General features: G+C 41.1%; 3 protein-coding genes across 4 annotated transcripts; 2 read left to right on the forward strand and 1 right to left on the reverse strand.

The window, feature by feature from the left end:
* Positions 1–20,275: 20,275 nt before the first annotated feature.
* tmc3 (transmembrane channel like 3) lies at positions 20,276–58,528 on the forward strand (the record flags this gene model as incomplete). Its single annotated transcript, XM_084370735.1, has 22 exons — positions 20,276–20,397; positions 23,498–23,644; positions 28,264–28,339; positions 30,437–30,518; positions 30,930–31,036; positions 33,941–34,039; positions 35,774–35,916; positions 37,419–37,566; positions 37,810–37,853; positions 38,600–38,747; positions 41,762–41,871; positions 41,981–42,059; positions 43,252–43,506; positions 43,983–44,111; positions 45,056–45,123; positions 45,512–45,640; positions 48,187–48,297; positions 50,266–50,391; positions 50,490–50,568; positions 51,099–51,141; positions 51,233–51,506; positions 57,331–58,528. 22 exons carry the CDS (start codon positions 20,276–20,278, stop codon positions 58,322–58,324), a joined length of 3,513 nt encoding a protein of 1,170 aa, XP_084226861.1. The 3' UTR covers positions 58,325–58,528.
* Positions 58,529–59,006: 478 nt separating this feature from the next.
* stard5 (StAR related lipid transfer domain containing 5) lies at positions 59,007–71,700 on the forward strand. The gene is made up of 6 exons (XM_084354606.1): positions 59,007–59,549; positions 60,166–60,215; positions 64,636–64,768; positions 65,267–65,384; positions 66,583–66,676; positions 66,816–71,700. Exons 1-6 carry the CDS (start codon positions 59,460–59,462, stop codon positions 66,964–66,966), a joined length of 636 nt encoding a protein of 211 aa, XP_084210732.1. The 5' UTR covers positions 59,007–59,459; the 3' UTR covers positions 66,967–71,700.
* Positions 71,701–71,800: 100 nt separating this feature from the next.
* On the reverse strand, positions 71,801–115,756 carry il16 (interleukin 16). 2 transcript variants are annotated; one of them, XM_084351918.1, is made up of 26 exons: positions 115,622–115,756; positions 111,735–111,978; positions 111,159–111,438; positions 107,227–107,366; positions 104,980–105,097; positions 100,067–100,210; positions 99,802–99,907; positions 98,486–98,634; positions 97,572–97,682; positions 96,429–96,543; positions 95,479–95,552; positions 93,726–93,975; positions 92,920–93,037; positions 91,974–92,106; positions 91,592–91,679; positions 89,789–90,015; positions 89,407–89,544; positions 86,766–86,912; positions 83,180–83,273; positions 80,318–81,480; positions 78,813–78,964; positions 78,389–78,554; positions 76,109–76,210; positions 75,757–75,985; positions 75,164–75,292; positions 71,801–74,657 (listed from the first exon to the last, which is right to left on the reverse strand). In XM_084351918.1, the coding sequence occupies exons 1-26, from the start codon at positions 115,632–115,634 to the stop codon at positions 74,491–74,493; spliced, it is 4,797 nt and encodes a 1,598-aa protein (XP_084208044.1). In that variant the 5' UTR covers positions 115,635–115,756; the 3' UTR covers positions 71,801–74,490. The 2 variants fall into 2 exon arrangements, with proteins under 2 accessions (XP_084208044.1, XP_084208043.1); XM_084351917.1 differs by having other exon boundaries at positions 83,180–83,276.
* Positions 115,757–128,511: the final 12,755 nt, after the last annotated feature.

Raw genomic sequence — 128,511 nt, forward strand, 5'->3', positions numbered from 1 at the left:
ATGGCCCAGTGGGCGGTCACTTCGGGGTGGAGAGAACCCTTGCACGCCTTAAGACCAGGTATTTCTGGTATAGTATGAAAGATGATGTCACACTCTGGTGCCGCACCTGCACAAGCTGCGCTTCGAAGGCTCGCCCGAAGAGAACCCCTCAGGCTGCTATGGGTACAGTGCGGGTTGGTGCTCCCATGGAGCGGATAGCAGTCGATTTGATGGGACCCCTAAATGAAACAGAGAGGTGTAACCGCTACATACTTGTAGTACAAGACTACTTCAGCAAATGGGTGGAGGCCTACCCTGTCCCCAACGAGCAGGCAGTGACGGTGGCAGAAAAGATTACCTCCGAGTGGGTGTGTAGATTTGGAGCCCCTCAGTGCCTGCACAGTGACCAGGGCACCAACTTTGAATCAGCCGTGTTCCAGGAGATGTGCGCACTACTGGGAATTGACAAGACACGAACAACACCGTTTCATCCTCAGTCTGACGGCCAAATGGAGTGCTTTAAAGCCACATTGCAGAAAATATTAGCCACCACTGCTGAGCGCTGCCACTGGGACTGGGATGTCATGATTCCATATGCAGTGATGGCTTATCGAGCAACCAAGCACAGTTCCACAGGCCTGACACCCAACATGATGCTCTTTGGAAGAGAGATAACTGAAAAGTAGTCCACCATGACAGGCTCAAGCCCTACCACTCCAGGGCCCCGCTAGACACTACCTGGGTCCTCCAAGATGCTGGCACCTGGGTACCAGTGGAGGTGTTGCCGCCTTCACCAGACTCCAGCTCCCTCACTCCAGACATCGACAGTCGTAACCTGGACAACGCTTCATCAGACACCGAGGATGGAGCCCTGGAGGCCCTTCTGGGTCTCTACTCCTCATCTCCAGACCAGCCTAGCTGCAGCCAGCTCCCTGTTCTTCCTGCTCAGTCCCAACTGGATGGGGCTGGCACCCAGTCGGCTGCCGGGGGACAGGATCATCGTCCTCTGTTGAACTCTATGCCTCTCCAGAGACCCCAGAGGGGTCGCCAACCACCAGGCATGTTTGGTGACTGGGTAAGTCACTAAACCCAGTTTAAAGGAAAGAGAAGAACTTATCTTGACCTGAGGTAGGGTGTAGGCGGATCGCTGCCCTCCTCAGAGGAAAAAAAAAAAAAAAGAAAGTTCCATAAATGTTGAAGCTGTAACTGTTCTATAAAGTTTGTACATTTTTGCATACTTTTATGGGCCTATTTAGTAGTTAACTGACTAAGTTGAGTGATCTGGACACTGTTTAGCTGCATATTTTGGTTTTAACACCCTTCACCTTTGAGTTAACTTGAGAATACAATAGAAACATGCACAAACAAAAGAGACTTTGATTTATTTATATGTAATTAAGGCGTAATAGCTAATTCACTTCACTTGTGTCTGAAAGTAACAACATCAACATGGTCCTTCACCTGAAGTTGTTTTGCCACAAGCGGAAGGCTCATTCAAAGACTGTGGGAAACGAGGGTTGCTATGGGAAATGTTTGAATTTATAATGTCTCATGTTTCTTTTCCTTAGTTGTAACATGCCGGAGTGATCTTAAAGTGTGAATCATCATCCAGAGTGGGGGTAGTGTCACCGGCCAGCCCTGTCCCTTTAAGACCGTGGCCGGCGCGTGTGTGTGACGTAGTGGTACAGGAAGGTAAACAGAAAAGAAAAAGACATCTACAGTGATAGAGGCACAAAAAGAGAGCTAGGTGCTGTTAATGCTCGAGTGTCTAGTCTGCAACAGTGTCCAGAGTTTGACCAGGCCCAGTATTGTGTGTTCTGCTCTTGATAAACGAAGGAATTAAATGTGCGGTTCTGCATGAACGGTTCGACTTCGTCCTCCTTCCTTCCTACACTTTGGCCCGGACTCCAAGACGCCAGTTACCAGCAACGAGCCAAACATAATAACCAGCTCCCAACTACGGTTCGGACAGCGAGAGGGTTAAAAAGGTAACACAGTGAAGGTCATTGCCTGTTGTGCCATCCTGCACAACCTCTGCATCAGAGATGGGGACATACTAGAGCCAGTGGATGAGTTTCCAGATGATGGAAGGTGAGCAGCATCAGCAGGACCTGCATTGTGGGGAACAGCTGCGTGGGCGCATCGCTGCAGCGCTGTCTGCACCGGACAACACTCCTCGAGCTCTTCGGGAGCACGACTACAATTAAAAAAACTATATAAAAAAAAAAAGAAGTACAAAGTTAAGTTTTTTGGTTAGATTATACATCTTAGTAGTTAAGTTTTAGTTTCAAATGATATTATAGTGTGTTAAAAGTTTAATAATGTAATCGTTGATTTGTTAGTTAAAGAAATGTTAATGTTAGAATTTGCCTTGTAAATATTAGTGAATCAGTTTTTGTTTTTGATAATCATTGTTAGGTATTGTATATAGATGAGTTCAGTCATTGCAAATCAGTTTTATAAAAGAACATTTTGTTAACACATCTGTCTTTTCGATATCTATTTTACATTTTTTCAATATTTTTTTCTAAAACATTTAACAGCCTCTCCTCCCTGGCCTCAGCTCTCCTGTCACTCTCCTCTGCCCTCTTCTCTTCTCTTGGTTCAAGGTGCAAGTCAACAAATTTGTGAGACATGCATTTACTAATTTGTTATTTATTCATTCAAATGAATTTACATTTATATTTTGTCAATTATTTTTTAGAGGAGGTTCAATAGCCTCTCCTCCCTTTCCTCTTCCCTGTTCTCCCTCTCCTCTGCCCTCTTCTCCTGCCTCTCCAACAGTTCTAAGACAGGGTCACGCCGCTGTCTCTTGGGTGGAGCTGGCTCCTCAGACTCTGATTCCTGCTCCTGCTCTCTCTCACCCTGACCCTCTGGCTCTGGTGGCACTGAATCAGAGGAGGATGATGCTGAGACTGGAGGGTTCTCCCCCCAGGCTGAGGCAATGAGGCAAGGAGGCTGAATAGAAGGCCTCCCCCCTATTGCCTCATCCATGAGGGAGAACCACTTCCAAGTCCCGGCAGCGGACTCCCCCAATTCAGTGCCACTCCCAGTTGGTGGCTTCCTCAGCTCCTGCACACATTGCAATATACACACATTTGATGTGTGCAATTAATGCAGTTTTCGTTTATAATGCTAAACTCAGCAAAGAAAATATACAAAATGGGAAAAGTCACTAGAACTGTAGTTAATTATGATGCATCCTAACCTTGTACGTCTTCTTCATGTTCTCCCACTTTTTGGCCGCCCGGGCAGGAGTCACCACCCCAGTCAGGCCCATTTCTTTCAGCACAGCTCTACAAAATGCAATAACAAGTACAGGATGATAAAAACAACAACAATTTACCTATCATTAATGCTGTCAGTATCAAATGCTGATGATAAACAGTAATTTAGTCAAAAGTCCGTGTCATTTTACAGTTGTTCTCAGTTTTCATCTTAATAAGATAACGTTACTGCTTCACAAGAATATGACATAACTCACTCCCAACCGGCTGCGGAGGCGAAACGTTTGCCTGAAAACAGGCGATCGTTGTCCTTCCTCAGCCGGATCAAGGCTGCAACATCGTCGTCGGTCCCTGCGAGATTAAAATAAATTGACGAGCTTCTCCAGGCCTTATTTGACACTTGGATGTAATTTTGCTAACGTTACTTATTAATTATAATAGGTTGTAGTCAATTTTTACTCTAGCTTAATATGAAAAATAGCATTACCTGTAGTACTATGCTCGGTCGCTAGCCATGATTGGTGCCGTAATGGCTTAATGTGCACCCGCCAGTACATTTTTAAATATTTGACAGTATTGCATATTAAGAAATGAACTTTGGAATCAAACGTTAAACGGAAAAATACTTACATTTATAAATCACATTTTCATCCCGTCTGTCCGCCATTTTCAGGGAAATGCCCGAAGAAATTTTCTGGCAATGCATGATGGGATATCTTGCTTCGGTTAGTGACCATCGGATGTTCACTACATTTCGCGGTGCATTGTGGGACACAATGAGTGCACTATATCCTGATCACTATACATTCGGACACCACTACAAAATGGCGTAGTCACTATATAGTGATTAGGGGGTGATTTCGGACACAGCCAGGGTCTCTAAAATTGTAATGTCAGTGTCTTTGGGCATCAGATGCCACTTCTTCCGGTCCTCTGCCAGCACTGCACACACAGCTTGCTGCTGCTCCAGAAATCTCTCGACCATGTCATATGATGAATTCCAACGAGTGGGTTCATCATGTATGAGCTTATGTTCTTGGAGTGAGAGTTCTTTCTGTTTTTTGAGGAGTTGACGTGAAAGTTTTGGTGATCTGGTGAAGGCAGATATTGTTTTACGAAGCCTTGACAATGCTGCAGATACCCTGTTAATATCACAAGCTTCTTGTTGTTGGAGGCATTATCTGTTGTTATGCCTGCCATTCTTGAAATGTCAAACTTCCATTCCTCCATTTTCTCTTCAAAGGCTTCCTTCAGATTCTCACCTGAATTGATAAAGATGCAAAAATAATAATAATAAAATGTATTTCAAACAAAGCATGTTCTGTTTTAAAATGCTTAATAAGCCGAGTGAGTACTTTAATTACATACCTGTGTGATCTGTGTCCATGCCACTACAGCCTAAACACCATGAGTGCATCTCCCATGACTTGGTTATGTACTGCATAGTGATGGACATGAAGGTGTGTGCAGTTCTGCTTGTCCACAGGTCAGTTGTGCAGGCATAGTATGGTTTCTCTTTGAGATGCTGGGTGATGAGCTCTCTAGTTTCCGTGTAGATTCTGGGGATCTCTGTGTACATGAAATAGTTTCTGCTTGGTAACTGATATTTGGGGTTGAGTTGCTCAAGCATCTGGCGAAATCCATATTTTTCTACTGTGTAGATGGGGACTTGGTCCATGCACAGAAACTCTGCTACTGCCCTATTCAGCTTTTTTGCCTCATTGGAATTTGAGTCATATTTTCTGTGCCTTTCAAAAGCTGCAGTGATTTTTGGCTGTGTTAGTGTGTGACTTTCCTCCTGCTTCTCCTGGTGTGGCTCACACTGGTACTGTAAAGGAAAAAAAAATAAAAAATTTAGTTTAAATAACATAAGGTAAGAGACTGTCAGACAGTACCTCATCATGTCACCTTACGTATAATTACGCAGACCGTATCATTACATTACGTTTAACATATACATGAGGGAGCGACTGAGCGAGAGAGTAGAAGCCTGCGCAGCTGCGCCCCAGCTGACTCTCATGCCCAAATGAAGAAACGTAGGCATATTCGGGTTAACGTAACGTGACACAAAAGTGATAGTAAACGGAAACTTACTCACCTTGAATTCTCTAAACAAGTCGGGGTGCCTGTCTTTGAGGTGTTTGGCCAGGTTTGACGTGTTTCCTCCTTTCGTTTGAAAACTTCTGAGGCACCGTTTGCATGTCGGCTTGTTTGAGTCTAGAATTGCTCCGCATTCATCCGCCTCAAATGCAAAATATTTCCACACGCGACTCTTAGTGCCAACGTGTTGTTATTTCACTCGCACTTGCTGAAGCCATTTTTTAGACAGCAGGTTTTCTTCTTCAGCGCCGCTGACTGCTCTGTGGTGCTCACAGGCGTATACTGCCCCCGTCAGTTCTGCCAAGAATCGACACGGCTCGCCAGAGTGAAAAGTTGTATATTCGGTTCTGACGTTACCAGAAAAAAGCAAGTATCAAATTATTTTTTCCGTGTTGGCATCGAATTGGTACCGAAGTATCGGTTCTTGTGACAACCCTACTCTGCAGTGTTGTCAACACTTGTTTACTTGTTCGACGGAGACGTTAGCCTCTATGCTAGCATTGTAAGCTAACAACAAGCTAACATTGCTATCATGTTTACACCAAATCAGCCTCTTTTTTTGCAAGTGGCAGCTAAATGAAGCAGCAAGTAAGATGAATGAATGGATTTCGGATTTATTTCCGGATTTTTATTTTATTTGTCCCGATTTATTTCTCCATAACAACCACTCGCCCGGTCACTACTCAACTGTTTTGCTAATCCTCCTCCCGGTCTTGTCCGTTTGTTTTCAACAGAGGCCTTTGCTAAATCAATATGATGGATTATCATATAGGCGTTACGATGTGTCTATTTGTGTGTCTTGTCTGTCATAAACAAGAGATTACGGTCGCTGAGTTATTGTGTCGTGGTCTGGTGCTATTCAGACAACAGCTGGGTCACAGCTGGTCCGAGGCTCATGAAGGTTTATTTTTCAGCCACAATGTGGAAGCGATCGTTGTGATGAAAGCTGACGGCAGACTCTGTTAGTCTCTTGGCCCTCAATCACTTTCAGAAGTGGCTAACTTAGCTGTTGATAAATAGTAACTTATGACCTAGCTGTAACGTAACGCAGCTGTAACATGCTAATGACGTTACGCTAGCTTGGCTGTGGAGCTTAGCTGTGGACATTGTAATGACTTACAAGATTTACGTGAGTCTCAACGTGCAATGTAATAACTTTACCTGTGAATCCGACATCGTTACTCCGCATTCAAAGCTGGGCTGTATTTGGTTTCTGCCGGCTGGTTGCTCTTGTTGCTTGTTGCGGGAGGGGGTGTGTCGCGGGAGGCTCTGAGGGGAGAGCGATACGAGCTCAGAGGGGAGGGGTTAAGGAGCACAGAGGGGAGGGGTGTGTGTGTGGGGGGGATGCTTTTTTTTGTAGACCAGAGCTTTAACTGCAATTTGAACTAATGCAAATGTAATTACAAAGGCTGCAATTAATCATCCCCACGCCATTTCAGTTCCATCTTTAACTATGTTATGTATGTGCTAAATATACTGTTATATACACAGTAAAATATAATTGTACATAATGCAGTATCTTGGCTAATCTTTTGTCATTTTCTTTTGTATGTCTGACCCATAGATGAGTTGCTTCTGTTTTTAATGCACCTCTCCGTGGGTCTGCCTTGATCTCGTGATCTCGCCAACCGTTTTGGTATCACCACAGTCAGCAGAATTATAACCACCTGGACGCACTGTCTGTACCACCTTCTTGGTTCCATTCGTCTGTGGCTACCAAAGGAAGCCATAAAAGCTCACTTACCACAAGAGTGTTCCCCATACGCAGATACACAAGTGGTGCTGGCATGTACTGAAATCTTTTGTCAAACACCCTCGTCTTTTGTTCTGCAAAGTCAGCTGTTCTCCCATTACAAGTCGCATTCCACTTTCAAGGCCATGATTGGCATAGCCCCCCATGGTCCCATCACCTATGTAACTCTTTCCTTTATTACAGAGCTTAGTATTGCAGTGGTTTATGTGAAACAAACAAAACATAGATGCAGCAGTTCGGCAGTGTCATCTCACCTATCACCTACTAAATTCACACAGACTGAAAACGCTTAACCTTCAAGTCAATTATCTGCGATGTTAACAATGTTTACATTTGCCTTTTATTGTCTCTGTGACACTGTTAACTATATACAGACACGTGCATGTGCAGTTTGTAATGGATACTATAAAATTTAATTTCACACAAAAACACGTTTTAGGGGGTGGGGTGATTTCAAATTTACATGGAACATGATAAGTACAAATAGAAAAAGAAATAATCTCCCTGATGACTGCAGCAACCTATTGGTCCCTGTAGATCCTTTGAATGACCATGTCCTCCTCTGCAAAAACAACAGTCACACCAGTCCATACCTGTCAGCAAGAGTTGTCCTTGGACCTGCCAGTAGTAACTATGTTGTTTTTTCAGTTTCATGGTGTCATTGTGGAGCTTCAGGTATTTGCAGCCAACATAACTTTTGACGTTGGGGCATTTCACCTCCAGCAGGCCAAACGGTGGGTTGTCTGTAGGGTCGAAAACAACCCCATCGGGTGAAGACCCTAACCAGGGGGCATTAGGGTGTATGACGAAGCCACATGGCCAATAGTTGGTGTTCTTAGCTTTGCAGTAGTCCTGAATGGCAGCTGGCTCCAATGCCAGACCTTATTTCATCAATGCTGTTTGTGCCACACCTCTAAGCATTCTTTGAGCAAGAGGTTGCGCTGAATTCTGACCATGGATATGACATACCTCTCTGAAGTGAGATGATGTTATTCTCATTCTTCTGACTCGGTCCCACTCCGTGGACATACTCTGCTCCCTTGTGGCTTCTTCGATTTTTCTTGCCATATCCAAGGTGGTCTGTAGGGAGTGCAGATGTAGCTGCTGGTGGAGACTGCACACGAATTGGCGACTTGTGGACTCCAGTTTGTAGCCATCCAAAGGCAGAGGTGGGGGTGGAGGAGCACTGGTGTCTAGAAGGACAATGCAGCTGACTGGTACTGGCTGCTGGTACGAGATTGGGCTGCCCTCCTGAACTTTGCCCAATGCTGACTTGACCAGCGGGACATCGGCACTGATAGATATTGTAGTAATGAGAGGTGCTATGCCCAATGGAAAGCCTTCATAGGCTTCTGCCACTTTCAGAACATCAGGATCAGGCAGATCCCCCCGCACCGCTTTGAAGAGAGTGCACCTGTTTAGAAATTCAAATCATAATTCGAATTAGACAACATACATTTATACTGTAAGACAGTCACATTTTAATAATTGGTTTCAAATGAACAAGACATACATACCTGACACCATTTACTACCGTCCTCTGTTTGGCCTTGGCAGACAGCACCACCATGTCACTCACGCGGCCTGGCTTCACACCCTATCAATAATAAAGGTAAAATAAAAAAAGCATAAGAGAGGTGGTTGAATGTAACACATGGAAAATCTTGCTTAAATGGAATTATGCTGCTTAAAACTTACCATAGTTCTTGGTTTGTGCCAGCGTTGCTCTGTCTCTGAGCAGCCCAAAACAGGTGGCACAGCAATGATGTTTAACTGTGAGTAATGAGCACTGCCACACAGGAGCACTTATAGAGCTGAAAAGGGGAGGAGTCTTCAAGGACAATCTTTAGAAAAAAGTGTTTTACAATCAAAACCATATCATAGAAGACCGGCTTCTACGATATGGTTTTTTCTGTGCAAAACATATCTGATCCGTGGTTGGGCAAAGGAAAAGGGAAAGTTGCTCTTGAGAAATCCATCTTTCAACTGTTTGAGCTCATTTACAAGAGCACCCAGATACTCAGGCAAAGAAGTTGGTTTGGATAAACCACAGAACAATGCAATCAGTACAGGTCCTTTCACACAGGCATGTTGTAACATGCCCAAGATGGGCCAGAACTGCACAGAGGAGCTTTTAAAAAGTGGTAGACCATCAATGTTCAGCTGTAATTTGAACACGTGTCTATCTTGGACTTTGCTTGACAGTTGCTCGAAAGTTTTCCTAAGTGCATTCATGACACCAAAGTAGTGAAAAGAGCCACCTGCTAAATTTTCCACCACATAATGTGTCTTGGTTTTCAGCAAAGAACGACCATCCTTTGGGAGGCTAGGATGGTAAATCCTGAGAATTGACAGCAGCGCTGAAAGAGCAACTAAAGAGACACCATACTTAATGGCCCAGTCTGATAACACAGATGCCAAGCTGGGATGAGAATCATTCTCATCATCGGAAATTTCATCAGTTCCCACTTCACCGCTTAAATTCTCCTCCTCAGACATGCCCATATTACAATGAGAACTGTCAGCTGTACAGTGTGCCACATCATTTTCCTGAGCTAGCTCTATCCCAGAATTCTCAGGCATTTCATTTTCCAAGGAGCTAAGCTTAAGATCGACTCTTTTCAGGGCCCTCTTGCGAATGTTACACACATCACTGTATGCCATTTTGCACTGAAAACAAAAAAAAATGTAGAGTAAAAATAAAGGGAAAATGTAATTAGTTTTATTGAATGAAAAAACAAACAAACAAATAAAAAAAAAATGAATCCATGAACAATGTCAAAAATAGCATAGAAGACGTATAATCTGCTCAGTGTATTTTTTTAGAGAAACATATGCTAAAACTACCACAACCTCATGGTGAAAGAAAATAAAACAGTGGAGGTTTGCTCCTAAATATTTGAGAGAATTAAAAGCAATTTGGTAGCAAAATGAAATGAAATATTTAACCTTTAAATAATGATGAGGGTCAAACCTGACACATTTTTACATTTGAGAAGTAAAAACATTCCTAACCATTAACAAATAGCCTAATCAACACTGAAAATCAGAGGAGTGATGTAGGCTACAGTATGCAATAATTAAAAAGACTACAAGAAGTTTTGGAAAGCGTGTATACCAGAATATTTAATTATTTATGTATAATTTATTTAATAAATAATCCTAAAAAGAGTTATCGTAGTTTAGATGTCTTTTTTTAATCCAATGTTAGCCGGCTATATTTTATATAGTATAAATACTGCATGAAAGTTGTAGTAGTGACAGTAGTCCGGTGGTAAGTCACTTTGTTAAATGTTTAGTTTTACACCATGGGTTCGCCAGTTCGCATCCCAGCCCCGACACCCTTGCTGCTTTCATAATATGATTAGTGTGAATGCTGAAAGCATTTTAATTACTGTTACAGTAATAGAATCTGTTTACCCAGCGGATATTTTTATTGAAACGTGTAACAAGAGATGATGGGTAAACATAAGTGATTAAATGTATAATGAAAAATACACCATGATGATAATGATAACATTGGTGCGTGACACCCGGGGGTCTCATTAATATGAGACTCTTTTATAACAAAACAAAAAACAAAACAAAACAAAAAAAACTCCTCAGTGTCTGTTTAAGAAAGAGGAGAGACACAGCGCGAGGGGAAACCGGATCTCACACAACACCTGTCTGGGTTAGGGGTAGCCGTTGTTTACATCAATCTGACTTTATACACGGTTACGCGGTTGTTATCAGGTTAGCTTGTAGTTCACCACCGGTCTCCAGCTGTTCTGGGCTCCAGAGACGGAGCGGAGATGCATGCAGTGGAAAAGAGTTTGGAGTTGGAGCTAAACAGCAATGGAGCGGAGCGGAGAAATGTGCAATACTAGATATGCTAGCTATCTGCGTAAAGGTTAGGAAGCTATCAATTATAGGCTATTTTACTATTCCTTCCAATTACGTTCTCTCTGTATTATAACATTGATATTGTAATTTAATCGAATGGGCTGGGTCTGCCTGTTTTACAAGAATCTAGTTTGCTACCAGTTAGTTCATTTGTTAGCCACCACACAGTTAGCCTACAGTTACAGTTACTTTAACAAACTTAAAGGAAAACGTCAACCTTATTGGGTATTTTGATGAGGCAATGACAGAAAATCAGATCAGTGTTTACAATTAACCTTTACTGAGTAAACATTTATAATATTTGAATATGTACATACCTTTGTTGATCCAGCTTTTAAAATGAAGTGGGGTTCTCTTCTGGGTAGAAATTCCCGCTGTTTGTGCAGTGTTTTGGCTTTACAGAAATATGCCAAAACACATCCATATATGGAATCAGATGTTGCCGCTCTTTACTCAATCTTCTGGCTTGCCATAAACATGCCATACCATCCCTAATACTTGATCCCGCTCTTTGCCCAGTCTTTTGGTTTACCAGCCATATGCCATAACTCAGCCATAACTCAGCCATATATTGTTGGCGCCTCCTTATCTATTGTGGACAACCTTAATCATACCACAGTTAATCCAAAAGGCTTTCTAAATGCCAAATGAATGCCATAATACAGCCAAAACATTTGCTATCTGGTAGGGGTGGGGGAAAATTATCGATTCACATAAGAATCGCGATTCTAATCATCCATGATTCTGAATCGATTCATTAACTTCAAAAATCGATAAAAAAAAAAAAAAATTCTATTTTGAAAAATCACACAAAACACCAATTTGTGTTATTTTTGTACAGTTTATTTTTGTAACTTCTGGGAGAAAACGGCAGCTGGCCTAAGCTTTTATTTAGGCAATTTTATTTATGCAAGCTATTTCTTGTACAGTAAGTAAGTTTTTATTTGTTTAGCATGCATAATGTTACCTTTTTTTAATGTTTGCCTTTGTGTGATTACATCATTGGAATCAGTTTGTTTAAAAATCACATTATCTTATACAAACTGTATTGTTTTGATGCCATAATTTGCCTCAACACACTATGCACTGTATCAATTTTTGAATCAAGAATCGGTTGAATCGAGAATTGAATCTGAATCAAATCGTGACCCTAAGAATCGGAATCGAATCGAATCGTGAGACACCCAAAGATATACACCCCTACCTTCTGGGCTGTGAGTGTGCATCTCTAATAAACCTTTATTTAAAGGTATAGTTAGTAATGTTGGAGAGCTAGCAAGATTTGAAAGTGGCACCTCATCTAAGCTCCATCCCCTTCTCCCCCTCCCGTCAGTGCTCCGTCCAAAGCCCCGCCCCACAAACTTGAACGCGCATCAGTCAGCAGGGCAGAGGAGAGCCATTAGCACTGGGCTAATACGAGCTACAAAAGTAGCTAAGTTGGCTAACGTTACATATTTCATGAAAATAACAAATCCCCCCGAAGCAAAACAACTAATTACCTGTCCAACAGAAAGACAGCAACCTCTGCATCACTTCTGGAAGTGCTACTTTAGCTGCATTTTCTCTGCCATTGTTCTCTACTGCTAACTGTGCTAACTCTTCTTCTTCTGCTGTTTTATGGCTGTTGGCAAACAACTTTTAGGTGTGCATTACCGCCACCTCCTGACCTGGAGTGTGTATCTCCTGCTAACTCTATATGCAGTGTGCTGAATATATCCGGCAACGGTGACACGTGATGAGTGCGCGGGGAGTAGGGAGGGGGGGGTGCAGGCAGGACGAGACATGAAGGCATCTGATTGGTTCTTTCAACTCGGGCCGAGAGGGAGGGATTGGTCAGAGTTTTTACAGGCCTGCAGCTGCAACAGCGGTCTGATTTATTTTGTTCCTTTTTCTGAACACATTATGTATGGACTACTCTCAGGATGGGAAGACCATTTCACCCAGTATAACAAAAAGTGTTTCTGAACAGGATTACCAACTATACCTTTAATATACTTAGGGCCAGATCTACTAAAGGTTTGCGTGTATTAAAACGTGTGCAAACTGCTTGCACACGCAAAAAAATGTACAAACTGATTTACTAACAGTGCGCAAAAAGGGTTGCGTCTGTCAAAGGTGCAAAATAGCGCGTCTGCATTCAGTTAGTACGTTTGCAGCAATGAATATGCAACATGGGGCGTTTACACGCAATTGTGTGTGTTGTGGGTGGAGAAAATGTAAATATATTAATTTAGCACACACAAAGTGATTTATCAAACCCGAAAGCAGTTTTGCTCATAGAAACTATGTCTATATTTAACACGTCTCTAAAGGAGGTGCAAACAGTTTGTATGCGTAATTGCGCACACATGGCTGCGGTTATTGATGCAAGAAGGAGTCGCCGAAACAATGGAAGGAGACGCCGAGAACACATTTTTCACCCTCGTGTGAACATTTTTTCTATCATTAGAACATATCGCCTATCCAGCCTTGCCATTTTGGAGCTGTTGGAGGAACTCAGAGCGGATTGCACCTGCTCCTCAACGTTGGTCAGAAGCATCTCATCCACGGTGCCCCCGCCTGTTTTCTTTGCAGACCTTTTATTATACGCCAATTTTTCTTTTGTCCAACAGCATTAACTTTTTCACCGATTGTCTCCCACACGGCGTTCCTTTGCGCGACCGTCAGATTCCTTTGCTGCAGCTCATTGAAATGTTTATTCGCTTCCTCTACCAACACTTCTAATTCCAAAGGGTCCAATTTCACTTTGCGCTTTCACTCTCTCAAACTCGCCATGCTGAAAACCATGAAACGCGCTAAACCATCATTTAAATAGGCGTGTCTCCAACACGTTTGCACCTGTTGTCATTAACGCAATCACTCTTAGTAAATCGCCCGCAAACCGCGGTTCAACCCCACACGCAAATTTCTGGATTGCCCACGCAGATTAGTACAAGCAATTTGGGATCTTAGTAGATCTGGCCCTTACTCATCTATGCTTCCTGTTTGAGTAAACATGCATCACTATGGAACCCTTTTAAACGAAAAAGAAAACTACGAGACTCGAACTCAGACTCATTGAGGGAAAAAACTCTCCAGCATGATAACCAATCCACTACACCAGATGGACCATGTACAGTTCTTCAGCATAGCCTATCTCAGTCCTCACAACGTACACACAGTCACCTCTTGGACGCAGAAGGTGGCCTGATCAACCTGAGACTTTTCATTTACTAAACACAATACGATGTAAAGGATGTTAAACTATGTGCATTACACTATAAAAAACTAAGATGTTCTCGACACATTCCTCTTCCTCATTACTGTCAATGACGTAGCTAACTTATTTCAGATTCCTTTTTGTACAAAGCCCCATTTGACACGCTCAGTATTAGGGGGTGGGGCATCAGGATTGCACAGATTGCATCCTGGTACATGTAGGCAGGCTGTGCAAGCAGGAAAACTCTGACTTTCTCTGTCAAGACCCAACACAGTGAGGACACATTTACCATCAACACTGAGGGTTATCTACATAAAATATGGTGAATTTCTTTTTAAAGTAATAATACACCCTATCTTTAATCCACCGAAACTTCAACTGACTGACAGTTGAACCGTCTGAGAGCCACTAGAGAGCGCCATAAAGCTGCATTACACATTATCATGTTAAATCTTCACTGTGGAAGATGCATCTGCACACAGTGCACAAAGGGCCAGATGAAATTTAGTGCCTGTTATCACAAACAGGACGCAGCACTTTAACACTTTAATACCTCACTGATGAATAGGTCCTACAAAATAATATGCACACATAAGAATGTTCACTGGTCTATTTTATTGATGTGTTTTTACTACCTGATGTGTTTTTATGGATACCTTTGCACAGCTTGGCTATAATGTGCCCCAAATCATTTCCTTTACTTAGATTCAGCATGTTTGCCTTAGACATGAATAATGCAGCTGCATTAGTGTCAAGCTAATGACTATTCACATATCCCCCAGAGTTGAGTTTTTCCTTATGCATACTGGTTCAAATTGTTTGCAAGCGAGTTGTTGTTGAAAGATTTTATTGTTTCTTCAGATCCTTACTAAAACATCAAGATGTTAACGATTGATGTCAGTGGTCTCTTATATTGCGATCGGACCTGGGGACCTCCACATGAATGCCAGGACCCAAGGTTTCCCAGCAGAACATTGTAACAAGATGGAAAAACGTTATGTAGTTATGTGTCAGTGGTTTTAATGATATGTCTGATCAGTGTACCTAATTGCAAAAGTGCATATGCATTTTCAAATATGTAAAATGTATAAATGTGAGCCTGCTGGTCACATTTTCTTTCAGATCACACAACAGGAGGCTAACAAAAGAGAGGAAACAGTACATTTTTTACTGGCAGTTTGATGCTGCCATTCTATTTTAGAATTTTAGAGATGACCGAAAGCCTCAAACAATACTGAGCAAAGCTCTCATTGTATCACTTTCACAAGGAAAATGCGGTTTGAAATGATTATTCACCTCTCAGGAGGATTGAGCACAACTGTATGACTTACAGTAAAGGTGGTTAATAATCAATTTTAAATGTAATGGATCTCTAGATAGAGGGACACAAATAATTGCACAAAACAAGCATCAGACAATAGTAACACATCACATCACTCTGACATAAATTCAAGTACAGACTTTGGCGCTTCAACAGTAACAACAAAGGGTAATATAATTTACAGCTGACAGGACTAATGAGTGTGATTGGCTGGACAACCTCTATTCTTCTAAGCAAATTCAGAGATGTGAGTCGATTCTGGTTAGTCCTCAGAGCTGAACAGAGACAGATGTTCTCATCTGTGCTGAGGGTCAGCTTACATGTGTGGGTCAGGACTATAACTCTGTAACACAATCAAGCACAACAAAAGTGCATCATAAAACTGTGAGATATGAAGGATATTGTCTCCTTGGAAATTCAACACAGCGTAGTTATTGTTTATTGGCATCTACAGGATCTTTGGGAACATGACACAACAAGGAAAATTGCTTGTTGCAAGCTTGTCAAGGCAGGACTGTTGTGCCTTTATATATCTCTTCTGTAAATACGGTACAAAGGCAGATTGGAGGGTCATTGTTCTGCCTCTGAGCTGGCAGCAGAGGTACTAACAGAGCAGAATCATCATCTGTTTAAAAAGAGTGACCAAGCAAAGGGACAGGATGGGACAGGGTGTGACGTTCTGACGTGTTAATGTGCGACCCACAAGGAGAAAATTTAAATAGCAGCTTAGAGGAGAAAAACAATAGCAACTGAAAATGTGTGCACGTTGGTGCAGTGGTTAGCACTCAGTACCTTTACATAATGTTAGAAAAAGTTGGACTATTGTGTTAGTCCGACTGAAACCGAAACAGTAGTCCAATTAAATGGCCTAATCGAGCTGTGACCGTAGCTCGACTTAAGTGTGCATGGAAACGTACTGACCGTTGCCTCACAGAAGAAGGTCTTGGGTTCGAATTCGGGCTGGGGCGAGGCTTTTCTGTTTGGAGTTTGCATGTTCTCTACTTGCTTGAGTGGGGTCCCTCTGGGTGTTCAGATTCCCCCCACCATAAAAACAAGTATATTAGGCTAATTGTCCAGTCAGTACCCTTGACCAAGGCACTGGCTGAGTTCTGGAGGTGGGCCCTGGTTGCTGACGTTGGCTGCCAACTGCTACTCTGGGATGGGTTCAATGCTTCTTCAAATTAGGGAGACAACTCAAGGTCCAGGAGCTCCTTGCCCTTTCAAGCAGAACACAAGATCAATCACCATAACACAATGACAGTAAGTGATTGTTTTTATGCCATGTTCAGTCATAGTTTGAGGTATACCATACAGGCAGCACTTTCTAATGTTGTGTTTATCACAGTGTGAGGAAATGAAAGTCAACAGATCATACTTTTGAAATATCATAAATGATATTCAGATGATAAAAACAAGATTGAACAAAGTCTGGTATGCTGCTCAAAACGTAACTCAAATTGAGCGAATGAGACATTTTTGCAGTGGGCTTGATATGTTTTAACAGAGAACCAGATAACTAGTAATAAGTAGTGCACCAGACACAAAAAGACCTTCTGAGTTAGTGAGGATTGTTACATTTGATAAACTTGACATGTAGCTTTTGCATGAGATGGATGAGTGACAGACATCAAAAACACTGGTGGGGACTGGCCTTTAGCCCTGTGCTAAGCTGGTTACCTGGGTACACTGCCTCTCACCCATGATGCTCCAACTCCTGCTACCCTGCAAAGGATATGTGTGTTGATTAAAATAAAAAATATGTCAATATTATAGCAATGATGTACACAGACAACACAGGCACTAAAAGGCTGAACCTTCTTACCTTGGTGTTTAAATACAGCCTTTGTGCTCCAAAAAGCTTTCAGCCTAAACTCTGCTGAATTATTCAAGGGGTCTCTCTGAGTTGGCCATCAAGGTTTTCTATCTGGTATTATAAGGTGTGCCTGGTCCTCATGGACAAAGACACATTGGTTAAAAGTACTCCTCTGAGTAGAGTCAAACAGCCACCAATTAAAAGGAGACATCTGTCAGGCTTTCATAGTCTCATTCAGCTTGATGATACTGCCCCTCAGCTTCAATGATAACTGAACAGAGTCAGGAGCCAAGTGAACATAAGGCTCACACACTATCAGTGTAGCAAAAAGGCTTCATTCATACTTGGTTGAATAAAAACATATAAATAACCCCATTCCTTCATTTAGAAAAGGTTTGAAAAGTGGTGGATCTAAAACAAAATTTAGGGGAAAATATCTCAGAAAATGAAGGGTGGGGGTCTGTACACTTTGCTATAGAAATAGATTGTAAAAAAACATGTACATTCATGCTCCCCAGAGGATGAACCCTATGGCTTTGGTGCCTATGGCACTTTGAGCTCTTGCACCACCTACCACATCTCACAAGATTGTTGAACACAATGAAATATGCTGATTGGAATTAAAATTGGAAAGCACATTCATGATGCCCTGAAGATCATAGGTGTAGTGCTGCTGGAGCACATCAGAGCGCTGCCCCACCACCTCCAAAAGAAGAAATAAAATGTTCACAGTTTGCATAATCCGGTTGAATGTTGAAAGATTAAAGTGATGAAATAATAAAACTACTTTGTTTTATGGCATGTTTTTAACGAAGGTTGGCATCTTGTCATCAGCAAAGCTGAACAGCTCTGCATGCACAACTCGTTACATTATGTAACATACAGTATGTAACGAGCTGGACACTTACCGTAATGTCCTGTCATTCACTGTGTGTGCGAGGGTCGAGGGGCTGCATTTCAATTTTTTCTATGTGGTTTAGTTCTTCAACTATAATCTGTCCCTGAGTGCTGCTGGGATCCTACTGGGAACGTGCACAACGGGTGAGACAGTGTGGTCAATCTGTATGTGGTGCTGACCAGGTAAGCAACCCAGTTCATTGAAGAGATCATCATAGTCTTAAAGATGGTCTTTCTCTTTTCCAACTTCATGCACTCTCTTTAATAAGCCTGGTTTCAAACAAGTGTCACCTCCCAATATAACTTGAACATCCTCTGATTTCAAGATCAGTGCTGAGCTTTTAGACCTTATACTCACATGTTATGTTGCCCAGTGGCACTATCTCGTGGCCAGAGAAAGGAGCTGGTTTACTTTTACTAGCCAAGCCTGCCTCTAACATCAAGTGCATTACAGGTTTGAACTGACTTTGCATTGCAGTCTGCACCTGTGTTCAGTTTAAAAGTCACAACTTTCTTATTCATCCTCAGGCTTTCAACCAGTTTTCTCCCTCAGTATCTGTCTCTACAGACTCCATCGCTTCGATGTGCTCTTCATGCTTCATCTCGACTGTTCCGATGAACATGTCATTTTCACTCTCACTTTGCTCAACTGCATGCACTTTCTTTCCATGTTGTTGCTGATGACCCTGTGATCTGCCCGTCTTGGCAAATGGGTTTTTCTTGTGCTGCTGCAGTTTGACACATTTTGTTCAGTCTGTCTTGTTTGAGCTTTAACTTTGTTGTCTTTTGGCCTTTCTGTTCTTATTCTGCTCACTTCTGTTTCTTCTGTCAGAGCTTTGACTTGGCTGTAATCTCTCTTGCACTGCAAATATCAATGGCTTTTTCTAGTGTCAGATCTGCTTCTCTTAACAGTCTGCCTCTCACTTAGTCAGTAGTTATGCCACATACTATTCTGTTACCTACCAAAGTCATGTAACTGTCCAAATTCACAGTCCTTGCAACATCCTTATAACATACTTAACTACGGGTGCCCACATCACAGTGAGAACGAAACAGTAGTTAAAGGATACGTTTAACCAGATCCAGAAATGTTTTGTGGACTACGAAACTTCATCCGACTTTCCATAGCATGAGGGTGGAGGACTCATTTTTGGTTGAACTTACCCTTTAAAGTTGGTTACACAGGTGGCACAGTGAAATGTATCTGCCTCTTCACAAAAAAGTGGTCCTTGAAGCTTAATGATGTAATTCAGGTCTGAATTACTGTAGCTCATGAGCTAACAAGCTAGCAACCAAACAACAAGCTAGTATTGGGCAGCCAGAATAGCTTTCTAAGCTAAGTATCCTTTGGTTGCTAATGGGACAGTGTTCAACACAATTATAGCATCAAGGCATGTCATTTGTAGCCTACTGTCGTCTCATAACAGTCTGTAGCCTACAGGCTGTCCTGTTCAGAAAAAACATCAGATAGGCTGTGAAAGCAGCTTATTACAGCCGGACCATATTCGGTCAGGCGAAGTAGAATACAGAGCAACAAAGATGGCAGATGGGAGGAGGTCAGGGATGGATTGTTGTCTACGGAATGTAACTCAAGATAGGTATGTAATGTATGTACGCTCTGAACTGAAGATACAAAAGTAACAGTAATTTAAGCACAACCACAATGTTTATTAAACCGAAGCAGTAACCTTAACTTGATCCTAACCAAATCATTTTGCTGCCTTAACCCAACCAAACTGCAGGCGTACAAAGGTCTGGTTGTTTTGGTAATATTGATGTAAATTTCTTAGTTGCAGGTCATAACTGATGCACTTACAGCATATTACTGTAGTGATTACATGATTTTCAAAATAAGAACAGTAGTTGCGGTCTGCGTGGTGCTGTCCCTTTAAGCAGTCAGTATGGCTGTGATTGGACTGATGAGTGTGTGTGTTTCAGTCTGTGCTGCTGTGTGTCATGCTCCAGTGGGACTCCAGCTCAGCAGGTAGCTCCAGTACAGACCCTCCAGTCCAGTCAGGTAGCATGCAGGGTCTGCTCACACACTGACCTGCACACACTTTGAAGAACCCTGTCAAGCACACACGCTTTGAGCAGAGCCAGCATGAGCACAGTATCTGAGCCTTTGGTTGGCAGCAGCAGGTCTCTGTCTGCAGCCAAGAGACACAAAAGTATCAGAAAGAACTCCAGAAGGATTTATTCAGCCTACCAGGACCACCAGCAGGGGTGAGTGTGCTCACTCTTTCTTTTTATCAATGTTTCTTCTGTCAGGATATCTGAGCAGATACTCTGCTTTTCTCTCAGTCTGTTTCTCTCACACTTTGTGGCTGTCATCTTTCTGAGCCTCAAATGACATCCTGTAGATTATACAATTAGTCATTTACTCAATCTAATCATCTGGGAAAACTACAAAGAGTTTCCTGTGTGCTCTATTACTCTTGACTTCCATTTTGACCTGTTGGTCATCTTTGTGAATTTAGTCTGAGCTCATTAACTGGTTATCAAAGAGTTTGGCTCTGTAAATCAAAACATTGATCAGTTTTGAATAAATGATGCTATAAAAAAGAAAGGCAGTGTATCTGCATGAATACAGTTCAAACGGAGCGAACCCAGTTTGTTATGCCATCAATCATTTGGTTGAATTTAGATAATAACTAGTACTAACTAATTATCCAGTAATTGTTTGGATGTGGGAACGCTAGCAAAAAACAAAGTGTCATGGTGATTGGTTGAGTTATGGCATGCAACAGAAGTACTGCATGTATCTCATATATTTAAAGATGAAACACTCTTCACAGGAACGGAATATTCAAACTAACATCTCATCTTTAGCCAGCCTATTTCTCCTAGATATAACTGAAGTCAGTTTAACATCAGTATGAGATTTAGACCATTTACTCTTACTACTCCTTAAATTCTGTTACTGAGAATTAGCCTCCAATTTAATATCTTAAAATATCTCTTGTTTTTTTCTCACTGCACTGTTCTTTCTGCAATAATCAGCTCTTTAAATAACAGTAGCATCCAAATGAAAACTTGATTGACTTATAAATGAACTAACACAATATCAAAAATGCGTCTCAGTGATCTAATTCAAGTCTTAACTCTGTGTGTAGGAGAAATAGGTTAAAATTCAGACACCTTTAAATAGGAAGATATTTATTTTGGATGGGACGAAGAAAAGACTATTGCAGCAACATTTCCCTCTGGGATCGATTGTTCTTTCTTTCTCTCATTTTTTAAAAATCATTTACACGTATCAGATTGACTCTCCTCAAAGGTTAGCAGTCTTCTTCACAACTCAGTTTTATTCTAAACAGTGGAATAGATACATGACTGTTTCTAAAATGTACACAGGCTTCAGGTCAGAAAGTTATTACAATGTAATAATTTACTCATTATAAATGTAATTATTATTATAATTATTGCAAGTGAAGAAGAGCACTGCACATTTCTTTCTGAAAGGAACTATATGACTTAACTCACTTATTTTAAGATGCTACACAAGCTATGTTATACCTGACAGAATGGTGAAGGGTGGTGAAGTGTCATTTTTGTATGACAGTGTTTTTTTTCACACATGATTTGGTCCAATGACCTTCAAGTTGTGTTGTTAATCTTTCATCCCTGTGCATGCATGCTTTTATGTCTCCAAATCCTCAGCTTTTTGCTCACTAGGCACTACTGGACGAGACATTCAGAATTCACATGACAAAATATTGATCAGCACTATTGGCTGTTAGGAAATGCATTCTCCACATTTCCTGTGTTTGCATCGTTTCTGGATTTATGACTTATGAATAAAAATCAGCCACTTGAGGAGGATGTTCTAATTAATACATTAAAAATAATAATAAAGATGAGGAGTCAGAATGCCAAGTTGAACTGATGAAAAGAGAAAGGCTCTAGATTTGGACTGTTTTCTGTTGTGTTCCCGCATCTCTTTAAAACTGTAATGCTAATATTGTTTACCATTTTACATACCAATATGCTCCTAATGTATCTCAGATTTCTTTTTGTTCTCTCGCATAAAACACACGGGTGTATTTAATTATTTAATTGTTGATGTTTGAGATAGGACTGTGTACATACTATTTCAAGGGAGTGGGTAACATTTGATTCTGCTCTGTTTTATAAGATTAATTGTAAAAAAATGTTTTTCAAAAATTACATCGTACAGCTTTTGGGTGCACATACATAAAGGTGCCATTTCCCCAGCCCTGTTTCCCAGAAATGATGTTTATATACAACTAGTTTGCAACAACGGATGCATTTAGACTGAATTACAATTTCTATTAACATAATGAAGAAATGTTAATTAATGTAAATACCAAGTTACAAAAATGTTGATACTGACTGTATCAGTGAAATGGTCACGGATGATGTATTTAATTTATTTTCTGCCAAATTCAGCAGTCTTGCAATACTCCATCTACTCTCAGTGACCACAGCATTATTCAACTTTATATGGTTATGCATCGGCACTGGCAGCGCTTGGTTAAGGTTAGGAAAAGATCATGGTCTGTTTTAATACAGATAAAGTCATCAGTGACTTACGATATGGCTTATGGTATAAAAGTGAACCCTGGACTTTAGTGTGACAGTCCTCCATTTTGTACACCTGCAATCCAACAGTGGAGTAGTATATTTCATCCACTTAAAGAATAAAAAAAAAAAAAATAATTAAATTGAAAAAATGTACATGTTACATGTTGACAACTAATTTAATGAACTATTAATTGGTAAAAAACAGGAAAATGTTGACTGTGATGAACTGGCAACTTACCCAGGGTGTACCCCACCGTCACCCAGTGTCAGGATCGGCTCCAGCCCTCCCCTCCCCCCTAAACATTATCATAAACCAAATCAGCCATGAATAAAAAAAACTTACTGGTAACCAACCATAACAGGATCTCCCAGTTGGTGTGGACTGGATTGTAACCATTAACAGACAGAAGTTTGTCTTGAGGAAACTGTCCCCTCTGAGTAACCATCACAGCTGGAAATGTGACTCAGGTCTCATGTTAGTGATTTGATTATGACTGACAGTCAGATATCTGATCTCTACAACATCATCTGATCTAATTCAGATGTATTTTTACTTTTTGTAATGGATGGATAAAACTATTAGTAACAATATCCTAATAATGTAACATTTAGTTTAATTTAGTTTGCTTTTTTATTAAATAAAACGTAAGGGTCAGTCTCCCCCGCCTCCCCTTCCAATACATTTTCATACTGTCCCTGAGATGACAAGTTTTTTTTATCTTTACGATGTAACAGCCCGAGCCATTTTTTCATTGTGCCCTTGTGTCTTATCCTACAGCTCCTCCGATGATGAAGATAAAGAGGATGAGCGGGTGGACAGCAATGACCCAGAAGAGATGTTCCAGAACATTCAGTACCAGAAAGAGATCATTGCCAACATTCGGACCAGACCATGGCCAATGAGACGCAAGCTTAAAGTCCTAAAGTACCCCACTGTTTGTTTGTTCCCTCTGTATCTGTGGAGTGCTGGTTTACTCTGCCCCTCCTCTTCTGCTCTTAACCACACACACACACACACACACACACACACACACACACACACACACACACACACACACACACACACACTGTACAGTTGAGAAAGACTACTTTTCCTAATGAAAGTGCTCTGCAAATAAATATATCACTGACTTAACAGTGAGTGTGTCAAAACCCCAGCAGCTCCCCCACCAAACCCTCCAGAGGTGTATGTACACAACGACACCCACATTAGTCTCCTATGTGGTTGAGAAGGCATTTGGTTAAAAAAAAATTGAAAAAACAAAAATGTCCTGTCACGCCTTTAAAGGTCCACTGTGAAGGATTTAGGGGGTCTATAGACAAATACAATATTCATAATTATGTTTTCATCCGTCTGTAATCATCCGAAACTAAGAATCGTTGTGTCCCGTTACCTTAGAATGAGCCTTTACAGTATATCTACAGAGTGAGGTCCTCTTCCACAGAGTACGCCATTTTGCACTGCCTTGTTTTTCTACAGGAGCCCAAAACAGACAAACCAAACATATGTGTTGTTGTTTTTCACGTTTGTAGCTGTCACTGTAGGGGAGGGTGAGAAGAGGGTTTTTTTGTTAGTTGGAGTCTGCAGGCACTCGCTAGATGCCACTAACTCCTACACACTGGACCTTTAAAGTCACTGTTGACTTTTTTCAATATTTAGCCAAGACCACCAACTTTTCCCAACCTTACACAAGAGCTTTGGTTGTCTAAACATACTTATTTTCAATCATAGGTTCACAAAACAACATGACCAGCAACAGGTGAGCCAGACCTGTGTCGCTCACAGTTTGGTTAGATGTAGGAAAAACATCGGGATGTGGGTTAAAATAACATTACATGCATAACTTGGTAACAGTACTTGGTGTGACTTTACTGCATTTTATTATTATTATTATTATAATTATTAGTAACTCTTGTCCCTAGTTGGGCTTTTACATTTACAGCACAATTAACAGATACAGCTTTCAATGATGTTGTACATTAGTTATACAAGAAGGTGATTTTGAGGTTGGTTATAGAGCCTTAGCAGCTGCATCCCAATGCTGTTTGCAACTTTGATTGTTGTTGTTGATTGATAGTGTTAATATTGACTGATTCATCATTTCTTCCCTCTATGTCATGGCCTGACCATAGATTAGGCAGAAGACACATAAACATATTAGTGTATGTTTTTTTAAGACATTTGCTTGTGGAGTGTAAATGGTGCGCTGCAGGATTTAAACTGAGTTTAATTTTTTTTTAGATATACTTTAATTTCCAATGACACGTAATCATTTGCTATGGTTTACCTCGTTACCATTTACCACAAACAGCTCTGTGGCTAAACACAAACTTATCGCTGCCAACATTCTTCTATGACCTTCTGGAGGTCCACATTTTTAAAGCAGCTTATCCCTGTGTTGTGATCAGACACAAAACTGTGTAGGCTGTGTTGTAACATTCAGCTAAATGTCATTAGACTAGTAGATAGGGAACAGGCTGACACAGGGAGAACCCGAGTAGATAGAGAGCTTCTAAGATGTGCTGAGTATGTGCCATGGATAACAGGTTTTATATGGGCAGTTTGTTATTACCGCAGAGGTTTTATTACCATCATCAGGGATGGGATGCAAGTCTGCGTTTTTACACCCTCTTTAATCTCAGGCTGAATGTCTGCGATTACTCCCGCTGCAATAACAGCTCGTATTTCACATCACAAATCAGGGATTTTCTGACAAATTCTAGTTTGAGTTATTGTAATTTTGACTCTTACCACAGCTCTCAGCCTAACTAATGGTGTGATATCACAGAATGAATCCATGTATATTTCATAACTGTAAAATCTACAGTTATCCACTGGAGAGTGTAAAATGCACGTTAAGTCTCTGCACTGACATGGCTCATAGCTTTCTGAATTGTCCCCGGTGCTGTGACAGGATGAGCTGGTTTCACTCCCTTATAGACTGTAAAGCTACAGAATCCCTTCAGACAGTTTATTTTATTGTGATCAGTCTGCTGTGACTGCTTTGCATTATAATTTTAAAATGTTATGGCCTTATTATTCAGCATAATGTATGAAAGTATTAAAGAGTACATTTTAGAACACACAAATTTGTCACCTTTAAACCACAGAACAAACTAAATATTTCTACTGGAATAATACAGTCTACAAGAGGTGGACAGTATAACAGTCACAGTAAAACCATATAATACCACCCATTACATAAAATAGTTCAAGGTTCCAAATAATATTAAATAACAATAATTACATGTGTTGCTAAAGCAGGTAATAAAGAAAATAAATACAAATTGGAAACACATTTCCTTTCTTTCTGAGATTGACACGAAAAGATGAATATTTGTGTGACAAAATAACCTAAACTCAAACATCCACACTAGAATTTCATTCCTACCACATCTCACCATCTCTCTGATTGTCTGGATCTGTCTGGGTGTCATCATTTTGACCCAACTGTGGAGTTTTGGTGACAAGTTAACAAAAGAAATGAGGCGAAAGCTCCAAAAAGCTTCTGCTGGATTTGTGTTTGGGTTATTTTAGCCCACAGACTGTTGACATGGTAAAGAACAGTGTCATGCTCAAATAGCAGTCGTAGCTGGAGTCAGGATGTGTATTGCTTGTCATAAAAGGTTGTTTCGTTTGGCTAGCTGTCTTTATATGTCATGATTCATCTTCTCATCTCCTCATCTCACTTGCTAATACATTTTTTATTTTACAAAATACTGAACTCAAACCTTCTTAAAAGCAGAATTTTTGCAGAATTGAGATTTATCCTTTAAAGGATAAGCTAGCTTGGTTACTTAAAGGATAACTACCGTTTTTTACAACCTGGACCTTATTTCTAGCAAAATATATGGTCATTTACTCACCCAGATAACTTTGGTGTCTTTTGGAGTCGTTCGGACGAAATTAGATCCAGTGTAGCGCCGGTATATCCATATAATGTGAGTGACGGGGCACCGAAGCGCAGCCTCTATGAGCATTATCTGCCACGAAACTAGTTCATTTCACCAATATTTTGTTACGATACGCTAGTGCTATTCCCCTCTGAGTCCGGGCTCCTCTGTTATCAACATCCGGGGTCAAACTAGCAGTAGCAGCTACAGGTAAACAAGCCGGCTGTCGCGGGTGCGCGCGGAGCTCAGAGACGACATCTTCCAGGTCAGAGGTAGTAGGTCAACCTACAGACCCTGGATGTTGACAACAGACGAGCCCGGACTCAGAGGGGAATAGCACTAGCGTATCGTAACAAAATATTAGTGAAATGAACTAGTTTCGTGGCAGATAATGCTCATAAAGGCTGCGCTTCGGTGCCCCGTCACTCGCATTATATGGATATACGCGGCGCTCCACTGGATCTAATTTCGTCCGAACGACGCCAAATGACACCAAAGTTATCTGGGTGAGTAAATGATCATATATTTTGCTAGAAATAAGGTCCAGGTTGTAAAAAACGGTAGTTATCCTTTAATCTAAATACTGTAAGATTTGTGTGTTGTGCTGGTTCTGTATGAAGTGTTGGAAGAACTATTCAGATCATTTGAGTAAACATGGCAGGACAACAATGGAAAGTATTCCAGTACAAGTCAAAGTTTTAAATGTTTCTTAAGGGGAGACACTGCACAATTTTTTCATGTACTCGTCAATTTTGAGATTGTGGGCAATTTTGCTTCAATAACAAGTCTTCTTTCAGAGTAGTGGAAAGAAAATGTCCAAAATATACATTTAAGTGTTTATTTTAATTCAGATGTTTATGCAAATGTATTTAATTAAATGGTTTCATTTGCATATTCAAACCTAAAATTTCCGAAAACAAAAACAAATTGTCTCAATGTACGCAATCAACTGGGGAAGTTCCATGGTGATATCTATTAGTGTTTCGCTTTTATTTGTTATCATTTTTTTTACGATAATCATTTTTTGCCTAAAAATGTATGGAATAATATAATAATTCATATCTTAAAGGCTTTTTTTGTCTGACTCTGACTCTGAGCCAGAATCTCAACTTCCTAAAAAATATTCTATAAATTGATTTTTATTTCTTTTTTTTAAGCTGGTAACAGTATTTTCTGATTTAAAGAGTGATGAAAGGACATATCCAAAATTACCTCTGTAAAAACCTTTGACTCTAATTTACAAACAAAATGAAACTAGAATTTATCCAATGTTCAAATTCATGTTCTGGAGATGTATCTCTAAGTTTCTAATCTCATAAGTCTTTGTTTTCTTGAGTGGTTGATTAATTGTAATGTACTCTGTACAGGAAAAAATGGCGGCAACACCATTCACTTTCATATTGGGGTTATCCAGACCTCAAGTTCATCCATCATCTTTACCAGTATACCTCAAACTGTGCAATCACACTCTGACCCCCAATCATCATTCATTCTTTAAAAATGTGTTAAAGAATCACAGTCCTCAGATAAAAGGGCCAAAAGTACTCATCATCAAAAATGTAGTGGAGTAGTAATAGAAGTGTAAATGTGAAGATAGTATCTGAGTAAATGTACTTAGTGAGCTTCCATCTGTGTGTGTTTGTTTCCCAGGCAGGCCAGAGAGATTGTTCTGAAGTATGAGGGCCGACTGACCAGAACCCGAGGATACCAGACTGCAGGAGCTGATGTATGTTCCCCCCAACCATCCGCTGTCGTTCACAGTGGTTCTCTTTGACATGCAGTAACACTGATCCCAGCTTTAAATGCATCTTTGTAGAGAACAGAAAATGGTTTGATTTGACACGTTCACTTGTGTAATATGTTGCATGTTGTATGTTAACCTTCAAGGATGCTTTGCAACTTTAACCACCACTGATTGATGAAAATAGGAATACTAGCAAATCAGAGGGTGAATAGTAAATAGTTCCTTCAGTTCCAGCTGGTTAAAATATTTATTGTATTCTTTAGGCTCGTTTTTGGGGATCCATTAAAGGGTAACCACCTACTAACATATAATAGTGTGGTTACAGGTCTTGGAGAGTACTATTATAAAAAGGGGAAAAGCCTTTTGTTGCTCCAGAAGAAGCTGCATGTGATCTGATAAATGTCTTCAAGTGATGTCACTCGGAGGCTAAGTTGAGTTGTGGGTAATGTAGATATCACCTTTTTTTATTCCATGCATACTTCTTTCTTTTCAAAACCTGCTGCCTACATTACCCACAATGCACATAGCCACTCAGTGACATCACTGGGGGCAATTTATCAGATTACACGCAGCTTCCTCTGGAGCCACAGAGGCTTTTTCACACATGCAGTAGTGCTCCCCAATACCTGTAAACACACTTAATGTGTAAAGTTGGTTAAGTTGAGTTACCCTTCAAGTATGGTGGAAATGCCCCTTCAAGGGTGGGCCGAGACACAAGATAAAATGAACCCAGCCTCCCAAAACGCCACAGAAATGTGAAATTAAAAACAACTAAAAATCTCTCTGCTCAGGCTGTCTCGACATCCTTTTTCCTCCAGATTCGGTGAAATATGTGCTCTGTACTGTACAGCCACAGCTCCATTTATTCTAATTGTGTGCTGCGTGGAGCTGCTCTGTGTTATTTCACTGCACTGCAGCAACTTGATGATCAGAGCCAGAATAATAAAACATGTTGGATTTCCTTTTCCTTCCAACACAGCGTTTCTCCTCCTGTAGGCTGAACACACACATCCTGTAGATTACTACATCTACTTGATCTGTCTGTCTGTATTTCATACACACATAAACAGAGAGGAAGACAGGCAGAGAGAATGAGAGCTACGCAGCCACGGCACAGCAGCATGAGTGAATTTATAGCCCTGTTGTTATAGCTCAGTTTAATTAAAATGTTCAGGCTGCTCAGGCCCCATTAGAATAAATTGACTTTTAGTGAGCAGCCTGATGATGAGTTATTAATTCTACAGTTTAGCTCCTGGTTAATTGAAAATCAGAATCATTGGTCCAGCTGACCTTATCTTGATTAATAATCATCATCTCAGGTCTGATTCTATTTTTCATCACATCATCAGTTACATTGTTTCAGCTGCAACAAAATTACATTGAGAGTAATGCAAACTCTACAAGACTTACAATTTGTAAAGAATGTAATAACATGAAGATGACATTTTAGGCCAAAGACTGGCGTCTCTACAAAAAACAGCATGGCTGTTTGCTCTAACATTCAACACACCTGATGATTTACATTTACTATGTCAGACCTCTGCATGATGATGACAGTTATGTCTCAACAGCAAAGGCAGAAGTGGTGTCTATTGTTATAACTTTGCAAAAGCAACAGTCAATGTTTATTTTAACCATAACCAGAAGCCTTAACAGCACAGTTTTAGTACAGTCAGTGGCCCTATTAGATAGAGTCACAAGATAAATATGATACGTTTAATTCTACGTTTTTATTGTGGTTTAGGTTTCTAGAATTCAATCTAAATAATCACCAAATCTTTCCTGTATTATTGAAAAACTCTTTAAAAATAAAATGTATTATCATTACAAACTGTTTCCTATGATCCAGTCTGATCAAATATGAAAATCAATATCTATATTGTTTTGTGCACCTTGAGATGCAAGACTGGAGTTACTAACAAAGCCGTTTTAATATGACAGATTTTGTATAGTTATAAAAGCAGTTCTTCAGAAGTAGTCAGATATATCCACAGTCAGCACATTGTGATTCCTGCCCGTTGTGGCAGTGTGTGTCTGTCAGAGTGACTCAGAAGTTTCTCGGTGTTTCTCTTCTTGCAGCTGCTGAAGAAACTTTCCCGTGTGCTTTACAACATCGTGGTTCTGTTCATCCCCTGGGAAGTGAGGATCAAGAAAATCGAAAGTGAGTTGACAGTTTTCTCAACAGAATTAATTCAAGTAATTCTATTACTGGATAAAGCCCAATATGCTATCATTCATTTTGTTTTATGTCTGTCCTGTCATATCTGAGGATGTAGTGGAGGGCAACCCGCCCCACTCTACTCTCAGTTAACTGACCATTGTAGTACTTGACATACCTTAACCTCAATGCATTTTCTTCTGGACACTTGTCCACTGATATGGTCAAACTATAGGATGTTGACCAAAGTCATGAGGTTGGACCTTTTCAGGTCACAGAAAGATACATTAAACTGTCATGAAAATGTAATTGATATAACTTAATATTGGTTATGTACAGCTATATAACTGTGTGTGTGAGGTGCATGCTACATGTCAGTCAGTCTCAGTCAGATGTGTCCTCTGTCTCGATAAGGTCACTTTGGGTCGGGCGTGGCGTCCTACTTTATCTTCCTCCGCTGGTTGTTTGGGATCAACATTGTCCTAACCATCATGACTGGAGCCTTCATCGTCCTACCAGAGGTCAGCAAGTCTCTGACACTGTTTAATATACAATTCTGCATATCACATGTGAATCGTGTGAATAGTTGCCTTAACAGTGATTTATCATTGTGTGTTTGGTGATTAATTAAAGAGCAGTTTAGCTTGTTCTGTATACCATGTTCATCAGTACAACAACAATAATTTGACATTATTGAGATGGTAAAACTCAATTATTATTATTATCATTATCAGATATAATCAGAAAATGTTCTATAGCATTGCTTGGCTGGGTGTGTTTCCAGCCAGAGTTAAATGTGTCACAAAAAGTTCAAAAAGTATGATATTGTGAAAAAATATGTGTGAGGAACTGTTAATCACGATTAGCAGGACCAAATTACTTCTTGATGTGACAGAACTACATTAATACTGCACAGAATCTGTTACAGTTAGGAGGTGGTTGTTAAGTTGGACCCAAAAGCGGACACCAAGACAGAGAAAAGGTATCAGGATAAGGAACAATGAGTGAGCTTTAATTAACAAAAACTGAAAATCCAAAAACTAAATAATCAAAACCAAGAATTGCAAACTGGCAAGACACAAAGTAGAAACACAAAAAGGTAAAGCAAAGTACAAATAAGCAAAAACACAAGGAGCAACAGACCAAACACATACCATGGGACAAAACACAGGGAGACACTGGAGGACTCAGGAACAGGCCCAGGGAAAACACGGGTGATTGACACAGGAGGACAACACAGGAGGACATGAGGGAGCACACAGACTATACACACACACAAGGGCTAATTACAAACAAGACACAGGTGGACACAGAGAAAGGGCAGGGAATCAAACAATGGGAGGAAATGAAAAGCAAAACACAACAAGAGGGTAAAACTTCAAAATAAAACAGGAAACCACAGAATCATGACAGAATCATCATTTGGTTGCAACAAAGTCAAAGTTAGTGGAGATGTTTTAAAAAGAATCCATGACATGAACTGGGAGGTTTTAGGTGAGTTGGAATGGAATGACCCATGTATGAGACGCTTTCATTTAATTATGTGGATTCAATCTCCAGATGCTTTGTTAACTTCTTCTCCCGTGTCAATGTTCTGTTCATACAGCATGTTCACTGATCACAGAGCTTGTAGCTGGTGATTCTGAGGCAGCTTCAGCTCAACCAGTAGTAGCACAAACTGTAGACGAGAACAAAAGAAGAAAATGCTGCTGGATTTATGTTTGTCAGTGACCTGCAGACATAAGCAATTTCCCCAGACATGACTTATCCTATCATTCCCAACGCCTGACCTTATTCCTCCATTTATGTCTTCTACACCTCTCTCCCCCTCCATCGTGTGTCGGGACAAACCTCCCACTGTCTCCCCTCACACACCATCTACTGTTTGTCTCCCTCTGCTTAATGAGTTTCATCATCCAACATCAAACATCATGGATGTTCTGTCAGATTAGATGTCTGTGACTGTACATGGTGTGACCAAGTCTGGAACGAAGGATCAGCTCAGTTATTCCTCACTTTTAATTTCAGAGTCTGCCTACTTTTTTAGGGTAACATGGGGTAAGTCAGAGGCAAGAGTTCTACGTCACTATTTCATTGAATAACTGTGAGTCTATATCAGACAAAAACTGTAAAACATGGTTTTATTTATATTAATTTAAGCAAAGGTCCAAAAGGACATATGTTTCAGATCAAGTGTCAGCGCCCTCTAGTGGCTTTAGTAATTATTACTCTTGTCTGACAAGTGCAAAGGAGAGATGTGATGCTGTTATGGAGTGACACAGTCCGCAGCTCTCCCTCTGAGCTCTCAGGGTGGAAAACATCAGTCTTTAACACAGCAGACAGCTGTTTGTTACCTGTTTCCTACTGATGGTCAGTGTTGGTTTCTTTGAGCCATAACCATGGTTCTTCCCTAACCATAACCAAGTGTTTACTATTGTAACCAAACTTTCCCTAAACCTCTAAACCTAATGAATTAACACTGTGAATTTTCTGTGTTTTAAACTATACAAAAAAATGTAAAAACAACAGTTGATGATATTAGAAGGAGTTACTGTGTGTGCTGGGACTGTTTTTGACCCGTAGCAGTTTATCCTTCTGCCCAACACGTACAAGTTCAAGTTGTTTATTATTATATGTACAGCAAATACACTGAATTGTTAGATCTGTGTTGTGATGGAAATCTAAAAACATAAAATATGAAGTAAAGTACAGTACTCATGTAGCAATAGTAAAGTGTATTTATCGTAATGTAAGCAGGTTGTGCAGTATGTAACTGTTCTGTGCAGCATATAGAATACAGTTAGGTAATTCGACACAATTGCAAGAATAAAGTAGTGTACATTTCTGCAAATCAACAATATGTTGAAAGTTAATATTTCTTTAGGCTCAATTTTCAATTCCATGCTGTGACAGTGCTGTCATTATGGTCTGGTTAGGGTTAGGAGATGATCGTGTTTTGGCTGAAAATGCCTGGTTTTGTCATCACGGCTGGAACCAAACCGTCCTGCCCAGTTTATCTCCACCACCATCCCCTCCAACTCCTGACATAAAAGTCAGCTCATAAACATGTAATGTGTACATCATATGTAATACATAAATGTCAATATGGTACACATGACACAAATGTGACCATATCAGTGGTTTTCCAGATATGTTAACTGCCAACATTTTGTTCTGGTAACTTGGCTGGGTGTTTGGAGGTGTTGGTACTGTAGCTCTTGCCTGCTATAAATTCTTTAGATGCTTCAAGAAAGTCTTGTTTTCCCGAGACTTATTCAATATCACAACTTTTATCACCAGATTTGAAGTTTAAATTAAAGTAACTGCTATGGCCCCCCTCTCTCTCCCTGTATATACAGTGGATGAAGGGTTTTAATGTATAACCATCATACTGTATTGACTTGGTGTGTGTTTGTGTGTACTAGCTGCTGGCGGGAGCTCCGTTTGGAACAACGAGGAGTAAAACTATCCCCAAGGAGCATCTGGCTTCAGCCCAGGACCTGGACACCATCTGGTCTCTTGGGGCAAGCCTCTCTTTCTTTTTACTGCTCTGTCAATAGCACATTACTAACAGACACAATGGGCCATTATTCAGACATTACTTTACTGCCTCCCTGACCTCTAATCCAAGGCACTCTCACTCCATGATTGTCTCTTATGCATTAAGAAAATTAACCTGTGATCAAACACTGTGAATGAGCCAATTTTGATTCATTGAGGACATTCAAACACTTTTTCTTCATTTCTTCATTTTAACAGCTGTCTACCAGTCACTGCTGCTCTTCAGTGACACCACTCCCTCTCACACACCAGGTGCCAAATATGACACAAGAATAGTTCCTGTCCTGTCAAATCTGAGTGAAACCATAATGAACATTAAAGTAACGTTATGTAATCATTTGTAATTTGTACAATTTGGCGCCCCCAACCTTTTCATATTTACTGCAGTGAATACAAATCTCAGGTTTCTGTAATAATTTGTCAGATGTAATGTATCGCTACATCGTGACATGCTAACTACAAACAAAACTCAGCACGTCATGATAATGTGATGTCTTGAAAACGTTTGTCTTGAAGTAAACATGCCGATCAGGCATTCTTGCCATGCGGCAGTCAAAATTTGCACAGACGCTGCACACAACTCAGGAGAGTCACAGCCCGCTAAGCTAATGTCATCTGAACCAGAGACTATAACACCTGTCTGTAACATGCTACCAGCTACACCTCTGATGAAATGGGCTGACTTGGTTCATGATCAAAAACTAATGAGTGGATAACTTGACTAACTCAGCCAAACATCAAGCAAGTGCAACAACACAAGACATATAACTTAGCATGTGGCTAATATCACTGACTATTCAACAGCAACAAGTCCAGCTCCACGTCTGTCTGCAGCCTTTCATGTAGCGAGGCTGTCACCGACGACTCAAAGCCAGTCTGACACTTGTCACTGTGTCTTTTCCTCCATCAGCGCCCTCTTCAGTCTCTTCACCTCTGTCATGATGTCTGTAGAGGCTGCTGAGCCCGGTTCTGGTGCCCATTCTGGTCCCACACCCAAAAACCTTGTGTGCTCTGAGCAGAGTCAGCTAGCAGAGCTAACCAGAGAGGAAACTCTGTGAATCACAGTTGAGGCCCAGCAGCCGCAGGTCATCAGAGGGAACCTGTAACCATTTTCTCCATAAGATATAATCTGGTTTCACTGAAATCAGTGATAGTTGGTGCTGTGTGTGATGTACTGCTGTAAAGTTCTACACACTGTGATCCTGCCCTCTCACTGAAGATACACACTTTAGAAACAAGTGACAGGGAGGCAGAGTGACTGAGACAGAGACATTCACCCTAATACAAGTCACTGTAACATTAAGATGATCTGCTGTTATTTTAAGGTAAAATAGTTGCATGATGTTTTCATGGCAATCTGCCCGTTAAATATGAATATTCAACATGACAGTGGTGTTGGAGGAAAGGTCAGGGAGTCACCACAAACATTAGAATTCATCCTGTGTGTACCATCTGTATCAACTGCATATTAATGGCACTTGGGTCAGTGGTGGACCGAGTACAAGATCCATCAAAGAGATTTAGCATTCACAATGATTCTCTCTGTGCTTTGCTGTTAAAGTGTTACGTGTTAGACTGCATAGCTTTTGTACTGTAATTGTCGTTGATGTTTTTTGTCATGTACAGTCATCATGTACTGCACCTCCTTGAGTTTGTTGTGAACATGTATTGTGTGTGTGTGTGCTTGATCTCCACAGGGCTACCTGCAGTACTCTGTGTTATTCTATGGTTATTATGGCAGGGTGAGGAAAATTGGCAGTGCAGGGTACCGGCTGCCCCTCGCCTACTTCCTGGTTGGGATGGCTGTCTTTGCCTACAGTTTCATCATTTTGTTAAGAAAGTAATGATTACACCACTGCAACTGACACTGTTGTGATAACGATTTGATGATGTATTAATGTAATGTTACGACGAAGATAACTTGACCAGGTCGGCCGATCAGTATTGTGTCATGTCACCAAGACACTTGTTGCTCACTGTAAGGGTGACAGTAGCTGAATGGTTAGTCAGCGATTATTACATTACTATAATGATCTGGTCACACCAGCTGATCTGCTCACAGGGGTTAAGTACATCTACACATTTTTTGTTTTTGCTTAGAGCCGAATTTTATGGGACTTTGACATGCGAATTTGCGCTGGTGATCAACAACAAGTCATCTGGACAGTGATGACTTTAGAGGCTATTATGTGTGTTATCAACACTTGTGACAAAGATATGTAACAGAGGCAGAATATTATACAGTTCAACAATAAACTGTGTTGTCCTAAAAGACATCAATGCACTTCACTGGGAATTCAATCGTTACAAATAGCCCCAAGCATATTTTTTTGCACTATATTAGACAATTATATGCTGACACTGATATATCCGTGATAGGCCACTATCGGCTGATTAAATGAGCCAGCTGCTGTATGGTTTCTAGCAGCCAGTTATGAGGCAGGGGTTGATGGTACAAATATTTGTCTCGCAGCACCACATGCTGATATGACCACACCATGTCCACTAAAGCCCCTGTAGTGTCCCCTTGAGGCAGTATTCATTACATCACACAATACAAATGAAGTGGACAGACTCAACCATATATTTAAGAATGATAATTTCATAGTTGTAACATTCTCAGAGCCTAGAGAGTGGTTTGTTTGACCTGAGGGATACACCATAGGAAAGGTATTTTAAGTGAATGAGGTAATCCCACGAATGATTTCACAGTAATCTACCTGTTAAAATAGACATTTCTTAGGGATGCACAATATATACGTTAAAAATCAGGCCAATAAATTATCGTCCTGATAAAGGGAAATTTACATTATCAGTTACTGCCTCATAATGAAATTGTAGCCTGAAAAAAAAGTGATTATATCAAACCAAATTGCAGTGCAGCCTCTATATGTGTAGACTAGAGAGCCAAACATGTCGCCGGTGTGGATGCTTTTGTTTGTTTTTTACAAGACAACACAATTGTAATTTGCGATTCAACAAGTGTTCAGAGAGGAGGGAAAGTCTGTGAGCCTTTCTTACCATCAGCTGTGCATAAACTACAGGTTAGGAACTTCTTTATAAGATAGAGAAATGTGAAACTGTCACTACTCTTATCGTATCAGCCATGAGAAGCAGGTAATTATCCATATTGTGCATCCCTGACATAAATCATTTTTGTGTAAGCCATAAATGTAAATGTATCCTGATGTTGGTGTCAGAGGAAATCTGTCCAGAGACTGTTAATCTCACTCAGAACCAAAGTGTTGGACTGGCCGACTGACTTACATCACTATTCTATAATGTCGCTATGATAATTATGTATGGTTTGATAATATGCTCTGAATGATAATACTCCTGCAGAATGGCTAAGAACTCTCGTCTGAGTCTGGCCAGTGCCTCTGATGAGAACTTCACCTTCTGCTGGAGGGTGTTCTGTGCCTGGGATTACCTGATAGGAAACCCAGAGGCTGCAGAGAGCAAAGGAGCTGCCATCGTCAACAACATCAGGGTCAGACACACACACAAACGCACACACACACACACACACACACACACACACACACACACACACACACACACACACACACCCACGCACACAAGGACACCCCTTTCCCCCCTTGTATCTCTGTATTAATGTATGTCCAACATGTACAGATTCTATGGATTGAAAATTGTGAGACTGACTGTGTTTCACTCTTAATCACATAATAATATTTAATAATAATAATAATGATAATATTTCTGTTAATAGGAGGCCATTGTGGAAGAGCAGGAGAAGAAGAAGGATACCAGTCTGTAGGAGTCTTTGTTATTCGTCTCGTTTTCTGTGCATGTTCTTGATTAGTCTTCCTCTGTTAGGTCAGCGTTTCCCCTTTGAATAATTTTACTGCACTCTGCATTTGAAATCAGTACACACAGTGACGTGCACTCATCCAGACATGAGTTACAGAAGCTGAAAGTAAATCACAAAAAGGACATGACTGGAGTGGCAGAAGAGATTAGAATGAGATGAATAAGTGCCCCGTATCTCCCTCCATATCTCAGCTCCGCTGGTTACCCTCCACTCTGACATACTGTACAGGTGTCAGAGCAGGAGGAAGAACAGGTCTATGGTTTAAAGCTTTCCTTCTTGTACTGTATGTACAGAGTCACCTTTTGTTTCTCCAGTCAGCCAACTCACATGCCATAGATTATTATGTGAATAGAGTATGTGCATACCTACTAAAGTCATACTTTAGTAAAAGTAAAGAGGAATTTTATAAAATATTACTTTGGTGAAAATGAAAGTCACTTATATGAAGAGTACTCAAGTAAAAGTCTTATAGTATCTATCTCTATAGTAGTATTTAGTATCTGATATTAAATGTAGTAACTTTCTAGCAAAAGATTAGCTTAAGTTTCCAGCTGCTGTTACCTAATGTTTTGGATACCAATACATATATAGAACATTTTGAAGAACTATCAACTTCCTGATTTTTGAAAAGGAAATCTGTGCAGTCTAACTGATGAATGTGTTTCTGTGTGTTTGTGCTCTTCTTCAGGGCCGTTCTGATCAGTCTGCGTATTTTAGCTAACATCCTGGTGCTGCTGTCTCTGGCCGGCAGCATCTACATCATCTACTTTGTGGTGGACCGCTCGCAGAAACTGGAGCAGGAGAAGCCGGAGCTGACGCTGTGGGAGAAGAATGAGGTAGCAGAGCGGAGCAGACATCATCATCATCATCATCATTAGTTTAATCAGATTATCTAACATACAATACAGTTCTAAGGAATCAATGAAAGTGGAGACCCGACACTGATGCAGTGCGAGATGTTGAATGTCAACTTCCATCTGTCAGGGAGCGTTTCATTCACTCAGCCTGCCGAGTTTAGTGCTGGATCAAAATATCTTTGTAAGTCATGTATAGTAAAACGATCCACCTCTGTGGGTCTGATTTCATATTTTAGATATTAAACACAAGTTTATTTGTAAATGTATAATATTATATACAGTACAGACCAAAAGTTTGGACACACCTTCTCATTCAAAGAGTTTTCTTTATTTTCATGACTATGAAAATTGTAGATTCACACTGAAGGCATCAAAACTATGAATTAATACATGTGGAATTATATACTTAACAAAAAAGTGTGAAACAACTGAAAATATGTCTTATATTCTAGGTTCTTCAAAGTAGCCACCTTTTGCTTTGATTACTGCTTCGCACACTCTTGGCATTCTCTTGATGAGCTTCAAGAGGTAGTCATCTGAAATGGTCTTCCAACAGTCTTGAAGGAGTTCCCAGAGATGCTTAGCACTTGTTGGCCCTTTTGCCTTCACTCTGCGGTCCAGCTCACCCCAAACCATCTCGATTGGGTTCAGGTCCGGTGACTGTGGAGGCCAGGTCATCTGGCGCAGCACCCCATCACTCTCCTTCTTGGTCAAATAGCCCTTACACAGCCTGGAGGTGTGTTTGGGGTCATTGTCCTGTTGAAAAATAAATGATGGTCCAACTAAACGCAAACCGGATGGAATAGCATGCCGCTGCAAGATGCTGTGGTAGCCATGCTGGTTCAGTATGCCTTCAATTTTGAATAAATCCCCAACAGTGTCACCAGCAAAGCACCCCCACACCATCACACCTCCTCCTCCATGCTTCACGGTGGGAACCAGGCATGTAGAGTCCATCCGTTCACCTTTTCTGCGTCGCACAAAGACACGGTGGTTGGAACCAAAGATCTCAAATTTGGACTCATCAGACCAAAGCACAGATTTCCACTGGTCTAATGTCCATTCCTTGTGTTCTTTAGCCCAAACAAGTCTCTTCTGCTTGTTGCCTGTCCTTAGCAGTGGTTTCCTAGCAGCTATTCTACCATGAAGGCCTGATTCACGCAGTCTCCTCTTAACAGTTGTTCTAGAGATGTGTCTGCTGCTAGAACTCTGTGTGGCATTGACCTGGTCTCTAATCTGAGCTGCTGTTAACCTGCGATTTCTGAGGCTGGTGACTCGGATGAACTTATCCTCCGCAGCAGAGGTGGCTCTTGGTCTTCCTTTCCTGGGGCGGTCCTCATGTGAGCCAGTTTCTTTGTAGCGCTTGATGGTTTTTGCGACTGCACTTGGGGACACTTTCAAAGTTTTCCCAATTTTTCGGACTGACTGACCTTCATTTCTTAAAGTAATGATGGCCACTCGTTTTTCTTTACTTAGCTGCTTTTTTCTTGCCATAATACAGATTCTAACAGTCTATTCAGTAGGACTATCAGCTGTGTATCCACCTGACTTCTGCACAACACAACTGATGGTCCCAACCCCATTTATAAGGCAAGAAATCCCACTTATTAAACCTGACAGGGCACACCTGAAGTGAAAACCATTTCAGGTGACTACCTCTTGAGGCTCATCAAGAGAATGCAGAGTGTGTGCAAAGCAGTAATCAGAGCAAAAGGTGGCTACTTTGAAGAAACTAGAAAATAAGGCGTATTTTCAGTTGTTTTACACTTTTTTGTTAAGTACATATTTCCACATGTGTTAATTCATAGTTTTGATGCCTTCAGTGTGAATCTACAATGTCAATAGTCATGAAAAGAAAGGAAACTCATTGAATGAGAAGGTGTGTCCAAACTTTTGGTCTGTACTGTATATGGCAATATAAGTTAGAGTATAGCCACAAAATATCATATGAAAATATTTTTTTTCACACAAGGAAATCCAAGAACTAATTATATAAAAAAAAGCAGGGAACACAGGCAGCAAACACAGACTGACTGACTACTCAGAGAGGCTAAACACATCAACTAGATACACAGGAAGGTAATCGGGGACAGGTGAAACAAATCAGGGCAATCACAAAGAATGGCAGGACAGAAACAACGACAGGAGGTGTGAGGCAACACATGACATGAGGAGCGCCACCTACAAAATGAATAACCAACTAATCTGATGCTGTGTCCCAGTTAAAGTCTGAGGTCAGAATCTTAGAGTGGAAATTTGCAACTTACAACCTGTAAGTGTTTCAGGTGCACGACACCAAAAGTTGAAACTTGTCTGACTGTAACAAAATGAAGTCTCTGTTACAAGAAACACAGCTGAACCCTCAGCAGTGCAGCCTCCCTGCAGATATAAACAAAGTAGGGAGGGAAAATGACACAGGAGGTAACATCAGGAGTTCCATATGTCCGGAATGCAACATCAAACCCAAACCCAAGAAACAGGGAGCCAATTTTAATTACATTCTATTACATATTGTTTTATTAAAATAAGAGTTCAAGCCTGAAGGGCTCCTTGCTGCTTGCGGCTTTTGTTTCAGCCGATTGAGCTTATTGAGCAAAGACAGCTTGGACCTTCCCTTGAAAAAAAGTGATACTTTGAGACTGTAGGACGGGTCGGCCACCATCCCAAAGAGTCCGTTTTGACGAGTTGGGAATGAGACATTGCAATTAGCACCTTTACTGACAATATTGCATATTCTGTTTCTGCTGGTTTCAACACATTGAAGCTATATGATAACTACAGAGTGAAATATTCAGACTGACAAATCTCCGGAGGTCTTTGATTCTCATATTTGTTATCTTTTGAAACTCTGCTATCTCCACTCAAAAACTAAAACAGTTGAGTTTAAATGTGCTGATAAAGGAGGGACGGGGAAAATCTCCTTCAGTTTCAACCTTTTTTCTTTCAAGGAGGACCCTTCATGTCAGTGACGATCATGTCCTTGCTCTTTCCAGGTTAGTGTGGTGGTTTCTCTCATCACCATGATTGCTCCGTCTGCCTTCGAGCTGGTGGCTCAGCTCGAGATGTACCACCCACGGACCTCACTACGCTTCCAGCTGGCCAGGTGCTCCATCACTCCAACTGCTGCCTAATGCAGCACTAATTACACACTATACAATACATCAGAGGTCTTACTGCACACTAACGTTGGCCATGTATTAATGTCATTGCAGGGTGCTTGTTTTATACCTGGGGAATCTCTACAGCCTCATTATTGCCCTCCTTGATAAGGTCAACAGTATGAGCTCCGCTGTGAGTACAGAAACATGCATGTGGTTTTTATTTTAGTTCTTTCCATCACCTGGACCTCATTTTTGTAGCTCGTACTTTTCAGTTATGATAAGATCATTACTACTACATACTACTTTCAGTCTGCATGCCTAAGATCTGGAGACGTGGCCCCTGCACCTACATTTTCTCTGTGGTGTTTGGCCACAGACAGTTTTAGCTTCATGTACAAAGGCTTTGAGATGTCTACATCTGAAACTTGTGCCAGCGCACACACACTTTAAAAACGGCATTTGAAAAACATCACATCATCTCTAATAATGGCCCAGTTACTTGTGATAATCATCGGACATCTTGTAAAGAATTTCTTCTGCATGGCACAATATCAGCAGCTGTAAGTAAAAAACTTCTAGTTCAACATTTTGAGAATACAGTATGCTCGTTTACAAGTGAGGTCAGAATGTTGTTTATCATTCTGCTCTTACTGTTAATGTTCCTGGTGTTACTCTTTGTAAAGTGGGACAGACAGTGTGTTGCATTTGTTTTTAAAGCCCTCACTGTCTTTTTACTCGCTTACACCATTTCGTTGCTGTCCGAGGGCCCTTATCGAACACGCTCAACTGATTAGAATACGGTGCAGGTGCCGGCTGCTTTTACTGAGCTTTTAAAAATTAACCCAGGGCAATTCAAATTTTATATTCTTATCTTATTTCAGTTCCAGCTGTAATGTTTTAGTTGATGTATCTGTTTTGAATTTTGAATGCTTTGTTCATTTCTAAGGTCTTTCTGTTTTATGAATATTGTCTTTTTTGTATTTTTACCAGGCGCGAAAGTTGTGTTTTCACCTTGTGAGTCTGTTTGTGTGTGCGTCATCATGGTAAAATGTGTTCCTGGAGACACCTATTGTAGTGGGAACTATCACAGAAGTGATTTTCAGTATTTTGCCAAATGTTTCTATCTCAGCCTCCTGTTTGTGTTTCCTGCTGTCTATTGATGAATATATTAGAGCTGTATTGTAAATGAGAGCACCATCCCAGTGTATTTATGAGTGAATGAGTGAATAAATATCAATCTCATGTCTGCATGGTTCAATACAGAGCTGGTGTCATGTTAATCATGTTAGCTTAGCTTAGCATAAAGTGTAGTGATTAATTATTAGCTGCCCATATGAGAGTAGCATAGCAGTGATTGATGGAGCCGTCTCTTTGTCTTCCAGGTCCCAGTGAATCCAGGGAACTGGTCTGACTCCAGCTCCTTCCTGGCCACCATCTCTCAGCCGGAGGTAGACAGCCTCTCCACCCTGGTTTCTGACATCTCTGTCTCTGAGCATCGCAACACCACCATAGCGACCATCCCCACGGTGCTGAACATTACTCGGAGCGGCTCAGTGAGCATCTCCAACCAGACAGCCCTGTTTGAGAAGAACACCCGCTCTCAGCAGGACCAGTGCTGGGAGACCTACGTTGGACAGGTCCTCTCTTCTGTCTGCTGTACACTTCATAGTCTAATGGCATATTTCTTGTAGCTTTCAAAGTAGGTCCAGTATAAAATGTGGAAAAAGTCACACAACTAATAATGATTGTTCAGACAGAGATTACATTTGTGAGATTCAAAATATCTGAAAGTCGCTCAGTTTAGAAATGAAAACGTCAGATTTAAGTTTGGGCTGTGCTGCCTTAATAAAAACAGATGTGTATGGTATATAGTATATACAGTAGAATACTTGTGATCTGAATGTGTCTCCTTATGGTCAAAATGGTGTTTCAGTGGCTATATGGCATTTAAGGGGCATGTACATTATACTGGCAATGCCTTCTCTCCATGCAAGTCCCTGATGTGCTGAGTGCTGACACACGCAGCTCGAGACATCACTGAGGCACTGGCGAGCAGGTTTTAGCCTGGTGTGAGTGCTGAGTAATTGAATGAACTGTGTATGTGTGTCTCCAGGAGATGCTGAAGCTGTCCATCATTGACATGATCTTCACGGTGGCCAGCATCCTGCTCATTGACTTCATCAGAGGTTTGGTGGTTCGCTACCTGAGTGATTGTTGCTGCTGGGATTTAGAGAGCAAGTTTGTAAGTTGAACACAAGCTGAGTTTTTGTGTTGTGAAAACAGTTGCTTTGAGCTGTTACTGTTACTGCTCATGGCTCAGAAATAGTCCATCACGTGATGTTTTCACACAATGGTTTTTGTCATGAAATGAGACATGATAAGTGAGCTTTAGAGGTGCTGGTAGGCAGAATTTGTTACCTCTGGACAGGGCTAGACTTGCTTCCAGTCTGTGCTAAGCTCATCAGTTTCTGACTGTAGTCTGACGGATAAATATGAGAGGGATCTTGATCTCATCTAACTCTGCACCGATAAAACAGTTATAGAGAGAAATTTTGGAGAGAAGTGGTTTTCACTTGACACCTCTCACAATATATGTAATGTTTGACCCCATCAACTTCACTGTAAATATCTCCTTATTGTGAATTTGACGGCAGCAACACGTTTCAAATGAGTTGTGACAGGAGCAGCTAAAGACAGTGAAACGCTCTAAAAACACCTGTTTGGAACAGTCCACAGGTAAACAGGTTCATTGGTAACAGAGTATCATGATTGAAAGGCTCAACCGTTCACGAGCAAGGATGGGGTGAGGTTCAAGACTTTGTCAAACATGATTGTTTAGAGGAAAAGAATCAAGGATTGGGCCTCACATGTGATTGTGGATAGATATTTATTTTTTTTATTTACCAGCAGGGGCGGGAGAAACTTGTTTTCTCTTTCTGTTGTCTCTGTTGTCAACAAGGTCGGTGTCACAAAATGGCAGTGGTTGGGGTGGCGGCAGACGACGTGGCAGAGTTGGGGGGTGGATTTAATGCCTGTCTTAATCAGCACTTTCATTTTTATGATGAGAGACTGAAAGGAGGAGGAGGGGCAGTGTCAAAATATTGGCACAAGACACCTTCATTTAGCATTTAGAGAGAAAACTAACTACAAAACACTCCATGAATTGAATTTTCTGTCTCTTCTCAGCCTGAATATGGAGAATTTAAGATAGCAGAGAATGTCCTGCATCTGATTTATAACCAAGGAATGATCTGGTGAGTATTTCTCTAAAATAACTGACAGAAATGAAACATTGAGGATATCTTTCTAATCCCACTGTATCACCTTGACCGTGCCGCTTTGTGTGTAACAGAGGATCTAATTCAGAGTTAATAGTCTGGCCGGTGCTGACCAGTCTCTATGACCCTGTTTAAAGGAGTACGGCCCTCTATAATGTCTCCATTACACCTCCGTGGCAGTCCTGACTGTATTTCCTCAACTCATTCCAGAAATGTCGCCTTGCAGCGATGAACATAATGAAGTGAGACCATGAGCCACTGGCTGTAATGTCTTTTATATGGGCTGTGACCTCAGTGGCTGTGTGTGTGTGTGTGTGTGTGTGTGTGTGTGTGTGTGGCTGACTTTTCTCTGTCTCTCTTCCAGGATGGGGGCATTTTTCTCCCCCTGTCTTCCTGCTTTCAACGTGTTGAAGCTGATTGGTTTGATGTATCTGAGGAGCTGGGCCGTCCTCACCTGTAATGTTCCCCATCAGCAGGTGTTCCGAGCCTCCAGGTCTGACACACACACACACACACACACACACACACACACACACACACACAACTGAAATTACTCTAACTACTAATCCAAGTTTTTTTTGTTGGAGTTGTTATATTTTAAGAATAACCTTGAACAAATTTGATGTTTGTTTTCATTCTCTGTCATAGTGAACAGAAGTATAATTGTTTTTTACACACACACACACACACACACACACACACACACACACACACAAAAGGACACATGATTTTATGTCTAGATTTGCCCTTGCGTCACATACTCCATCCTCATCACTGAGCTGTGCACGGTGTGTGCATGTGATTCTCTTTTTGATAATGATGAAACTGCATCAGCACACTGCACTGATTACACATTATCAACAGTGCTTTACAGGTTATTTTTCTCATCCCTTTTCATTTTCCAGCTCTGCTAAGATGAAGACAAATCAGTGTGTAGTCCTGCAGTACATTACATGCATCTTCCTATACATACACATATATAGACAGGCCCAAGGCGCTCAGCCCACTCTGATTTATGTAACGAGGCTGTCAGTGCTGCTCTCAGTCCTTATCAGTCACTCCCAGATGTAGTGGAAACATACACACACACACACACACACACACACACACACACACACACACACACACACACACACACACAGAGGCAGTTCACTATACAGTTGAGAGAAGATTTCACGTGAGCCATTAAATGCAGGACTCAGAGGGATTGATACTGACACGTTGCTGATTGTAAGGAAGACATGTTTATGCCTCCTACTCATAATTACTGTACAGAGTGCTGAGACACTTGAATATGTGCAACGCTGACAATAACTCTGTTGGTGATAACATGGATTTTGTTCAAGCATCATTGAAGGGGTTTAGTGTTCCTGGCCCTTAAATAAGCTGCACCACCTAAAATGGCAGTGTTTGCAGGTTGACTTTCACAAGTGGTAATGTATGGTCAGAGCTATATATTGTAAAGAAAAAAAAAAACAGGAGCACCACACCCAATGTGATATAATCTAACAGTGTAAATTAATTTTGAGTGAATAACTACAGCAGTGGGGCTATTTATGGAGATTGTGTGGACAAGATTTAAAAATGGAAGCCAAGGCCCTGATTACGCAGAAACACATCTCTACATACATACAACTGCTTCAAAAAGGCATCGGAAAGGGGTGTTTTTGGTGCGCTTGTGGAGTGGGGCTGCATACTCAACCAGCAGTCATATATTTGATTAATAGAAAAAGAAGTGCAACTCCTTTTCAGTGGTTTGAGAGCGTGCCCCCAGGCACACCGTAGGATTTGTAGCAACACCACTTTGTGTACTCGGCTGCTAATTCAGAAAATGTTTAACATGTACAGTGAAAATGTGTCATTCTCAAAATGTTTAACATTTGGGTGTTAAACAGGATGTGGTGAGCATAGCTTAGCATAAAAGTTGGACGGAGGGTGAAACACCTAACCTGGCTCTGTCTAAAGTTCAGAAATTTGTCATAAATCAGTATGTTCATGACGACCACTGACCCTACATCTAACAAAGCCACTTGATCCATTATTGAGATGCAAATATTAATGAGTGCAGTTCTGTCTCCTATCCATTAGACTTTGTCTAAGAATTTTGCACCGTTGCTGAAATGTCATGCCATGATATAAGATTTTACAGATTTTAATTTTTCATCGAATAAAATAATAGTTTTGTAAAAGTAGTTCAATGCTCAAATACCAGTGCAGCGTGCAGTCTCTATCCTTGCTTCAGCTGCTGTTCTCTTGACAGTGCTGTGGTCACTAGCAGAGCTTTGAGCTGTACAGTTGCAGTGAGCACAGATGCATTGGGTTTAAAAGTGGTTGATTTGTGTCTGCTCAAGCTGCACTTGTCAGCTGTACTTCACTTCAGTTAATACTGGTTAATACATAATGTTCTGCCCATAGAGGTCGAAAAACAAAACAAAACAAAACAAAAAAACACTGTCCAAACTGTTTCTTTTGCATTTTTGCTGCATTTGTAAAAGTCATGCAAAGCTGAGGTTAGGTACATACGTATGATGTCAGCTGTGCTCAGTACAAATGTTTCATCGGTCTTTCATCAGGATGTTATTAGGAACAATACCTTATTGGGTCTCCACCTAATGGAGAGAATGCAGTAGCTTTGAGAAACAGTGTCTATAAAAAAACTATTCAGTAGGGTTGTTTTGTTCCTTTTTAACCTGAACTTAATCACTCTCTCTTTGTTAACCATCAAACCTATTTCACTGGAATAATTCAATGGCTCTAAATGGGCCTTCAGCAGTGTGAATAACCAAGTAACTTATGTCCTTGGCACACTGGATTTCCAGGTTCTGCTGTTAGACATGTTTTAAACCTTTCATCACAAGATAGAAGACAGCTTATCTGAAGTAGATGAAGGCAGATATCCTTCTGTAAACAACATCTTCCACATGGACTTGAATTTCTGCTGCATTTTGCTGAATTGATGAGTAAATTTGTGAAAACAGCAGAAATGTGAAGATTGTTCATTTTAACACATCCGTGTTGTCTTTGCGTTGCCTTTTTTAGATCAAACAATTTCTACTTGGCTATGCTGCTTTTCATGCTCTTTCTGTGTATGCTGCCCACCATCTTTGCCATAGTGAGGTACAGACCGTCACAGCACTGTGGACCATTCAGGTACAGTATCAGAGTAATAATACTAATAGTATCGAAAGATGTTTGTTGAGCACCATGATCAGAGCGATATCAATGCCAACTCTGTCGAATACATATATATTTACTATGATGACAAAAGAAGCTGAACAAACATATTTCAGAAATACACACCCACTTCTCAAGTTGTGTCTATTTCACATTTGTTCAGGATACAGAGTACATTATATAAAATCTCAGGAGGGCAGGTGTGACTAACCCACCAAAGGTGGGCAAAGCCATGTGTAATATAAACACACTCTTTCTACCAGTCCCCTTAATACATCACTTCCAAAGAAGTTTTTTGAGCCTAGTTTTGCACAGACTTAAGGCAGTACACAACATCTCAAAGGTCCTGTCCTAGTGCGGTTGCCAGATTTAAGTTTTATCCTTACTGAAGTAACTTTTTGACATCATGCTGATTACTTTGTTGGTTTATCTAAGTGTTTGTATGTTTATAAGGTAGATTTAGATGAAGAGTTCACCCACTGCTTGGGGTCATGCTAACAGCTGCCAGACTTAACTCTGTAGGGGACAGAGGGTATAGATATAGATATATTCAAATGCTCATTATCTCATGTAAGCCACTTACTGTATATAACAGTCATCATTTTCACTTTATTTAATTTTTCGTACTTTTTTTTATTTGGATACTGCACATTGATCAACATGGCAGTGTTAGCTCGAAACCTTTAGCCATTGTTGACTTCAGCTCAGCATTCAACACAATCTCAACCATGAAGCTAATTGGAAAACTAAACACTCTGGGCCTGAGTAGGACACTCTGAAACAGGGTATTGGACTTCCTCACAAGCGGACCTCAGAGAGTTCCGATTGGCTCACCTCCTCTACGCTAGTGTTCATCACTGGAGCCCCCCAGGGCCGTGTGCTCAGCCCCCTCCTGTTCACACTGTACACCCATGACTGCACTCCCAGACATCAGGAGAACTCTATTGTGAAGTATGAGGATGACACCACCATTACCGGCCACATTATAAACAATGATGAGAGTTCATATCAGTGTGGTAGACAGAGAACAATCTACTGCTCAACATCAGCAAAACCAAAGAACTGATTGTTGATTTTATAAAGAAGGAGGCAAAGACACACACCCCAGTCTACATCAGTGCGGCTGAGGTGGAGCAGGTGAACAGTTACAGGTTTTCTGGGAATTACCATCACTGAGAACATATCTTGGTCATCACACATCACCACCCTGGTGAAAAAAAAAATCAAAAATCAAAGAAAAGGCTCTACTTCCTTTAAGGTTAAATTCTGGAGCCAAGTAAAGAGAAAGGCATCCTGACTGGAAACATACTAAAAGACAACACCCACCCAGCCACAGTCTGTTCACCCTGCTGCCATCTGACAACAGATACAGAAGTATCTGCTGCTGTACCACCAGACTACAGAGGAGCTTCACTTCTCAGACTGAGACTCGTCAATTCATTCTTCTCGCTCCACCATATAAAATAGTTTGTTTTGTTGTAGTTGTTTTTCTGTAGTGTAACAGGAAAGGACTCAAACTCTTACTTTAAACCTTGAAACAACTGACAACATTTCAACAGGAGAAAGGAGGTGAAACATGAGGCAGCTGAACAGGGATTAAAAGTAAAAGTTAAAAGTAGGGCGAGCAATGGACAGTGTAGGAAATGTAGAATGCAAGCAAAATGAAATTTTACACAGAGAATATCATTTTCATGAGAGCTGGAGCACAATTTGGAGAGGGTGTCTCTCACCTCAGTCACAACATGCCTGCCTTTAGTTGTCCCTCAGCTTGGATGTGAATGCAGTTTAAATGTGTCTGATTTGGCTGCAGATGATAGGGATGCCCAGGAAACAAAAGCTAACGTCTTTGGTTGTTGGCAGTCACCATATTCGGAGGGTCTGTTGCCTGCACCTAAGGTGTGGTTGTGTTTATTTTGTTTGTAAATGTTAACATTTGTATTTCAGTGGCCAAGAGAAGATTTATGACATCATCTCTGAGACAGTGGCCAGCGACTTCCCACTGTGGTTCAGCAAAGTGATGAGTTATGTTACCAGCCCTGTGGTAGTGCTGCCAGCACTGCTGCTGCTGTTGTAAGACTACACACACACACACACACACACACACACACACACACAACCATATCTACATATCAACAAGCCATCTTGACTTTTGCCCCTGTGTGTTTCAGCATGCTGATATATTATCTCCAGGCCATTGCCAGATCACTCAAATTCACCAACAACCAGCTGAGGATGCAGCTCCAGACTGTGAGTCTCTCACCATTATCAGAATGGATCAAGCAATATTTATTTTGTATTTATTTTATGTATACTGTGTAGGACTGATTTAAAATATGTATACATGATTGTCATACGTACATATACATATATATGTAGAAAGAGAAAATTGAATTGGGTCATTGTTAAATGTGCCCTAAATTTGAGTGTGAACATTTTACATTTAAAAAATTAACTTGTCAAGTCAAATCAAGTCAGTTTTATTAATACGCTATTATTAGAATTATGTTTATATAAACACAACAATTCAGAACTAGTGCCCTTTGATAGAAAAACTATCTAATTGCAACATTGTTTTCAAAATGAATCTATTTTTAAGTAGTTGATTGACAGAACATTAATTGGCAGCCATTTTAATAACAAAATATGCATTTTAGATTATTTCTGAAAATACTGATTGGAAATAACCCTTAGATGCTGTCCTAAACTAAAAAATTAGAGTCAATGATATCCAATGGACTAAGTGTGTCTAAAGTGGGTTTTTCTTTAAATCTCTTTAGGAGCGGACTGATGACAAGAAGAAAGTCTTTCAGATGGCTGCAGGTATCTCTGCTGTTTTTTCAGCTCTCCTGTGTGTTCCTTTATTTCTGGTAGTGTCATGACCCTCACCCAGTGATTTTTAATCCAACCTTAGCTAGACTGCAGGCTCCAGAGGCTGCAGCGGACAAAAAGCCTGATCAGCAGGAGAGTGACATCACAAGCCAGGAGGCCTCCATTCACACTCCATCACCCCGACGGAACGGCAGCGTCACAAACTTTCAGTCTCCTATTCGCCGTGGAAACAGCATCCGCACCATCACCCAATCAGCGTCTAGGGCAGACCTGAACAGAGGAAGTGTTGCTGGATCTGTCAGGAGCCCGACAGTGACCATTCTGCCCAAACACAGGCTGGAGCACGTACCTAACAGGTCTCACACACTGATATATTGGTTTAGACAATCAGGTTGACTTTAGACAACAGGTGACCTCTTTTTGCCCATACAGCCCATGGGAATGTCCTATTATAAATTTTTATTAGTCAGGTATGCATGTTTTTAGTTAGAGTTGAACGATTGAACACAGGATCCAAGTGTAATTTTTCTGACCAATATTGCAATTGTAATTATAATAGTTACAATTTTCCAGTAGTGTACCTCCAGGCCAGTATTCATGGTCTAAACATTATTCAACAACAAAGATTTGTACTCACATATACATCCATTTTTTCTACACATTTGTTTTTTAAAATGGATCGTAAATTAAATACAAAGCTTTCTACTGTTCCACTTCTAGCTGCCAGTTTGTTGTATACTCAAAGTTTACTACTCTTACACCTACTGAATACTTAAAGTATACTTTCATAAACTAAAAACTGGACTAGTATTACATAAGTAGTAAACTAACAGTATATAGGTTCCAATGTAACTTTATTATCATTTTTTAAAACAAGGATTTAAATTGTTTTAATATGTTGTTGTGCTACATCTATTTTAGAAAATGAGTATAGCCTGGGGAGTGAAGCTGCTCTGTAGTGTGGTGGTACAGCAGCAGATACTTCTGTACCTGTTGTCAGATGGCAGCAGGGTGAACAGACTGTGGCTGGGTGGGTGTTGTCTTTTAGTATCTTTGGGCTCTGTGCAGACATCTCACTTCACTGATGTCACTGATGCTCTGTAGATGGTGCCAGTGATGTTCTAGTGGTTTGAATCACCCGCTGTAGAGCCTTCCTGTCCTGAGCTGTGATGAACCATGCCAGTTTGTGATGTTTCCAGTCAGGATGCTTTCTGTTGCTCCTCTGTAAAAGTTGACCAGGATTTTGCTCTGGAATTTAGCCAAGTTTCCATAGGAAGCCTTTTCTGCGTCGTTTTTTTTTTACCAGGTTGATGATGTGTGATGACCAAGATAGGTTCTCAGTGATGGTAATTCCAAGGAACCTGAAACTGTTCATCTGCTCCACCTCAGCTCCACTGATGTAGACAGGAGTGTGTGTCTTTGCCTCCTTCTTTATAAAATCAACAATCAGCTCTTTGGTTTTGCTGACGTTGAGCAGGAAATTGTTCTCTGTGCACCACTCTGCAAGATTGTTGATTTCCTCCTGATATGAACTCATCATTGTTTATAATGTTGCCGATGATGGTGGTGTCATCATCATACTTCACAGTAGAGTTCTCCTGATGTCTGGTAGTGCAGTCATGGGTGTGCAGTGTGAACAGGAGGGGGCTGAGCACACAGCTGGTGGGCTCCAGTGATGAACACTAACGTAGAGGAGGTGTGACTGCCAATCAGAACCCTCTGTGATCTGCTTGTGAGGAAGTCCAATATCCAGTTGCGGAGTGTTTTACTGAAGCCCAGAGTGTTAAGTTTTCCAATCAGCTTCATGGTGAGATTGTGTTGAATGCTGACCTGAAGTCAACAAACAGCATCCTGATGTAGCTGTTCTTATTCTCCAGGTGTGTGAAGGCTGAGTCAAGGGCACTAGATATGACATCCTCTGTGGATCAGTTGGTTCTGAAAGCATACTGGTGAGGGTCCAGGCTGGCAGGGATGTTGTCTTTGTAGTACTGGAGAACCAGTTTCTCGAAGCACCACCACAGGATGGCGATGAGAGCTACAGCGTAGTCATTAAGACTAGAAACAGCAGACTTTTTAGGTACAGGAACAATGATGCTGTCTTGAAGTGGGAGGGAACGGTCTCCTGTGAGAGAGAGATAACATGGTAATGGTGGTAATAACATCAACTAGCTGATCATCACATGTTTTTAGTACATGGCCAAGTATATTATCTAGATCAGACTTCACAGCGGACTCTTTGTTGAGGATTTCAATCTTTCAATTGAATTCAATTCCAAACTTTATTGCAGACTCATAGTCTAGATAGAAGACAAAACATTCCATAGAATAACATCAGAATTTAAAAACAATATAAATTAGTGACTTACAAAGAGATAGCAGTACCAATTTCTCCAAAACTGGAATTAGTAGAGTGTAGTGCTTAACCTTGTGTTTTGATAAAACCAGGCTGATTTCATTTTCAGACTCATTTAGGCGGCAAATAAATGTATACATAACATTTCTTAAAACAACTTGCAAAGTACTGATTCCTGCAGCAACAAACATTTCACTTACAGTATTCCATCTAGGTCTCTTAGTTAATATTCTCAAGGCATCATTATAAGCTAATTGAAGTCTCTGTATGCTTGCTTTTCTGTAGTTTGACCACAAGTGTACAGTATGCCCTGAACAGAGACATTTCATTCCATCTGTACACACACTAAACTTGTGTGAAATTAGGTTTGCTTGTGCATACATCTTGCGACATTGCCTATAAATGTCATCATCATCTGTCATTTGTTCTGTAATAAAATGTCCAAGATATTTAACCTCATAGAAACCTCAAGACTATTATCAGACAATCTGAAGTCATGGAATATTTGACATTTGTCCTGTTTGAGTCCACAGATTAACACAACACTCTTACTGGCACTGTATTTAATGTCATGTTTAACACCACACACAGAACATACAGTGCCCCCTTGGATGTTTTCCCCTTTTAATGCTTTTATAAATGGAATCGTAGTCAATATACAAAATGTCTACAAAGTAATGTCAATTAATTAAATTTATATAATGTAAAAAACTAAGTGATTGAATAATTATTCACCCCCTTTAAATTAACTGACCTAATTCAAGAGAGGTCCAGCCAGTTGGTGAAAGTAGTCTAGGACCTAGGTCTAGGTCAGGTTACTGGTTAAACAGTATTCCTGGCTGCATTTACACCATGAAGATAAAAGAACACTCACAGCAACTCCATGAAAAGGTTATTGAAAAGTATGAATCAGGGGATGGATACAAAAACACATGTCCAAGTCACTGAACATCCCCAGTTAAATCCATCATTAAGAAATGGAAGGAATATGGCACATGTGTAAATCTGCCTAGAGCAGGCCATGTTAAGGTAGAGGGCAAAATTAATGCAGCAAAATATAATGAAATCCTGGAGGACAACCTGATTCAGTCTGACAATGACCCGAAGCATACAGTGAAAGCTGTATGGTTTAAAGACAACAGGGTGAATGTTCTGGACTGACTGAGTCAAAGCCCAGACCTCAATCCAATACAGAATTTGTGGCTGGACTTGAAAAGGGCTGTTCACGCCAGATCCCTGTGCAAGCTGACAGAGCTTGAGCAGTTTTGCAAAGAAGAATAGAGTAAAATTGCAGTGTCTGATTGAGACCTATTCACACAGACTCAGTGCTGTGATTGAGGTCAAAGGTGCACCTACTCAATACTGACTTAAAGGGGGTGAATACATATGCAATCACTTATTTTACATGATATATTTTTAATGAATTGACATTACTTTGTAGAAATCTGTTTTCTACGGAGCCCTAGGGTCACATGGTAGAAAAAAAATAGATGTGGAAATCTGTGGGAATGGATTCACAAACCGTGCACACAGATTTTGCTCTCTTCTCATTGATCAGCTGGAGGCACCATGGATACAAGCAACCCAGCACAGCTACTGGGCACAAATTAGTGAGTGTCTATAGCAGCAACAGGCACACTCATTCCCCCCATAGCAAGTGCAGATTTAGACTCTGTAACTCCAGCCCTGCGTGGTTCATAATAGCGCCTTCGGGCCAGAGGTCCGGATAGTACATTTTGCCCACGTCATTGCACTCGATACAGATAACACTTTAAATGAGCCAAACCTTCTGTGTGCAGTGTCAATTTTCTCTTTCTTGACCGGTGCCAACAATAGCTACAAAGTTGTCTGATTTTGCGCAACCCGGACTGGACAGCAGTGTTCCCCTGAACATGCACCAGACGTCTTTTTTACAACACGACTCCACTTTGGAGAGCATGGCAAGGATGTTACTCCACCAGGGCTCTTCGTTGTTGCAGCGGACATTGCGTCTGCCACTGGCAGCAGTTCATACAAGTAATGAGAGACAAATCTGGGAATGTTATCCCCACACTCATTCAATACTTGAAGGCAGCTCTTTATGTTGTTGGTGTCTTTCTGCGGCTCTTTATGGGAAATGCACCACAGTGCAAATCTCAAACAACAGTATCTTCAAGGACTCTCCAATCAGTCAAAAGTGTTAGTGGCCAGCAGGATGATCTCGTCCTGGCTTGATGTCTTAATTTTAACAGCAAAGAAGTTAAGATAGTCATCCTCGTCAATAACTTTGCCGCAGCATCTCTGAACAGTTGCCAGTCTGTGCACTCAAAACAGTCCTGTAGGGCTGCTGTAGCTTCATCTGTCCACACTTTATTGTGTTTTAACTGATGGTTTGAGCCTCTATATCAACTGAGAGAAAGTAGGTAGAGAAATATGATCTGATAGGCCAAAGTGAGGATGTGGGAGGGCTTTGTAGCTGCCAGGAATATTTGTATTTGCATGGTCCAGGATATAACTTCCTCTCTTCCTCTTTTAAAAATAATACATCTACAGAAAGGTGCAGAATAAAAGTATCTCTTTTCCTTAAAAACATTATTATGATTGTGGATAAATGATTTTCCAATGTTTGTCTGTTGACTGATCACTGGAGGAGTTGAGAGAAAAACAAAAGTCTCAGGAAGCTTCTAGAGAACGAGTGTTTGGGGGGAGTGAGGGGAGTAACCTGGCGCTGATTGCATCAATGCGCTGCAGGTGTGTGACAGGTATCAGCTCCGGCCATATGGGAAAACATGCCCAGCAACTCCACAGCACCTCTGAAATACACACAAGCACAAAAAACACCACCGACAGGCCACAACAACTGTCCAAATGTAACACTTAAAAGCGGTATTGTAAAAAGTACCAACAAGTCATACATATATTATAGAAATTACATACATACAAGTAAAAATGATGATGATGAACTATTATTTTTGCAGAAATAAATGTCATCCGTATAAATAGTACTTGGATAAAAGTTTTACAGTGTCTGATATTAAATGTGTATGTACATATATTACATGTATGTATATACTGTATACTGTAGGTCACTGTTACGTTTTTCTTGTTGAGTTAACCATGTTTGTCCAAGTGTGAATAATACATATGCCAACAGTGAATTTGTATCAACAGTATTGACCTTTAGCTGACTACATCTGCTCACAGCTCTAACTATGGCCCCCTAAACCAAAACATTAACTCCCACAGCTTATTAATCCAAGTTTTAATTAGTTTGTGGCGCCTGCAATTTGAGAGTGTACTTTTTGATATAAAAAAGAATAATTGTTCAGCCCTAATTTGTACTTCCTTTATCATTAACCTGAGTTTCAGTGGGGAATTTTCTAAATGCTATCTCAGTTTCTTTCCCATCCTGACAAGAAGCACTGAGTACTTGTAAGTTATGGGAACTCTTTTGGCATGAAAATGTTGATTTTAAACGTGCTGAATATTGGCTTGAAAGGATCATAATACCAGTACTTTTTCTTGTTTAAGACCATTTTTGTACAAATTTGAAAAGACATTACATCATGGCTGAACAAACCATACATCATTTTTTGTTTCATTTTTCCATGCAGTCATTGGTTGCATTCATTTCAGAATGTAACAGTCATTGAGACTTGTTCCAATATCCATGACAGTAAACACCATTCCCTTTTTAATTTTGTCAAAAGAAAAAAATGTTATGCGGCAATGCAGTGCAGACATTTCACATCATGCTTTTAAACAGCTTTATGCAATGATAACATGCTAACAATGATGTTACATAATGATAAAATAAGCTGATTCTTATGTGTTGTCTTTCATAACAGGCCTCCACCATTTCTTGGTGGCCCTAGTGGTACCTGCAGGTCCAAGTCCTACCACCACATGGCATACAATCACCCAGCTCGCTATTCTGACAACATCCACTCTGACCCCCTGTGCAGGAAGACCATACGCTCCTTACATCCTGTTGAAGCTGCAGGGATCATCACTGCACAGAGTTATGGAGGACGACGTGGTCATACCACCCGCTATGTGATCGTCAACGAGCACGAGCCCAGGAAGAAGCTGCTGCGCTCAGCTACACGGATCCCACGGCATTACCTCATGGAGGAGTCTGCAGAGATCCTGGAGCTGTACCCACGCAACATCAAACGCTACACACCCCGCACAACTCACCACCAACCGCATCCTCACCGGTCCCACCCTTCACAGCAGCATCTGAGTGAAGAGGAAGAAGAGGAGGAAGAGGGAAAGGGCAGGAGAAGGATGTCCATGGGGAAGGCTCATCGGCCCCGTTCCCTCTCGGACCTCCACCAGCCAGCACACTTTTACATCGGTGAGCGCGTGGAGAGCCACGTGCCCATGACTAAAGATGGCCGCACTGCTCGAGGAAGACATGGAGCACCAGAAGAGGATGAAGAAGAGGATGGTGAAGGAGAAATGGACTGGGAAGAATTGGAGTCACATTCCCGGTTCCAGGCCAAAGCAGACCCTCTTCTTGTGCGAACCAGGCGTCATATCCATTCACCAGGCAGACACTATCAGTCCCCGGCCAGGGTCAGGCACATGGAGTCTTATGTGAAGCCCAAGACGAGACCAAAACTGGAGACCCCTCTGACTGAGTCTGACTCAGCCTCCCTGGCCTCGAGCAGTGACCAGCAGAACAGCAGCACTGACCAGTACATTCAGGTCATCCACAACAAGGAGCGTTATCTCAAGTCTGATGCCAGGCAAGGAAAGCTGCCCAAAAAGAGGTCCAAAACCTGCTTCGATCTAAATGTTCCAGAGTCAAATGACCTGGTTTCCTCTAATGTATGACAGCTTTGCTAAAACTATGTATTCTGTTCAAATGTTTCTAAACATATAATTGATAAATACATTATGCTACTGGGTGTTAATACATTGCATTGATAGCACAGCTCATTATAAATGTGATTTCTTTCTCCTGTGTGTGGCCTTGTGTCATTTTAAAACAGCAGTGTTAGCTGATTAAATGGGTTATTGTAGCAATGTGTATAACAATAAAACCACATATCAGTGACACTGTTAATGTTGCATCAATGCACAGCTCACATAATCACCTGTTCCTGCAACCACGATAAAATAGTTGCATCACACGTTGATCCGACCTGGCCTGTGCCCTGAATAACAGCATTTCATCTGGAATGTGACCAGAAAATGACCACTACAATTCCCAGCATGCTTTGCTGCAAATGCGAGGACTCCAGCTGCAGGTGCGTGAAGTCAACCAGAAGAGAAGAAGAAGAAGAGTCTGCTTTCAAAATAAAATATGTGGAACTTCACCCTCAGTTAAATATTGAGTTGTTATACAAACCAAAGGTGCAAGACTCGATTAAATCATCGAATACTATTGAACATTTGCTGAAAGTGTTATCATAGCACGTGGTACATATTCATAAACGCTCGAGTTTGTGAATAGGGCTTTATTTTGAAAGCCGTAACCGGAAGCTAGTTTTTTTGGGATGAGTTGACGCCGCTGCAAACCCTTCCCGTCCTATTTATTCATTCAACTGCCTCTGGATTTTTACCGTTTTAACAGAGACAGACGTCGGTTGTAGTGTGGCATTGAGGCAATTAGGTTTTATATATGACAGTATTTGACCGAGTTGTGAACGTTTTTTTCTATTCACATAAGTCGTAACTGCGAGCTAGCTGCTTGTTAGTCAACGATGCTGGCAGTGCGTAGCACGTTTCATTCATTTTGGCTAACGTTAGCTGTGTAGTGGCGGTTCACACTCACCTGAGCAGGTTTAGTTGTACTTGCTAACGTTAGGTAATGCTATTTCTTATATAGTCCAGCTACAGTGCGACTGTGATTTCCCTTGAGTATAGAGATAACAGTGTCGTGTGTCCACCGTTTGGCCGCTGTAACGTCAGCTAGTCCTCAAAGACAATTAGGTTAACAAGAGATCTTTCACTTTTACCAGCCATTATGGATTATGAACATAAAGCCAATGCAGCGGCAGACTGCCTGATGAGCTACAAAAGGGATGAGTCCGGGTGGAAAGTCTGCAAGAAATCGGTAAATATTTGCTTTTATTATTGTCTGACATGATATTGAATGATATGTAGCTGGGATCCACCTGCGCTGACACATGCCGGGTCTTTTGGTGTAACGTTAGAGATCCGTCATTTGTACATGTGTCACATGATGTGGCCTTGCTCACAGACACCTGACAGGAGAGGGTTAAAAACTTTTACGAAACTTGAGGCTAAACTCTCCCATTTGGCAAGCAAGTGTAAAAATATGCAGTGTGTACTCTTGGTTTGTGGTTGGTCCTGACTGTGATGAAATCCACAATTTTAGTTTAGGTTTAGTGTTTGCAGGAGTGTGGACCAATTTTAAAAAATGGAAACTTCTAAAATAAATGTGTGCCTTGTTGGACTCACCACAGCATCAGTGGTTGGTGGACCACGGTCAACCACTGGTGCATGATGGTTGACTGTCAGCTTGGTTTATCACTGACCGTAACCTTTTACACTTGCTCCTCAAGTAGAAATACAGAAAGATCTAATGTTTATTTTGTGTTGTTTTGAAGTATGCAGTGTGTAGTGTCTGTGGGAACAGCATGTACCAGGGCAGCTGATGACACAAAGGCCAATGTTGCTCACTGTATGTGTACTCTTTTCTTTGGCAGAACGACGTGGTTGTGTCGTGGCGTCCCTCGTCTGAGTTCCCCGGGAATGTGTGAGAGAACTCATCTTCTCTTTTTCTTTCTCATCTAGTTTTGATTTCAGTTCAACTCAATGATGAAATCTGCAGACAGTAAATAAAAGAATACTTTGCTGTTCTGCAAGTGTTAGGTTTAGCAAAAGGATAGCACTGGTGTCTTATGCCTACAACTAAGAACAAATGTTTGTAATGCTATCTGTACTACATAGCATGATTGAAAACAAGTGAACGCCATTTGCAGCAAGACGTCCCTCAGGAATGATTTTGTGACAGTAGTGGTGAGTTTGAAGTGCGCAAATCACTGAGGCTTCTTTATCTTCTTTAACAGAATATTAAAGCTGCTGTAAGTGTTGTTGCTGTTTAAGCTAACTTCCTGTGAGTTTTGCAGTTAACAATTGGCTCCCACCTCTCTATGTCACCACATGAACATGCAGCGGTAATTGCAAGACACAGGATCCTGCTCTCTGCTCGTTCACAAATGGACAGGACCGCCTCTTTATTGAGTTCTCTGTCCTGATTGGATAAAATGGGCAGGGATACCAGAAAATTCAATTTCTCTTTTACTGCATGAGCAGAAGGAGAGACATGGGTTACTGACCCTAACACTCTATAACAATGATTACTTCTGGAATATAGAGCTATTTAACACTTAGTTTAATAAAAATGTACCTATGTGTACTTTAGAATAGTGTTAGCTGTTATCCGCTCCCAGAACGTACTGTTCATTCAAACGCCAGGACGCCTTGCACAGTATTTTACATACCTGTGGATGAATTTGAATCACATGACCTGAGAATAAATCTCTTACAACTTTATCAATTGGGATCAGAACAGAATAGGCTACGACATTACATTTCAGTACATGGCAATGGAATTTGACTTTTATTTTCTAGCTCATTATTATTTTTTTGATTATTATTCATTTCTTTTTTTTTTTCTTTAAAAAAAAATTATGGGTTTGGGTTTAGGGTTTAGAGGGGTCTATTGGCAGAAATGGAATATATTGTTCGTAATTGTTTCATTAAAACTAACTAACTGACTGAAACTAATAACTGTTAACTGTTATGCTTTCATTACCTTAGAACGAGACCCTTACATCTATAGAGGGAGAAGGACCTCTTCCAAAGAGTCTGCCATGTAGCACCACCATGTTTACTAGAGATGCATCGATTGCGATTTTCTTGGCCAATTACGATTTCCGTTTTTTTCTTTTAAGTCAGAAAGTCTTTCTTTCTAAAAACTGTAAATGGTGGCATACACAAACATTTTTTAACATTCTTTGATGGAAAATTCAGTTGTATGTTCATCATAAAACATTGACTATTAAATAACATAAATAAAATTTTCTTCAAAACTGCACCAGGTTGCAGAAACTTCTCTCACTCAAACAAATCTCAAAATAGTGTTTTTTTCCTGGACAGAGCTTTTTTGTACGAATAAAATCCAACCTAAAATGAATTTCAGTACATCTCACTTTATCTAACATGTTGTAAGCTATTATTATAATTATAGTGACCTGTTAGTGAAATAGTCTAATTTGAGAAACAAATCAGATTTGCCTGCGGTATAAACTTAGCTGTAGATGCTAACTCACTCATGTCATTGTCCCTGACCTTTTTAGATTTTAACTGAGAAAGCCAACCTGACCTGTTACATCAAGGAGAGCGTACTGTTTTCTTGCTCCACTCCATTCACCAGTACTCGTTTCACTGCATGGAAAAAGGGTGTTTCCTCCCCCCGTACACGCCCGCTAACCTTACTAAAAAAACCAGTCTGTAATGAGTCATTGGCAGTACCTGCTGCTCGCTCTCTTACTCAACAAGCAATGTCCACGTACATACATCACCCATTGCCTTCTTTCTTACAGGGGCTATGCTACTGTTAACACAGCCCTAATACCATCATAGTACATTAGTAAAGTCGTTGTTCAGGATATAATAATTTACCTGCATTTGATTGGCAATTGGCCGTGTCGACTGCACCGGCCACAAGTAGCATGAAAGACGAATGCACAGCCAGCTACTTTCAGCATGCTAACACCAAATGGCAAATCAGCATTATAAGATTACTGCAACTGTCTTACCTGACCCATGCTAATGTCATGCGTTTGGCACGGATGGCCCATAAGTGACAAACCCAACACTGGCTTTACTCATATCTTGAGTGGCCATAGGGAATGAGATGAGGGGTGTCAGTCGCATTCTGCAACCTCAACGTTTAATGCCTCAAAATCCTACACACTGGATCTTTAAGGATGATGTGGTCTAAAATCAATAATCAGTTGGTATCAGAAATTAATAGGGATGTAACAATACCAAAAGCTCACGGTACGATATCTTCACGATATACAGTATAGTCCACGATATGATATTCATCACAATATTAAAAGAAAGAAGAAAAAGATAACTTGAACAATATCCCTTTTATAATAACTGTAAAGTATTTATTATTTTTATGCAGTTTATGTTTTTAATTTTGTAAGTCTTTCCTTCTTAAGTAAAATAAAGGTAGCTGGTCATTACCTACGCATTGTAAAAAGTAGCCATTGGACTCTGAACAATTACAAAACAATACAGTAGCAAGTAGCAGTCCCTCCCTCCCTCTGGTTGTACGGCGGGACTACCAGGGCACCCAGGGGGGTGTGGCACAGGAGGACAGCCGAGAACAGACACTTAGACACGGGTCCCACCGGGCTCCCTCCCTCTCGTTGTCCAGCAGACTACCAGAGCCTTGAAAACCTCAGCTTAGCTTGCACGTTATTATGTCCTGTGTTATTATGTCCAGTGGATGTTGGGTTGTGTTTTTCTCGCGGTTGGTTTGTAAAAAAAAGAAATAAGGTGTGTGGTTACCACAGGTTGAAGATATTTACAGGTTTTGTTCTAGCACATAAAATACATCATTAAATGTCCCTAGTTTAATTATAAAACTCTTACGTGTGTAAAAAACGGCTGTTGCTAACAAGTGTCTAAATGAGACTACAGCTACTCATTAGTCTGTCTTTACAGGCCAACTTTAGTTACAAACTATTCTAACTCTAACTTTACAACTTGTACACTGATTAATTTATATTAATGTATGTATAGTACAGTGTAGTAAGAAGCTTAGTGGTGGTGACATTTAAGTCATGTGACTGTGATGTAGTCTGTTTATAGCATTAAATGTTAGCTTTTTGCTGCTAGAGATTTGATTTACATTTCAAAAATCACGAAGTGGTGTTCATCTGTGAAGATTTATCTTGATGAACAAAGCCTGGAAGTATCATAAACTTGTGTTTGTCACAGAGAATATTTTCGGCGATATTCCAAAATCCAGTTTAAAAAATCCCACAGGCTTTTTGACGATGGAACCAGGGCAATGCTAATACCACTCTTAAGAATTAGACCAACGGAGCCAGCCAATCACAGGCAGAGTAGGGCAGGTAGGTATCGTCACAGTAGCGCAGCATTTCTTTATTGCAGTATTGTGAAACTCGGTGTATCCTTACATCCCTAGAAATTAGCCATGTAGAGTAGAAGAAGTATACTGTTTATCTGTGTGCAGGGGTTAAATCAGGGCTCTCAAACTCAAATTAGCTTGGGGCCACTGCTGGTATTGTCATCTCGTAGGAGCGCCTCTACAGCGCTCTGTACTACTAGAAAGCACAATATTTCTGAAAATTCAGGTTTTATCTCCATTTTTAACATATTAATACAAAAGGCAAACAGCAGTTAGTATGCATTTTTATATGATTAGCTTTAACATTTTTTTTTTCTTATCTAACTTATCAAAACTTTGCACTAAAAATGAAATACATTTGTACTTTATTTCTTGCCAGACACCTGCAGCACTCCTGCTCATATCTTCTTCATATTTAACACAAAAAATGCCAACAGAAGTAAACATCTTTATGCACATTAGTTTTTTTCCTTAAAAAATAACTTAAAAAAAACGTATTTAAACCTTGCACTAGGCTTGCCAAGGTAGTCGGTGTTCCCGGTTACTCGGTGGTTGGGCTTACACTGGTTACATTACTTGCCCACTGCCCCACTGTCATTTTACTTTTGCAGCAGCGGGGCCAGCAGCAGAGTCACAGCTCAGAGTAACAGAGGCACATTTCACTTTTGGCGTGGAGAGAGTTAGGAGAGCTGACTGCAAAAGGCAATGGTGGAGAATTTGATGTCAAAGCGAAAAGCAATAGCTCCTGTTTGGCAATATGTCAGTTTTAAACTCGGTCATAATGAAGAACCTGATAACGTTAATGAGGGAAAAGGAGTTGTTTCCTCACTGAGAAGTTGGAGGTGTGCAGCCTGATGCCTGCAGCTCTTCATCAAACAGCTCCTTGTTCATTTCTCCCACAGACTGAATGAAAGTTTGAGACCCCTGGTATAAATCATTGTCCTGTAGTACCTTAATAATCCACTCTCCTGACTCTTATATTGTCTGACTTCCTCTGCAGTTATAAGGGTGAGGGCATTGTCGGCGGCAGCCCGGAGAAAGTGTGGGAGTGTCTGAAACCAGTGCCCAACGGGCTCAGGGTCAAGTGGGACAACAACGTCAAAAGGTTTGAGCTTTTGGAACAAATCACAGAGGTGTGTAACTAATTTCTCTCTTCTGGTTTGTCATGATCATTATGTATTAGTTAACCCAGTTTTCACTCCATATAGTTGTCAGATTTCTTTTGATTTCCCTCAGAGAATGTGTGAATTATTTTTAGAGCTGCACTGGGTGTCTTGACATATTGGTGGCTTCTGAAACTCTAATGTCAGAAATTTAGTAGGGTCACGTCAAGATCTGTTGATAAAGCCTCAGTAACCCAGTAAGGTTATTAAACCATGAGGTATGTGTATATACAAAACACACTAAAGAAAGACAAGGGGCAACTTTCACTTATCTCTGCTTGTGATTACTTTTTTCTAGTTACCATTGCCAGCCTGATCAATTAGGATGAAACCACATCTTTAAAAATAAGAACCGCCCAGTGCAGCTTTAAATGCATACACATGATACCAGAGGTGATGTCCATTTTTGCTTTTGCTTTGTTCGACTCGGTCTTTGAGTACATTCCCTTGTCTCCCATTCTTGTGCAGGACATCTCTATCTGCCGAACAGTCACGCCTTCAGCAGCTATGGGTATCATAGCTCCACGAGACTTTGTAGATGTTATTTTAGTTAAGCAATACGAAGATGGCACCATTTCATCAAATGGTGCGTAATGAATCATTCTTGTCTCCTCTACTTCCTGTTCTTGTTTCTTTTGTACTTTCTCAGATTTATTGTGCCATGGAGTAGGGACTGGACTGTTTTTATTTACAGGAGTGATTGTGGATGCAAGGTTTAAGATTTTACTCAGCTGAGGATACACTACAGGTCTGAACAAACAAATAGATTACATGTCACACGCATTAATTTTATTCCATCTTTCAGTGGTGTCACCCAACAATTAAAGAATTGTACTGCTCTGATTTCAATCAGGTATATCCAGACCAGGTAAATTTGTTTACTACCAAAACCTTTGTCCACCTGTTTCCACAGTTGGGGGAAAAAAATTTAAAAAAGAACTTAGCAAAACATTTTAAACACAGGAGAGAGAACAATATAGATCAGACTTAGAATTTTTTTTTTCTTCACTTGCCTCTCAGGGTAGCTGAACTTTGCCTTTCAATGTTCTGTGCAAACAGATCTCCCCGGCACACAGGTGGCCACAGTGTCCCTGGCTGGCAGACAGGACAATCTGTCAGTCTGTCAATCCCAACATGAATGTATTGTCTGTTAATCTCAGTTTTGCTTCAGTGCGTGCCCATTTTGTCTGGCAGTGGCTTGTGCCACTAGTTTTATGCTATATTGTAGAGTTAATATTGTTGTGCTTTTTTGGGTTGCTCCAAAGTGATCTTGGTAAAATCTTGTCTACAATTGGCCTAGCGGAGGCATGTAGTGTGTCCTCTGTGTCAGGCAGCACATACACTAAGATACATCTGACCCTAAATTCTGTGTCTTCAAGGTTTCACCAGGGGAATCCAGTAAAACGCCTTCAGCCAGCCCACATAGACCACCCACTGTAACGTTTAAAGGAGTAGTTTGCCTTTTTGTGAATTCACTTATTTCATTCCTGGCAGAGAGTTAGATTAGATGATTTATACACTTCACATATCTATCCATTCATTATGGGACTACAGCCAGGAGATGGTTAGCTCAGTTTAGCTGAAGCTTCATAGTGAATAGACACACATGAGAACAATATTGGTCTTCTCATCTATTTCTCAACAGCAAAGTAAATACATGTATTTACCAAAAGGCCAGATGTTCTCCCTGTTGAAAGGAAACCCAGCGGCTCTGGTTAGACAACAGCCCCTCACAAGATCAATATCATGTAGAGAATCATATGTTCTTTGTGTCATGTCAACAGCCACCAACGTGATTCACCCGGGCTGTCCTCCCCAGTCCGGCTACGTGAGAGGATTCAACCATCGATGTGGCTGTGTTTGTGTCCCCATCTCAGGGTAAGTCCAAACACACTGAACATGTGCAGTGTGTGTTTGTAGAGGATATGCTGGCTATAGTCCATCTTCACTGTGTTACTTTTGCGTCTCTTCTGTGCATCACATTTTATCTTGAGTGTTTCTTCCACTTCATTTGCAGAGAGCCCAACAAAACCCAGGTGTTCAGTTTCTTTCAGACGGATCTGGGTGGCCTCCTCCCTCGCTCCGTCGTCGACTCGTTCTTCCCCTCCAGCATGGCTGAGTTCTACGGCAACCTGGCCAAGGCTGTCAAATCACTCAAGGACCTTTGACAACAAGAGCTAAGAAACCTACCTTCAGACCTGAGGCCTGCGGACTGATGAGGCCAAATGTTCATTCCATTTTACACTGAGATTATCAAACAATTGCATCTTTTAAATAGATCCAATCCACAATTTCTGTTTAATGTACCTTCCTCTGTTCCTTTGTTACTGCAGGAGGAATCCAGTAAATCTTCAGTAGTCAGCCTCCTTATTTAAAAGCAGTTAAAACATTTGAAAAGTCCCACAGTAAGAATGAGGGCTTACATTTGACAAAACCTAAAACTTAAACTCCGTCTCTTTACATCCCAATCGGTAGGATGAATTTATTTTCTCCAATCTAAAGATGTAAAATCTATATTTGTACATGTGCTTAACATACAGAATATGTTTACTTTCTACCCGAATGATGAGACAACAGACATTTCCTCTCCTTATAATTGCATACTTCAGTGTGTACTGTAAACATGCATGTTGCATGGACCTTATTTACCCTATGCTGGTATCAGATTATTGGTTTGGAGTTCTGACTCATACCTCATATTTAGTTGTTTGTGTTGTACTTGAAATGCCATAGTTTAACTCGTCTCCGCTCACCTGTAAACCATGAAGATCTTGTATCAGTTAACTGAAGCACAGGTGGGAAGGCACAGGTGGCCTTTTTAAACAAAGGCAGCTTTTTTTCTTTCTAAAAGAACGCCTTTGAACAGGACAAGTTTTATTGTGCACTATTGAGCAGAAAAGTGTCTTCCCCTTTTTTCATGGCATTCATTTCTAAAGGACATTTCCCTTTCCCTTTTTTTCTTTATGTACAAAACCTTAAACTCCTTATTCAGTTTTAAGATTCGAATCAAACCAGCTTCCTGCAGTTTGTCTCACAAGTTCAGCAGAGTCTCACCATTCTAGAGAGACTGTTTCAGCCAGCTCCTCCAAACCTTTCTGACTATCTTGGCTTACAAAGGAAGACAACAGCTAACACTGGGTTTTCCAGGTCTGCTACTAGTGCTTTCTCAATCAATGGCATGTGATGTGGGGGAAAAATCCCATGTAACATGGACAAATGCCAAGCACATATTTTAACATACAATTGTTGTTGTTGTAGTGAAATGAGGTCACTGCATGTGTAAAATTACATGATTTAGGTTGTTAAATAATTAAGTCAGGAGGCCATTTTCCATAGCTGATACTGTTAAAGTGAGCACTGGGAAGAGTGTTTGATATCTGTGGTCCTTGGTGCTGTGAGAGAGGTTCAAAGATGGTGGTTGGCACTTTCTTGCGACCAGCGATACCCTGGACTTGCATCTTAGCCTGTGAATCCGTAGGTGTTACCATGTTATAGTCTACATACATCAAACTTGATGTCGCACCCAAGTTGATGTCATGTAGCGTGGCTTGCAAAAACTTTATAAGACTGCAGAAATCTCACTCTGTAGGCTATATAAAGTAGGTGAAGTTTCCTGGCAACATCATTTTGAGATGGACGGGTATGTGGACAGACTCTGAAATCCACATATGTCATGTGCTGGAATATGTTGTAGACGTAGTCCATTTGTTATTGTCCAGGTCCAGTACATACAGTATTTATCAGTTTCTCATAAGGTGAGCTCACTGCCTGCACATTGATAGTTTTGTATGGGGAAATGTACTTGTGAAAGCAGGTGCTGATGGGAGTATTTTTACTTGTCCAGATAAGAGCAGTCTTTAATTCTTGCGTAACACTTACAGACACTCAGAGGTCCCTCCACACTGTATCCTGTTGTGTCGTTTTTTTAACGTAAAGACTTTTTCAGGTCAGACACAGTCTCTCCTCTGTACCTGCGCACTAAAATCAGTCTTACAGCACTTGAAAGAAAATCATCTAACATCATGTCTGTATTTAATAACTTAACAATATGCCAGTTGCTACTGCATTATATTTACATAAATGTTATATACAAATGTTAGTTAATCCACAACTGCCAGAATCCTCATCAGGTACTCAGAAAAAAACACAAAAGTACTGTAACATACCAGTTTTAATGTTCACACACTGAGGCTCTGTTAGCTCAAATGCTTCTTGTTGGTGGTTTGAAGGACACTGTAAGCCTTCCCTTTAATCCATCTTCATTAAGGTTCAAGTGGACACTTCCTTATTGATGACCTATGGATTTTCTCACTGAACTGACTGGATAAAATATATATTGCTTGAGCATATTCAGAACTTTGTTAAGAAATCCCTCAGTATGAAATGAATGAAGATGAGTATCTGAGTCAGGGAAGGCTGGATGAAGGATCTGATTTTGAACTGTTTGTCTACCCACCTTCTCCAGAGCCTTTGTGTGTATGATAAGCCATACAGGGTGACATGTTTTAACTAGTCTTTTTTAAGTATCAGCATTCCTTTTAAAATGTTTTGGCGCTTTACCTGTAACATCGTTTTACCTCACAGTGCAGCCAGTTATCTTTTATTAAAGACCTCTCTAATGCATTCCACCATCTCCAAGTCGTACGAGCTTGAGAGATAATTGCTAACGTGGATGTAAAAGCATTTTAATCTGTGTAATGTTTAAATGGACCCAGATGTTTTATTTTATTACATTTCTTTTTTAGATTGTCTCAATGTACATACAGGTAGCTGCTGAAGTAGAAGAAACACCCAATTACATGAGGAATACAAAGTGAATCAATACTGATCACCTTTTTGACTTCCTGAGCCCATTTCTACCTTTAACATGTGATCATTAACTAATTACTTTATCTGGATAAAGACATTTCTTGCATTCTGCATGCATTACTCATGTTTTTTCTTGACCCATATACAAATACAGATGGCACCCTTAAAAGGCAGTTCCAGTATTTTTAAACCCATGTTCCCAATGTTGACACATTTTGAACTGTAAATTATTCATACTTACCAAAAGGTTTGGAATCAGTCCAGTTGACCGTTTTAACCTCTGGGCACTCTGTCAAAGTTAGTTCCACTAAAACTGCTTGTTATAGCCACTGACAGGCTGAGTGTCTGACAACATTACAGAAATGATTCCTATGGAGCTAAACCTTTGTGTTAAATTCTCAGTGCTATGTCGTAGGAAACTTGACTTGTTTCAAACCCAGTAGCATCAAGGCTAGGTCGCCATCAGTCTTGAAACCCATTTCTTCTTTCAGCTCGCGCCACTGAGTGTAAGCTGGTCCAATATTTATCCGTGTCCGGGCTCTGTTCTATCACTTTCTGTTTTTCTTTTCTTCGCCTCCTCAGACAATATCTTGGCTTTTTTAGCTGGCTTGGCCATGGCGTTGGTTTACGAAAAATCCAAGTAGCTGCTGGCTAAATCCACCGACGAATAAACGTGTGACGTATGCCGTAAAGCAGGTCGCACTAGACGCCTTTACGTCAGATAGGTTCCTATCTGCTCTGGGAAGTTACACAGTGCAGTTTCTGCCGGTGCGACCCCCCTCAGGCTGCAGAGACGTCACCATTCATCCTATTAACTGTTTTTCTACCACTTAACTGAGTTTAGAAACATTATTTTAAGGTCGAAAAACTACCTAGTGTTGCTTTAAAACAACATTATGGAGCAAATAGTAGTTTGCGATTTGGCACCCCCCACTGTTTCTGAGTGCGACACAACTGCCAGAAATACCAATCCCAGGTGTTAGGTTGCAGTGCATCCTGGTTGTTCTGGGTTTTCTCTGGTCATGTAGCACCAATTTAAAAACAATATTTGTATCTTTTTGCTGCATAGACAGCCATAGACAGTTTTTATGCCCGGACCATCCTTCCAGCAGTGAAACACGTCTTCAACAAAAATGGCTATCCATGGGAATTGTTTCCATCATGTCAAGTTAGAATACCAACCTCAGCCTCAGTGGCAAAAACAAGCACTTTAGCGTAACTTTTACAGTTGGAGTTGTCCCAAAATATCATCTTGCAGCTATCAGTCTAGACGGTCTACTTGACCAATTCTAACACTTTTGGTTTAAAAATACTGGAATTCCCCTTTAATACTCGATGGAAATTGGGTCCTTATCCAGCTCACAGGGAACACCTGCTGGGTCGTCTCTGTGAGGACTGCTGCTGAAAGTTGTGACTTACTGTATCTGCAGAAGCACCAGCACCTCTGTCACTATCTTCCCTCTAGTTACTAAACATGTTCGGAGTCATCCTCTTCACTACAGAGTCCACTGACAGAAAACACAACTCATCAGTGGGAAAACATAATTTCTTTGAAAATTGTCAGCATGTGATCCTGTATTGATTTTCACTTTGTGTATATTCTGACCTCAGTGAACGTTGACCAACAACGTACTGTATCCACAATGACAAGGTGGTCAAAGAGCATGTAAACTATGGCGGAGCCAATCCTGGTTGATCCCTTTAAGCACTAAATTGTGACTGTGGTGGACTTTCTGACCACCAGTGAGACCAAATTTTGTGTTTTGTGATTGAGATTCAGATACTGATCCAAAGTTTCCTTATGTGCATTGTTCTGACAACTTGTGCTCCAACAACCAGTTCAGACATTTCTCGTGTCCTGTGTCACACTGATCACACGTCGTCCTGGCTAATTTAAAGACCGGTACAACAGAATATATTTAAAATGATACACGTCAAATGTTGATCATTTACTGCTCTTATGAGAGCTGCTGTTGCCCTTAACATGGAGTTTTACATGTCTTGTCAGACCACATGAAACTGTTTATATTGTACTGTTCTGCACCCAGTTAATTTGTATTTCACCAGCATTAAAATTATTAATAGGAACATCATGTTGTCCACCACTTGTCTTCTTCTTTAGCAGTGGATCACACTTCAAACATTTAAAACCATCTACAGTTGTGGAGAAAGAAACATCACTCAGAGTTTCAGTTTTCAACAGTTTTATTCAAGTTTTTGAATTCTTACAGCAGATGTAGCACTTCTGTGACTCTGACATCTGTTCTTTAAGCGTAGAAAACATTTGTTTTGTGGTCGCATACAAAGACATTCTCAGCACAACAGGACATTTCTAGCACTGAAAAAAATGTGAACACAAGTTACATTGTGTAGAGAAATTATTCTCACTCAGAATATTTGAATTTGAGCAACAAACGTGTTCAGGGCTGGATCAAATAGAACAAAATGCACATTTGCCCTTTGCTTACAGTCTCATTGATAGTATTGTGTGCTTTTGTGGAAATAAACATGCAAATACATCCACAGTATTGAACGCAGAAATCACTGAGAGAATTTCTCTACATAATTTCATGCATGTGCTTGGAAAAAAATCTGTGCTTAAATTGTCCCATTGCGTGCTCAGGATCCAGACACAAACCGGAACATTCTAGTTGAGTTTGGTTTGACCGATAACTTTGTAAAAAGGCAGGAGAGTCAAACTCAAAGTCAACTAAAGTGCATTCTACGGTTTAATCTTCTGGTTTTACATATACAGTACCACTGCTAAGAAAAATAGACCTTTAACATATATAATTCTCTTCTTTTATACGCGACTCCATTTTTTTTGTACCATCATAGACTGAAAGTACAAGAGCATCAAGGCAAAACTAGTGAAGACCTGTACTTCAGACACATGTCAACCTTCATTAGTCCAGATTGATCCAGTCCAATCTGGTTGCTGGGCTTCTGTGTTGAGTTGCGTTGGTCTGTACAGTGTGTAGCTTTTACTGTGTCTATCTCCTGTAGTTCTTTCCTTCTCCTTCGCTTGTGCAAAATGTCTGATTTAAATCAGACTGAACCATTTTGTAGACTTCACGACTGATTTGTAAGCCAGTTGTTGTAGCGAGGAGGAACATAATCAGAGACCGCCTGCATCTCATTAGCTAAAGTCAGGCTTTCATGAAACTTGGCTCACACGGCTTGATTTGTGTCTTGTTTAGGGCTGTCATGGCTGGAGTGGATAAAACTGCTTAATATTATAACTGTGGTATGAAATAAGATTTGAAATATGTTTCCTCCAATGTAATGTTCAAAGCTTTTTACTAATATTTTTAAAATAGTGTTTTACAGTGGAAGTTTTACTGCCTTTTTACTTAACCGTAGTTTTGACTGTTGTACACTTAATATACTATGTATTTTAAGAGAATAATGCGCTCACCACCTCTTACTCAAGATAGTGAAGTTGAACGAAAAATATCTTCCAATGAGACAAAAAAAAGCCTTGAGCCATTTCTTCAGCCATGGCTGTGGCAGGTGTGATGATGAAAAAGTAAAACCAAGCACTGACTAGTTTGCACAATGAAGCTATCGAATCAATTCATATATATTACATTTTCTCTTTTTGCTCATGACAGAACATAGCAATTAAACATATTTTATTTTATATGAGAAGGTTGTCAAAGGCGACACAGTCAGTGGGATCAAGTATTCCCACATAACTCTATGTAAAACTGAAACAAGGCTGCATTAAATCAGAGCAGATAGGGTGTCCATGTCCTGGCAGTCTAATCTGCCTGTAGCACTGTGCTTTCTTACTGAATAGCATCCAGGGTGTCAACAGCAGGCTAGCAGCTGTGTTTGGTAATTAGGTGCCTCAGATTTCAAAATGAATTCCTTCATATTAATAAAGGTGGTTATCACATTTGTTACATTAGTCCTTGTACCATGAACACTTTCTGCTTTATTAGATGATGTTTCAGGAATACTGGCTTGTGCTGCACACACACATCACTGTGGAGTCCAACACAGGTCACATTAACAGTGGGAAGGCTTATCTAAATGAGCCACTATGATTTCCTGCAGTTTTGTGTTCATTTTGATGAAAACATATGGATATACTTAGGATTTGAGTCTTGTTGCCTGTTGAACACCATTGTTTATGTTTGACACGATCCAGAGCACAATTTTAGTAATACAAGGACAGCAGTTGGCCACTCGTGAGAGCATGATTTATTTATTTGTATGCACAGATTTCTGCTGAGGGTGAAAAACTACTGACGGTTATTCACAGGAAACTATCTGCACGGCTAGTTACCAGTGTGGGTAAGTGAGAAAATTGAGGTTTTGTTTCTTTATGGGCTGAACTGACCCTTTATTAAACTTTTCTATCTGGTCAGAAATGTGACATACTGTATACATAATCAAAATTCATGCAGAAGTTGTTCTCTGAACCACTTTGTCAAATGTGGGCTGATCCCTGATTTCTATGTTCTGTGTTCAAGGTGCAATATGTAAGAATTTAAGTTAAACACATTAAACAAATTAATTAACATGAACAGAATGCCAACAAAATAATACTTGTGATGTGTTGTGTTGCAGAGACATCTATTGAAGTTAGCATGCTAGCTAGCCCTGAGCCACTCTGTACCTCATGAGGTGATAGTCTGATAGTAAATAACACTAACACTACCCCCGTACTCTCAACTGCCAGTCCAGGCAGAGTCACTAGCTGCACGGCTAACTGAGCTAAGCAGCTAATGCCAATTACAGTTAGCAATTACTCTGGTGATGTGGTGCCCCCTATTTGTTTGGAGTATGAATTCAACATGTGGCCAATTCTTAAATATTGCACCTTTGAAAAAATGCCGACATCTCTTCATCTGTCAGCGGCTCCCAGCAGCTGTTCATTCTGCCCCGCCCTGCCTCCTCCTGATCATCACTGTGACCGGTCCTTCAGGTAAACTCTTGATCATGTTCCAGGCCTCAAAGCGAGTCATGTCCTGCAGATTGACTCCCTGGACCTGCAGCAGTGCATCTCCTTGCTGCAGACCACTCTGCTCTGCTGCTCCACCTGACACACACACACACACACACACACACACACACACACACACACACAAACACACATTACATATTTGTTTTGGCTATTTTTTATTCAGTGAAATGTTCCTACAGACCTCTTTTTCATTTCACCAAAGCCAAATGAACCATAGATTAAAACTGTGACCTAGAATTCATTGGGAAGTTTCAGTAGTTTGCAGTTTCACACAGTTGCTCCGTTGACAGACATGACACTTCTGCTGCAGCACTCATGTCTGTCGCAGCTTCCTTTCCTAGTTTTGAAAATAGCTGCACTCCAACAATGAACACATCGACTACTCCTTTAAGAAAATCAAGATGTCTGAATTATGTCTCCTTTCTGTGGTAACATTCATTCACAGTGCTTCTCTCAGAAGATTTAAAAAGCTGATAGTTGATTAGTGATGGTCAATATGAAAGCACAGTTTATTAACTGACTGGGAATTGTTTTTTGTAGATAAAGTGAAATCATGAGGTATAATGTTGGCATAATCATACCTGTAAAGATCCTGTTGATGAGTAAAGGTTTGTCTCCGTGGATTGAGCCTTTTCCTCCCTCGAGAGTGAACCCAACTCCTCCAGCTCCTTTCTCCAGCTCCACACTCACTGGTTCTCCCTGCTCCTCCACTGCAACACAATTTAAAACAGGGCAAGTGTAAATGGACTTGCATTTCTATAGCGCTTTTCCAGTCCTCTGACTGCTCAAAGCTGCTTTACAACACTTGTCAGATTCACCCAGTCACACACACATTCACACACTGATGGCAGAGGCTGCCATGCAAGGTGCCAACTGCTCATCAGGAGCAATTTGGGGTTAAGTATCTTGCTCAAGGCCATCAAAACCAGCGACCTTCCTATTACTGGACGACCCGCTGCACCTCCTGAGCTACAGTAGCCAGCACACCTGCACTACAGCTGAAAAATTCAAAGTTAAGATATTTACTGCTTTAATTTATGTCAAAGTGTGACCCACAGGGCTGATTTACTGCATACATTGAAAAACCATGTTTTGAAAAGGCCCTGTACATTTTGGAGAGGCTCACACACTCGAGGTGATGGACTGCAGCCTGCTGTGTTGAGGTGCGACTCACCTGCAGGGCTGGGCTCTTTGCTCCGGCAGCCTCCTCCCTCTCCTTCCTCCTCTGCTCTCTTGCAGACCACCACCACAGCCAACTCCAGATCGCGGGCCTGACGCAGAGCCCCAGTGGCATCAGCGTGCGTGACGCCGCGCAGCGTTTGTCCATTTATGGACAACACCTCATCTCCTTTCTGAATGGTGCCCTCCTGAGCTGCCAACCCGCTGGGGAACACTCTGTGGACCTGGATGGAAGACAATATCAGTACAGTATATGAGTTTAAAATCTGAGAGAGAAAGACAGACAGATCTGTCAGTCTAACCCTTGCTCTCATGTGATCAGTATGAATCTGTATAGGGCTGCTTACTGTAGTAGCTTTGCTCTCCAGGTCAGACCCTCCAGCAATGCTGAAGCCCAGTCCCGCTCCCTCCTCTTTATGCAGGATCACAACATGGATGTCTACTAGTTGCTGTGGGAACACAGACAGACAGAGTTACTACAGCAGTTAATCTTATTTTCATACGATTAGCTCAGATTACATGTTTAACAGGTGTATTACTATGAAGAGACATTGAGCCACAGAGCATTGTTCACATCCACTGAACCAGCTTCTGTAACTAATCTCTCACAAAGCATTTCTTCCTTTCTTCTGACAAAATGAAAACCATGTTCCTCAGGATAACTTCCTACATTCTGAGGGACATTGCCATTCACAATGGCAGTCGGTATTTCAGTTGAATGATTGCTTTGTGAGCACAGAAATAAATACAGCTCTCGTGAGAAAAGTTCCAGCCAGCAGTGCTCATCATAACTCAGTTTCCTCCATATCCATCAAAGTCTTCTAAAGTCTTCCAAATGTCATGGATATTGATCCAATTTGTTGAGATATTTCACAAAAAGGTATAACTTGTGAGCCTCATGGTGGCAGTAAGAAGTCAGGTGACCAAGGTAGCAGGATTCATTGTAGAGGACACATGGATGTCAGTGAATGAACCATATTTTGCGCCAATCTGTGAAGTAGGTGAGATATTTCACAGAGAAAATGGACATGTTGACCTGCCATTGGCACTAGAGGAAAGGTCAGCGGATTACCCTCTGGAGGAGCATGAATGTACAAGATGTCATTTTGCCAGACTGATGTCCCTAGAACCATAATGCTAGCATCCCATCACACACCATCTGCCAAAAAAAACTAATAAAAGGATAATTTTAGTAACCAGTGCCAACAAGCAGTGAATGATGAATGTTGAATGATGAACACTGTACATGAATGACTTTTTACAGATGTCTTTGTAAACTTGGTACAGACGGATGAATGAAATCTGTGCAGTTCTACATCTGAAGTAATGGTGCAGTCATAAAAACAAGGCCAGACTTCACAAGGTCTGAATGTGAGAGGTAAAGGGAGCACGGAGTTGAACATGTTAAATCCTTTCAGACAGTGTGAGGGGCTGATTTACCCACAACACAGTGCACTGAGGCACCTTGTGTGCTCAGATCATCTGTATTCACAGAAGGAGCTCAGTGTGGAGTTTAATACACAGCAGATGTTGAGCAAGTGACGACTCTCAGGTGGCCAGCTATATGAGTTGTAACTGAGATTCCCGTTCGGCCAGAAGACATGTAAAGTTTCCATCAGGCCACACACACACACACACACACACTGACCAAAGTAAATGGCACAAAACTCAATTACAAGACCTTTGTGGCAGATAACGTTATTTAAATGTTTCAACAAGGCATGGCCGTTTTTTGGTTTCTAGTAATCAGACACACTACCAGTATGGCCTGCACAGTATATTAGTATCCAATAAGAGAGCACTGCAAAATATTTAATGCATGTAAAAAATATACAACATGAAAGTTTGCAGTAGATATAGTCGTATTCCTGATTCCTGATACGTTCATAGTGTCTGACTCTGCCTTCAATCACCAGGGGGCGCAAGATTCACCCACACACTGCGCTTCAACAAGATGAATGTGGTGACCATCAATTCATCCATCATCTGTTCATGAGCTGATGAACACCTGCTTAGTACCCTTTATGTTCTGCTGAAAGCTGCAACGAGATAATACTTAAACTTGTATAAAGACACCTTTAAAGGAAAAGTTCAATGTTTTAAGAACACGCCCTTTTCTTTCCAGAGTAAGATGTTCAGACCGATATCAGTCTCATTACATTACATTTTACAATCAATTTAATAACACTATTCATTAGGCATTCTCTCAAATAAAGTTTGATACCTAACATACTGATGACAAAATTACATTTGGTGGCTGGTCAAAATGAAATAGGTGGTTGGTTGGTTGGTTGGTTGGTTGGTTGGTTGGTTGGTGGTGGAGTCTGCTGCCCTGGAATAAATATGTTTGTCCTGTCTCTGATAATAATATGTCCAAAAGTTCAGCTTGTGTGTTTTTCAATTCATGTGGGGGATCCATAATCTGTTTGCATTACATCACAATGTAATAAATGTTATAAGATTGAATGACCAAAGTAAGAATTGATTAATACAGTGTGAGGTGAAATGGTGTGTATTCACCCCGTATTGAATGTTGTAGCTTTGATTTTAAACGAATCTCCATGTGTTATTGCTGGGTTGTACCAAGTGAAAGTCTCTGAGGTTTTTTTTTTGTGGTTTTTTTTTACCTTCAGTGTCTCTTCATCTAGAGCTTTGACTTCCTGCATCATCCTCTGTATTTCCTCTGAGGGGATGGCTGAGATGACAGAGTGAACAGAGGCAGACGTGACTGCTGCCTCGTCATGAGGTCCACCCTCCCCTCGCTCAATGGTACACTCCCTCAGTGTGGCCAAGCTGTGTTTAAAAAGGCAAAACATGTCAGAGATGAGGATGTAATGCTAGTTTGACACCTCTGAGCACACTATACACTGCTGGCATGCACAGCAGTGTATAGTGTGCTGAATTAAATATGTTTTACAGTAAAAACTTGTTGCTGCCTCTCAGATAAAACAGGAAGTCTTTTTTTAAAAAACCTGAACCCACTTCCTTATGAATATAAAACAGGGTGGGGGAGGTGTCATGTCTACCCAAACCTATGTGCAGAAGTCTTACCTGACAGAGAATCCCCTGTCTGAGCTCTCCTGGGTGGAATCAGACTCCCGTGGATTTGTCAAGTCCACTGCAGAGGGTTCCTGCAGGTCTGAGGAGCCTGAAGTACCATGGCAGGGGTGTATGGGAAGAGAACGCATGAATGCTTGAGAAACCTGGCAAAAACAACATCTTAAATTAGATGACAATCTGGTTATTGTTGAACCAAACAGAAGGATGATACTGCAAAGACAGTCAGATTAGAAACTAAAATATAAACAAATTGAGCTGTTAAACACAATTTCCATGCTTTATGGGTACATTCAAATTGTAGACTGGAGAAAATAACGTGTACTAAAATATTATAGGTAAAAAAATGACAGCAGAACAAACTGAGACAAAGAAACATACAATATTAAAAAAAATATATAAAGAATGAAGCATGTATGAAATAAGTCAGTACATGTGATATTATATATAATTGCAAATAATTTAATAAAGGAAAACGTGTGAGAGCTTTTACTTACTAAAGGATAATTCTGGTTCATCATAACTTTGAGTCTTGCTTCTTTGTTTTGGTTATCATTTCCAACAGTAAAATTAACTTATCCTCAAGCTAAATGCACAATATATCATTCTGCCACTAGGGTTCTCTCAATCAAAACAAATTGAAATGTTTGCCGAGTGTTGTGTGGGGAGGGCTGGGCGGAGTGGACAGGCAGAGCCGCTGCTCAGAGCCGGACAGCTCTGGAAGCTCAAAACTTGATATTTCGCCCAAATGGGTGTGGTTTCAGTGAGCTCCATGAACATCTCAGGTGGTGCTCTGAGTGCACATTGTTTCCCTCAAATTTGTGTATGTACAGTATGTGCATGGAAGGTGATATCCTGCCTTGTAAGAACATTTGGGTGGTTTTATGAGAACGTGCATCAGACACGGGACACGCAGGACATAAGGCACCGCCCCTGGACAATATATACGTTTTTAGGGAGTCCCTCTGGAGGACAGAGTCAGGGGAAGAGCCAGACATCCAGGAGGAATATACACCAAGAGTCACATCAGATTCTGCTCGATCCAGAGCCGTTTAAAGACGGGAGGAGAGCTCAGAGATTACTTTTTAACTTTTGGGATTAAAACATGGTTTTATCTTCACTCCTGTTTATCAACCTGACTGCAGCAGTGATCTGCGGAGGTGACCTCCATTGTCAGGTGTCTATGTTCTGTAATGTTGACTGCTGATTGGAGCTGGAGGGGAAATGTACTTTACTTCATGAACATTATGTTACAGAGAAGTGAGGGGAAGAAGAAGAGAGAGAACCAGAGTCTCTGCTGAATGATTGACCTGAATATAAACAGACGGACACTCGGTGGATGCCATTGCTCGCTTGTTTACGGCTAACGTAGAGTAAAGTCATCAGACTTTTTGGAGAATAAACACTTGCACAAGTAGCGCGATGAAGCCAGATGATCCCCTGTTCAAAGTCAAACGCAAACAAAGTACATTACCATAGTTCCTCACATGACAGATTACCTGGTTACTGAAGGCGAGGATCTTCCCTAAACTCTCTTCCTCCGGGCCTCTGAGGAGGTGACTGTCAGTGGGTGGAGCAGCACTCAGAGTTGTGCTCACCAGCTGACCTTGGCTCTGTGCTATGTCCCCCTCTGTCCCCTCTGCAGGACTTGTCTCTTCAGCCTGCCTGATTTTCACAGGTGTCGCAGGAGGTAGGACCTTGGACTCTGTGGTCCTGCTAAGATCCTCTCTGTCGAGCTCAGACTCCTGTTTTGATGGTAAGACATTCCTGTCATCATGAGAGTCCTGTATCCCTGAGACCAGATCAGTGCTGGTGCTGTCAGAAAGTGGGAGATCTGTTGGGGACTGGGCTGGGGGAGGTTCATCTTCAGAGCACTCGGCTGTTGTTTGACCACAAGCTTCAGAAGGGGAGGAGGTGATAGCAGAGGGTGCAGCAGACACAGCTGTGGTCTCTGTCACCCTTACACTTGCAGATTGGTCTGGCTGGATCTCTTTAGGGGTTTCATCTTTGTCCTTCCTGTTATCTACATGTGGGGCTGTGTGACTCCTGGACTCCTTCTCCACCAGAGGAAGGGAGGTGGAAGGCCTCCTGTTGTCCCCCTTCTCTGGACCCTCTGGACTGGAAAAAGTCTCAAATGAGTGAATCTTTTGTTTGATTGACAGGTTGGCTGTGGATGAGGCAGACCTGCCTCCGAAGCTTCTGGTGAAGCCCCCAGTCGGCCTCTGCTCTGCTGTTTTATTATGTTTTATATCTTGCTTCTTCTGGTCCTGATCATTCCGAATTTTCTTCAGACTCTGGCGAAACCAGGTAGGCTTGGGTGCCACCGGGGGCCCCTTCTTTGCTTCTGGAGTTTCAGATGTGTTTTCAGAACTTTTGTCGCCGGGAGGATCTGAAGCTGCGTCTGTTGCTGTGCCATTGAGCTCGGAGGTGTTCTCTTCGTCACTCATGATGGCAGGCTGGCTGTGGACGTTTGTAGGCTGCGACTTGTCTGCAGTGTTGTGGTGCCGGTGGTGGTGTTGGATCTCGGGCAGCTCTTCAGGGGAGCTGTCTGAAAGGCGAACCCAGGGATCCTGAAGCTGCTCTTGGGTATGTTGGTCAATATGAGCCTGTCTCCTCAGAGCTCCTCTCTTTGGCTGTGAGCAGAACACAGCTGATGAATCACCTGTTCACACGCCACAGAGGAGAGCAGCAAAATCAGACACGTGTGTTTCAAACATGTTAATGTAACTAATGTAACTAACTCATACTCAGATCTCTTTTTCAGAGACAATGTGTAGTCATCATTCAGGCCTCTGCCGCTATTAATACTCTTATCATGAAGGTGATATCATGATGCATTTAAATCTAATAATTGCAATAATAATTGTGTGAGTCTACAGCCATACTAGCAGCTTTGTAAGCCTGTACACAACAGTGCTTTGAGCTAAAGGCTCATATCAGCATGCTAATATATTGACAGTGATGATACTAACATGCTGATATAACACAGATATAACATTTGTTAATTACCAGTAAACACTGAGTGCAGTAGAGGCTCATGGGATGTCATTAGCTTTGAAGGGTTTTATTGGACCAATAATATTTTGACTTGATGATGGTATAAGATGAAAAGTTAAAGGGGGAATACTTTTTGGGCCAGTGCACAGCTGCAGGCTGCTCTGTTGTTGGCTTTAAGCATCATCACAAAAGTCTTTACTGCTCCTATGTGAGGATTAAAAGACCCACTGGATTAATTCAGTATTTGATGAAAAATCGTAGACTAGAAAACTATTGAACTGTGTGTATTTTACTCCCGGACTGCTCCGCTACTTCACAAGCTCAAGGATGTGTTGATTTTACAACAGACTGCAATCAAAGAGGGCCAGTAACATCACAAGCTGAAGAATGGATCAATCCTGCTGTCTGTAACCTGACTTCAATCTTGGAAGCTGTACCACAACATGTTAATTTAATCTTGTTTCACTGTTATTTTGTAGGTTAGCCTAATGAATTGAGCGTTAGCATGTTGTTTGACTGATGTGATTTCTCCCACTCTGGAGAGTTTTGTGGTGAGATGCAGGGTAGAGGCTAGCTTAACAGGAAGCTTAAAACACCGGAAGAGCTGACTGGAGACACAGTGAGCGGTGCCTGCTCAGGCCTGTGTGATTTGACCAATCAGAGATGGCTTTTCGGAAGGGGGGCCTTAAGGAGGACTGGGCTAAATCATAGCATGAAAAGTAGGGTAACACGTGAACCTCATAATGGCACTAGAAATCACCAAAGTCACCAGGGTACATTGTCTTTGCACCATACATTTTGATGTTTAAAATGTCATGGTAACTAATCCAATAATAGTGGAGATATTTCACAAGACTAACGTGGACCTCATGACCTACACCACAAAAGAGGATTCTCATTGCCAATCCTATACGTTTAATACACTGTTAGGTGTGGTGTCTAACTTTACTACCTTCAACCACGTGATGCTACAGTTGCTCTTTGTAGGACAACTATACACAACTATATAACTATATACAACTAGGATAGTTTCAAGTAAAGTAAATCATACCAAAGTTGAACTTTAGTTTTTGTGCTTTTGCTCAAGGATCCCTGACAGCCCTGGTGTAACTAAAGCAGGTGATCTTCATCATCATCACTGCAGCTTCAGTTCAACTCAATCATTATATCCTGATTGCATTTTATGTACTGACACATAAAAACTCTGCCTCAAACAGGAAATGGAATCTCAGTTACTTTCCAGCCAAATACTGATAACCACAGCACCAGATGCATTTGCTGTCACACTGCTGAACTAACTACAATGCTAGTCCTGAAGTTGCATTCAGGTGCTTAAATGAGAGATACTAGCACTTGTCTCCTACCTGGGTGTAGTCTGTCGGTGGTGCAGGCTGCAGTGTCTGGATGAGTGAAACCTTCTTTGCACCCCTCTGACTCTTCTCTTTTTCGTTCTCCTTCCTGCTACACAAACAGGAAGTATTGTGTCACAACAGTTTCTCTAGCAACAACCACAGAGAGGTGCAATAATGTACCCTGCTTCCGCTCAGACATTCATCGGTGCTGCTGTGTTCACGCTCTTTCATTCAGTCAGTGACAGGCCTATATCCTAACCAGCAACAAGCATGATGCATACAGACAGGGGCTGAATTGGGATATATGACGAGGGGGTTCCCTTGTGCAATGATATGAGGTCGGCTGGTTTCACAGACCACACAGTCTGCAGTTTTCATAGGGAATATTTCTTCACTTGCAAGTATGAAAACTGTAGAAACTGTGTTGTGTGGATATGAATTGTTTAGAGTAACAGTGCCACTTTTTCTTAAGAGAGATGCTGAATTTCCAAGATGTCGCACAAACTAAATTCCATTCACCTCCACTATACTGGTTAAATTTCACACATCTAAAATTTAATCCAACTATCTGAATGGAAAGATCCAGTGGGGAGAAACAGAGACATTTCTATTTTCATTTGATGTATTTATTGCAAATTTGGATGAATCAACCAATTAAATTATTAGAGGGACAAACGTGAAGTCCCAAACAATAATAATACAACACTGCAAACAAGGGCCCATAACCAAATGCACTACCAGTGATTTTAAATTTATGGTTGACAAAAAAGTGAAATTGCTGTCCATTCATCAAAATAGACATAGCTGTGCACTGAAGCAAATACACTAGGCTTAGTCCAATAAAGTGTGTTTTCATCATGACGCTAACTATCTGGGGCCTCATTTCTTGGTTTAAGTGGTTCATGTTCATGCTTGCAATGATCCACAAAAAAATATGACTGTGATTTAATACTTGGATTTTGTTGAAAAAATAAAAATCGACAGCTTTGATGTTGCTGGATTCATCCTGAACACTGCCTCTTTGTTCCTAATGATTTCAGTGTGTAAACTTGGAATCTGTGTGCAACAGCTCACTGATTTGCAGTCCAGAAAAGCCTTGAGTTTAATGAGGCTACCATATGATCACAATGCCACATCACAAGTTTGAAACGATTAATGATGCTACCGCTGCTGTGCCAGGTGCGTAAATTGCGCACAGGCCTAATCAATTTGAAGACAAACATATCAGTCCTTCTGCTGTGGGATGGCCACAGCTATTTAACACAGTCTACATCTCTTTGGTCAGCGTGAGACAGTGTCTGATAGCGGATGTTTCAGGCCAAATGTGTGAGATTTGGTAGCTGGGAAACTGGAGGAGACTGAGCCGCAACAGGGGGGAATTTGCCCAATTTAACTCCTGCAAACACATGTCATGCAGTGCTTGCATGCTGAAATGCATACACACACACACACACACACACAGATATAGTAGTAAAAAGCAGGCATAATATGCATGAAGGGGACATAAGATGGGTATTGACTATATACAGTCAAAAGTATGTGCACACTTGGACAATACACTCCAGCCCAGTTTACCCAGTAATTACATTAATATTAGACAATGTCACAATATACAGTAAATCCAGTACCAATGTTCAAATCATCTGCAGGAAGTAGTAAAAACCTTGGATATGAATGTTATCACTGAGCATCATGGGTGCAGAGAATCAGAATCTTCTGATAACAATGTTCTTGTATTGGCTGTACAACCATCTGCTGTGAATACAGCCTCAATTTAGAGATGGAAAACAGCTCCAGAACAAAATTACACTGGACAGCAGTGTCCACATACTTTTAATTGTAGAATTTAATATTCATAAGAGTTTTCATATTATGGTAAAAAAAACACAGCAAAAAAAAAACCTATAAAGGCATCTTTAGAGTTGGTAAGCTGTAACTAATGGTATTAATAAAATAGTTTTATAATAATCCAAATGGCATTTACAGCTTGTAAATCCTCTGAAGCAGTATGTATGTAAAAGGTAAAGTGATTAAACACTGTACTGTCAAAGTACTGTGATTAAAACAATGACCCCATTTTGTGTGACTCTGAAGCCGACAGCTTTACATTTCATTCATAAAAAGCTATACATGCTCAGCATGCTTTTGCCAGCAAAACACTGCAAGCCACATCACTTCACATACATTCCTTAAGAGTGACCTGAGGATGTTTCGTAAGGCCTTGTATATACTGATGAAGAGCTGCAGGCCGTGGAAGGAGAGGAGCAAGTTACATATGGCTCTTTTCATAAGAAGAAGGTTAGTACAATGAGGGACGCATGATTAGTACCAACAGGAACAGTAGATGGTGGAAGAGTAGGTAACAGTCAAACAGAGTGAAAGTGAAAAAGACTGTGATGCAGAGAGAGCTGACAGCTAAACTAAGGTACTGTTTGAGAAACCAATGAAGCTACTGTGTGTGCAGCATCTGTCAGCCGGTGGAAGGTCAAGACATTGAATAAGAAACATCTACACAAATTATACACTTTCAAGTTTAAAATGATGTGATGGAAGGGTGATTGTGAAACATGACAGTTCCTGACCAATTTTGCAGTGCCAAACTTTGAGCTCTGTTTTGGTCATTTTCAAGTATATCATTTAAAAAATACCCTTCATCTGTTGCCAACTGCGCGTTATGTTCCCAGTGGGAGGAGGGAGAGGACCAGTGTGCAGCCAGTATGTTGTCCTGTGGAAACTGTTGAGCCCTAGGTTCAGTTTCTATGCCTTTAATGTACAGGCTTGTGGCATAGTCACATTTAAGCCTGTGGCATGTAGTGAGTCTCCTAAATACAGTTGGCCTGTATGGCCCTCTCTATAAGAATATTAATGATCTTATATCTGTATATGAATGGATAGAAGAGAGAGGTAGTGTCAAATGTCAAAAATGTATTATTGTAATGATCCAAAAAACAAAAGAAAAAAACTCATATTCATGGACTTTTTAATCTGGTGACTGCTACCACTTATGTCATTAGTTTTGTAACTTCAACAGCAAGTATAGTGTTGCCATTGAGTCAAGTTAGGGCCTTAGGACTGTGGGCATCAATTTTCATCATGATAGTTACTTTAGTCATCAGGTTAATGTGTCAAATTATTTACTTGCAGATAAATACCTGTCAGACTGTATGTTTGCAGTAAGACAGAGTATCTGTGTTGATTTTAGGATTGTTAAATTAAAACAACAATTATTATTTATTTCTTCTGTACTAGCATGCACATGTAGGAGAACAAGCACAAAGGTGATTTGAAAAACACAGTTTGACAACAGCTTCACACTATTTCACTGAGCACAAAGAAATGTAGCAGCGCAACGCGTAACTGTGGATCGAAAGGTGCAAATTGTAATAGCAAACATTGATGAAAACAATGCAGGTGAAGACTTTTGTCAAATTACCACAGGGTACCTTCAAAGTCTGTACGTGAAATAATAGATACGCATATAAGAAATAAGAAAATAAAAGCTTGGTTTTTTTAACTCAAGAGGAAATACTACCACAGACTTATCTATGACCTTTCCCTCTGTAGTTCAGCAGCTGTATTTAGAGTGGTGTGCTGGCACCTGGCAGCTGGTGTGTGATGAGGGCTCCAGTCCTTCGTCTCTAACTGGAGATCCTCTACTGGAGCCGCTGGAGTCTCCATTATAACCCTCCTCACTGGTCACATCCTGAGGCCAGCAGTACCGACGTGGAACAGCTCGCACCCTGGACTACACACACACACACACAAACAAATGCATGCACAGCTGTATTAAGACAGTATCTAAAACTGTCTACTGTTTGATCAAACGATAGACAAGACAAAATGTCAGTTGAAATGACTGAACATGATTACACCATCTTAACAACGCAAGTGTCTGTCTACCAGCAGTATGTTCATGTTTACTGGCACATGTGCCATGAGCCATGGGACTGGTGGAACTTTTAGAGTTATAATTATAGAGTGAACAGTTGTCTGTAAGTCAGATGTCCAGTAGGTTGGTTGTTGTTCCCATTTACTTTGTATGAACTTGGTTAAACCATGTGAAACATGAGTGGGTCATATGAATATGGTGGAACATTGAACTTTATTCAGTGGCTGTACTACCACAGTGAGCCGATTCATATTCATATGTGCCTTGAGCAAAGAATCACTGGAATGATAGTACATCCACGGATGTCATGCTCCTCTGACTGCAAACTCCTCCTCGGAATGCAGTTTGTAATGAAGTCAGCTAATGTGAACAGATACATAGACAGAGACAGGACCAGTGATGTTGGTTTACTGCCCATAACTGATGAAACTGTGCTCAAAATCTCATAACTCTTCGGTTGACTCTTGGAACTTACCCTGTATTTACCTGAGTATTAGACAATTCTGTTTTTTTTTCTCCCAAGACCCAATATTTCATTCCAGTCTGAGACCTGTGATGCAACTGACAATGGCAACTTTCCCCTAACCTACTATGTATCTTTCCCAGTGAACAATGGATTAGGGTACTCTAAAGTACTCTTACTTAGTACTTAGTTTTCAACCAAATGGCCAGAATAAATGTTGGTTAATGCACATTTCTGCAATCCATAATGATAAAATAAATTTAAACATGTTCTAAGGGCTGTATCGTTACGCAACTGGACGTGTTTCAGTTTCTTGAAGACTTTCACCTATCATCCAAGAGGCTTCAAGGACACAGGGCCACAAGGATCCTTCAGAGGGCTCAAAACCAGCTGCTCAATGAAAGAGTGCAACATAATAATTTCACCATCGATGCACTCACTACTAAGACTGACCAGACATTTGAGGAACTAACATCACTGCTACCAAGCAATGTCCTGGAAAATGTCTCCAAGTTTGTTGAAAAGGCACAAGCATCACTACACACTAAAGGTAAGGAACGACAGACACGGAAATTCCAAACATTACAGACACATCAAAGCAACTCACATAGAAAGAAGCTCTCACCTGGAGAAATAAGGACATCAACAACAAAGCACATCCAGACACACAAGAGAAGTGGGTGAAAAACTTGTCCAACAGAGAGCTCACCCAACAACAGAAGGATGTCCTTGTCAAAGGACTGAACTTTGCAGAAATTCCAGAACAGAAACCAGTAGTAGATCTCATCACAGCAACAGGGTCAGCCACCAGAAACAACAAGTTAATTGCTAATGTAAAAGCACCCCCCTCCAACCTCACTACTGAGGAAAGGAAGGCCCTGCCATCACTCAGAAGACATCGGAACATCACCATCTTGCCGGCAGACAAAGGGAGATGCACTACCACTCCAAAGTCACTGATCTGCTTAGTGATACTAACTCCTATGAGACGCTAAGGCGAGATCCTACCAGTAGCTACAAAAAGAAGGTTATAGAATATCTGCAAAAACCGGAAAAAGACAAAGCTATTGACAGGCCATTATATTACAGACTGTACCCTGGGGAAGCCATCCCATGTATCTATGGAATCCTCAAGAGTCACCTCACTTTTTTTACATGCATTCCTGCTCAAGAAGCGGTAAAGATGGTGAAGAAATGCCTGCTACAGGACAGCACTCTGTCCAGCAGAACCAACTTCACTCAGACCACATTTGTGCCTTACTTGACCTCTGTCTGACGACCACCTGCTTCCAGTACAGTGAAGGTTTCTACAGACAGAAGCACAGCTGTGCCATGGGCTCACCAGTGTCCCCAATAGTGGCCAACCTCTGCATGGAGGAAGAGCCTTGAACACCTTCACAGGACTGCACAGATTTGTACATTGTGGAGACAAAACAAAAACTTCTCCATAAACGAATGGCACAACACAGGAGGGCCAACTCCTCAGGTCAAGACTCTGCTGTCCACTTACATCTGAAGGAGAAAAATCATTCCTTTGAGGACAACAAGGTAAACATCTTGTCCAGAGAAGACAGATGGTTTGAAAGAGGAGTAAAATAATCCATCTATGTCAAACTGGAACGGCTGTCTTTGAACAGAGGAGGTGGCCTATGAGGAGATGTCACAACTTCTTATCAAAGACTTGTTTTGTGTCGCCACAAACATGTCACGCTTACAAATGTTGAAATGCTGTGGTCCCTCTCCAAATATATCCAGTGGTTGTGAATGTGTCTGTGATTTGCAGAAACATTAAGTACCTACATTTCATCCTGACGACTGGGCTAGAAACAAATTTAATTTTCGTTTCAGCACATTTTGTTAAAATGTATATGCTCTCATCAAAGATACCTTGGTGCCCCTGAAGACCAGATCCAGGGTCTGTTGACTGGACAGGTTGGCAGCAGGAGAGTTGTATGGGATATTGTAGTCTTCATCAGGATACACGGGCACTGACAGCCTGTTGTCTGACCATGTTTCTGTCATAGACTACACAACAAGAAGGAACCCAACAAGATAAGATGAGTAACACATCAGAAGAGGAGATAATTTGGACACACTTATAGATTTATTTTCAATTAAGAAAATCATTAATCAACATAGTGACGTTTCAGGAAAGAAGTGTAATACATAAAACAATACTAAAAATAAGCAAGATATGTGAGAATGCACATGTAGTAGTAGCAGTATAACGTTTTTCACTCTCCATACAACCTGAGGTATGTTTGGTCACCTTGGGTGTGTCTAAGCTGTGGACGCGGGCTGACGGGTTATGGTGTGAGTTGTGGTGGAGGCTGTGGATGGTGAAGCAGTGGTTGTGGTGGTGGCCGTTGGTGTTGTCGCTGCAGGAGCGGGTCATGGTCTTCTGTGCTCGTCGAACCATCAGCTGACTGAAACTCCTCTCCATGCAACGCTCACATCTCTGCCGGCTATGAGAGGAGGACTCAAGCCTACGCAGGCCTGGAACATTTCAAAAAAATAATAATACAATTATACATTATGATCAAAACTAGAGATGCATTTCTGAGAGAAAATATGTGTGATTACTCTTGGAATTGATGCTGATTAGTGTGACTTTATAATCACAAGAACACTCTGATCTTAACGTACTGGCTGAATTAGAGCTGTAAAGGGAGTGAACTTTAAAAGCTTTAAACGCTTCTTCATTGTTTTCACTGTATACTGGTGCTGAGCTATACATATGTAAATACAATGGGACTAAAACATTTTGAAGTATAAATGGAATTTGTGCAGTATACAATCACTGATAAGTAGTACAACTGATGTCTATGGGAGTATTTTTAAAACTTAAAGGGGCACTCCACTGATTTTACACATGAGGTTTACTCTTCATGAGCATTACTACTCAGCCTGTGAAAACAGTTGGACTTTGTCTTTGTCTTGCTGTTGTAGGGAGCTTTCTAAAGCCTGAGAAAATAACCCCAATGATGTCATCAAGCTTGTATTGGATTGGGCTGGCACACAAAAAATGTATAACAGCAAGCCTGTGTTTCAAACTGTGGTTTTGAAAGACATGACAGGGTTGAAATAAGCAATTGAGTTGTATTATGGGTAGTCTACAATCCTGTGGACACAGTTCACTGAAAAACACAGAAGTGTAGTCTTACATTAGTCTTCAAGAAGTTTTTATATCACGTTGACATTCTGTCATTACGCTCCCTCATCCACATCCCTCTGTTTCTCCGTTAGTCTGCATCACATTTTTAATCAGTTGCTGGTTTTTATAATGCCTGGTTAGGTGGTACTGCGGTCCTCTCAGCACCACAAATTAAGCAGTATTTTTCTCCAGGTTGTCATGTTCATATAGCCTTGATTACAATAAGCACAATAAGAATGTACGAGGCAAATGATCAAATATGAACTTTTAGTGGTTCATCCTCAGAACACTGTAGTTTCACCACAGCAGACCCATGTCGTCGCATAACTTAATTATGTAGCTTAGTGTGAGTGGAGTTAGATTCTCTCAGCACAGCAACAGTTTTCTTTAGTAAGTCCTTTTGAAATGTCCTTTGTCCTTTCCTTGACCTCATGATGTTTTCCATTGGGGTTAAGGAAAAGAAGTTAGGAAAGGACTTATGAGGTGACTATTCGACTGCAGCCCTGGCCTTTCCACTCTCCACAGCCCAGAGACACAGCTGCAGCAGCTGAGAAGGTTGGTATGTTTACTGGGTAAACTACAGCTGGCTGTTTGTTTTACAAATCAACCATAGGAAAAAAATGTATAACTATAAAAAAGAATGTTTTGGAGAATCTTCTAAAATATGCAAATGCTTGCAAGTGTAATGCTGTGTTGAATAAAAGACTGCATAAAAATGGCACTTTGACAGTAAATGTAGCACAAACCTTTTTAAATTTACAGTAGAGCAAAAAACAACATGGAAGAATGCTTTAAAGTGTGTAAGAGAATGAATGAAGACAATCCAGGTGAACATGCTCCATGGGAAAAATTGTGACCCAACTATGACCCTGAACAGGACTACAGTGTGTGACTGTGCAAAATGAATACATTTTTCACCATCAATGCTCCACTGGCTCTTATCCTTTCTCAGTTTGCTGTTCTCCACTGCCTGAGCGATAGCATCATTCAGCTGCTGCTCTGATACCTGTGACACACAAACAGTGCAGAAGATGGGAATCAATAAGAGCATAAACCAGGTTTGGCTAACAGACACACACACACACACACACACACACACACACACACACACACACACACACACACACACACACACACACACACACACACACACACACACACACAAAGTTAGAGCCTCCAGTCCAACCTGTTGGAGTTTGGAATGATGAATGGAGCAGAACACAGTTAAAGCCATGAGCCAACATTAACTCTGACTCAGCAGAGGCTTTGCCCTTGTAAATAAGTTGGAGGCGTTGCATACTTTGGGATCCGGGTGTCGGCTGATGATGATGTGGACTGGACCTGGTGCGCATTGGCTCAGGACTGTGTAGACGTCATTCAGCGCCATGTTGTAAACCACAGTGTCGTTAATCTCCATGATCTCATCACCACACCTAAAGAAAGGAAAGAGGAAGTTCAGGAAAAAGTGAAACATAAGTGTGTACAAGAGTATGCACAGTGTTGATCTGAGGATCTGTTCAAGCAAGATTTGTATTTTATTGTAAGGCACAAAAGGACACTAAAGACAAACATAACATTGCTCTCTTGCAAATTCATCTTAACTTTGTTAATGTGTGTTTTGTCTGCTTTTTGTCAAATGAAAAAGATTCCTTCTTCAAGTCTACGTAACCAAAAATGTCTTCCGTTTCAACATGATTTTGCACAGCAATAGTAAGTAGTAGCAGTATGAGTTGCAGCCATACACTAGCTAGCTATGAAACAGTTAACTGTTACTGCAGCTTTTTCTGAGGTGCATTACTCCCACCTACTATAACAAAGCAAGAAAAGAGAGAAACAGGAGTGAGTTAAGAGGCACTGGATTATTTACACAATCTTATCATGTGTCTATTAATGACATAATATCAATATTTCATTTTTTGAATATCAGGGTTATTGTCGATACCGGTTATCAGCGACACCCCTAGTTGAAATAAAAGATCCAAGACTTTTACTGTGCACATAAAGGGTTATTTCTCTCAAATGTCCATTGAAGGAGAACAACAACTGCAGTCAGGTGAAGACCCTGGTGAAGATGAGGAGGACGCAGATGAGCTTCTCTAAGGCGCTCATGACAGTTTGTGCAGAAATTCTTTGGTTGTGCAAACCAAGAACTCTGGTGTAGCTCACCAATATATATACACATTAAAAAAATAATTTTTAGTTCTCTTTCCGACCCTGTTTACACCGCTGTAGTAATTTCTCCTTACCTGAGTCTACCATCCATGTGTGCTACAGATCCAGGAGAAAGAGTGTGGATGTAGATCCCAGGGCATCCGTCACCGGATGGAACACAGCACAGTCCAATACCGAGACCAACACCAGCCTCTGGGAAATTACACATGCATATTAACCTTTATAATGATACTTTTATGATGATATTAATTTAGCATTAAAAACTCAGTAGACCACAGAAGAGCCATAGAAATCAGGTAACAATTGTCTATAAGAGCAGCAACTAACATATGCTTTCATTATTCATTGGTCAATCAAAACAATATGAAAAATATTGTTAAATGATCGTCACAAGTCACCAGAGCCAGAGGTGCTTTGTAAAAGGGAACTCATTCAGTTCTATTAGTCCTGTGGGGTACGACTCTGCATGATGACCTTTGTGAAGATTGTGTTTCTTGGTTCGGAAGCTACATATTTATAACAGGAAGATGTGGGTGTTTACCAGGCAGACCATAATACCACTAAAAGCAACCTAAATATACTTTTAGTTGCCTTATGGGAAATGTCGGATCCAACTTTTGACCATTTTGTAAAATCTTTTAAAAATCTTTTAAAATGTTCTCTTGTGAATTTGAATAAACAGCTTATTTTGCACAAGACAGAAACATAATAAACAACTGAATATTTTATTTACAATCAGAAGAAGCTCTTCCAGTTAGAGAAACTGTGAGTAGAATTGTTTGGCATTTTAAATGTTAAAATAGCAGAAAGACTTCAATGAGTTCAATAATCAATTGTCACAATTAACAACCACAGCTTCCATTCTGTCCCTGGGGCTGACCTTTCTGCAGGATAATCTCAATCATGATGCGGTCTCTGGGTTTAGCCGGCTGACCCGGGATGCTCATTGTGTTGCTGCAGCTGTTGTTCAGGTAGCTGCAGTCGCCTATGTCAGCGCTGACCCTGGCCATGCCTGTGGTGGAGCTGAGGGAGCGCGACCTGCACAGCTGAGCTACCTGCGTCTGGCCACACAGAGCCCCCACCCGCAGGCTGGTCCTCACCACCAGGGTCAGCAGGCCCTTTTTGATTTGCTGCACAAACAAAAACCACAGTTCATATTTAAAGTACAAATGTTTGCTGGCTAAAACTCATTTTGAAGATAAAGTGAAGCTGGATGAACTCTGACACGAGCAAAAATGAGCTCTGGACCCTGAACTCTGTGTTCATCGTGCATGTATTAATGAGGAATGAAAATTTAGTTTGAGATATTTTCATTAACTTAACACGTTTGTGTTGGAATATGGACAATGTCAGCACAAGCTACACTGACTTAACAAAGGCTTTAAAACTAGACTTTAACTCAGAGCCCATAAACAAGATTATGATTATTATATTATATGATTATTATACCCACTGAGCTTAACTTGATTCATTTTCCCTATTCACAAAAATGCGTGTTACTTACTGAACAGGTCACATAATGCCACAAAACCACTAAAGATTAATTTTTCAAGCTACAGTGTACAGTAGTATAGTAATAGATAGAAATAACAATGAAATCAGATATATGATATTGCTACAAAACTGCTGTATGTATTTTTGTTTGTGTGTTTTGTATTTCCTCCAGATGAACTTGTAGGAGATATGTTGGGGAAAAAATGGTGGAAGAAGTATTTAATCCTTTATTTAAGAATAAGTAGGAACACTTCAGGGTAAAAACACTCTCTAACAAGTAAAAGTCTTGCATTTAAAATATTACTTAAAGCTACTACATGGAACTTTGTTATTTTGTTGATTTTGGAGGCCCCTGGGGACAAAAGTGGTTGTGTTTCCACCGTCAAAACCACTAAATATTAGGAAGGAAAATCTCCTCTTGCTTCTTTTCAACTGGTCGGGTGGGGAAATGTAAACACGGCCTCCTCCAGTCTGCACACGGACCCGGTCAGAGGCGTTAAAAAGGACTAAATAGAAGTAGATAATCTTCATGCTGGTGGTCTCGTTTGCTTGTGTAGGTCATTAAAAGGCATTGGTTTTACACTGAGACTGTTTCGTTTCTAGTTAAAAATTCCTTTTAGTAGCTGTAAGTAAAAGTATATAGATAGCCAATGCAAAGGCCAACTGCTTCTGTTGTACTGTTGGGTAATTTAATCAATAGTAATATATCACATTTTAGAAGTGTATCATATCATTTGTATCATCATAGAGGCCCTGCACACACGCAGTCCTAATTAGTGCTGTGCTGGATGGCCATTTCTCTCACACCTCCATTGATGTTGCACCTGTTCGGGCGGGGCAACCTACCCATTTGTCATTCTTAGTGCATAGAGTTTGGTGAAGACATACTTCCATGCACAGCTCCACCAGACTTACACCTAGAGCTCTTATCAGACACCTGTGTAACTACTGGATGTTTTATGTGGATCTTCCCCGGTAGTTAGTTTAGTTAGTTAGTTAGTTAGTTAAGTAAGTTTTAGCCAAGTTGTTTTTTGTTTTTTATATGAATACATGTGGTGTAGTAGGTCGTGGTTGTGCCACCACCTCTTTATTCTGATCACTGAAACACTGCTGTTAGTATCATAATGTAGTGGCCTTACTTTGAACTTGTGCAGCGCTTCATCATGAGTCAGACCATGTAGTGACTCTCCATTCAGCTCCAGGAGCTCATCGCCTACACACACACACACACACACACACACACACACACACACGCAAACAGTAGATCTGAGAGCACTGAGGGCTTTATTCTGTGACATGTCATATGACACGATATGTAAGATGTGGATGAGACTGATCAATTTTAACACACTGACTCTGTAAGACTTCATTAACACATAATCTGAGACGTGAACTATTGTCACCTCTCACTTCGACATGTCAGTTCATGCACATCAGCTGTTACTGCTGTAGGTGCGCACGCTACAACTACGTCCACCTCAACTCAGATTTCAACTGCTTTCATTGCTTACACATGTTCGACTGCTCTAATCATGTGCTTTTTGAATAAGAGTTCACTTCATAGATACAAACATGCAGCCCAAAGTGTTGATAAGATTGATTGATTGATTGATTGATAATATAAGATAAAAAAAAAACAGTGATTCAAAGTTTAAAAACCAATCCTATATTATTACTCCAAATTAAAAGCCAGATTAAAAAGTTTACATTTGAAAAAATATAAAATTATATAATATATAGAGAGTGCAGTGACAGTTAGTCTATGGGCCTAAAAACAATACACTCTCACTTGATTCTTCAGTGCTGACACAGAAACTGACATTTCTTATTGAGGGACAATAATATCCATCAACTATATTCACATATTGGATGATTTTGACTTTCAGCCAGTGAGTCTTGACATGGTTAGCACATTGAATGCAATCGCGAAACAGCTCAACTATCCAGTTTTCCCATTTAAAAATAAAAAAAGTCACATCAGAGAGCCATAGCAAAATTAAATGCCCTAGTCAAAAGACTGCCACTAATCAGATTACTCAAACACTTAAAGTGTGTGCATGAGCTTCATGTGCTGTACGTCGTCTCTCACCCTCCTGCAGCCGTCCATCAGCAGCTGCTGCCCCTCCCGGGAAAATGGTCTTCACATAGATCCCCATTGGTCCATACATGCTGTCCCTCCCTCCCACTATACTGAAGCCCAGACCCTGCAACAGCAGCAGAATGATTAGTAATAACATTAGCAGTGATTAACATCTTTAAACAACAACATACTGTAAGTTAAATCATTACTGCAATCAGAACAGTTGCAGAACAGAATGCAACATACATACAAGAGAAGTAAACTGAGACTAGATTAGCAGTCGAGTGTCACGTTTAGGGGTACAGCAGTTCATGTAAGGATGGAGTTTGTTCAGACTCACATTAAGCAGTGAAGATATTTTAGTTGTGCAGACTGACAGGAAGCAAACTGCACTTGCTCATCAAGACCTTAAGATCAGTTGCTATAAAAAGCTAGTGAGTACATTTTGAGTCGTGTACATTTTGTGACAATGAGTATTATGAGCATATATGTGTCATAAAACCGAGCCATAATTACAACTAAAGTATTTTGCTGAAAGTGATGAAGTGGGAAATATTATGAGCCAATAACTAAATAATGTGAAGTGTCTTGTGTCTGCAGATAACAATCTCAACAGCAAAATAGTAGAAGTAGAAGGGAAACACCAGTGTGTGAAGTGCAAAAACAGTTAGACTGCGTGTGGTGGTGTTGGTGGTGGTGATGTAGTGGCGTTGTGGTATTGGTGGTGGTGTAGGTGGTGGTGTTGTAGTGGTGTTGTGGTGTTGTGGTGGTGTTGTAGTGGTGTTGTGGTGTTGGTGGTGGTGTTGTGGTGGTGTAGGTGGTGTTGGTGGTGGTGTTGTGGTGGTGTAGGTGGTGTAGGTGGTGGTGTTGTGGTGGTGTAGGTGGTGGTATTGTAGTGTGTAGGTGGTGTTGTGGTGGTGTAGGTGGTGGTGTTGTAGTGGTGTTGTGGTGGTGTTGTAGTGGTGTTGTGGTGTTGGTGGTGGTGTTGTGGTGGTGTAGGTGGTGGTGTTGTAGTGGTGTAGGTGGTGTTGTGGTGTTGGTGGTGGTGTTGTGGTGGTGTAGGTGGTGGTGTTGTAGTGGTGTTGTGGTGGTGTTGGTGGTGGTGTTGTGGTGGTGTAGGTGGTGTTGTGGTGGTGTTGTGGTGGTTCCTACCTTGCCGTGGCCTTTCATCAGCACAATATTACAGATTATGAAGGCCTGCACGTTGCTGCAGGAGTGTACAAGCTGGGCAGAGCTGAGAGAGCGGGAGGGACGGGGCACAGGCTGGAGAGGGACAGCATGGAATACACACACACGCACACACACACACACACACACACACACACACACACACACACACACACACACACACACACACACACACAATGTAGTGAATTATGTCACGATTGAATTCTTCCCTTCACTACCAGTAACTAAGTACATTGTTGCTGACATTGATCAAATCAATCATGATTTGATCATGGTAGTTTTAAGGAAGTTAGGAAGTTTTAAGTTTACTTGTTAAAACATCTTTTACACTCTCACACAGCCTTTGTCCTCTACTGCTGGCTAGTCCTGTGTTTATCTTGTCAGGAAGCTGGATTCACGAGATCACATGAGCTCACAAATCCATCTTGCCATGCTTCAAAAATGTGCTTGTGGCCAATCACACAGTGGTTCAACCATTCATCATCCTATTAGGAATACACAGCTAGAGATAGCAGCTACAGGTGTGTTTTGGCAGCTACTGGTGTGTTTTGGCAGCTACAGGTGTGTTTTGGCAGCTACAGGTGTGTGTGTTTTGGCAGCTACTGGTGTGTGTTTTGGCAGCTACTGGTGTGTGTTTTGGCAGCTACTGGTGTGTTGTGGCAGCTACTGGTATGTTTTGGCAGCTACAGGTGTGTGTTTTGGCAGCTACTGGTGTGTTTTGGCAGCCACTGGTGTGTTTTGGCAGCTACAGGTGTCTGTTTTGTGTGTGTGCTCTATTGAATCAGGGCCCTGCGCATGCAATTTAACTGTACTCTGGTCATTGTGATGGTGTGATCCTTGATGTATATTCTGTTTAGAATGTCAGATAAATGACATACCTGTGTGGTGGTGTGAGGAAACTCCAGCTGCTGGGACAGAGACTTCCTGTTTCCATATAAACCACCATTCCCATGAGGATGACTTGTGTACAGCTCTGGGGTCTTCATGATGATGCTGTCCAGATCCCCAATCCAATAAGGATGAACACCTGGTTATACAAACACACACACAGTATCATCAGAAAATCAACAATAATAATGAATAATGAGGTAAAAATACACCTAGAACCTACATTCAAGCCATTGGTGAGATGGTTTAAATTAGAGCTATTCAACAGGCCGCGCATGAGCCAAATGCAGCCTTTCAACAACCTCCTTTTGGCCCGTCATTATTTTTGTTAGTTGGGTATTGAGCCCATTCTTTATTCATAAAAATACTCTTATCTAATTAAAAAGGTACATTGTTTTTTAATGTACTTTTATATATATAATGTTTCTTTTTCAATTGTGAAAACTTATTGCCAAAAAAATAATTTCCTAGTTTTACAGGTCAGACACAGGGAATGTAAAAGTCCTCTCTGTACAGGTACTTCACTTTCAATCAAATCTTCTAAAATAGTAGTTAAATAGGCCAACATCTCTGTTTCTCTGTCACAGAGTGGATCCAGCTACACTACATGACACAATGTAATACTGCAGCTATGAACTGTATTACTTAAAATGTTCAGTTCATGTTGAGACGACTGCTACTAGTTACCGATTCACTCAGGTTTGTGGTACATTTTATTTCATCGTACTCAAAGGAGTTTCATTTGATTTAATGTTATTAATATATCTAATTTTTAATAATAACATTAGTTTGGTCCAACAGCTTGGCACAGGTTCAAAAGTTTCAGCATATTGTCAATGGATCCTCTATAATCACAGGCTCTCCCATCCCTCATAATCAAAAGTGCAAGTGAAATGATATCTGAGCCATCCCTCACTGCTCACTACAATCTGTTCACGTGCATCTCACACCAGTGGGGGTGTAAGCGCAGCACTTCTCACAATTAGGACCACATTTCCCATAAGCGGCGTGGCTTCCCAGTGCTAAAAGGATATTACACCCTGGCTTCACACCTCCCTGAAGACAATAAACATATTAGAAACAATCACCCCCCCTCTCCTTGCAACATGTGTCATTACCACACACTCTAAAAGCTTTAGCTAGACACAGCAGCAGCCTCCTGCTGTTTGCGCAGCTCTCTGCTCAAATCTCACTCGTGTACTGTACATGCTAGATGAAACGCAGTAGATTTAACGGTTCTCACTCCTTTTGGTGGATGACAGATGACTGACTCAATTGAACTGAGTGAAAACTGTATGATACACACTGGTTGAATTGGAGCGTGTCCTGTTGCTGGCCATCTGTCCTGGCGCGCTCTGCTCTGTCTTCTCCGTCTCCCAGCATCTCTCCTCGTTCACCTCTGGGATGGGTAACTACATTCACGCACATATGGACACACATTTATGTAAAGGGAACAGGGATTCCCTCGAAAAGGAAAAGTCACAGTGACATAAGAAAAAAAAATAAAGGATGAAATAATAACAAATATTACAGTGGTTCAGGGTACAGTTTTGGCAGAAAGATTAGTTTACCTTGAGGTGGTTGTTGTTGGCCATTAGTTCCTCCTCAGTGTATCCAGGCAATGACAGATGATCAGATGGGGAGACGACAGCTGGATGCTGTGGGCCTGTTGTCAGACTATGTGAATGGAGAGTGTCTTCACATGTGGAGACGTCCTGAGGTAACAACACACCAGCAAGGAGAAACATTCAACTGCAGTCCAACATGAGGCACACCAATGGCAGAATATACATTTATAGTTCACTTCTGATCTACCTAGTGAAGCCTTTTTTTCTCTGGTGATCCATTTTCTAAGTCTGATCTAAATTGTTTTCTCTCCTGTGTTATTGACTTGGAAACTGGTGGAAAAAGACATTCTGCTAGGATGATCTCTCTAAGTTCCTTTATTTGTGAAACCGAGTGATTTTTTTTTTTTTTTTCTTAAAAAGTGTTTATTTTTGTAATAGTCATTGTGCCGGCAAGAGGCTGCAGTGCACCTCTACCTCATGTTCCCAATAGGACCAAAAGCATTCATGTTTTCTGTCAGGGGAGCTTTAATTTCTCTGTGCACACTGAACACAAGATATATCTATTGTATGTTAGCAGGTTATATTAAATTACTTTTGAATTTTAATTAAAAGATGAGTGACACAAACTTTCCTCAGATCATGTGTATAATGACTGAAAGGATAACGCTACATAGCTCAACAGTTGTACCCCCTGCTGGAGCCCCCTGGTAACTACCACTGTTGGTGTTACAATGGCAATGTGAACATAAAACAGCAGAAAACACAAAGGTACTGTACTCTAGCTGCTGCAACTGACAGTCACCATTATAATCATTGTGTGCAGAGAGTAATTAAAACTCCCCTGGAAAAAAACTTGGAAACATGAGCCTGCTAAGCTTTTCTCACTCATTCTCACACATGAAATAAAAATTCTCTTGAGAAAAACAAAACAAAATTAATGCGGGCTGTTTTTTAAGAATTATTCTATATAGTCGACTCAAAGCATCCCACAGTGCACCATAAAAAGTAGTGTACAACTGATGGGGACTAGCCCAGCATTATATACCATCCTGCATTGAGCTGGACAGAAAAAAGAATGACTGAACGATGTTCAAAAGTATTTTTTCATTTGACTGATGAGCTCACTATATAGTCCTCTGTGTAGAGCTCCCTATGCAATGAGTAGGGACCAGTGAGTGAGTGTGTGAGTTCGAACACATGAATTATTTTTTTTTCCCTCCTGAATTTTTTTCCCCACTCGGTTTCACACATTATAAAACATTTCTTATTGCTTAATAAAGGTTTTTTAGTTTTTTTCCCCTCCAGTTCTCAAGTCATAAACACAGGACTGTACTAATTCAGTACAAAGCAATAATCACACTTATCTTTCTGGATCTGACTCCTGCCTATCAGGACACTTCACTGCACTGAGCAGTTAGTAGGCAAGACAAGGCGAGTGCTATACATAATGCATTAAAAACATTGTAGTACTATATTCTGTATGTTTATTTGTGTAGGGACAAGTACTGTACACAGCATAAAGTGATACCATACACCTCAGCATTTATAGCCTAGGTATAAGGGGTGTAAAAACCAACCGATATGAATTGGAAATCATTTCTGAAGTTAAAGACACCGATACGCAGACCTATGGATCGATGTAAATGTACTATGAACCGCTCAGTGGGCCGATTTTATGAATTGGTTGAGTGAAGCTGTTATGCTGCTACTTCCTCACAGCGTCTTCAGACTCACGTAAAAGTTCAAAGGTCAGTGTGAGGCTCTCATGAAATGCTTCACAGTAATGTTAGCGTAGCTAAACAAACTGCATCATGTCCAACAACGCTGGCAAAATTTACAATGCACCGTCAAATCTAAAATCAAAAGTCAAGGATGCTAGTAAAGTAAGCACTGGCAAGAACATGCGAGACAAAAACACAGAGATTAAACACTTTTTCAAGCAACAACTCGGCGAGGTCTAGGGTAATCACAGCATCTTTAGCCCGTTTTATTGCTGAGGACTTACGGCTTGTCTGCTTTTGAACGTGTTGCTATCATTAGCTGTATTCTGTGACTGCTGGTAGTTCTGCAGATTGTTACTGTCATTGTCTACTGACATTATGTACTGAATTAAACCATACTGCACAGGGTTTACTGTCTACTGACAGTTGCACAGTGCACACTGTTGAGTTAATCCAACTGTTGAGTTTGTTATCAGTAGTAAACATTTGTTAATCATAGGTGTGATTTTATACACTGATTATTAGGAAGCAGAGGAGACAGACAGTCACGGACATCCAGTTCAGAGAGGTCCAATGCAGACAGATCAGCTCAGACAGACCCTGCTCATAAAGATCCAGACAACAGGACAGTTGTTCCTCAGATCAGGATGAGACAACAGGTGTGTTTTTATACACTGAGGTATAAGCAGGTTAAGATAAAGGATCCCCTGGTCTTTTATGAAATGTCTATTTGAAGGTAAGCAATGCTCTTTTATAGAACTGGCTTATTCTAATTTATAATAGAAAATGAATGTCTACATGAAGCAAAGAATTGTCTGAGATTGTATCGTGAATCGTGAGATTGTATACTGAAACTGGATCGTATCGAATCGTTCCGTAATAAAAAGAGTCGTCCCTGAATCATATCGTAGCCCATGTATCTAGATACAAATCAAATGGTCTTATAAGGGAGAGGTGCACACCCCTACTAGGTATGGTTAGGTCTGTTATCAGACAGTAGAGTATAACAAAGTATCGCATAACATAGTGTATTATGATATAGTACAATACAGAGTATTGTATATCACTGCCCACAGAGCTAGGTAGTCTCAACCCATTCAACTCAATGTCACCGTCATAAACTCTGTAGTATAGTCGACTGTAAGAGCCAGTCACACAACCCACAAACATTGAGACCATGCTGAGGTGCCGTGGGAGCAGGAACTCAACTCAGTGTGTGACTACAGCTCTAACATTCTTTCACTTCAGATTGATGGGGAGATATTATTGAAGGTAGTTAAAATGAGACATATTACTAGTTATGTAGGCTGTAAGATGTGTGTTACACAGACAGAGGCTCCATAGAATGGTCGTTACTCAGGATCTTTGAACAACTGTATACAAAACGTAATCTACACGGGTAAGAGTGCAATCTACTGGCTGTTAATTGTCAAAAAGTGCATAGGATCATGGGAGTTGTTGTTTTTCACTGTTAAGCAACCACTATTGCTGATGAAAATCAAACTGCGTGACTCAGGCAGAAATGTTCACTGACGAGATGATGATGGCGACCAATGAAATGCACCGTTACCTCGAGTAAAATTAGTTTGAACATTGTTGGAAACATTTTGGATAATGACTCAACAGAATAAATATAAAGGTCTGGTCATATTCAGACGTTTTAATGCAGAAATGTTACATATTACACCTTAAATTGACTTCAGATTTGTAATATATCGCTCCTTTTCCTCTAACAAGAGTATTTGGGGTTTCTCTTTGTGTGGGCATTTGTCTTTTGCATGTACTTTATGCCTTTCTGATGATGAATGATTGACAGATGAGACAGATGATGGGTGGCAGTGATGACAACTAGTACACAAACCTCTAAAAATGACAGCACCGGTCCAGAATGCTTCCCATTCCCTATTGTTGCCTGTTTAATGGCTGCTGGCTGAGGCAATTTAGTCTTTGAAACCACAGGAAAGGGGCGTTTTCTTGCTGAAGGGAGCATTTATAAAAAAAAAAAAAAACGAGACTCAAACAGAGACAGTGTTGAAAACAGAATCAGCTGAGCCCAGACGTCACATGTTAGACATTCTTTCCTACTGCTCTTTTTCTCCATCTTTGCTTTTTTCTGCTGTTCAGGTTTCCACAGCCTCTTAAAAGTGACTCAAATAGACTTGGCTCGATGACAGGGTGTTACACTGCCCAGCAGGAAAGCGGCCGCAGCAACAAAAATACCAATACCTGAAAAAACCCTCCAACTCTGCCTCTGTGGCTGCTAAGGAGCAATGAAAACACACCACGCTGGGCTCAGTATGAACTCCTCTGCTCAGACTGACACATTATTACATCCAGCATGTGCTGCTCATTCCTGTTGATGCAGTTCCTTGTGTAAAGGTAAGAGTCTCTGTATATAGGAACTAAAATCCGTTTTCTTACAATAACACTTGACATTTTTAAGATTTTACCTGGAACTGGATGTACAATTACATAACACTTCCCTGAATTTCCATGACCAGCTGATGAGATTCCCAAAGCGTGCTCTGTTCCTGCTTTGTCAATGATGTCAGAATGTATCAAATTCCTGAGACAGTCCCTGTCTGGAATATCCTTCTTCTCCATGTTTTTTCAGAAATTCCACCAGCATTTTGAAGTCTACAGATTATATACAATTAATGAATTTTCTTCTCACATTACTCTTTTGTGTTTACCAAACTCAAATTCTCTAAATTCCTTTATGTGTCTTACATTTCTGACTTGATTACAAAGAGCCTTGTGTGTCGGTGTTCGTGGGAAGACCTGGAATGTGATTGCAGCACGACAAACACGCCATGCCCACACAGAAACAGAGGGAAGAGGGGACTGTTTTAGCCATGCAGGGCATGCATCTGCTAGATAAGGACTTTATTTTTAACTGTTTTTTTTGGTCAGCCTCTCTTAATCACTTACAAAGTCCTGCGTGGCAAAGCCCCAACATAAAGACGTTATTGATCTTATAAAGCCTTACTTTTTATAATTTGTTATTCATAATACAATATATTGATAAGAACAGAGCAAACAATAGGTATCGAACATCATGTGCCCTAAAATTTCAGTAAAGTTAAGTGCAGGATGTGAGGTTGTAGAGGTTGCAATAAGACACATTAATGCATGCGTTATGAAAAGCAGAACCATGTCACACACGAGTCAACTTCACGTGTCCGCTTCTGTTACCTCACTATAGGCTTTAATGTGAATGCTTCTCGTTTCCTCCCCCGCCATCCGAGCACCGCCGTTTAGAATCTGTCCGTTAAAGGGTGCCAGCTTGTCTGGGCTCAGGAAGCTGCAGCCTCTGAAGAAAAACACACAGAGACAGCTGAGAAACCACAACCTGCATGACTCATTCAAAAAGACATTATATTAGTAGAGTTAGACTGAAATGCCAGAAGTCACTTAGTGTTTCACACTAAGTATTAGCATATTATTGAAGGCTATTTAGCTGATGAAAGGTTCCTGCAGAATTTTGGACCTGTAATTCTGATATAGAGCAGCATTTTTACAAAGTGGGTTCATTTACAGTCCAACATAAATTCCTGCCACCAGTTCCAGGTTATTCCACTGACTGTAAAGAAATGAAGCAATGCACCATCATTGCAGGCTACCCAATCTCAAAACTGCTTGGAATTGACTCGAGTGGTCTTGACTTCCAATGAGTATCAGCCAGCTGTGAAATCAGACAAACACAATCTGAACCTCAACCTCTGTCTGATTACCAAAAAACGATGAATGATCTGGTGCCACTTGCTGTCATGCTTTTTACCATGGCCACTGACCAGCATACTGTAAATCATTTTGTTCGCATTTGGGATCCATACATATTCGTAACTTAAGTTAATTAAATGTTATTATAATTGAATATAATATATATAATATACCCTGCAGCCAATCAGAGTCTCCATGACAGGGTAAAAAAAATCACAAACTGCTGTGTGTTAAAGTTAAATGTGTCATCACAAGAGAATCGGTGTACCAGATTATACATGCTGCAGAAATGTTTCATCTCAATACGCAGCTGTGACACCAATAACACCACTTAATTATCAGTCTAATTAATAAACAAGCATTCTGTGGCCATGCTGAAATTCTCTTTCTATTGCCACACAATCTCACATCTGCCGGCCTGGCTCTTCTCGGTTTGACTCAGCGGAGCAGGGATTTGCATTTCCACTACAACTGCTTGAAGGTGTGTCTTAAACAAATGACTTCTTGTTCTGATCCCCACAGTATTATCAAAGAATCACCACTAACAAAGTGGCTCCGCTAATTCAGTTACAAACACGTTTCATTTACTATGACTTCTTCACAATAAAAGCCCCCCTGTCATTTAAAAGCTTTTATTATGAAGCAGCATGACAGGAAACGTTGTGTTTTCACCAGCAGTAACTAAACATGACTGCTGAAACAGCTGAAAGCGAACACATATGCAATCACAGGCATTCAGCACATTTACACATGGATTTTCACCACTTAATTCTCAGGATGAAGTTACTGTGCTGAGTCATCAGTGTAGCTTTGTAGCAGCTTTCAGAGCTCTCAGTGGAGAGTGTCATTGTCAGTTTAGTTACAATATACCTGCTAAGGTAAGGTTTTGCAAAGATATTAACTGAATGAAAGAGAACCAGCAACAGACTGGATTTTGGATTCTTATCCATGAATGAACTGAAGACTTAAATGTTGCATTCAGCTTTCTCTGAGATAAGCACTTGCTCGGCGATGTAGGAGATACACTGACCAGCCACAACATCTAAACCACTAACAAGTGAAGTGAATAACATTAATCATCCCATAACAACGCATTGTTCTGCAGGGAAATCCTGGTAGGAGTTCTGGTATTCATGTGGAAGCCACTTGACAAGCACCGCCCACCCGAACACTGTTGCATACCAAGAGCACCCCCTCATTGCAGTGGCACTTTCTGATGGCGATGCCCCAACACCTGAATTTTGTGAAACTCAGCAAAAGAAAGTCGTCCAGCAAAAACACTTTGTCTGGATTTTGTCTGGTCACTCAAACACATGCCCGTGCATGTTGCCGGTAGATTACTCTTACTGTTTTCACAAACATCACAATGATAGTTAAAACAACTGTTGACAGCTTTACATATTTGTGAATGTATGAATGATAATTCTTTGTGCGATGTACTGCTGTCTGATAACCATCAGACTAACCCAACAATATTTTGTAGGACGTGGATCATCTTCCATCGTCTCACTTGTACATGATGCAACACACCTTCACCAGCACTGTACAGATTACAGTTCTGAGTGCATTTACTGTACAGCTGTATTAACACAACAGTGACACAGATTACATGTCAATGTAATCGTGGCAATGAACTGTGTATCTTAGTGATGATTAAGTGTATTTTATGTGCAGCTTTCACCTTTCTTCAAGCACTTAGAGCTGGTACTGTTTTATTACCTGTGTACGTTCCTTCCATTCCTTCCTGGCTCCACATTAGTGTCTTTGTCCTGTGTCTGGACGCTGTTATCAGCCTTTTGTGGTCCACACACCTCCTCGGCGGGCCCTGTGGCTACACACATCCTCCAGATACTGCTCTCCTATAACGACACACACACACACACACACAGTGAACAAGCATAAGAGAACCTCTATACTTGGAGGTAGAAAGCCAGCTTTATGAGCATATCAACCATCTGGCTGAATGAGGTGACAGGCGAGGAAAAAGAAAACAGCAGTAAGGTTTTATAGGTGAATGAACTGGGCAACAGTGTTTGGAGGTCATGTCATTTATGTTTCAGTGGGGACAGTATGTGAGCAGAATGTTAAATGTAATAATACAGACAGAATGGTTGTGCTCTTTATCTCTGTACTGAGGTATCTCTTGTATGCCAGTTACTTTAAACACAAAATCCAATGACTGATGAGCAGAATAGTACTTTGAATGGGTTCTTGTTATTACGTTGGTTATGACAACTTTATTCACACAGACTTCACTCCTGAACCTGTGTTTGACTCTAAAGGGTTTAGACTCAACAAGAAACACCAAAAGGATATGGTTACGGTATTGTTTCTGTCTGGTAGGTAATTAAGAGTGATTGATGTTCAACCTGACATGAATTACTCCCAGAGGAAAATCACTGCTCCATTAAATTACTGTTGAGCTCAGCCTGGGCCAGGGTTGTTTAGCAGCACAGGCTCGAGTCCATGAAGTAAGACAGCAACCAGCTGAGAGTCTTCACTATGACTGGCATGCAATCTCTTTTGGTTAAATTCATAAAGCTTTTTTTCAGTAACTCCTGTGTCAGAACTCTTGATGTGTTCTTGGACATTTTTTAACCAATAACAGGGGATGGCAATGTTGGTCGGTGCATCACTTTGGTCCAGACTGAAATATCTCAAAAACTATTGAATGTATTGTAATAACAGTTGGTTCAGTATCATGCATTTTTCATTTCTGACCATCATCAGGTCATTTAAAAATTGGTTCATTTTACAAAAACATTGTGACCACGTTCCTGTAAAACATTCCCATCAGCCTCAGCTCTGCTTTGTATTTTGTGCTAATTAGCAAATGTTAGCATGCTAACATGCTTAGATAAAATAGTGAGCATGGTAAAAAATACCTAAAAATGTCAGCATGTCAAAGAGATTATAATCTAACTGTACACTTATTAACTGTATTAAGTAGGAGGCAGTCGCTTCATTTCTATTTATTATAGTTTCTAGTTGTAGTTAGAGCAATCGAACCACAACACAAAGTACAAAACCCACAACTGCTTAAGAGGACAACATGTAGACAAATATTTAAATGCATCATTTCGATTTCTTCTCCAATAAAGTCTATTACTGTTGAATGAATAATGAATAAATAAATGCAGATAACACAATGTTATTCTACAATCATGTCTAATCTGGAAATGACTAACATTACCAACAAAGAAGTTAATCAGAGAAATAAAATGTTATTTTCTGATTGTTTCACAGCGGTTGAGCTCAAAACCATGCAACAGTGGGTAAACCACACCGGGTACTGATGGATCAGACGAGACCAATTCAAAATTTCAGAAGTGTGCATAATACATGTGTTACATTTATTGGAAACATAACCGATGGTGCACATTGGTCCAGAACTAAATGTTAGAATAAGCTCAATATTGTCCACAGTATCAGACGCAGCATGAGAGTAACCTGTGGGCACATCTGTAGACTCAGACATGGTAGTTTTAAACTGCTGTACAGTATCTATTACTCATTTATGTGAGGTGAGTGATGAGTGACCCACAGTCTAATCGTGTTTGATATTAGTAGACTGAAGCCGAGCAGCAGAAACAGGACAGCACAACAAGCCCTGTCTTTGTCTGGATGTTTGACATTCAGGCCAGACACAGCCCTCAGTCTACCAACACACTAACACAGGGCATGTGATTATCATTACATTTAGATAAGAAGCATTCCCCACAGTGTATAACACAGTGTTAGTATGTTGATACCATGCTCAGGCTTGCGATGTATACATAATAAACACTCATCTCCAGTTGTTGAACATCAGTTTTTTGATGTCTGGGTAATAAATCTGACCATGTGAAGGCTGTGTTAAATAGTTTCTGTCATCTGACAGGAATGAATCACGCTTTACTGGGAGGATGCAGGAGCCACGTGTGTTGTAATGAGTACTTTCAGCACGTTTCAGCACACATGACTTATTTTTACTATAACATGAATATAACAATTCATTCCTGTATCAGCTGCAGTCAGTCAAGTGACTGTGGCTGAAGGCTTCGACACACTGAGAGTGAATGCCTCGTGATTATGACGTGCTTAACTTGTTCTAACTCGTTAGTTCAAAGAAATATAAATCAAATGTGTTTGTCAATCAAATGTGTTGGAACTCATCCATGTTGTTCTCAAACACAAGTCACTCACAGTTCAGTGAGTGAATTGAGATTAAGAGACGGTTCACCAGGAAAAACAGCACTGGCACATTCAAAGCAAGACTAGAACATCTGTGCTGAACATCGGCCACTCTGGCCACAAGTGGTGATTACAGAGAAATGCTACACTGAAGTGTCATTATGGATCCCAGTGGTTTTCTAATACCTGTCCGACTCTTTTTAGTGTTAACATCTGGACGGGCAGAATTTATTCAGGAACATATTACAGGAATATATAGTCATTATCCAAGTAGTATTTGAAGAGTGGTCATGTAACCCTGCCTTGTTCACTGTATTTTCTGTAACGATGCCACTGATTGGAGTATACAATCTGCTTCCTGTTTACGATGGTACACACATGCCCAGTGTATGTGAATGGCCATGAGATATGAGTTTTCAGGGGTGTTGTGTGGGCAGAGATTATTTCTGAAACATTTGTTTTACAAACCAACTGCTATAAAAACACAGACACAACCCATTAATATGTCATACAGTTAGGAAATAGTACCCTAGCTAGCTAATTCTCTTTGTGGTGTAATTAACCACTGACCTCCCTCCCCCTCATCCATTCGACTGCCAGGGGTCCCACAGGAGTGTGGACATGGGATGACATCCATGAACACTCGGCCGTGGGAACAAGCTCCACCGACCTTCCTTCCTCTTGTTGTCCAGCGGACTACCAGGGCCTCAAAAGTGTCTGACAGATTTTTTGGTTCTTAGTTGGGAAGAAGGCGTCTATCAGTTGAACTTTTCTCGCCTTTCCCGTTGAAAAACATGATGTATATACAGTATATTTAGCAGAGTCCTGTGATCAGGACCACAAGGCCGTCAAGGCTTTTGTCATATGAAAGGGATGGACACAAACTAATCAGAGGCGGAATGGGACAGGTCTTGTCAGAAAATTCTCTTGTCCCAGTTGTTTTTATGACATCATCATTAAGCAAAGTAGGTGAAAATAATGCTGCTTTCACACCAATGGGATGGATGGTAGAGCAGGTTCATGCAAACATAACCCTCTGGTTAATCTGATTTTGATTCAATTCAACATCAACTATTCTGCATTACAGTTTGATAGTCACACAAGTTCTCAAAAGACTTCTAGCCTCTCTGTTGACAATGTCAAGAGAAATATCTCTAATATAAAGGGCACAGCTCAATGTCACTGTCCGAGTACAACGATCCTCAACAGAAAAAAATTGGAGGGAAGGGATCACCAAAGTCAACAGAGTTGGTCTTGTGAGGGCCATGAATGTCTGCACAAGGTTGCAACACATTCTTTGAAATATTTCAGCCTGGATGAAGGTGGTGGACCAACTAACAAACTGTTATTTTCATCCCTAGAGCAATGCTACTACTGTGACCAAACTGTGACCAGAAAGATGAGAATAAGTCAAAGACTTTGCTTAGATCATTTCTACATGCAAAGGATCACTCTTATGCAAACTCCTGCAGTCGTACCTTGATGCTGAAGGACCTCCTCACGCTCCTTTTACTCTCCCTGAGTGTGGTGGTATGATGCACCGGGTTATCTGCCTCAGTGCCTCCTCGTTTCTCCAGGGCTGACTGCTGGCTTGTCCTCCAGTGCTTGTTCTCTGTGTCTCTGTACCGTGTTTGATCTCCAGCAGTCACGTCCGTCGTCCAGCCTGGACCCCATGTCCTGCACCCGTCTGACACTTCCCCAGCATGCCTCTCTTCTGGACAGTCATCGTTAGTCTTAGAGTGACACAGGATCAGGGACCTGGACAGAGTCAGTTTCAGACATTTAAAATTACATAAAGTGCAACCCTGAAAGATGGAATACTGGAGCAATGCAGCCATGAAAGTGATAAAAATAAAATAAAAAAGTACTCAAACTATTATCAAGGACATCACAAGACAAAACTAAACCTATGTTTTGCCTATTCTAGACTATGAAATAACATAACCAGATTGGCATGAGCCTGTAGAGAAGGTTTGATGCCAATGAAACCCAACTTTATGTGCCTTGAGCTCCCCATACAGCTCTATTTGTAAGCCTTTAAGTGGTGCTGGTACCTGGAGAGCATGGCCAGCTTCTTGGAGCGGTGGTTGTGGCTGCTGGTTGGGTTGTTGTTGCTGCTCTTCCCCTGGTCCCTGCGTCTCCTCTCCATCCTCCTAGCAGCCGCTGTGCTGGCTTTCCTCCTCTGGTGGGAGTATCTCTGAGGCATGGCTGTCAGCATGTGCGTATGCGTGTGCACCGGGAACTCAGGAACCAACACACTCCTCCCAGCCGGCCTGAAGCCTAATGGAGAGGGACGCTCTGGAGGGCAATTAGAAAATTCAGTTAGGACAGTCTGACTGCATCCGAGTGTGTAAGTGTTCTGAGAAACTGCTGAGGCAAATGTGGAGGCTAGCGGAGATAAAAGCGCTTTTCTTTCCCTGCTCTGAAAAAAAGGCAAAGATTTCCTCAGTCCACATGCTGCTGCTTAATCAGACTGCTGCTGAGAGAAACATATGATACTACACACACACGCACACACACAGTGACATGCAAAGTCTGGAACGGAACGTGGACAAAACAGCGTGTGAAGAGGGAGCCGAGGCTCACTGTAAGCTCAATTTCTCTTTTAATGTACACATACTGTGTGCTTTATGAGAACAGATAATGGTGTTAGCGATGTTGGACTGGTCCCATTAATGGGCTGGAGTGAATGATGGTCTGTACTCTTCAACGCCTCACACCCCAGAGGGTAGGATGACCCTCAAATGCATTATACATGCTAGTGTAGATGGCTTCTCACATTCACCATGAACACTTAGTAAGCAATGTGCAGATGCTCTTTAACTGAAGCCAATTAGGCCTTTGGTCTGACATCACTATCTTCTACCCTACCCTCTCTCCCAAACCTCACAGTCACACAGAGCCTGACTGGTTCAGAAGGGCTAGCTGTTTCCCTGCGTTTCTTTTATGCTAAGCTAAGCTAAGCAACACCAGGCTCCAGCTGCATATTGAACATACACACACATAAGAGTGGTTTGGCTTCTCATTTAACTCTCCAGAAGAAAGCAAATCAGCACATCTTCATGTTGACTTTAATCACCCCATGAGACCCTGGGTAAGACTTACTGCAGCTGCTCTGTTACAGTGATGTGGCAGCTCATGCTGACAAATGCCTCTCTGTGCTGTGAATATTACAGCATGCAGGTGGAATATAACAGACCTCCTCAAACAGAAACTACTGTGTACTGTATCAAGGCAGTGAGTTGGTCACAGCTCTCAGTCTCAGCAAATACAACTAAAATAAGTAAGAAGATGTAAGAAATGTAAAACTATAATTGGAATCAATCACATACATTTGATTACTGAGAACTCTTTCAATTAGATGAATGTGTTAAAATGACCATCTCTTCACTTATTGTGATTTAAACAGATTGGTATCTGAATATCCCCACTGAAGAACGAAAAGAAAAGAAAAGTGGTGAATGTGTGGAAGACAGGCTTTCTTTTCTGGTGAATCTGATCCTGGAAATGTGTTAGCAATTATGGAGCATTAGTCTGCTTGTTGTGTTGGCCAGATAGACAGGAAACAGAGACATGGATCTCTATGCTGGAGGCCTTCGAGCCCCACAGACTCCATATCTCCTCTCTTTTCATACGCTTATACACTCTCCAGCTGGATGTATGCCAGCACAGTGGGAACACTTACAGTAGTATGGAAATCAATCTTAGCTTCAGTCTCTAAACTAAATATGGAAGCATCATATTCTTTCTGAGCTCTTGGTGAATATAAATGCCAAGGTGCATTTAGAAAAAGCCATGTCACATCTGCAGCTGAAGGACCTGCCTGTGCTGCTATACTGCAGCTGAGCATATTTAGCACTAGTTTTCGTATATATAGCCAGTTGCCAGCAGACTGATGGACTGGAGTCGAGTGGTGAGTTCTGAGAATGGACAGGGAGGGTTGAACAGCATCTTTTAAGAGCAGTTATTTTGTAGCCAAACACATGCTCAGGACAGAAGAGCTCCAAACATCATTATATAAAAAATACAATGTAAGAGGAATGTTTGTCTTTGTGTCCAGATTACACGAGCAAGCAATTAGTGAGCTTAAGAGGAAAGTGTTGTCCCAGTTATAACAGCTGCATCACCTCAGAAAGCATCAGGCTCAGGCTTTACCAACATAGAACATTGTTGTTACTTATTGTTGTTTCATTTGAATTTGCGTCCTTGTGACTGCCACCTAATCTGACTGATTTTATTTTAATGACTTAACTTTGATTCTATGTTTGTGCTTTACTTTTCATGTTTGCTTCCTGCTACAGTTTGTGCTGTTAAAATATAAACCAAGTAAATAATTGTTAACAAAAAAGAAAATATTAGACTTTCCCAGTTCCATCATGACTTGAATGACACTGACATACAGTAGCATGGGCCTGTTGCATTCAGCTTAGGCTACTGTTTTGCGCCGTTTCCTGCTAACGTTAGCAGGTGCTGTGGACAGTGGTGCTGCCTTAGTAGCCACTAGCACTCGCTCACTGTTGTCAACTTCTGTTTTATCAGGTATGCTCGAAATATTCTCCTACTTCGCACTTCTCTTCCTAATAGTTCCTGTTTGGAGCCACATAAAGAGTGTTTTTGAACATTTAATTGAACCTTTGCTTACTATCTTGTCATCACAGTTTGAGTTTAGCTTGTAACTTATCGATGGCGTACATACACGCATGAACTTTACTACACAGCAGCCTGAAACAAAAATATTAAGACATTTCACTTAAGTCTTTTATTTTGAAATGCTACAGTATTTTGATAGTAACATATGTTTTTGAATGAACTTCATGTTGGTTTGTATGCACAGTTTAAGCCCAGCCTCATAAAAAGCACTTGTTTCTGAGCCTTGAAGGTGTTGACTGCCTCCTGTGATGTCAGCAGAAGTGCAGAGAGTCCAACTTTCCTCTGACACACACTCTATTCTACTGATGGAAGCACAGCACTCACACTGTTCAGTGAGAAAACGAAGAGGAAAAAAGGGAGGAGGGGGAGAGTGAGGGCAGGTCATGTTGAAAGGTGTGTTTAGGAGGCTGAATAGTGTGAACAGTGTGTGTGCATGTGTTTGCATATCCATATGTGTGTGTGTGTATCTGCGTATGAATGTGTTCATGCCCTCACAGAACCACACTCTTTGCCTCTAGCATTAGCGGGGCAGGACTCCAGCCTAACAGAAGCTGATTGAGAGAAGGCAGAGGGTGGGGTTGCTACGCAGCTGAACAACGTGTGTGTTGTTTGGAGCTTTTCACTGGGGATTTTTTCTAGTCTGTGAGTCGGAGCAGGACCTACAGAGGACAGCCAAGAGAGCCACCTGAAGAAAGTCAAATAAATAATCCTCCACTTTCACAAAGTGTACAATCAGAGATTCATTTTGATTTTAGTCCGTAAGGGGACACTGATCTTGAATTCTCTCACGAGAGGACGATCAGCTACTGTGGCCTCTTTTGTGTCAGTGTGGAATGTCAGCTTCATGCCCTGCGTGGCCATGTGGCTGTACATGAGCCTGGTCCTATGGTTATATGCAGGGCTGTGGAGAGAGCAGGAAGCCATGCCCATCTACAGCTGGCCTCATGGGCTATTTGTACTCTAAAGGTCGCCTTGGAATGGACAGACATTATGTAATTTGTGTTTTCATAAAGAACCTCTGTGTGCAAGTACACACACACACACACACACACACACACACATCCAGCCCTCAGGCCAACAAGTGCATCATTTAACTTTGCTGCTCTGCAACTAATTTGATAGTTGCACAAGGCTCACAGACAGACCTAAGAACTAACATTTTTCTCTTTCTTTCCTCTCATTTAGTCATATGTCAACTTGGATAGCAGTCTGAGAGACACATGGTTCAGATTATTATAGACTTGCACTGATAAACATCCTCTTTAGCGATGGGAGTGGAAGTCCTACTCACCGTAGTCGATCATGTTGTCTTTGCGCCAGCATCTACAGCTTCTGCTGAAGGTGCAAACAGAAGATCCCAAGGATGGACTCACTCCAGACGGACAGGCAGAAGTCTGCACAGAACGTCAGGTCAAAAACTGATGTATCGTTCAGAGCATGGCTCCGTCGCTGTGATTCATCTGGGGTAACACGCCCGTACCTCTTCTCCTCGTCCGTCCTCCTCCTCCTCCCTCCTTTTCCTCCCCCTCTGTCTGGAGAACACAACAGTGTGTCTCAGTAAGGCACAGCTCCCCAAAATCACTGCCCCTTTCCTGTGAGCCGGCTCCAGAGGAAAACACACCGCACTTAACTGGGCCTGACCTCACACCTACTTTGCATCATACACTGGTCTTTTACAAGGTTCTGTGTGTGTGTGTGTGTGTGTGTGTGTGTGTGCGTGTGTGTGTTAAGGTGTGTGCATGTGTGTGTCTGTGTGTGTGTGTGTTTGTGTGTGTGTGTGTGTGTGTGCGTGTGTGTGTGCCCACAGTATGTGTAGGTACATTCTGTATGCTGCAGAGGATGAATAGATTCTCTGTGGCCCGCTCCAGTTTACACATAAACATACAACCCTCATTTAAGTGTGTGTGTGTGTGTGTGTGTGTGTGTGTGTGCGTGTGTGTGTGAATCTAGTTTTCAGTGTTGTTTGACCTGCTGCACTGGGCAGTAAATATACATAACTGGGTTGATTTTAGTGGAGAGGACCGCTCTGGGTGAGCTGAGTTAGTTTGACATGGGCTCTGATTGGCCTTTACAGAGTTTGGTGTGTGGTTTAGGATATGGATGAACATTAAATATAGGCTATTTTTGAACTTGGAGGAAACCAACATTCTTAACAAACAAGATGCTGTCTAGCATGACTGTCAAACTTTTTTGTGTCGACACATGACAGCCATGTTCAGCTTTGAGGCGGCAGAAGCTCAGTCAGCAGGGACTTGGCTTGGGGACCGGAGGGTTGATGTTTCAGACTGGTCTATACAGAGTGTGGACTGGTAGCTGGAGAGGTGCCACTTCACCTCCTGACCACTATAGAGGTGCCCTTGAGCAAGGCACAGAACCCCTGACTGCTCCCAGGCGCTCCATAGTGGGCAGCCCCCTCGCTCTGACACCTCTCCATTAATGCACGTGTATAGGTCCTGTTTGTGCACGTGTGTAATGAAAACTGACTCCCACCAGACTCCCTTAACAAATCGCCTGAATTTAAGAGTTTTTGAGCGAAGAGAAACTTTATAAACATTGTGAAACGCTTTGTCTCTGACAAATTCTTCATTCTTTGGGCCTTTCTTATAAATTCGGCAAACATTACACATGAAGATGTGTCAAGAACATGGTATCCGTTTGTTCCACTAATGTACGTGTTTATTTGCATATAGAAGGGGAAAGTGACATCCAATCACAGGTGGTCAGTGGAGACGCATGTTGAAATGCATGATTTACGCGCTGGCCACATTGCCTGCTTGTGTAGTGCGTGACAGCTGCTGCAGCGCGAGTCCTGCCTGCTCTATCTGTTTACATGAATTTGGCTTTAATAGTCATCAATGAAAATGATGACATCATTTTCCTTGAAAGAGCGAGAATGCCGATGGGAGAAAGAGAGGGTGGGGAGGGAGAAAAATAAAGAGAGAGTGCAGAGGAGGAGAAACTGCCCTTCACCTGTTGTATGTGTTCTCTTCATGTCATGCATCCAGTGTGTCCAGCCTGTTAGACCCTTCCTGCCTTCCTACCTGTCTAATGATATTTAAAATTGCAGCTGTGCCCCTTTGACACTGACTTCTAAAGTAATTGCATAAAATAGTCAAAACAGACTTAATTTTCCATGCAGCAAGCTTTCTGTAAGCAGTACTCACATGACATGGACATCAATGTAATTGTAACTTTGGAATGTCACATTTGCAGCATATTTCTGGTGAATGATCAGCAGAGAGCAGCATCGTTCCTCATCGTACAGGGCTTCCACCACCACATACACAGTTCTTCATCCAAATACTGCAGTGTTACACTGCCCTGCCCTGCATGTTGTAGATGTTTCTCTGCCAAAGCACTCCTGATTCAAATGAATGGCTCGTCATCAGGCTTCAGCAGAGCTTGATGATGAGCTGACCATTTTAATCTGGAGTGTTGGAGCAGGGAAACATCTGCAACATGCAGGGCAGGGCCCCCAGGGCCACGACTGACAAATACTGAAATACTGAATATTTGTATGCCAGATACTGTCAGTGTAAGGAGTTTGAGTCTCTATGACTTTTAATGTGCCTCCCTCTAGTGGCTCACCCATGCCACTGTGGTTAGGAGGCTACAACAATGAATTCATATAGAGTATATACTGTATATGTCCCTCAGTTTAGGCTTTGACCAGCAGAGGACTTAGATTTTGTGAGGACATGATTCGTACAGCTGTCGATGTACAGCATGAAAATTGTTTGGGAAACAAGGGGAACAATGGATAAACATGCCACGGAGATGAAAAGCTGCAATATGGTCCAATGAGCTTCATCCACCCCTGACAATCTTCTGCAGTTATGTCCAGACATCCAGCATTCATGACATCCAAGAGGGACATCTGACCATGTGGTTGGTGGTCATTAACTCTCCACCTCTATGAAGAAAATAAATGGAGGAATCAAGAGTAAGGTGACAAAGTGGTACCATTGTCCCAAACAATAACACAATGTTCTGGATTCTGCTTCATTGTCCTCCTCTCCTCACCTGACACAAATCTTTCATAGCGGGCATCAATGTTATGTCCCAATCAGGAGTCTTGTGTTATATTACATTTTGAACATAAACTTGACAGTTTTAACGACAGCATGTGAACATACAGAGTGCTTTGTTGAGTGAGTTTGAGTAAGAAAACACATTGTCATTATTTCTATCCATCACACTTGTGTTTGCTGAATACTCGACTGGGATTGGCTTCCAAACGTAGGCCTGCCTCTTCAAATCAGATTTTCACTGAGCGCAGAGAAAATGTACACTTTGACACTAGAAGGCTGTTTTCACATTCATGGTTCAAACTCTGCACATACATCCCTCTACACAGTGAAGCTCAAACATTCACCTGCAGTGATTATTTATAACTCTTGACTCACCAACAGGATCTTCATGTTGATTCATGGTCTGTGTTCTTCTACACATCATAAGGTCACACACACCTCAAAATTCATTCAATTCAGTCAAACTAAAAAGTCCAGGGTCTTAAAAGCCGAGTATAACTGATAATTGTGTGGGTGGGAATCAATGGTGAGTATGGGAAATGCAGACAGAAATACATCAGGTCATATTACAGCAGATGTTTTTTTCTTTTAAACTGAAAGTTGGTGGAAAAAAAATAAAAAGTCAGAAATGCATCCGGACAGTCTCCAATGGGACGATGAGAGGTTGTGTATATAATGGGAGGAGGCCCAGATGAATGTAAAGTATGTCTGTTAAAAAATGAGAGAGCTATTGACAAAAAACAGGCCATAATAGCTCATAGGGCCATATTACACTAAGGGAGGAGGGTCTGTTCATAAGTTCATATGAAATGTATGTGAAAAATATTGTTGACGTTATTGTTATTGTAGTGTGAATATGTGTCTGTGCATATAACAAGAATGTATTTATATTTATTAACACTCCTCACCCTCAGCACCACTAACTCTCCTGCTGACCTTCCCTGAAGAACAGGCAGATGTGCTGCCTCTGTGACACCTGAGCTCTGGCTCAGTTCAACTGATCCTCCACAGAGCATGATCCATGAAGGTGAACGCGTATCTGGTAAATAAGTAATAATTTCTGACTTAAGAGTTGTTAAGGATCCCCTGAACACTCAGGAGAAGTCATTAAGCAGTGAGGCGTTGCACTGGGAAGCTGTAACATGCAGCAGGTTCAGATCCCACCCTCGTCCATGCAGGAACCTCATCAAACCATTACTGAAGTACCCAGGTGAAAAAGAAATATACTGAAGTTGCACTTTCAATAGAGCATTACACTAACAAAGTCTTGTACTATCTGTAAATAAATGAAAAGTTTACCAACATTATGCTTTTAACACACTTTACACTACTAAAGCACACTTTATAGAAATACATTACAAAACATCTATGTCACTAATGAAGACACAGAACATTTAAACTTGACATGATGTATTTCTATCAAAATGAAAACAAATATTGTAAGCACTAAACACCAACTGTAACTAATGCATACCCTTCAGTTATACTTTTGTGACTCAAAGAAATAATCAAAGTCATCATCACACACATTATCCCTCCTCATCTCCATTATTCACTTAAGCAGCATTAGTATACATTATGCGACAATCCAGGTTTTTAAGCTTTTGAGGAAAATCTTCATATGTGCATCTGAGTTCTGATGAGCATCAGTCCAACCAAATCAAGAGTCCAAATAAAGTAATGCCCCTCAATCCACTGAAGAGCTCCAGTCAGGACACAGATGTCCTCTGGGTCAGGCTCAGCCTCTGGACCATCCCTCCTCAGGACACACACCACATCACACACTGCTCCATGGACCTGCTGGCCTCAGTGTCTGTGTTAAGGATTTGAGTTTTTAAAATTCAAAATTCAAAGCAGTGTGTGTGTTGCAACAAAATCCTTATAAACACTGTGTACTGTTAAATATCGTGGCTGAGAATTTTGACGTTAGCACTTTCTGCTCAGCAGGGCTCTGACATGTTGTTAAAGATGAAGATAAATGGAGCAAAATCAATGAAGCCATCACAGGAAAACCTAGTCTTTCAATGGGACAATAATTCTGCATATAATCATGTGCTTTCTACAATGATCTACAGCTACTTTGTCACACCTTGTGGATTTCACAAGCAACTCACTGTGCAGTCCTTCTCTCTCTCGTCTTCATTTGGATACGTACACTGAGTGTGTATACCCATCTTATATGGACGGTCTCATTCTGAGGAAAGAAAAAGGCAGCAGTCAGCCCTGTTGGCACACTCAGAAGTTTTCATGTACATCATTCTGAGTCTTGCACATGGTTATGGTATGGCAATCAATACAGTAGCCTTGACATTAAGCCAGGAAAGCTAAAAACAAGATGGTTCAATATTTAAACCCTTGTCTCAAGATACATGAGATTCCCTCCAAAATCAGACCAGAGATGGCACAAGCATGTGCCACAGTGGGGCCTTCCTTCTGAACAGTTTCACAAATTATCCCTTGTCTCCATTTGAAGCTGAGATAATCATGTTAGGGTTGTGTGACAATCTGTAGCATGTTCACCTACCATCTATAGAGTGAAGCCTATACCAGTCAAAATGTTGTCCACAGGGGGAGCGGATGTTGTGAATGGACTGAGGAATTGATCTGAGGAAACATAACAATACACTTGTTACTCACCTCATATCAGTATCAATATTAATATCCTTAAAAGTGAGTGGAAAATAGAAGAATTTTTAGATATCGGTTTTCCAGGTTTTAAGAGTAAAATTAAACCACTTTTCAAGTATTTTCAAGGTACCTAAACCCAACAGTTAAAATGATGTTGTTTTTTTTAACTCTCAAGACTTTGAACAGACCCTGTGAAAGTGGAACACACTCGCAGTGTCCCACCCTTAAACTTACTGGCTGCGCATCACAAACATAACAGCTGGCAGAACAGTCAAGGAGTAGAATGTCAAAAATAATAAACTTACCTTATGTTAAGTTGTCAAGTTTTTCTGTTAAAAGGAGAAAATGTTTTAGTAATTAAGTATTTTAAGTATTCACAAAATAGAAATGTGACTGTGTGTCATGTTCATTTAACCCTTAACATAAAGGACCAAAGATAACATATTTAACAAACCCACCCAACTTCCCTCTCAGGGAAGGAAACACCATTACACAGTCATTTGGTCTTTACATTGGACTAATTCATACAAAACATTTAACTAAAACATTTAACATCTACACAAACCTGCAATAATACAAATGGAATGGGTAGGTCAGCTGATAATACTGATAATTTCATACTGTCTGTTGAAGCCTGGGTCCTTTCTCCCTTCATGCTGCTGCTGAGAAAGACGTGAGTTGTATTACAAAAAAAAAAAGAAAAACGTCCCCCGAGACAGAAGTGGTAGTTTCTAACCTTTTAAACCTTTCCTGCCTTTTAAAATGGGGCCACACACAACATGCACCGCCTGCCTGCCCGACCAACTGTCTGTGCTAACCTTGCAACAGATTAACTCCACTAAACTTCAGCTAAATGTTGTGCCTGTGTATCACTGCTGGTTCTCCTCAGTACATCCTGACATGAACATGACTATGACGTCTTTCTCGGTTAGAGCCTTATCCACCGTTGACCACTGCCCCCGCCCTTCTCCTCCGCTTCACACCCAATCACCTGCACACGAGTGAATCCCCTCTGCTGTTGAAGCAAAATTTGATGGGGAGATGTTGTTGATTGTCACATTCTTTAACCACATTCTTTAACAATCAGATTTCGAGTTTGACATGTTGGGCATATTCTAGAGCCTTCTAGCTGACCTAGCCTCCCACGTCAGCAGCATCTTTCTTGAGTGGCGGGGAATTCAAATTACACTATAGCAACGCCATCAGAGGGCTGGCTACTGAAGCAAAACTAGCAACATAAAGTCTGTAAAGTAGCAGTTTTTATTTAGTTCTTGATTTAGTCTTGTTGGGTATTTTTGATGCACAATGGCTAAAGGGGGGGCAGAAATGGATTTGGTGGCAAAGCCTTTTAGGAGAAGGATGAAAAAAGGATTTGTGCGGCACTTTCAATCGGGCAACCACAATAGTTACACCCGGCTTACAGCACTGGAGGAAGGTTGCAAATTGTATTGCTGTGAATGTCTGTTATTTGTACAGATGTACTGCACAGTAGGTTTTTATTTTACCTGGGTAATGACTATGACAGGAGACTTTACTGGCCTATTCCTCAACTGCACATAAAATTGAGGAAAAAGTTACCAGACTTTGTCCAGAAGGGCAGTTTTCAAAACTATTTTTCCTCTCAGTAAATTCATCTTCTCCCCAAGTACTGATTTAAGGCTACTTGGCCAGTACTTTCCATCTATATACTGTATGTTACCCCTAGGTGGTATCATCAGCACATACGGCATAGCTATGCTGATGACACGTACCTTAATGTGGCCACGTCTCCTGACAAAACAGAACCGGTTGATACTTGTTTTGGACAAATTACAACATAAACATAGATAATGTATTAGTGTCTGGATGTTATTCAACTTTTTACAGCTCAACAAGTATAAAACTGATGAAATTTAAAGGTTCAAAGGCTTAAAGGTCCTATTTGTAAGAAAAGCTGATTTTTGAGTCTCATTCCCAACTCGTCAAAAAGGGACACTTTGGGATGGCAGGACGGGTCGGCCACCATCCCAAAGGTGTCAGTTTTCTGACGAGAAATAAACTCATACAAGGTGATCTAACAGCTTACAGTAGACAGACTCTGCTTCTGTTCTGTACTGTGTGAAGGAAACGGACCACACCTCAGAGGGAAAACAGGGTAAAAAACATCCTCCGTAAACAGCCTGAGAGCAGGAAGCCCTCTCTCCAGCCCTCACTAACACTGTCTCACTTCCATCTCTGCGCTGAGTCGGCAGACACTAAAGGGCTGGGCACAGTTGGCCATATTTAAACAATAACACACTCCCCTGCCTCTTTCTCATCTCAGGACACATTAGACTTTGTACAGCATCAGTCTCTGATAAAGGGTGTTCTCATTCTATTTTCAAATGAAGGACGAATGACTGTCTTTGTCACCATTAACCTCTTCTGTCCCACATTAACCCCACTGTTGTCCTGGGACCGTGCAGACCATGTGCCTCCCTCCTGTGTTACACAGAAATTCTTTATCGTTTAAAAAAATACAGAAGAGTTGTTGATTATGGTGTTGGTGAACTACCAACAGTTATGTTTCCAATATCCAGTATTATTTACAGTGATAAGGAAATGGTCCCTCACTGCCTTCCTCCTTACAACCTTGTGTTCACTGGGACACATTATCAAGCCAGGTGCTGGTGACTGAACGAAACCACCAAACAGAAAAATTTAACTTTACACTGTCTGATTTCAAGTTTCTCTTTTACTAAACTAAGACAAGCTACGTTGCCTTGTTAACTCATCGTTAAACACACTTCATTCAGACTCGACTTAAATGAAATCAAACACACCAAAACAGTGTTGGTTTGTCTTTCCGCGATGGGGGGCGACCCCCATTCCGATGGTCCGCCATTCCGACGGTCTGCCATTCCGACCGGATTAGGGTTAGGGCTAGGGCTAGAGTTTCAGGTTCGGAATGGCGCCCTTCTTTCAAAAATGATTAAGGGCTGGCATTCCGAAACATGAAAGTCAACGTTCGGAATGGCGGCCCTTCGGAATGCCGCCTTGGAACCCTCCACAATCACCTCTGGTTTGGTCCAAAAAATCCTCAGTTCACAGAATAAGATGTGAAAATATTCTGGCTCTACACGCCGTGTTCATCCGCTGCTGATGTCCAACTCTCTCTCCTCTCCTCTCTCATCCCCGGAGTCATAGTCCTGGTGAGGGCCGCTGTAAATCACCTCCATTCTGGAGGCTGTGTTCAATTTCAGCACTCTTAGGCTGCTAAACTCAGGACAAACATGGTAAAAAAGGTAGGTCATTTTTGATGTGTCAATACATCCATTCTAACTCAGTACGTTTGAGTCTGAGTCAGCACATTTCTGAGCTTCCATGTACAAAGGTCCAGTTTGTTCCAGAGTGTGCGGGGTACAATTTACAAACGCATCCCTAAATAAGGACTTGTAGCAAGCCGAACCTTTCTCCAAAATATGACACTATAATATGACACATAACACATAACTTCTTGGCAAACACCAAATGCACCAAATTCAGGATTACAGTTTTGCAGTACAGTTTTTACAGCCAAGTGTGTGTAGGGTGCCAGCAGGAAGTCAGCTGGATGCACTACACTTTAAATATATTTGTGTGTCATAACTGGGGTTTTTGTGTAAATCTCTTGACTGTAGTCCTTCTGTATTTTGAGCCCCCTCTGCTGTCTAAATTAGAACTGTGCTTCTCCATTTACACTCCCTTTGCAGAGGGTAGTGTCAGGGATAGAAAGAGCGAGCTTTTAGCTTTACTGGACTCATACTTTGCAGAGCACTCTGTGCATTTCTGTGTAACTCCCAGCCAGTTGTTTTCTTCCAGTCTTGCGAGACAGGCAGTGGTGGAGGAAGTATTCAAATCACTCAATTAACAAAGAGTTGTGATCCAGTATTAAAATACTCAATTACAGGTAAAAGTACAAAAGTATTATCAGCAAAAATGTACTCAAAGTATCAAAAGTAAAAGTATTTGTCAGAACGAGCCCTATCAGTGTTGTATCATTTTATTACTGGACCATTGTCATTGATGCATGCATGTAAACAGCACTCAGGTGGATCACATTTTAATGCTCTGTATATGTTTGAGTCATTAAATCTACTGTATTACTGTATTATTATAAGACAGCATTATAATTCATATTCTGATCACATTTAATAGTACCTCCTCAAACTTAACTTCAGTGAAGTACTTGAGTAAACGTACTGAATTACATTCCACCATTGAAAACAGGAGAGGATCAAGAGTGTATATGTGTCTGTCTGTAAAGTTCAGCATATGGTAACATGAAGGAGAAAGAACCGGGATCACCCTGTTGGCTATGTCTGGAGATTATCGCTGAACATTAATGTGGTGACGCAGAGACAAGGGAAGGGACTGCTAACTGCAAAACGGACAGAAAGTTAGCTAAAACGACAACAACACTTACAGCAGCTGTGACAAAGCTCTCAACTAAGTTGTTTTCTAACATCACAAACATTTTTTTGACTATGGCAAAACAATTTTTGTATTGCTACCCCAAAAATGAGGGTCAGGAAATGACTCGTATGTACATTTCCATCCATCCATCCATCCATGAATCCATAATCTGACACCGCTTATCCCCTTCAGGGTCACGGGGGGGCTGTAGCCGATCCCAGCTGACATTGGGCAACGGTGGGGTACACCCTGTATAAGTCGCCAGTTCATCACAGTGCTGACATATCTGGACAAACAACCATTTACGCTCACATTCAAGGGCTATTAGTAAGGGTTATTATTGGATTTTATTGTCGACTTCTCTACCATAACAAAAGACTAATTGAGGCTTTGACATCTTTAAGGAGGTTGTAAAATGCACCAATTTAGAGGAACGGAGAGCAGGCACAGCAAGGGGCAAAGAGTGGTGCTGCATTCAAGAAGAAGAATTCATGGTATTTCTTGGTTGGACCTCCTGCAGGCGTGGATCCAGTGCAAAATCTAATTTATGAGGCACAAGTGTGCGCAGACATGAGGGCAACTGAAGTCTTCTGTGGTTCGATGACAAGAGTACCAGAGCTTTGTGACAGCGCATAGACCATTGCAGTGTTCAGGTACGTGTGGGGCTTGTGTTTCCTGACTAACTGCAGAGCAAAGTTCATCCCCAATGACTGTGTCACAGTTGATGAGCAGCTTGTAACATTCGGGGGCAGGTGCAGGTTCTTACAATACATGCCAAGCAGCCCTGCAAAATATGTGAAAGAAAAAGTCTTCTGGTGTGTGACGCAAGGGTGCCTTATGCCATAGATGGAATGGTCGACAAGGGAAGACAGCCTGAGGAAAATGTACAGGGGAGCCTGGGAGAGAGCATTGTCCAGCAGTTGAGCAGCAGATTCAGACAAACTGGTGGCTCAAATATACAGAAGTATAGAGTGCTGCAGGGATGAAGTATTTCTGTCGTCTAACCGGAGGTGAACCTAGCCCTGGTTTCCTCGTCAACAAGCTGCGTGATTTTTCTATTGGATTTTGGATCACTGCAACGTCACCATCATGAAGCTTCTTACTACACAATCACATTTTTACTGTAAGTGGATCAATGTACAAGTTGATGATGACCGCCGTTTTTATGACATGTAAACACTTAAAGTCAAACATGGTTTACACTGGCATATTTTATGTTGTAGAACAAAATGGGAACATCTCTGAAGCTGGTGTCAACCTCAGTCTCAACCTTCAGGCATTTAACCATAACACGTATCCATTGGCTTTGAGACGAAGCAACCAGAAGAGCAAAATTCCTCACTCCTTTCCAAGTTCTAGGATTCCTTCCTGCAGCACTCTGTATAGGACAGCATAGTCTTGAATATCATTATGGGAATGTGAATTGAGAAAACGAGTATTATAGAGAGGAAGACCACACCACTATGTTCCACCTGTGCCTCACTAGTGCAATGACCAGTGCAAACCCTGTTCTTCTCCTCTGTCCTCTCTTTAGAGCGACTCAGCGGTTGACATCCCTGCCTGACAACAAGAAGGTCCCAGAATTTAACCCAGGCCATCCCAACTCCTTTCTGCACAGAGCCAGCATCCCTGTACTCGGTCCTGCCAGGTGCTCAGTTTCTTCACAACATCAAGTATCACGTATCAGACATATCTTCTTTTCTTCTCTATTAGAGGAACCAAAGGGAGATGATGAAGCCACATGCTCATCCAGACATTCCCTCACCTTGAGTTTCTACCCTAGGCTCCTAGGTGGTCCAGCCACACCACAACTCCATCCCACCCCGTTCATCCCCCCAGCAATCAACCTCTTTCCATCCTTTCCATCTCAAACCATCTATCAATTCCAATAAAACTACCTTTATGCTTCTAACAGTGTGGTCTTTGTTTTGTGAATTGTGTAGTAAAGGGGCAATAAAGGTATGGCCAGGATTCAAAGGAAGCTCCAAAAATATTTGGGGTAGCATATCACCATAGCAACCAACAACTGTGGCTGATATTCTATCTAACTAGCTAGCTATGGCTGTAGCTAGCTGCTGATAGCTGATTAGCTCAGTTAGCCGAGGAGCTAGTGGTCTAATCATACAGTACCAGCAAGACTCTGGTGTTATTACCAGAAAACCTTCCTGTTCCTCAATGCAAGTGACGATCTCTCACACTGACAGGCTACCATATGCTTGTGGAGTGGGCGTTTTCTGGCTGTGGGCATGTTCATAATTCTCATGGGCTGCAACCTTCTGGTCTCTTCAACAAAGTAATGCAAATTGCCTCTCCACTGTACATTGGCATTTTTATTGTTTTTGAACAGACAGCAATTAAATAATATTCTTTTAAATACCTGAAAACAATAAATTCTACTGGTAAAAAGCCATAAAATAAAACTTTACTTCCACTCAGGTCATGAACTGTGGTCAGCCTCATAATGGTCCTTTGAACAAACCGCTCATTGAGCAGTTTGAGCATAATCTAAAGTCCTACTGCACCTTTCCTAAAGGTTTTCCAGCATTATACATCTCATTAAACCACACAAATGTTCTTAGTCTAGGTCAGGATCCCTTCCACGCATGCACATACACAAATTATGGGAAAAACAATGCAATCAGATCACGGAAGCGCGCACTACTACATCCTGCAAAACCACGCCCATCCGGTAGAAATGCCATGTCTTTAGTGAGTCCCAAACTATAACTAACTAACTGTTATAACTGTTGAATATGAACATTTTGTCAGCATGTTATTGCTTAAATACAGAATGCAGCGCACAGACAAGATGCACCAAGTTGGCAGGACAGAGCAGGGTTTTACCTGTTCCACAGAGTCCGTCAGAAGTGCGTGGTTTCAATGTGTGCATATTGAGTTTTAACAAGTGATAATGCAAGTGGAAATGTGAATGTGAAAGCTATATCAACTGGTACTGAATTAGTTAAATAGATTGTTTTAACTACAGGATCATGGATAGACATTGACTTATTTGAATGTGCAATCTAAAAACACCCACAGTGTTGCTGTTGCATCACATCACCTCAACCATTTTTTAAATAGGTTTTACATGTTACAGTTCCATGTAATT

The sequence above is a fragment of the Pagrus pagrus genome (assembly GCF_965226575.1).
Source record: "Pagrus pagrus genome assembly, chromosome: 1".
Lineage (NCBI taxonomy): Eukaryota > Metazoa > Chordata > Actinopteri > Spariformes > Sparidae > Pagrus > Pagrus pagrus.

Coding starts and splice junctions, on each gene's coding strand:
- stard5 (XM_084354606.1), top strand. CDS start 59,460: ATGGATTATGAACATAAAGCCAATGCAGCGGCAGACTGCCTGATGAGC. Junction 60,216..64,635: donor TCTGAGTTCCCCGGGAATGT/GTGAGAGAACTC, acceptor CTTCCTCTGCAG/TTATAAGGGTGAGGGCATTG. Junction 66,677..66,815: donor GTTTGTGTCCCCATCTCAGG/GTAAGTCCAAAC, acceptor CTTCATTTGCAG/AGAGCCCAACAAAACCCAGG.
- il16 (XM_084351917.1), bottom strand. Junction 95,553..96,428: donor TGATGGACGGCTGCAGGAGG/GTGAGAGACGAC, acceptor GTGTGTGTGTAG/GCGATGAGCTCCTGGAGCTG. Junction 83,277..86,765: donor CATCACACACCAGCTGCCAG/GTGCCAGCACAC, acceptor CTGTTTGTGTAG/CAGGAAGGAGAACGAAAAAG.